The sequence below is a fragment of the Hemitrygon akajei genome, chromosome 16 (assembly GCF_048418815.1).
Source record: "Hemitrygon akajei chromosome 16, sHemAka1.3, whole genome shotgun sequence".
Classification (NCBI taxonomy): Eukaryota; Metazoa; Chordata; class Chondrichthyes; order Myliobatiformes; family Dasyatidae; genus Hemitrygon; species Hemitrygon akajei.
In genome coordinates this window covers 21,701,186-21,832,954 of record NC_133139.1, presented here as the reverse complement: position 1 = coordinate 21,832,954, position 131,769 = coordinate 21,701,186, and the positions used below count along the sequence as shown (strand labels likewise).

Sequence of the window (131,769 nt, the reverse complement as noted above, 5' to 3'; positions counted from 1 at the left end):
CTAGTTCTTGGCACTGAACCTGGTCAGGTGTTAGATATCTTGACGGGAGAGCATTTCGGAGACAGAGACCACAACTCTCTGACCTTTACCACAGTCTTGGACTGGGATAGGAGCATATGGTATTGTGTGGTTAGGGTTGTTCAGTATTTGTGAGGGCAGGTCATGCCCCACAAGTCAGATTGAGTTCTTTGAGGGTGTGTCAAAACAAATTAATGAAAGTAGGGCAATGGATATGGTATACATGGATTTTAATAAGATGTTTGATAATGTTCCCCACGGTAAGCTCATTCAAAAAGTCACGAGGCTGCATGGATTCAGAATTGGCTTGCCCACTGAAGGCAGGTGGAGTGTATTCTGCCTGAAGTTTGGTGACCATGGGTGTTCCACAGATCTGTTCTGAGACCCTGCCTTTGATTTTCATAAATGACTTAGATGAGGAAGTGGAAGCATAGGGGGTTAGTAAGTCTGCAGATGAAATAAAGGTTGGTGGTGTTATGGATGGTGTAGAAAGTTGCCATACTTTACAATGAGATGTTAATAGTAGGCAGAACTGAGATGAAAAGTACAGATGGAATTCAATCTGTAAAAATGTTAAGAGAAACACTTTGGAAGGTCAAACCTAAAGGCAAAGTACAGGGTTAATGGCAGCATCCTTACCCAGTATGGAAGAACAGAGGGATTTTGAGGTGTATGTCCACAGAAATTGCCGTGCAAGTTGATAGGATGGTTAAGAAGTTGTATGGTGTGTTGGCCTTCATTGGTCAGGCGATATGAGAGCTCAGGAGACATGAGTTAATGTTCTTAAGGCCATCACCCCAACTGGGCATGACTGCTGACAGCAGCTGACCAGAGTCCTCTGTCCTGTGCCAGTTTTTCCAAGATATGTAGCCCTTCGAAGATCCTTCCTATCCCAGTGACGAGGTCTTTGGAACTTCTGTTGGCATTTCTGTAGTGCTGGGTTTTTATGTGATGGGGTTTCTTGTCCAAAGCCTGGCTGTGATGGAGTTATAAGGCAATGTTGCAGCTCTAAAACTCTGGTTAGACTACACATGGAGTATTGTGTTCAGTACTGGTCACCTCTTTATAGGAGGTAACATGGAAGATTTTAGAGTGCATGTAGAGGAGATTTACCAGGACACTGCCGGGTTTTGAGAGCATGTATAATGAGAAAAGATGGAGCGCATTATAGTTTTTCTCTTTGGAGCATAACAGGATGAGAGGGGTTTTGACAAAGATGTACATGATGATAAGAGGCATAGATGGAGTGGATAACCAGCACCTTTTCCCCAGGGTGTAAATGGCTAATGCAAGAGGGCATAATTTTAAGGTGATTGGAGGAAAGTATAGGAGGATGTCAGTTTTTACACAGAGAATAGTGGATGTGTGGAACACACTGCCAGGGGTGGTGGTAGAGGCAGATTTTTAGAGACATTTAAGAATCTCTTAGGTACAGTGCATGGATGAAAGAAACAGAGGGCTATTTGGGAATGAAGCATTAGAATGAGTAGTTTAAAAAGTCAACTGAAAGACCTATCCTGTTTTATGTATTAATGAGCATCCTATACGGAGATGTAGCAGGAGCCTGCAGATACAATCTAGTCCTATGTGGATGGCATTCAATGAGTTTCATGTTAAAGTGCTTTTTGGCAAACAAATAGGGGCTTTCAGTATTGAGAGTAACCGGAATTTTCATAGTGTGGCTTCTCCCAGTTCCAGAATATCCATTCACTCTTCAAATGTGCAATGGCTTTCTGCATTTACAGTGATATCAGCTTAATGTCAAGAATTTAATCTGGTTATTGTCAGGGTTGGACCTTCTCAATTTGCTTCAGTGCTCTATAGAAATGTCGAGGTGTTGAGATAATGACTATTCTATGCTGACCGAGAACAGAATTATAGTGTTCAATGTGGGTAAGTTTGAGGTCATGCACTTTAACATAAACCAAAAAGCTTCTCTTGAATGTTTAGAGATCCCAATGGTTAATCAGCGGGCTCACCAAGCCCCAATTTTTCACAGATGCTCTTTTCTTTGAACTCCCTGGGGTTTTATTTCCAGGGGTTCTTTTAGAAACAATAGGCCCCTTTTTTGTTTGCTGGAATCCTGTTTCCACTGCTATCCTTAAACTTACTGGAGTCTTGTTTCACTGGACAACAAAGATTTTGCTTTCTAAATTCCTACAGGTGTATCTTATGGATTTTGGGCTGCTGATTATAAAAATCACCATGAAATTTCCCCTTTTTGAAATCATCTGTATTTGTTATTTCAATTCATAATTCAAGTCAGAATAAGTGATGCCAAGATTAAGGAATATATTTTTGTTGGTCCACAAATCAAACAGGTCATCAATGGTAGGCAATTCAAAGAACTAGTGGGACCAGAGAGAATCGCATGGAAGGCATTTGAGGATATTGTTGAAAATTTTCTTGGCAACTACAGAGCAACAAACTATGTGCAGCTGGTTGGCAACATGATTCAAGCATACAAAACCATGAAATACAACATGTCACAAAAAATTAATTTTCTACATTCCCATTTAGATTTCTTTACTGCAAATCTTACGCTGTCAGTGATGCACATGGTGAAAGGTTTCAGCAGGATGTTGCGGTCAAGAAGAAACAGTATCTGGGTAACAGATCCATCTATGCTGGCTGATTATTGTTGGACACTTAAGCAAGAAGCCTCAGACGCTAAGTATAAATGAAAATCATTAAGAAAACATTTTACCACAGTTGAACCACTGCAAAGTGTCAGCACCATTATGCAATTAAACGCATTATATTCAATAAAAGTTAATTTCTTGTTTCTCCAAATTCCTACGTGATACAAGAAGTCTGAAATTATATTTGTGTTCAGCTTCAAGAGGTCTAAAGCAAAGTAAAGTTTCAGTGGAAGCATTTTTAAAAAAATGTTGTCCATTGCTTCCTGCACTTCTTAGAAATTCACTAGGGCCCTATTCTTTTTCCCTTTTATGTCACTGGGGCTCCTTGTCCATGATGTCTTTAAACTCACCTGAATGGTATTTCTCATTCTCCTTTTTACCTCAGTGTAGCCCATTAACCATCCTTCCTTTTAACTCACCTGAAGCATTTCCCATATTTTCTTTAAACTCAATGATGACCTGCTTACAGTTTTCTTTAAACTTAACAAGTTCATAGGAAAAAATATTAAATTACTCTGTAATATCCTTAAAAAGCATATTAGAAGTCTATGGGGTATTAATAGAAGTAGAATTCAACAATCTGGAAAATCTGCCAAACTGAGGATGCTGGATTATAAGAGTTTTACTGCATTATCTGAATGGAGGGAAAATGCAAATGAATAAAGTACAAATGGATTTTGGACATAAGTTAGCAGGGAGTTGTAGCAAGTAGCTGGGAAGGCAAAAGGCACATCTAACTTTGTTGCATGGGGATTGAAGTTTACAATTGTACAAGGTGTTGAGGTGACAATTGAAGTAATGTGCTGGTGAAGTACTGGCTTTCATATTTAGAAGGAGGGAGGAAGGCTGAAAGATATTTACGAGACTAATTTCTATAATGTGGGGCATTGTCCTGTTGTGAGCATCTAAGTAAGTTGGATTGGTAGTACTTGGAGTTTAATAAAATGAGAACCGACACAAGATTTTAAATGGGCTTGACAGAAGAAATAAAACTATTTCCCCAAAAAGAGACTCTTGAATGGGGGAGGGGTCCATAATTATAGGTTAAGTAGGTAGTTACTTAAAACTGTATGTCTGAAAATCTCCATCCCCAGAGTTGCAGAGACTAGATCATTCAACCTAATTAAAGAGAAAGTAGATAGCTTTTCTTTCAAAGATCACTTTAAAGTAATGTTATGGGTCTGCGTAAGAGTTGCATTTTAAATTTTACTTTGCCATTGAGTGAATGTCTCCCAAGACGGACAGAAATAAGGAACCATCTCTTCTGGTAGAGATATCTGGGACTAGGGACAGCTCTAAAAATTAAAATCAGAAATTTTCAGAGGAAAAGTGTAGATGGTGTATGCAATACTGTTAGAAATTCAGAACTTTAAACCCACAGCAATTAATGCTTAAGTTAGTTGCAATTTTTTTGTTAATCTATCTAAAACTATCAACCATAGCTAATGATAGCTGAAATTTCACTGGAACTTAACAGCCAAGAATGGTGTGGCTGCTCTTTCAGTTGGCCAGACCAAGGAATTGACTGTGGACTTCTGGAAGGGAAAGTTGAAAGAACACACACCAGTTATCGTTAAGAGGTCAGCACTGGAAAGGGCAAGCAGTTTTAAGTTTTTGGATCTGTCCTGGGCATAATATATTGATGCAACCACAGATGTGTCACACCAGCAACACTACTTCATTAGAAATTTGAGGGGATTTGTCAAAGAACCCTGCATATGTCTATTGATGTCCAGTTGAGAGCATTCTGACAGATTGCATTGCAGCCTGGTATACAGGCTCCAATGCACAGGATTGTAAGAGGCTCCATCAAAGGACATGGAGGACAGTTTCAAGAAGTGGTGCTTCAAGAAGGTGGCATCTGTCATTAAAAAACCTCACCATCTGTGGCATGCCATCTTGCTATTACCATCAGGGGGGTGGTACAGGTTCCCAAAAACCCATACAGTACTCAACAACACAAGAACAACAACTTCTCCTCCATCTCAGATTTCTAAATGGTCCATAAATCCATGAACACAAGTTCAACATGTTGGATTTAGGGTTAAATAATAACTAAACATCATTAAAAAGTTTATTTTTCTCTTTATCAATTCCAGGTGATATTTTGGATATTTGCGACCAAAAACAGTTCTAGCAGCAAAATAATTGAATTTGTAGATGTACGATGTTGAATAGTATTAACACTTAAAGAAGTACATCAACACAAGGCAAACTTTTTATTAGTTTTTATTGAAATTACTAGTGCTAAAATAAATGAGCCACAGGTGTATTACAGTAATTGTAGGCAGTGTATCCATTTCATTAATAAAGCAATAGAGTTGTTGTTGAGGATTTTTAGCATGTTTCTTAAATTTACAGATGACAGATTCTAGTAGGTTGAACAAGGAAATACCTTGCTTTACTGACCAGTCTTGGAAATTTCCAAATCTGCGATCTCTGCTATCTTGTAGAGAAAGGACAGCAGGGGTTTGCTGCCATCTGCAGATTTCTCTCTGAAGCTGCACAGCATCTTAAACTGGAAATCCATTGTTATCCCTTCATCATTGCCGGATCTAATTCCTGGCACTCCTCATCTAAACAGGAGTTCAAGGATTATGATAGACTATCTTTTCCCAGAGGTACATCTTGAATCAGAAGGTTCTAGAGTTCATACATCATCCCAGGAGTTAAGCATATAATCTATTGTATGGAATAAAATGTGATTCATTTCATCAGGCAGAGAGGGACATAATAGGTTTGCACAGCTCCTTTCATGTGTTTTTCAGGATCTTACAAAATACTTAATATATTGTAAGTTGTAAAATGTAGTAATATTTTGCATTTAAACACAGCAGAAAACAGCAAATTTCCAGAAACAGTTTGATAACGATTTATGTTGGATTGGGGTGTAGAATTATTATTTTTCTGCTGAGGTTGTCTGTTGTAACCGGTGCTCCCAATGCGGCTTCTCTACATTGGTGTGATTCGTCATAAACTGGGGACCGCTTCTTCGAACAAAAAGCAGAACTTTCTGATTGCCAAACGTTTTAGGTCCAATTCCCGTCCGTATTCCTACATGTTGGTCTAAGGCTGCCTCTTGTGCTATGATGAAGCCACCCTCAGGGTGGAGGAGCAACACTTTATATTCCATCTGGGTAGCCTCCAACCCGATGGCATGAATATTGATTTTTCCTTCTGGTAAAAATATACTCCCTTTTCTATTATTCCTCACTCTTGTCCCTTACCTCTTCTCACCTGCCTACTACCTCCCCCGGGTACCCGCCTCCTCCTCTTTCTCCCATGGTCCACCCTCCTCTCCTATCAGATTTTTTCCTCTCCAACCCTCCTGGCTTCGCCTATCACCTTCCAGCGATCCTCTTTCCCCTCCCCCCACCTTTTTATTTTGGCGTCTTCTCCCTTCTTTTCCAGTCCTGGAGAAAGATCTTGGCTCAAAACGTCACTGTTTATTCATTTCCATAGATGCTGCCTGGCCTGCTGAGTTCCTCCGGCATTTTGTGTGTGTTGCTTTGGATTTCTAGCTTCTGCAGCCTTTTCTCATGTTGATGTTATATTTCTTTGTAGTTCAACTTTCCTATGCTTGCTTGTATTTTTATAAAATTACCTAGATACATGCAATTGTTCAGTTCACAAGAATGATTCAGGGAATGAAAGGCTTATTGATGAGGAATGATTGATGGCTCTGGGTACTTAGGGGAATTTAGAAGTGGTGGGGATGTGGGGGGTTCCTCACTGAAACCTGTTGAATGTTGAAAGGTTTAGATGGAGTGGATGTGGAGAGAATGTTTCCTGTGGTGGGGAGTCTCAGACCAGCGGGCACAGCCTCAGGATAGAGGGACGTCTATTGAGAATGGAGATAAGGATTTTCTTCAGCCATAGGATGACAAAGCAGTGGAATTGGTTGCCACAGGCAGCTGTGGAGGCAAAATCATTGGGTGCATTTAAAGCAGAGGTTGATAGGTTCTTGATTAGTCAGGGCGTGAAAGGTCATGGGGAGAAGGCAGAGAATAAGGTTGAGAGGGAAATGGATCAGCCATGCTGAAATGGTGGAGCAGACTCGATGAGCCCAATAGCCTAATGCTGCTCCTATGTCTGATGGTCTTATGGAAATTTCCAGCAATTACAGTAAGTTGCTTTTCTATTTTTCAAGAAGCTTTAGGTGTCACACTACTTGAATCTGGTTATTTTATACATTAATTTTTATCACTGGAATTCTGTTTATCTCTGGTCAGAGTATGAGATGACAACTGTTTTTTTTTCCCTTTGTTCTCTCATTTTCCGCACTTGTAACATTTAAAAAAGTGGCTGCAAGGAACAATTTTTCTGCCTCATTCTTAACTTCCGAATATTTAGATCGCCGGAGTATCAGGATTCAACATTAATTGATCTGTTTTAGTTCTGTTAAATAAGATAAATATTAGCTAGTCCATATTGATCCAGAATTTATCTTCCTTTCAGACCACTGCAAATATATATTTTCCCAACCAATGAAGCATCATTATTATCCCTGCAGTAATAGTGCAATTTGGCTCAGATTTAACTAGTACACTAGGCCATTCCACCCATCAAGTCCATCCTAATTCCTTATAGAACAATCCTTTTCTTTCCTCTATTAGTTGAGGCACAGTGTGCGAAATCATTGTGATTATGCTGGGGAAGTCATAGTGCAAGGGCTGTGTAGAGTTCTGGTCACATTACAGTAATGATGTGATTACACTGATGCGGAGACTAACAAAAGTTCTGCCAGGACTGGAAAATTGCAGATATCAGGAAAGATTGGATCAGTTGAGGTTATTTTCTTTGGAACCGAACTGAGGGGGAGATGTAATTGAAATGTACAAAATTATAGAAGGCTCTCATAAAGAGGAAACATCTATTTCCATTAGCAGAGAGGTCAAAAAACAGATTGATACTAATTGATACCAGGATTAGAAAAGAGACGAGGAAAATGTTATTCACTCAGCATGATATGGATCTGGAACACAGTGCCTGTGCAAGTGGTCTAATCAAAAACTTAAATCACATTTAAAAAAAATACTTGGATGTGCATTTCAGCAGCTGTGGCGCTACAAACCCAACACTGGAAGGTGGGAGCAACACGTACGGCATGCTGGAGGCCCAGCAGGATGGGCAGTATCCGTGGAAGCGAGCAGTCAACGTTTCGGCTGTGTCCTGACGAAGGGTCTCGGCCCGAAGCGTTGACTGCTTGTTTCCAAGGATGCTGCCCCACCTGCTGAGTTCCTCCAGCGTGTTTGTACGTGTTGCCTTGACCACAGCATCTGCAGTGCACTTTGTGTTTACTGGAAGGTGGGATTAGGTTGTGTATCCCTTCCTCCATTGGCAGACACACTGGCCACAATGAGCTGCTGTGCTACAGTTTCTATGATTCTTAGATTCATGAGACAGAATAAAGAGCAGTACAGCACAATACAGGCCCTTCAGCCCAAGGTGCTGATCTGAACTATATAAACACACTCTACAATCAATCTAACACACCCCCCCTTCACAGAACACAACACTCCATTTTTCTTATATATCGGGGTCAAGGCTGTAAGTGACAGTTTATAGAGGAACAAGGTTGAACTATTGAGACGTCAGATTATATTTTAAATTTAATACTTAAATCTATCCAATTCTGCTTCATCCATTCACAGCATTCCCACAGGAAAGTCTAAAGATTCTAATCCATGTTGCTTACAGTTTAATCACAAAGTGAGATATTTTTAGGAAATTAAATCTCCCATCATAAAAATGAAGTTTGTTTCAGGACCCAGAGGAGTGATGTTCAGGAGTAACGTGTTTCCAGTCTGTGACTCTGATGGCTTTCACTCCCATTACCCACCCCACCCCCATATTCTCTATTGCAGATAAATTTACTGCTAAGAAAGTTGACTTCTGCAGAATCCCCCTCTACAATTAAGTCTGCTGTCAACTTTACCAATAAGTCCAAGCCCACTGGGCAAAATATGTTCAGCTTTCAAAATCGTTTCTCACCTTTAGTATGTCTTACAGCACCATTCTTCTGCCAGATTGTTAAATCATCTTTTAATTCAGTTAAATCACCCATGTCAGCTGAAACATAGAAAACCTACAGCACAATACAGGCCCTTCGGCCCATGATGCCTTATCGAACAAGTACTTATTTTAGAAATTAGCTAGAGTTACTCATAGCCCTCTATTTTTCTAAGCTCCATGTACCTATCCAGGAGTCTCTTAAAACACCCTATCAATTCCACCTCCACCACCGTCACTGGTAGCCCATTCCACGCCCTCACCACCCTTCACGTAAAAAAAACTTACCCCTGACATCTCCCCTGTGCCTGCTTCCAAGCACCTTAAAACTGTGCCCTCTCACATTAGCCATTTCAGCCCTGGGAAAAAGCCTCCAACTATCCACATGATCAATGCCTCTCATCATCTTATACACCTCTATCAGGTCACCTCTCATCCTCTGTCGTTCCAAGGAGGAAAGGCCAAGTTCACTCAACCTATTCTCATAGGACATACTCCCCAATCCAGGAAACATCCTTGCTAATCTCCTCTGCGCCCTTTCTATAGTTTCCACATCCTGTCTGCAGTGAAGTGACCAGAACTGAGCACAGTACTCCAAGTGGGGTCTGACTAGGGTTCTATAAAGCTGCAATATTACCTCTCGGCTCCTAAATTCAATTCCACGGTTGATGAAGGCCAATACACCGTATGCCTTCTTAACCACACAGTCAACCTGCACAGCAGCTTTGACTGTCCTATGGACTCGGACTCCAAGATCCCTCTGATCCTCCACACTGCCAACAGTCTTACCATTAATACTATATTCTGCCACCATATTTGACCTACCAGAATGAACCACTCACACTTATCTGGGTTGAACTCCATCTGCTACTTCCCAGCCCAGTTTTGCGTCCTATTGCTGTCCCACTGTAAACTCTGACAGCCCTCCACACTATCCACAACACCCCCAATCTTTGTGTCATCAATAAACTTACTAACCCATCTCTCCACTTCCTCATGGTCACCAACCTCCATGCAGAATATGACCCATCTACAACTACTCTTTGCCTTCTGTGGGCAAGCCAATTCTGGATCCACAAAGCAAAGTCCCCATGGACCCCAAGACCTCCTTATTTTTTCAATTAGCCTTGCATGGGGTACCTTATCAAATGCTTTGCTGAAATCCATATACACTACATCTACTACTCTACCTTTATCAATTGGTTTAGTCACATCCTCAAAAAATTCAATCAGGCTCATAAGACACAACCTGCCTTTGAAAAAGCCATGCTAACCATTCCTAATCATATTATGCCTCTCCAAATGTTCATAAATCCCGCCTCTCAGGATCTTCTCCATCAACTTACCAACCACTGAAGTAAGACTCACATTCTGGTGACCACTCCCAGGTGACTGGGCAACATTCTCACCTCTTAATCAGAAATTTGCTGGGTCGCATCCCGCGCCAGAGTGTAGGGCTGCTGGAGGTGCTCTCTTTCAGAGAATGTATTAGATTGAAGATCCAGCTAGACTTAGAAAATGTAGTGGAACAATTCCAAGGAAGGGCTGAAGAATTCAGGCCAAAATACCACTTGTCTTCCTAACTGCTTGTTATGAGTGAAAATTATTTTGTGATTTAGCACGAGAATATTCATTTATTCCCTACTCTTTAAAAAAATACTCCACCTTTCCTTCCAAGGTGGATAACCTCTTGTTCCTTCAGTTTATCTGCCATCTCCTTAACCGTTCAAATAACCTGACAGGATTCCTCTCCCCAACACCCATTCTCTACAGGTCACCCTCGCCATCCATAGTGCGTCTTCGTACCATCATTAAGATGGATAGACAGTATTATTCTCTTATATTAACTCTGCAAATGAATAATTGATGTAGATTGTGAACAGCTAAAGTCCTTACACAACTCCTGCAGGACTAATTATTGCCTTCCAGCCTGGAAAATTACAGTCATTCTGACTTTTCTTCTGTGATCAGCTCATTTTGGTGTGGAACAACAATTCAGTGCAATCTAAACACAGGAGATTCTGCAGGTGCTGGTAATCCAGAGTAACACACAAAATGCTGGAGGAACTCAGCAGATCAGGCAGCATCTTTGGAGAGGAATAGAGTTGATGTTTTGGACTGAGACACTTCATCAGGATTTTGGTTTTTATAAGGTTATAAAATATTATTAGATTGTAAATAAATAGGTTATAGGTTAAATTAGGTTATAATAAATATATTAGGTTATAAGGTTATAACTTCACTCTAATCCTGATACCAGATTTTGATTTCCCCTATAACTGTTTGATTTTATATTCCCCCGTGGTACACAATCATGGATAATTATTTAGCAATGCTAAATCTGGAAACTAAGCTTCTCATAATTTTTCCCACTGACCTACTGTGGAGTCAAATCATTCACTTGAATCAAATTAATTGTAAGAACTCTAGCATACATGTCCCAGAAATCCTAACAATAATGAGCTGCCCTGGGATGAAGAAAGAGGTCATACACAACTGTCAGGCTCCTGAACACTGAACCAATGTGGATTACTTCACTCACCTCAACACTGATCACTGGACACAACCTATGGATTCATTCTGAAGAACTCTTGTTCTCTACTTTGATTAATTGATTTTATAATTGCACCAACCATGGGATGGAGTTCAAGAGCCATGAGGTAATGTTATGGCTATACAAGACCTTGGTCAGACCCCACTTGGGAGTACTGCGTTCAGTTCTTGTCACCTCAGGATACTACAGAAAGTGCAGAGGAGATTTACAAGGATGTTGCCTGGATTGGAGGGCATACCTTATGAGAATAGGTTGCGTGTACTTGGCCTTTTCTCCTTGGAGCGACGGAGGATGAGTGGTGACCTGATACAGGTATATAAGATGATGAGGGGCATTGATTGTGTGGATAGCCAGAGGCTTTTTCCCAGGGTTGAAATGGCTAACATGAGGGGGCATAGTTTTAAAGTGCTTGGGAATAACTACCGAGGGGATGTCAGGGGTAAGTTTTTCCACACAGAGAGTGATGGGTGCATGGAATGCACCACCAGCGATGGTGATGGAGCAGATACAATAGAGGGCTATGTGCTAGGGAAATTCTAGACAGTTTCTAGTGTAGGTTACATGGTCGGCACAACTTTTCAATGTTTTATTATTGTTTTTCGCACATTGGTTGTTTCTCAGTCTTTGTGTTTCGTTTTTTGTATTTCTTTGTGCTGCTGTGAATGCCTGCAAGAAATGAATCTCAAGGAAGTATATGATAATAAATTTACTTTGAACCTTGAACTTAAAAGGAGAAAAATCAGGAGTAAAAATGAACAAAATCATTTGGAAATAAAAGAAATTTCAATCCATCACTCAATAATTTGGGTTTTTATTTTTTTTTGTTTCTCCATGGAAATGACTGCAGGACATCACAACTGAAAAAAAAAACTAAACAAGACATTTATTATTTTTATTTAAAATGCAGCAATTTTTTTTTAAACTGTTTAAAACACTGCCACACTGAGGTGGCTATTAGTGCAGGTTCTGATGTAGTTACTCTAAAAGCTATTGAGATTCTTCCAGCTGAGAAAAAGAAAATCAGTTCTAACACTGAATATTTAAATGTTAAATGTAGCAAGTATTTACAGACCAGGTTTCCTGCCACAGTAGCCATACCATGGGCAGAGAGAAAGGAGGAATGTTCTCCTGTTCTGAGGTAGTTGAAGGCTTGAACCACTCTCATCCTCTCAATCCTTTTTATATTTTTCTGTGGACACCATTCCACCCCCTCCCTGCCCTAAAAACAGATGCAATTCTATTGGCATTCAAGTCATAACAGTCACAATTTTGCTTGGCAAGATGCTCAACTTCTGAGCCTAATGCTGAGCTCACTGAATATCCAATCACACCTAAAGGTGTCAGTGGATAGTGAACAGGATTAGTGCTCCTCCACTCCATCTGGTCAACTGTGTACAAACCCAACATCTGAATAACCACCACACTGAGACTGAACCTGCACCTGCATGCTCTTCACTGCAATGGATACCACCTTACGTCCTAGGCACCAGTGCATCCTTTATGGTGTTATTCGTAGTATAGCAATGACACAGATCCCTTGGGGCTTACTGTAGTGCCATTGCAGGAGGAGCGATTAAACAGGATAGGCCTGTACATGTTTAGAAGAATGAGAAGAAATCTCTTTGGAATGTGCAAAATTCTTAATGGCCCTTACCAGGACACAACATTTTTTTCTGGCTTGGATATCTAGAAACAGGGACCACCTTTGAAACAAGGTGTTGACCAATCAGAGAAAAGAAGAAAGATCTTCATCCAGAGCAGGGTTGAGAACCTGGGGTCTCAACTTGGGGTCCATGGAACCCTTGGTCCATGGCATAATAAAGCTTGCGAACCCCTGGTCTAGAGGGTGGTGAATTCTCAAAATTCTCTAATGAAGATTGCTGTGGAGGCTTGGTTGTGAAGTTTAATCAAGACAGAGGATTTGTGGACATGAAGGGAACCAAAGGATGTGGAATTAATGCAGGGAAGTGGTACAGAATTAAAAAATCAATTAATAATCTTAAGGAATTGTGGAACAGGGAGGAAGGCCAAATGACCTACTTCTGCTTTTTATATTTTTATTGGAGCCTGTTTCTCTGTGGAAACAGATCCCGATTATTTATCCCGATTCAATATTAAATAGTGGCCCAAAGTACTTGTGACAAATGAATTTTTCAGTCCGAACGATGTTCAAAATCTATTTTAATAATTTTAACATTTAATTTCAATAGTAAATTCTGTGGAAGAAATTTCGAAGGGCTTGGGTAAGTATCTCCAATTCATGAATAAATTAGGATTACTACATGTGAATTAACAATAATATTTTGGAGTTGGTATTCTACAAACCTGTCCAACTGGGAAATTCTTACGTACAATGATAGATATCAAAACATTACTTCAAATCAATGAAAATTGCAATGTTTCAATATACTTCACACACCCAAAGACCATCCAGATATATACATTAATAAAAAGTTGAGGAGGAATTTTGACAGATATTTTACAACAAAATCAATGGATCGGTAGTCTGGTGGAAGGTCCAATCAGATTCAACTAACTCCAGGAGAAGCCCAAGCCTTCTACAGCACCGAAGACAAGGAGAACATCCTTAACAGGGAGAACATACACAATGCAAATAATATTTAGCATAATAAACCTATAACATTTACAATTTCTTCAGCAATCTGCCTTTACAATCAGCAAGACCTCATCAGCTCTCACTCACTGCAACTTGTTCCCAGACACGTGCCTTTTAAGCTATTTTATGGCCTATTCCTTTTAAAATGGAATGGCACAATTGGAGAGTGGTTAGATTCAAGGCCTGTGTTCCTTCACCCCATCACAGTGAAGGGGAATGGTGGCAGCTCAGGGCTTATAACTAGAATATACGGTTTAGTTGACATGGCAAATTGACTGAACTGACCATGATTAATGCTCACCATGATTGCACAGTTAGTCTATGGTCTGAAAGGCAGCAGTGAAATAGGCTTCTACATTTTCTTTACATCTTTCTTAGAAATGCCCGAAAACAACTAACACCTTATTTTGCTACAGTGGGATTGGGTTGGGGTGGGGAAGGGATTGGAGATGGGGTTGAAATTGATTCAAAGCAAAGGCAAAGATTCTTGAGGGGAAGCCGAAGAACATTACTATTTGTTCCACACTGAAAATCCCAATACCAAGCACAGTAGCAAAAACCCTTTCAATGTCTTACTAAATTAAATCTCGGGTGAAATCCAAATCATCTGCTTCAAAATTGGTTATTGCCAAAATTGCTTCTAAAAAAATCAAACTTTTAAAACCTTGGCTATCTACTTAGTTTTCTTAATGTCTAATAATGTCCCACCAGCCACAGCCACACAGATTTTCATATCTTACCAGGAAACTCAATCACGATGATACAAGAATTCCGATGCAACAAAATTCAGCCATTTTCCCTGATAAAGTGAGATTAGCAACTTGGCATATGTGGTCTTTTGCGATCAACACCTTCACCACAGCAGACTTAACAGCCTTCAAACACCACTAACAAACAAATCATTCCAACACCCACTCATTTTAGAGAAGCCAGTGGAATTTTTGTCCTATGTTTATGCATTTACTGTGCAAATATCCCTTCTCACTCAGTGCTCCAATCTGTTTAGCAGATGAGCAGTAGTTCATCTAACTGCATTCTCTAGAGAAATCATATATATTTTCTGGTTGAAAACACTTTTATCTCATCCTCACCCAGGGTGATAGATTGATCTACAGTTCCCCAGACTTGTGGAACCCATTGACAACAGGCTGCAGAAGTGTGGATGTGGCAGGACAATGAATATTACCACCTCACCAGTTGACAATGTTCCCATGACCAAGGCTTTGGTCTTAATAAACTGGTATGTGCTGTCCACTGCACTCCTCCAAGGGTGGACTTGTGAGTTTAGCATTAGGCCCTTGGCTGGTAATGATTACAGAATGAAGGACATGAGATCCTAGTGCTTGGGTGGATTGCTGGGTACAATGGAGATGTATGAGGTGGTGCAGGTGAGCATCAAGGGGAGGAAGATTGAGATCGTGTTTTGTGGAGGAAGGTGATGCTTTTGTGTAGGAACCTGAATCTTGGAGTTGGGTTATAATTGCAAGGTTAGTAATATTTGTTGGGATTACTACTAGGAGGATTTAAGTTCTCACTTACCTCTCAGGTTGTCCTAGAAGTCTCTCAGGTTGTCCTAGAAGTGTTGGTAACAGCAGCTCCACAGAAACATTGTCCAATTAGACCTACAGAGTTTCAAAGGGGGCACTACACAAAGAATGACACTCTATGCATCACTAACAGGGAGGCTGTTTCCACATTGTAAGGATGCTAAATAATAGGAACTGCCTGGTTGAATTTTCCAACTGGCCTGATTGATCTGAGCAGAGAGTCAAGAACAATTTATTGCAGAACCCTGGAGAGAAAAAAAAGAAACCTTGCAGTCCTTTTTAAAAAATAAAACTTCATTGTCCCAGGACTTGAGTTCTGAGCTTATGACCTTGCAGTGCAATACATTAATTTGGCAGTACAGGTAACATAATTTCACTTGTCATCTGAAAGATGGCAACTTGTTTTATTCCATTCCTTCAGTGAAGTTAGGGAGCAGAAGAACTAGGCAGATTTGAGCAACAGAATTAGATACAAGGAAGTCCATTGATTCGATAGTTATTTAAAGCTATCATGCTTGATTGATCAGTCAGAAGAAGAGCTATAATGGATACCTGACAATGACAAAGGACTCTAGAATAACCTTCAACATCCAACATACCTTCAACTCAATACTTCAGAGGCACTGATAATTTCCTTTATTTCACCATTGCTTGGACCCCAACTTTTGGAATTCCACTTAAAACCTCTCCACCAACCTTTCCTCCTTGAAGACACTGCCTAAGATCTAGTTCTACAACCAAGCCTTATTAGCTGCCCCATTCTCTTTCTTGGCATCAAACTTCATTTGGTAACATACTTGTGAAAAACCTTGGGCCATGTTACTATGCTTCAATAAATGCAAGTTATTAAAGGTAGCTGCTTTCATTCAGGGTGAAAAAGATACAACAAATAGATGTAATTGTATAATTTTAAAACATTTCACAGGATGCTGACATCACAACATCCAGCACTTCTTCCCCAATGCAAGTTGCTCCTAAACTGAGTGTTTTAACAAGGCCATTTCAGTGAGCACTTTTTGGTGTAGGTTTTATTGAAGGCCAGGTTAGATAAAGTCAGTGGACAGATTTCTTTTTCTAAAAAATAGTTAAGCAAACAATAACTTTGGAGTTTCACTCACTCATAATTTTTAAATACAAATTTATTTAATATAATGTTTTTAATATCCCCAGCAATTGTAGTGGGATTGATGAACTTGGATCACTATTCCATGTCTCTGGAATACTAAATCCAGTAACTATGCTACATTATTCTAAAACACCTTGTGTAACCACAAACACACGGCAAAGCATGCTCCTTTTGCGAATATATCTAATTCCTGTTGTACAGTCTCAGCAGGATGCATTCTCCACCTTCCTTGGCTGTTTACCCTGATAGATAGATCTAATACTGCTCAAATTACATGAAATTTCTGAAATGAAAGTAAGGAACCACGTCACAAATGTGATCTTCATTACTGTGCAATTTAATGATACCAATGTCCGACCTTCTGATTTCAGGACAGGTGTCATGGGGGTACCTATAAAACAATAGCCAAGGTATTTTTGTGAGCATATGCCACCAGGTCCCTGAAGCAAAGATCTTCTGCAACCAACCATCTATCCACTAGGATGTGCTAGGGTAAACCATGTTTTGCTCAGAGTAATTGGTATACAAAGTGGACAGTGAAAGCAGTCACACTGGTTAGCAGTTTGCCGTGAGCTTTAATTATCCCGGAGTTTTTCTCTTTATATCACAGTGGCTTTTAAATAAAGAATGAAATGCACAGCAGAGCATGGTCAGAGGTTAAGTGTTGCCCTTTAAAGGGAAGCATCTTGTATTAGCTTGTTTTTTTTCTAGTTGCATTTTGTCTTCTTTTACACCTTGGTTGTCAGTCTTCGTTTGTGTATAGCTTTTCATTGAGTCTATTATATTAAATATGTGTTACTATGAATTTCCGCAAGAAAATGAATCTCAGTCTAGTATGTGGTGACATATACTTACGTGGATAATAAATTTATTTTGAAGTTTGACCTTTGTCCATGTGAAAGACGCCTCCATTCTTAACCTATCTTTTCATTTCTTGGTGTCTAAAGAGCCTGACCTATTCTAGAATATTGTTTTTAATCCATTAAAAGTATTTCAATCCCTCCCTCTCCACAATCACCACTTCAGGAAGTGGGAATTATAGTCGCACACTGTCTCATCAAAAACCCACTGTCTAGCGCAGGGAAGATCGTCCAGTCCAAGTCACATTCTACTCCTTCATCACCAATGGATCAAAATCCCCCAACCAAACAGCGCTGTGAAAGTGCCCTCACTATATGGACTACAGCAGGCTGAAGCGACAGCTCATCATCACCTGCTCAAGTCAGTTGGAAATGGCCAATAAATTATGCCTTGCTAATGATGTTTATATCCCAAGCGGGTAACAAAAATATTTCACCTTTAGATTTTTATGTGCTGATAGAAACAATTCCTGGACGAATACACAACATGCATTTCCCAATTTTATATATTTAATTTAATCCCTCATGAGATGTGAGCCACACTAGCGAAACAAGCATTTAATGCCCCTGGACCAAGTGCCTTGCTAAACATTACAGAATTTAGCCTTGAGTCAACTATATTGTTGTGAGCCTGGACCGAAATACAGCCCAGTGCATGTAAAGATGGTCACTAATACACCAGACAGAGTTTTTACAAAATTCTGTAGTTTCATTGGAAGTATTGACAACACTTTTTCTCAGAATTATTTACGTAGATATCTGGCTAGCTGTTGCAATAGGACTCCATCAACAGATATGTCTACAATTGCAGACGTTACACTACTGAACCCATAGTTAGGGCTACATAAGTTACAGCAAAAAGTCTGATTTATAAGATTTATAAGGGATTTTTTTTCCTTCATGCTCTGCTTGATGGATAAATGTGGTGGCTGCCTTCTAGCCTGCTCTAGCAGACTTACTAACTCAGATACAAGGACACAGAGTATATTGTGAGAAATGGGGAGGATGTTAAATCAAATCACTTGTCCTTTTGCTCACAATTGACTGTGGAACACATTTGAGAATATAGTGCAAAACACTACTTGATACTGAAGATTTTTCATTGCACTCTACAGCCATGAGAAACTTAGCAAAATCTTGGTTTGAACAGTCCATAGACATGCTGTCTTTTACAGAGTTCAATGTAATAGAACTACGCAAACTCTGGCTAGAAAGCAAGCAATATGAACAGAACTAACCATTCTTGCTAAGACACTTTTAACTAAAATCCAATTATTGTAAATTTAGGCCCTTTTTTTTTTAAATAGCAGAAATAATTAAGACTGAGTAGTGTAGAATTAGTTATACTCTGGTTAAAAAGCATGCAAAGAGTTTTAAAAAAATTATTAATCTGGGAAGCAATCATTTCTGGAGTGATAAAGACAGCACCATAACATAACACCACCTCCCCAGCCCAAATAGCAAGGGGAAGAAAAAGAAGTTTATATACATAAATCAATAATGAATAATATTTCTTTTGTATGTATTGCATATTTTATAATTATATACATATACCTTGAAAGCATTTTTGCTTCTGTGCCAGTAGCATACACCGCAACATCAACTGCATTCATCAGGAAACTTTTCATTGACTACAGCTTGGCAGTACTACAATCCCCTCAAAACTGATCAATAAGCTTCAAGATTTAGGCCTCAACACCTGTGTATGCAACAGGATCCTCAATTTCCTCACTTGCAGACCCTAGTCAGTTCAGATTGGCATCAACACCTCCTCCACAATCTCCCTTAGCACAGGTGCAACACAAGTCTGTGTTCTTAGCCCCCACTCACAGTTATATTTCTGACTGTGAGGCTAAGCACAGCTTCAATGCTATATTTAAGTTTGCTGATATCACTGTTGTTGGCCAAATCAAAGGTGGTGACAAATTAGCATATAGGAGAGAGACTGAAAATCTGGCTGAATGGTGCCACAGCAACCACCTCTTACTCAATATCAGTAAGACCAAGGAGATGATTATTCAGGATCAGTGGCTGAGAGGATCAGCAACTTTAAATTCCTCAGTGTTATCATTTCAGAAGATCTGTCCTGGGTCCAACATTTAAGTGCCATTATGAAGAAAGTGCCTCTACTTCCTTAGGAATTTACGAAGATTTGGCATGACATCTAAAGCTTTGACAAACTTCTATAGATGCGTGATGGAGATTACATTGACTGGTTGCATCACAGCCTGGTATGGAAACACCAATGCCCTTGTATGGAGAAGCCTACAATATGTAGTGGATAAAGCTGAGTCCATAGGTAAAGCCTTCCCCTCCACTGAAAACCTTTGCAGGAAAGCAGCATCCATCATCAGGGACCCCACAAACAGGCCATGCTCTCTTCCTTTTGTTACCATAAGGGAGAAGGGACAAGAGCCTGAGGACCCAACACCACCAGGTTTAAGGAACCCTCAAACCCTCAAACATCATGTCTTGAGCCAGGGGGGTTAACTTCATTCACCCCATCACTGATTGTTCCTATAACCTATGGACTCACTTTCAAGGACTCTTCATCTCATATTTTTTTTAAATCTATTGCTTATTCATTCATTCATTTTCTTTTTATATGTGCACAATTTGTTATGGGTTTTATTTTGCACTTTTTTTGTCCACCCTGTAGATGTGGCCTTTCAGTGATTCTACTATGATTCTTGTATTTAATATGACTGCCTGCAAGAAGATGAATGTCAGGGTCAGTGACATATATGTACTTAAGATAATAAATTTACTCTCAACTTTGTACAAGTCTACCAAGCTTAAAGCCTAGTTTAGGAAACCATGTTCAGCATTGTCAAAGCCCATACTCACTGCTGGTACTGTATAATTAGTAGCAACATCAAGTGCTAAATAAAAACTGACCGTGCAGTGAAATGGAAGGGATATGGTAATTAATTTGGGAGGGAACAATGATCTGACAGCAAAACTGACTCCTCTGACAACCTTCCAAGATGGAGTTCCCATCATGGTGATGAGAACAGGTTCAGAGTCCTCTCTTTACTTGAGCACTGAGACCATTCAAAGGCTTCCATCTATGATGATACTTTAAGGCTGGCATCACTACTTAAAAAAAAATAATACAAAGGAGCTCTATGAGCAAAATTATTTGGGCCATTGAGATCTTACAGAATTTAGGATGTCTTTTCTACAGACAAGTCTGAACCTCTGCTCTTTTCACTCAATGGCTATCTAGGTTGGAAATGGCTTCATCCGTGGTTATGCTACTTACTCCAAATTCACAGACATCAAAGAGCACCGCATTTCCTTCCCATCCTGTCAACCTGAGCTGATACCTTGCTGCTCAGTTATGTGAAACATTCTCCCTAAATCACAGAACCAACTCAAAGGGCTGAATGGCTTAATTCTGCTCCTATGTCTAACGGTCTCAGATAGCAGCAGCAAAAATCAATATGTAACGTTTACTGGCAGGAACGTAAAGATTTCCTGTCTCTCCGACCATTCAGCATTGAGTACACACTGATAAAGGCGTAGGGACTGTAACTCTGCCATGCTTTATGAAGTAGAGACTGAAAGCAAAAAGAGAATTAAAAATAATTCTCATGACATAATGAAGTATTTCCCCTCCAGGCTGTGGAGGCTCTGCCCATGCCAAGCAGACTTTTACCACACATGGATAATAACATGCTCGCTTGGATTCTGTGGGAAAATGCCAATGAGGCTGTCATCCTTCACTGACATTCCCTCACTTAACCAGCAGTGACTTCCCGGATTCAGTGCATGGAGGCAGGAAACCCCAAAGTCACTGTGAGTGATCTTAGTTGTTCAGCTACTGTGCTCTGACGACGAGGGAGAGGCAATGCCCAACAAGTAACTCTGCTTCTGAAACACTCCTACAGAAGCAGCTTAAGTGCTTTGCTGTGTTAACACTGCCAACTGTCAGAATTCCCCCACCTAGTTCAGAGACAGAACAAAGGAAAGTTCACCAAGTGCAGTAATCTTTCACACTGGATCAAGAAAAGATTTTAACTTCATTTCCACATCATCTGCCCCCTCCTATTTTACTGATTCTTTTGGGGGGGGGGGGAGAGGGAGCAGATAGGATTGTTTCTGTTTGAGTGCAGTGCCAGTAGTTAAGTGTGTTCGACGAGTTGCACAGAGTTCTGGCTGATGGACAAAGGCATTTGTTTTAAAAAGGGGAGGGAGAGTAGAGTGGAAGGGAGGTGGCACCATGAGAAACCTTCTAGCCCTCTTTCTAAATTATTAGTTATAATCAAAACAGAAGTAACGGAACATGGGAAAGCACACCTCCCACACAGAAGCACACAGTTGGGACTGAAAGTTGGAAGAGTTTTGCTTCAAAAGGAGTAAGGCCATTATATCCAAAATGCTACTTATATTTACCTTTTTAAACAAAGCCAAGGACACAAAATAAAGACAAATCCGATATCCAATGAGTCTTGCAAAAGTTGCACAACCAAGAGACAATATTCTTTCTGTTAGCCTGAGCATGGTAGATATGACAGAACAATTCTCCCTCTCACACACACACACTTCAACACGGGATCTATGCGAGACATGGAAATAGTGCATTATAACATATGGATGCTTAACACAGGAAACTCTACAAGGGAGCTGATCAGCATGCATGACACCAGACATCACAGCCAATCAGAAATAGTGAAACAAAAGCCACAAACATAGCTTTATGTAATTCCCTACCCAAAATATTTTCACCCTTCAGCATAACCAAGTTCAATTCTTGTTTCTTCTGATCTGCTCTTTTGACAAAAATTAGAAAATGTGTCCTATCTAGGATAAATCACACATTTTGAAGACAAACATAAAATCTTTCAAACCATTTAGGATCTATTTGACCCACTTTTATAACAGGATTCTACTGCCTAATTTGGTCAATGTATTCCCTGCGTCCCAATTACACCCTCCACTCAAGAGGAAGGAGCCTAGCCATAGCCAGTTGTAGGGAAGTCTAGTGTAGCCCACGGTGACCACAGTCACATTTAATCCCTAGCACAAGCTGTTCCCATCAAAAAGATCACAGTGGAAACAAAAGGAAAAACTTATCCTTGTAAGTTCAGGAGTCCAACAGTGCTGGGACCACCAAACTCAGCAGCGAAGGACCTCTCCTTTGGCCTTGCAGACAATGTTACAACCCACGAAAGCTGGGATGATCACAATGGTTGGTGTAACAAAACACCATGCTGAGCCAAGTGCTGGGGAAATGTCAAAAAGATGGATGTGTATACTTCACCTTTCAAAGTCTCGTAAATGAATACATGGAGGGCTAACATAAAGAACACAAGTCTCTTCAGTGATCAGCTCACAGTTCACAGTAAAATCTCTTAGTGAAGGCAATGACAAGCGTTGCATGCAGCTAGGAGGTTTTGACCAAGTCATACACATAAATGTGAAAATCGTCATCAAACTTGATGAAATAGACCGATGGTTTGGCTTGCACTTGGTGAATCACCAACCCCGTTCTCTTTGTGCCATCTTCGGTCACATACTCCACTTGCTTTCCCACAAGACTTTCGATCACTTCGCCAGGCTCAGTCGGCAGAACTTGCTTGTTCTCTGTCACAACAAAACATGCAATTAATACTTCACCCAATACAATTTGTACTCTTAAATGCCTTTTGCGATAATTAACAAAAAATACTACTACAATTGTTGATCTTCATCTCTGGTTATAAGGCATTCAAGTTAATTGTAGAGGCTGGGTACTTCAGGGGTCACCAACCTTTTTTGCACCACGGACCGTTTTAATATTGACAATATTCTTGCGGACTGGCCGACGGGGGGTGGGGGGGGGGGGGTGTTAATCACGTCCAGAATATAGGTGATAAGTCAACTATAAGTCACTTATAAGTGGCTAATACACTCGATTTCGTTTCTAAAAGGGTTTATCTAATGAATTTAATATTAAACACACAGCGCATATTTTCCTCGCATGAATATAGCGATAAGTCAATTACAACTCACTTATAAGTCAATAGCATCATAGCATTTTAAGTAACATTTGGATCTTAAACACACAACGTATATTTTCCTCGTATGAACGTACAAAATCATTGCAACGCACCGGTGAGAGGACAAACTAAGGGCCGGAGGTCCCCGTACCGGGGCCGCGGCGATTGTAGTCCGGAGAGAGCGACCGATCGAGTGAGGAATGCGACAGGGCGCGTGCCCGCCCCCCCTTGTAAGTAGGTAGGATCTATCGGCCGACAAAAGTTTGGCTCAAAAGATGACTCTGAACACTATAGCCACTTCCCTCAACATTAACTCCCCTACAAAATGCACTGCATTTATGAAGCATTTCATAACCACATAGGAGGCCACTATTCACCCTTGCAGAGCCATCCCTTTCCTGTAAACTATTCTTTTACATGCCCATTAACATCTTGCACCCACTTCCCAATTCTCCAAGCAGATACCTACCATGGTAATGGTTTAAAATAACTGAGTAATCTAAAAGCCAACACTTTTTTGGGCAGTCAAAGGAAACTGGTGGAAACCAACATAGTTACAAGAAGATTATACATACTATGCACAGATAATACCGGAGGGCAGAATTGAACCTGGGTTGTTTGCAGCTGTAAGAGATCTGCCACTATGCCACTTTGACATCAGTACATCTCCAACCGATGATCTCTAACATGTGCGACCTAATGTATGAGCCCCTCCCACTGCTCCCAAAAGAGTGTACCATACACTGGCTACTCTTGAGTTTAAAAAAAATTATTTCTTACATTTCCCCTGTACCTTTCTCCAATCATCTTAAAATCATGCCTTCACATATTAGCCATTTCCACCCTGAGAATATTTTCTGGCTGTCCTTTCATCTATGCCTCTTAGCTTATACACCTTTATCAAGTCACTTCCCATCACCCTCCTCTTCACAGACAAAAGCCCTAAGCTCGCTCGAACTATCCTCATAAGACACGCTCGCTAATCCAAGAAGCATACTGGTAAATCTCCTCTGCATCCGCTCTAAAGCGTTCACATCTTTCTTATATTGAAACGACAGAAACTGAACACAATACTCCAGGAGTGGTCTAACCGGGGTTTTATAGAGCTGCAGCATTACCTTGTGGCTCTTGAACTCAATCCCGATTTATGAAGGCCATCCCACCATACACCTTCTTAACCACCCTTTCAATTTGTGTGGCAACTCTGGGAGATCTATGGGTGTGGACCCCAAGAGCTCTGTATTCCTCCACACTGCTGAGAATTCTGCCATTAACCCTGTACTGCCTTCAGGTTCAACCTTTAAGAAGCATCACTTCCCACTTTTCCAGACTAAACTCCATCTGCCACTTATCAGCCCAGCTCTGCATCTTATCAATGCAATGTTGTAACCTTCGACAACTTTCCACACTATCCACAACACCAACAATCTTCATGTCACCTGAAAACTTACTAACTCATCCAGCCACTTCCTCCTCCAAGTCACTTATAAAAATCACAAGAAGCAGGGGTCCCAGAACAGATCCCTGTGTAACACCACTAGTCACTGACCTCCTAGCAGAATACACTCCATCCACTCCTTCTACCTTTTGTAGGCAAGCTAATTCTGAATCGTCACAGCCAAGTTTCCCTGGATCCATTGCTTTGTCTTTCTGAATGAAGGTACCATGAGGAACTTTGTTAAATATCTTGCTAAAATCCATATGCATCACATCCACTGCTCTATCCTCTTCAATTTGCTTTGCCACTTCAAAGAATTCACTCAGGCTTGAGAGGCACGACCGGCCCCTCACACAGCCTTAATGTCTATCCCTAATCAGTCTATGCTTTTCTAAATGCTCGTAAATCCTGTCTCCGAGAAGCCTAACAGTTTGCCCACCACTGATGCAAGGCTCACTGGTCTATAATTCCCAAGATTATCCCTCCTACCTTTCTTGAAAAGGAATATTTGCCATCCTCCAATCTTCTGGTACTACTCCTGTGGCTAGTGAGGACATAAAGGTCATCGCTAAAGGTACAGCAATCTCTTTCCCCGGTTCCTATTGTAACCTAGAGTTTATCCCATCCGGCTCCAGGGACTTAGCTATTCTAATGTTTTTCAGAAGTTTCGGCACAACCTGTTTCTTAACATCGATGTGCTCTAGCATATCCAGTATGTCCCAGAAGTGTTAGATTTCCAAGTCAGGATGGTGGGAGCAGTTTGAAACGGAACATTTAAGGCAGCTTTTTATCAAGTTACTCAAGAGCAATAATGGACCAACAGTATAAGAAACATCACTGGACACTAATGAATAAAGAGAGAGAGAGAAAAAAAATCACACATATAGTAAAAGGCTGCTTCCCAACAACTGATCCCTCTGGTGCTTTCCAGCCCATAATTTGACTCAACTGTTGTGCAAAATCTTTAATCTACATGATCTTAAATTAACTTTTCACTAGTTTATTATTTACATCAGGTCATTATGTCCCAAGTGCATGAATAAGACGATTTAATCACATTTTCTGATGTGTCACTTCTGTCCTAATTAAGTAGTTGTATAGCACATTGCTGTCTTCCCTTTGGGGATAATTATAAATATTTCTTAACAATAAGCAGAGGCAGAATTGGAAGCTACTTGGAGAAATGTGTGTTGATTAGCGAAAGCCAGTGTGGACTTATTAAAGAAAACATATGTCTAACTAAATAACTACACGAGATTCTGCAGATGCTGAAATTCCTCCAGTATTCTGTGTGTGTTACCCAACTAACGAAAAAAAGTTATCTGAAGAGACTGTTAATGAGGGAAATATAGTCAATGTGAGATATTTTATATATATATATATTCTTTATTGATTTCCAAAACTTACTTAAGCCATATAATAAGCTTGAAGGCCACTAAATAAAAAGGGTACCATAGGAGTACACATATAATTCAGCCCAAGTAACTGGAAACGTAGCAATGAAAAATTGTTTTTTGACTGAAGACCACTCCAATTGCAATCTTCATATTAGGTAGCTGCATCAGATTTGATCACAGCTTCCCTGTTCCCCAGGAAAATCTGTACAAGGACCACTGCTTTGATCAACATTACTCCATTTCTCACTGATCCCACCGATTAAAGCGTTGAGGAAGATTGAAACAGAGGTGAGTGTGAAAGGCGAGTGACTGTTCAGTGCCATCAACCAGCCACTTGCTTGCTGCTGCCGGAGGAAGGTGTCTGCATGTGACAATCTTTCTCTCCCTCCAGCTCACTGATCCTGAAGGAAGGTCCCTGCATTTGAACGGTCTCTCTCTTTCCCCCTCGATGCTGTCGGAGGATGGTACCAAAGTACTGAGTCTGCGGTTTGTGGATTGGACTAGTGAACCGAGCTAAACTGAATATGCACTATTTCCATTTTGTATTTTATTTTCTGTGTTTTCGCTCGTTCTTTCTTGTTGCTGTTTGCGTGATTTGTTTTTTTGCGTGTGGGGGCTGTTACCGTTTGCGCATGGGGGCGGGGTTGATGCTTTTCTGTGAACGTGTTCCATAGTTGTCTTTGTTTCATGGCCGTCTGTGGAAAAGCCATATCTCAGGGTTGGATACTGCTTATATACTTAGTAAGTGTTCTTTGAATCCTTTGAATATATATTGATTTGGACTTGGCTGTACAAAACACAATTTCATCATCTACCCAGGACGCAAACTTTGAAGAATTATTGAACAGTATGGAACTGAATTATAGGCTCCAAGGAAATACAGACAGACTGTAAGAATCAAAAGATAAGTAGCAGATACAACTTGGTGCTAAGAATGTGAAGTGTTACATTATAGTACAGTAGCACGAGACAAAAATAAACATGCCAGTTCAATTCTCAGAGAGGTGCACAAACAGAGAGATTGGGGTGTAGATGCAAACTACATTGAAAGTGCCAAGGCATGTTGTGAAAGTGGTTAAAATAGAGGCATTATGTACAAGAGTAAGGAAGTCTTTAAAAGGCTTCAACTTAATCACTACTGGAGCACTGTGTCCAGTTCTGGGCTCCACACATTTGCAAATATGTTAATGTTATGGAGAGAGAGCGAATGAGATTTACTCCAGGGATAACGGTCTTGTGTTGAGGCAGACCAGAAAAGCTGTACTTATTCCCTTTGAAACACAGAAACTGCAAGAAGACAGAACATAGAACATTACTAATAGATTATGTATTGCATTGAACTGCTGCTGTGAAGTTAACAGATTTCACGTCACATGCCAGTGATGATAAACCTGATTCTGACTGCATATAACAGTCCATTCAGCCTACAGTATTATGACGATCTTTAAACCTACTTCAAGATCATTTTAATGCTTCACTCCCACATAACCTGCTATTTTTCTTTCATCCATGTGCCTACTTCTAAGAGTCTCTTAAATGTCCCTAATGTATCAGAATCAGGTTAAATGTAACTGGCAGATGTAATGAAATTTGTTGTTATGCAGCAGCAGCAGTACACTCATATATAGTTAAATAAGTAGTGCAAAAAGAGAAAATAAAAGTGGTTAGGTGGTGTTCATGGGTTCAATGTCCCTTCAGAAATCGATGGCAGAGGGGAAGAAGCTGTTCCTGATTCACTGAGTGTTTGCCTTCAGGCTCCTGTATCTCTTCCCTGATGGTAGCAATGAGAAGAGAGCATGTCATGGGTGATGGGAGGTCCTTAATGATGGATGCCACCTTTTTTGAAGCTTTGTTCCTTGAAGATGTTCTGGATTCTGAGGAGGCTACTGGCCATGACGGAGCTGGCTGAGTTTACAACTTTCTGCAGCTTATTTCAATCCCACGCTGTGCCCATCATCCCCCACCCCCCCCCTCCCAAGCAGACGGTAATGCAGCCAGTTAGAATGCTCTCTATGATTCTATGATACATCGGTAGATAGCTGGTGACATACAAAAACTCCTCAGACTCTTAGTGAAACATATCTGCTGTCATGTTTTCTTTGTAACTGATATGTTGGGATGAGGATACATCCTCATAGTCGCTGACAGCCAAGAATTTGAATTTGCTTCACTCATCTTACCCTTTCTGAAGTCCACAATCGATTCTTTGGTCTTACTGATGTTGAGTGGAAGGCTGTTTTTGCAACACCACTCAACCAGCTGATCTATCTTGCTCCTGTACTCCTTCTCTGAAAATTCTGTCAACAATAATTGTGGCGTCAGCAAATTTATAGATAGCATTTCAGCTGTGCCTAGCCACACAGTCACGGGTGTAGACAGAGTAGAGCAGTGGGCCAAGCACACATCCTTGAAGTGTGTCAGTGTGACGAACTGTAAGGATGATTGTATTAAATGCTGAGCTGTAGTCAATAAACAGTAGTCTGACATTTAAGTATTAGTATCTGCCTCTACCACCACCCTGGCAGTGAATTCCACACACCACTACTCTCTGTGGAAATAACCTCCCTCTTCCCCTGACATCTGATTTCTGAATGGACATTGAACCCATGAACACTACCTCATTACTTCTTTTAATTTTTATTTTTGTACTTATTTAACTTTTTTATATATATATTTTACAGTAATTCACATTTTTCCATTATTGTATATTGCATTGTACAGCTGCTGCAAAGACAACAAATTTCACAACATATGCCAGTGATAGTGAACCTAATTCTGATTCTATACTTTCCTCCAATCACTTTAAAAATATACCCTCTTGTTTTAGCTATCTCTGTCCTGGGATAAAGGCACTGGCTGTCCACTCTATCTAAGTCTCTTAAAATAACCATGAAAGCTGGAAAGAGAGTGCATAGAAAATAATACCGTTCTCACTGGTGGAGGGTTTGAGCACCAAGGGACAGAGTGAAGTTGACTGGTGTAAGAAGCAAATTGAGACAATGAGAATTCTTTATTACACTGAGTGGTCAGGTGTAAAATGCACTACCTGGGAAAATAGTGGAGGCTGGTTCCATGGTGAGCATTCAAACGGAAGCTGGACACGAATCGGATGGGCTATGAGGAGAGTGGAAAAACTTGGATTGTTTTTTCTCATAATAAACCTGAGGTCAAGCAGCTGTTTCAGTGCTTTTAACCATTCTGCACTTCCGCAAGCTTCTAGAGAAGTGGTCCACAGCAGTTTTACCAGTGACTAAATGCACACCATGTTGCATCTTAGTTAGTGAGATTATAAACCTCGGTGCTTAACTCACTGCACAGAAAAATCTAAAGATCTTGGATCAGAGGTGCCTGGTGATGTTTATAGCGGATACAAAAAAAACAATTGCCCAATACAGGATAAACAACTTCTTCCCTAGTGCACCACGTGCCTTCCTGTGACAGTACAATGGTTGATGATACAAACAGCACATCCCCTCATCGTTCTTTCACTGTTTCCACTTCAGCTCCATCTACTGCAGAATCCCCCATTCACATCTTCAGTACCTGCAGACCAACCCAAACGCAGGCACTGAAGATCTCCATCTTCAGGAAACCAGCTCAGCTGGCCAGATTGTGTCCTGCGCATACACAGACATACACCTGGCCCAATGCCCAAAGCTTGCGCCGATTTCATGTAATCCTTGTACCCAAGAACTGGTTAACAATCTGGAAAAGTAACTATGATTATTTTTTAAAAATCCTTCCTGTGCCATCAAGATTAGTTATGCAAGGCTATTGGAGTTATAGAGCACAACAGGTCCTTCAGACCATGCTGAAATATTATTCAGCCTCGTCCCATTCATCTGCACCTTGACTATAGCCTTCCATACCCCTCCCATCAATGTACTAATCCGAATTTTTCTTAGATGTTGTAATCAAACCAACTTCATCACTTCTGTTGGCAGCTTTTTCCACACTCTCACAACCCTCAGGGTGAAGAGCTTCTCCCTCATTTTCCACAGAAACATTTCACCTTTCACCCTTAACTCATGACCCCTAGTTTAAGTCTCACCGAACCTCTAGACGGTACATGCGTCTCAGGACTCGCACTACCAGGTTCAAGAGCAGTTGCTACCCCTCAACCATCAAGCTCTTGCCCACAAGAAAATGAAACTCAAGAGTTGTACGTGGTGATATCTACGTAAAAAAAGGATCAGTGCTTTCCTGGCGTGTATGATGAATAAAGCCTTCTCAGTCTTCCAGTCTTCAGTCTTCATCGATTATAACCGATGTTTCGATGATGAACTCTGCCATCTTCTTCATCATCTTCCCTGAAGAAGATGGCAGAGTTTGTCATCGAAACATTGGTTATAATCGCTATCTGTACCCAGCTAGAAGCTTGAGAAGAGTTTATTATATATAACATTAACTTTGAACTCAGTGGAAAATGTAGGCCAAACTATGTTGCCTGCCTAGAAACTGGATAAACTGGCCCTCTGCACCGGAAATGCATTTGGTGAAAAGGGTGACTCTGAGCCACTGCCTCAGATATATAAACTCTTCAAACAGATTTGTGATGAAAAATCTATTTTTATAAAACATATTTAAACAAAAATACCATCAAAGAGAGAATAGATTGCAGAGAAGTGAAGGAATGGGATTGATGGGATTTCACTGCAAGCCAACATGGTCTAGCTGGGTGAGTGACCTCTTTCTGGATATAAGCAAGAATTAAAATACAAAATAAAGCAAAATAATTCAATCTATCACCTGAACTTACCTTCTTCCATAGGATTGGGACTCTGTTTCTGTTTGTGCTCCAGCCCTCTTTGGAATAAGGCTGAGGGTCAGATGTGAGGTGCTTATTGTTTAAAATGGAGGTGTGTCTGCCAGAGAGTTATCCTGCAAGCAGCATTTCCTCAGCACCTCTGTGCTTTCCTGCTGGCTTCAGTGGAGAGTCCAGTGGAAGATCGGAAGGTCAGAGTTGTGAGATGTAGATGTCTGATGTCCAGTCGCTCCCTGCCCATCATGCAAACTTCGCAGTAGTGTAGTAGTGAGCATAACGCTTTACAGTACCAGCGACTGGGTTCAATTCCTGCTGTTGCCTGTAAGAAATCTGTATGATGTCCCCATGACCATGTAGGTTTCCTCTGAGTGCTCTGGTTTCCTCCCACAGTCCAAAGACATACCGCTTAGTAGGTTAATTGATCATTGCAAATTTTCCTGTGTGTTAGGCTAGGATTAAATCAGGGGATGTCTGGGCAGCATGGCTCGGAAAGACTATTCCGTTTTGTATTTCAATTGATCAATGAATAATTAATAAAACTTTGTTTTGGCACTTTGGGTTTCGGTGCTCAATTCACACCCATCCAACTTTGTTATTGTTGGTTCTGCAGCACTGCAACGACGATACTCCCTACACATTTGTTCCTCCAGCTTTCTCAGATATTTTACTTTATCCTCCAATTAAGTAAGGTGACTCTCCACCATATTTCAACAGGTAACGATTACAGTCTCTGCAATGCGACTGAAATCTGCAGGTAACACATATTACTCTGTGGGAATTCTCTAATTAATTTCCCCTTCCTTGCTGAGGATAATCAATTCCCTCTGCATTGCTGCTGCAAGGGCAGGTAGTTGAATGAACACCCAAGAGCCTGCAGTTCATGTGTGTGCTTTGACACTGAGCTATTTTTGATGATTATAACCAATTCTGATCCTCTTCTGACTCTCAGGTAGACAGGCACGGACTTTAAACTGTGAGCCACTAGGGAGCATCCAAGAGCATAATAACTGGGGGCTATGCTCTTCCCCAGCCAGTGCTGTAACCAAGATCAGAGAATAGAACACAGACGGTGGCTGCAAGCTGGAGTTTTCTTCAGAGGTACAGAACTCACCTCTGAATCCTCCAGGCTCCATCTTCAACTTAACTTTTATTGCAAAACCAGCTATGTTTATAGTGTTTTTTGACATGAAGGAACTGCTCATTCCCAAGATGGGGGCAATTGTTTTTTTGAGCAGAGTGAGCTATACCCTCTAGAATATTAGGAGAGTGAGAAAAGATCTCATTAGAATGGTAAAAAGAAATTAATGAGTTCTGAGGATAGATGCCTGGGACCGGGGTCACAATATAAAGATAATGGGGTCAGGCATTCGAGAGGGGAGATGAAAAAGACAGCAAACCTTTGGAATAGTCTACACAAGAGAGTGGTAGAAATTCAATTGTTGAGCATATTTCAGAGACCAAAAATTTTTTGGATGCAAGGTTAGCACAGAGAGCTCCACTGAAGTAAGCAATCAATCATGATCTTACTAAATGGTGAAGCAGGCATGAGGGCTTGAATGGCCTACTCTAGCTTTTTTCTTTTCCCAGAAGAGTTCTTGCTGGAAAGCGACATCTCACTGCTGCCTTGCTGAGGTTTTAGGCTTTTCAATAATCAGGTTATCTGCAAAGTGCAACATAACTAAAGGCATTAGGACAAACAGTACCGGGAGTCCATAGAGAACACCAGAAACCCAACACCTGAGGAAGATGTGTCCACATTTTTGAGCAAGTTCCGTTTATTTGGCACTAGCAAAGAGTGACCCTGTGGGATGCCACAGGATTGAGGCCCCCAATCAGCTTACAATATTATCCACACAGAACATAAAAAATAAGAGAGGCCAACTGACCCATCAGTTTTCCTTCACTTTTCAATAAGATAATGATCCAGTCTCAACATGACTTTTCACTCCCATGTCATCTGACTCCCTTGCAGTTTAAATCCCTGTCAATGCCCACCTCTGATGTACAGTATTCAATGGTTCACTTCACTAGGATGGAGAATCCCAACCATCCTGCAGCCCCCCCCCCCGCCCCCGGGAGAAACTGATACCCATCGCTCACTCTGCAGGCAATCTCTGTTCTGGAAGTATTCACCCAAGTTCTAGATAACCCATCTAGGACAAACATTTTGTCAACGTTTCGTCAGTCTCTCTCAGGATCTTGCAGGTTTCAATAAGACTGCCTCTCATTCTCCTATACAGGTGGCCCCCGTTTTTCGAACGTTCGCTTTAAGACAGGTCGCTGTTATGAAAGACCCTCATTAGTATCTGTTTTTGCTAACCAAAGAGGATTTTCGCTTCTACAAAAAGAGACGCCTGCTTTATACGTGTGTTTACCCCGAGAAAGACTACAATGACCGTGAAGCCTTGTGCAGGCAGTTGTGTGCACATGCATGTGAGTGCGTATGTGTGTACGTGCGCTTGCGTGTACGTGCGCATGCGTGTACATGCCGATTTATTTTCTCTACATTAATTTTGGCTTGCTGTCTTCCCGATTTTGATAAGTGAAACTACATCGTACGTACAATATTTCTATTTTATATAGGCTGTATATTTATCATCTCATTCCTGCTTTTACTATATGTTCGTGTTATTTTAGGTTTTATGTGTTATCTGGTTTGATTTGGTAGGTTATTTTTGCGTCTGGGAATGCTCAAAAATTTTTCCCATATAAATTAATGGTAATTGCTTCTTCACTTTACCACATTCCAGCTTACGAACCATTTCATAGGAACGCTCTACCTTCGGATAGCGGGGGAAACCTGTACTCCAAACAGAGCAAGCCTAACTTGTTTAACCTTTCTTAGTAGTTCAGTGTCTTTATTCAAGAAATCAACCTGGTGAATTTTCAAGGCACTTCCTACAATGCAGGCACATATTTCCTTAAATATGGAAAACAAAATTGCGCAAGGCACTCCCGATGCTATCTCACTAAGTGCCTGCATCAAACCTTACCGTTTCTGTACAGTACTTCATAACCTTTGTGATTAAGGTCAACATTCAAGTAGCACAATCTACATCCTGTGGACTTTAAATGATCAAGGACAGTGATGCATTCGAAAACTTCACTCTCCCTTACCCAATAAGACTATGGAGGTAACCAGAGTAGATAATGGAAGATTCACAGAACATAGAATACTACAACTCTTTGGCCCATGATGTTGTGCCAACCTTTTAACCTACTCTAGGAGCAATTTAACCTTTCCCTCCTACATAGCCTCCATTTTTCTATCATCCATGTGCCTATCTAAGAGTCTCTTAAATGCCCCTAATTATCTGTCTCTGCCACTAGCAAGGTGTTCCACATACCCACCACTCTATGTAAAAAAACGTACCACCGACATTACCCCTACAGTTTCCATCAATCACCCTAAAATAATGCCTCTTTGTTTTAGCCATTTCCACCCAAGAAAAAAACATTTGACTATCAACTTGATCTATACTTCTTATAATCTTGTATGTCTCTATCAAATCACCTCTCAATCTCCTTTGTTCCAGAGAGGAAGGTCATAGCTTACTCACCCTATTCTCATAAAGACAAGCTCTCTAATCCAACCAACATCCTGGTATATCTCCTCTCCACCTTTGTTAAAGCTTCCCCATCCTTCCTATAATGAGGCAACCAGAACTGAACACAATATTCCAAGTGAGGTCTAACCAGGGTATTTATAGAGCTACAACCTTACCACACGGCTCTTGAACTCAATCACCCAACTAATGAAGGCCAACACAACACGCGCCTTCTTAACAACCCTATCAACCTATGTAGCAACTCTGAAGGATCGGTGAAATTAAGCCCCAAGGTCCCTCTGTTCAACCACACTGCTAAGAGTAACACTGGAATGACACTTGAAAACTCTGGATTACATCTAAACCACAAATGTTTTTCACTCAAAAAGTAAAGAGATCTCACAAAGCAACTAGACAACAGTAACTTTATTTTATTGCAAGCAAAGCAAACATTATAGCTACAAGACATCTTAATATGGAGCCTTTGTTGGTTAAGGTTTTAACAGGGGACTTTATAGGTACTTTGTCCTATAAAACAAAAAAGAAAATTACAGCGCACTTACCAAGATTGGCAGTACAGTCAGATGATAAAAGCTTTGGAAGATGGCTTAGCTGTGTAACAGATGTTGCCTCTTATGAGGAGGCTATCTTGAAACTTTCACTTCATTTCCTTTGGAACACATTTCTCAGTTGATAACTCACTGATGCTTCTTCAGCAAAGCTTCCCTCCAACGGGCAGAGTTGAAGTTTCCCCTCCCCCTAAAACTGGCACCCAGTGCTTTGCCACAGCTTTCAGGGACAGAGCTGTACCCGGTGGGGGGGGGGGGGGCACCTTTTTTGGTGGTGGGTGTGGATACTTCAATCTCTATGAGGTGAGGCCTCCTCTATGTATTCTTTGGCTCACTCTTTTGCTTCCAACGGAGTGGTCATCTTCACAAATCAATCACATCAATTCTGCTCATTAGAAAGGAAGTATCAGGTAATTCCTGATATCGTAAGACCAAATGCCATATCCGACGAAAGGTGGCAAACTCGGGCTTATTAAAACTACTACAAAGCTAAGGTGCCTCCTAAATATAATGCCTTGTGAACAGCGTGAGTTTAAAACTTGGAAGTGACCTGGTGCGCCGTGCGCATACATGGCTTTTGAAAGTACCACAGCGACACAATTCTGCAACCAAATATGTACCTGAGTCTGGCAGGATGCGGAGATCTCCCTCTTTGTAATCCTCAAGTAGTTGGTACATATACAGAACAGGGTCCTTTTCATAGGTGATATAATACCAAGTGGTCATGACAGGTGCACGTGCCAACACCATCCCTCGCCATTCATTCTTAGATCCGTCATCCTTTTCGAACATGTGCTCCACCGCTTTGCCAACTATTAACTCCGCCAAATCACCATCCATTATTTTTGTTCGACCTGTTGGAAAGGCAGGGATCAAGAGTCAATAGTAAAATCCAACAATCCTTTGCAAAGGGACACTTGGTCCTTTCATCCTGTGCTGGCTCCTTATGAGAGAAAACCTGTTTGTTACACTGACTCTTTCCCCAGATCAATCGTGTGGTCACCAATCTAAAGTGCTATGTGCATCTTAGTCCATAGAAGCTGCCTGATGAAGCATTCTCAGCATTTTCAACTTGTACTTCAGTTTTAATTGCTAATCAGAGAATTGTTCATAATGGAAGTTGGATACAGGCAGTCCCCGGGATATGTACGAGTTCCGTTCCTGAGTCCGTATTTAAGTCGGATTTGTACATACATCGGAACAAGTACAACCGGTATTATTTAGCGGCAGTCAAACATTTGTCTTAGTATATAGTATATATTTTACCTTTCAATGCATATAAAACACTTCAGAAACGTATGTATTCCAATAATTAAACCACTGCGTTGCTTAGTAATAATTGTAGCTTTCATCGGGGCAGGGCCTTTCAAATGCTCCATTATTCTCACTTTATCCGTTATCCTTTAAAATTGTTCCGATCGTTGACCGACTGTAGCCTAATGCTTTTCTAATGACCGATGGCGTTTCACCTCCGCTTTATTATTTCCACTTTATTTTCAATCACGATCGCTTTCTGTCAACAGAACAGAAACACCGCGGGCGTCGGGTCCCGACCTCCGCCAGTTCTCGAGGTCCGCTGGGTCCTAATGACCACCGCACTGAGACAGGCTGAATGGGACAAGTGGGGGCTGTGCTGGGTTTGGGTATTTGTTCATCCACAATATTCCGCGTGGGAATTTAAACTGGAGGTGGCAGTGTTTTTTTTTATGAGGTCGACTTGCGAGCTCAACATCAACCCAGCACGGATGGTATGGGAGTCACTGGATCGACATCAACCCGGCACGGAAACCTCCGTTCTCCAGCCTGGCGCTGATCTCACTGCGCCACCAGCCAACCGGAAAGGGGGGGGGGGCGGGGGTCAGGGTGAATCTTACTAAGAAAATTTTAAGCCAAATACAAAGTTAAACACGCAACACAGTGTCAACGGCAACGACTTAAAATGGCAGACGGCGTTCTCTTTCCTCCGTTCGTAAGTACAAGCTGTCCGTAAGTCGGACGTTCATAACTCGGGGACTACCTGTATTGAATGGAGGTAGCTGGAAGTCAGGATTGATCAACTGGGTACGTAGACTCCAAGTTAACTGATGTGCCCAACCTGCGCACAGTACAGATTCCTCGACTGGAGTCACATGAAAAGGATGACCATCTCAGAGAATATGAGGGGCAACAAGAACAAGAGAAAGCTCTAGATCTGACTCAAAATTCAATAAAAATCATGGTTGAACTTGCACATTGTTATGACTCTTGCAACTCCCGAGGGTATAGTATTCCTGTGTAAAAAAATTGTCTACTTACCTCAATACCAAACACCCATTAAGTTCTAGACTCTTTAGTTAAAGAAAACACCATCTCAGTGTTTGAGTATCAGAAACTCCCATTTTAAAGAGATCACTTGTTCTTTTAAATCCCAAGAAGCTAGTTCTATTCCATTACTGTAGTGTTGACCACCTTCTCATCCAAAGCTTAAACTAAATGAATCTATGCAGTGTTTTCTCTAGTGCACGGTATATGCAAGCGATCAAAACTACATGCACAACCCAAGTGCTGATGAACTACAACAAAATATGTCTCCTCTTATGTTTCAACCCCTTGCAATAAAGCCACATTTGAATACTAAATAAATATGTACATCAAGCAGTTATGACACAGAAGGCAGCAATGGAGTCCACTGGGACCAAGCAAATCCCAGCAGAGCAATCCTTTATGTCTCATCCCTCCTGTTATTTTCCTGCAGTCCTACAACATATTCTCTCAAATGAACCCTTGATATTTTTTTTTGCTCTTTCCTTGCACTCAGAATTAATTTATAGAAGCCAATTAACCACCAGCAGGTTTGGGATGTGAGATGAGTTTGGAGCACTGAGGGAAAACCAAAAGAGTTTCAGGGAGAATGTGCAAATCCCATGAGAAAGCATCGAAGCTTAGAACAGAATCTCAGTTCTCGTAGCTGTGAGTTACTGGTGCTAACTGTGTGCTACTATACTGCATGTTAGCAGCACGCCCAAATCCCACTGTGCACCTTGGTTATAAAATAATGTTTTTATTCTTCCAACCAAAGTGAATGACCTCCCATTTTGTTCACATATACTTCACCTGACCCCTTCTTGCTCACAGTTAACCGCTCAACATCGCTTTGTAGATTGCCAGCACTCAAGGTTTACCGGAGGGCAGCTAAATCCCAAAGTATCACATACAACATGGAGTATGGTTCGCAGAAAGGGGAAATGCAGAAAGGTGGAGAAAACACAAGTGCAAAAACTAAATGTGGCTATTAGCATTATGTCACCATAAATAACTGTACTTAATATTAATATTAATATCTTTAAAAGAATACCCCTGAATCTGAGAGGCTCCATATTAGTACTAACAGCACAAATAGAAGACATCAGCAAATAGTTTCATATATTTAATGGTCTTTAGGGAACTATGAAATACAAATTTAACCATGACTCATTTGATTAAGCAGTTTTACCACTGAATTTCACAGCCACAGAGACATGCATCAGATCAAAATGATTTATCTGAGAGTTCTGGGAATGCCCGGGTTTACACCACTGAAATTTGAATAATTTTGCATGGCCTTGGAGATTAATCTGATTTTAAAAAACATCCCTGTGAATTGAAACTACTGCACATTTGATACAAACCCAAAATAGGGGCATAACAAATGTCATCAGATTCATTGTACGTTTAGAAAGCAACCTCAGGATTCCCTAACAACAGACACAATTACTGAAAAGCTGTCCAATCTCACTTTGCATTTGAAGCACTATTCTCTCTCACTCGTCTCTCCCACTCTTCTATTAAGACTTTTAAAAAACCTGCCAATTGTTTTTATTGTCTGTCCTACTTTGAAGGCTAGAGTCAATTTTGTTTGATAATGTATGATGCATGTGAGTGATAATGAACCCAATTCTGATATGGGTCTGTATTGTAGACTGAGAGTTGAAGGGGGTATCATGGCTGGGAAAAGGGGAAGAAAGAGGGGAGGAAAAGGGGAGGGAGCAGGAAGCACCGGAGAAATATTCTGTAATCATCAAAAAACCAATTATTTGGTATCAAATGACCTTGCATGGTGTCTCAGGGCTGGGTGTGTCTGCACCCGTGCTACCCTCTCTGCCCCTGTCCCACACCCCTCCTGTGGCGCTCCAACCTCGCCATTCCCAACATCCTTTGTTCCTACCAGATTTACAAACTCACTCTCTCTCCACATTGACAAATACACTACTGTGCAAAATCTCAGATATCCTAGCTACATACATGTGCCTAAGAATATTGCACAGTATTGTAGAGTATAAAAATTATGATTGTTATAGTGATAAGAAGATTAAATAAGACTTTATTGATCTGAAACATGCCCAAGTATTATAAGTTTCGATCTATAGCTACTGATCAAAAACTTCTATTGATCACAGTGTGCTACTGCGAAAAACGTCATCCATAATCAAGGACATGCACCACCCAGGGCAGGCTCCCTTCATGCTGCTGCCATCAGGTAGAAGGTACAGGAGCTTCAGGACTCACAGCACCAGGTTTTGGAGCAGTTATTACCACTCAACCATAATGCTTTTAAACCAGTGGGGATAACTTCACTCGATCCATTACTGAATTGTTCCCACAACCTATGGACTCTCTTCTCTCAAGGACTCTTCATCTCATGTTCTCAATATTTAGTGTTTAGTTATTTACTATTTTTTCTCTTTTGTATTTGCATAGTTTGTTATCTTTTGCACATTGGTTGTTTCTCCATCGTGTTGGGTATGATCTCTCATTGATTCTATTGTGTTTCTTGGATTTACTGTGTATGCCTGCAAGAAGACTAATCTTAGAGTTGTATATGGTAACATATGATTTATGATAAATTTATGATAATAAATGTACTTTGAACTTTGAGAGTTTAATCACACACACATACAAAACTTTATAGGTTGGTACCAATTTACATACCACTTTTGTCAGGCAGTATTTCAAGTCCTGAGACCCTCTCATCTTTGAAAAGTTCGATCCCATACACACAGTCGAAATCGTCGTATTTCACCAAGAAGAGTGAAGGGTTAACTGGCAGCTGGTCCAACACTGTCCCCTTCCACTGGGTAACCACTCCCGTCTTCTCCCTCCATCCATGTTGCACTTTACTTCCAACAATACTGCGCTGTTTGTAGGCAACTGGATCACTTGCATCTGCTTTGCTACGCTTCCTTGGAGTCAAAACAGCATGAAAAATAAAAATTTGCATTGGTCTAGTTTTATCACACCTTCCTTGGTAAAAGGGTAAAAACATAAACAGTCAATTATATTTAACATGATTCTCAATTATATCACTGCCAACCCCAAGCACTTTAAATGATTTTGCATATGGAAATTACAGAAACGAAACAGGCAATTTACAGGAATTCTTTGTTTGCTCAAACATCAGATGCCTCCCACCTTGTCATCTTGCTCTATTATGCTATTCTCCATGATAAGACCACAAGACATAAGACACAGAAGCAGAATTAGGCTATTCGGCCCACCAAGTCTGCTCTGCCTTTCCATCATGTCTGAGTTATTACCCCTCTCAATCCCGTTCTCCTCCCCGCAACCTTTTACGCCCTTACTAATCAACAGCCTATCAACTCCTGCTTTAAATAAACCCATTTACTTGGCCTCTGTTTGCGACAATGAATTCCACAGATTCTCTGCCCTCTGGATATAGAAATTCCTCCTCTTCTCTGATCTAAAGGCATGTCCTGGTACTCTAAGCCTGTGCCCTTTAATCCTAGACTTCCCCAATATAGGAAATGTCCTCTTCACATGGAAACTTTCTAGGTCTTTCAATATTCTATAGGTTTCAATGAAATGAACACCCCCCCCCCCCCCCATTCTACTAAACTACAGCAAGTACAGGCACAGAACCATCAAATGCTCCTCATACATTAACCCTTCCATTCCTGGGATCATTCTCATGAACCCCCTCTGGACCCACATCAATGCCAGCACATCCTTCCTTAGAGGGGCCCCAAGATTTGCTCTCATTTACCATTCCTGTAACCACTCTGTAATGTTTCGGTTCAGCTTGACTTTGTGATACTGTTTTCAATTTTCTATCAGTTCAGTCTGTATCATTATACATGTCTCCTTTCATTCTCTCCAGGCTTTGAGTCCGCTTTGTAATTCACGGTACTTCAAATGGGCTAAGTCAAGCTCTCAAGTTACATACATTCTCTGCTTTTGAAGTTTATTCTTTTGAATGTGAACCGCAGTGCTTTGAATATAATTTCATGGCTTTGTTAAAACAAACCTGCAGGGAAAAAACTTCATTGCTATGATGCCTTTCATAACCACAAGGTATTCCGTCAAATACTTTATAGCCTCTGAGGTGAAAATGTTAGAAGCACACCAGCCAACTGGCAAACAACCTCCCAGAATCTGCCATGTGACAAACTGTATTTAGTGGCGTTGACAAGATGACAGACTCATCCAAATAGTTCCATCGGTTCCTTACTGCTCACCTGACAAGAAGGGTTAGGTTCTAAGTCTCATCTGAAAGGTAAAATGGACCGTTCCTCTAGAACAGAGGGGGTATTCAGTTGGAAAGTATGAAATGCTGAGGGGCACAATAGTTATTTTCATCTGCAACAATTTCAAAAACTAGATTTGAAATAACCAAAGGAATCTTTTCTTCAGTACAGAATTGTGCACATCTGCATAAGTGTTTACAGGGAATGATGGTAGAAAGGGGAGTCCCCCAAACATTCATCATATTTACAAAGGAGCTGGAAAAGCACTTCATGTGACAAAACCTGTAAGAGTGGGGGGGGGGGGGGGGCTGAGTTATAGATAGAGGTTGAGCAGGCTAGGAATTTATTCATTGAAACCCAGGGAACTGGAGGGGAATGATCTTATAGAAGAGTATAAAAATCACGAGGAACATAAATAGGGTCATTTTCTCAAGGAAAGGGTATCAAAACTTGAGGGTATAGGTTTAAGGTGAAGAGGAAAGATTTAAAAAGGATCAAAGGGGCATACCTTCACACAAGAGGATGGTGTATATTTGGAATGGAGCTGTCAAGGAAGTGACTGAGGCAGGTACAATAATGACATTCAAAAAAAAATCATTTGGACAGGTACATGGCCCTTTGTGCCGACCTACTCGAAGATCAATCTAAACTATCCCTCCCACACAGGCACCCCCCCATTCATCTTTCATCCATGTGCCTATCCGTGTCTCTCAAATGTCCCTAATGTATCTGCCTCTAACAATGGCCCAAGGCACCACTCTCTGTGTAAATAAAAAGTACGTTTGACATCCCTCTTACCTCCAAACAAATTAAAGTTAGGCCCCATCATATTTGCCATTTCTACCCTGGGAAAATGGCACTGGCTGTCCAGTCTATCTATAACTCTCATCATCTTGGACACCTCTAACATTCACCTCCCATCCTCCTTCACTCCAAAGAGAAAAGCCTAGCTTGCTCAACCTATCCTCATAAGACATGTTCTCTAATCTGAAAAGCATCCTGGTAAATCTCTTCTGCACCCTCTCTAAAGCTTTCACATCTTTCCTGTAATGAAGCAACAGGAAATGAGCACAATACTCCAAGTGTGGTCTAACCAGAGTATTAAAGATCTGTAACATTACTTGTGTCTCTTGAACTCAACCTCCTAACAAAGGTCAACACATCATACAACTCCCTAACCATACCATCACCTTGCATAGCAGCCTTAAGGGATCCATGGATGTGAACCCCAAGGTCCTTCTGTTCCTACACACTGTTAAAAATCCTGCCATTAACACTGTATTCTACCTTCAAAAGTGAATCACTTCACACTTTTCTGGACTAAACTCCATCTGTCACTTCTCAGCCCAAGTTTAGAAAGTTTTGGCCCCAATGCGAGCAAATGGGAGAAGCTTAGATGGGAACATTGTTTGGCGTAGAAACCAGTTCCCATGCTGTATTACTCAGGCTGACAGCTGGAAAGTGGCAAGAGCTTTTTCCCCCAGTGTGGACATGCTGAGTGGAAAGTTCTTCTTTGTTGTAGATTACTAGAACTCCACATGCAATTCCATACCAAGGAACATTCGATCTTCAATGATTACATGGAAGAGAAGACACCCGTAAGGATCAAAAGCAAAGAACAAAATTAGCAGTTTGAGTAATTTGTTCCAAAGTAACAAAGCAGGACCCTTGCAATGGTAATGATGAGTGCCTGGATACAGAATGTTGCAAGTTAGAGAAGAAGTTCATATGGAGGCTATATTTTTAAAAAGACAAGAACCATGGCAGCAACATTTTACACCAGTTTGCATACCCACTTCACAAAACTTCACAGTCCCCAATGTCAAGCTCGCTATTTTTCCTACAAACCAAGCCACTAACGAATTCTTCACTGAAAAGGTGGCCTGCTTTGTTTTGCTTCAGAATGGAAAATAATAGGTATTGTAACCACAGAAGAAAGCTGATAAGAGTTTTAAGTTCACTCAACCTGCTACAGGACATCCCCCTGCAATCTGTCATTGTGACAGCAAATAACTGTGTAGTGTCTTTTGAACTGGCTTTTGTTGGCTCTTAGCAACTGTATCCATGGCACCAGAATTGTGAAGGTTTTGTCAGTAGATACAGAACCAATACAGAATTCCATGGTTACAGATATCATCAAATAATACATTTATTTCACATTTGGACATCACTGAATTGACTTTATTTCTTATATCTTTCACAAACAGGAGTAAAAATCTTTATGTTACATCTACATCTAAATGTGCAATGTGCAATCATAGTAATAAATAATAAAGTCAGTGTAATATGGAGTACACTCAAATCAGCGTGAGTTCATCAGTCTGATGGCCTGGTGGAAGAAGCTGTCCCGGAGCCTGTTTTACACACCTGTCCTTATAAATGTCCTGAATCATGAAGTTCACAATTACAGATGCACTGGGCTGTCTGTACCACTCGCTGCAGAGCCCTGCAATTAAGGGAGGTACAGTTCCCATATCAGGCAGTGATGCAGCCAGTCAGGATGCTCCCAATTGTGCCCCTGTAGAAAGTTCTTGGGATTTAGGGGCCCATACCAAACTTCCTCAACCATTTAAGGTGTGAATTGCTTTGATTTGTAGCAGTCTCAGCTTCTTATTTACCATAGCAAGCAGATGTCCCCACCAAGAGACCCAAGGACAAAATAACTACGGTGATTCATCCAGAGTCATTCTGAGTGCTGAACTGTCATAAGTGCTATTAGGTACAGTAAATTGGATTATTATTGTCACAATACAGTAAAAACCTTGTATACTGTTCATACGGTTCAAGTCATTGCCCAGTGCACTGAGAAACAAGGTAAACTCAACAGCAGAATGCAGGAAAAAGTGTTCCAGTTTCAGAGACAGTGCAGTATAGGTGGACAATAAGGATAACACAATGTAGATCAAGAGGATGAGAATCCACCTTACCCTACCATAACAACAGGAGAGAAGCTATCTTTGAGCCTGGTAGTTTTGCGGGTAATGTAGAAGATTGTTGTATGTTACAACTGGAAATTGATAGAGCTGGGCTGAGAAGTGGCAGATGACATTCAATCGATAAAAGTGTGAGCTGATAAACTTTGGAAGGCCAAAGGGCATTGCATAGGTGTCAGAGTGATCTCGGGGTCCATATCCAAAGATCCCTCAAAGCTGCTGCACAGGTTGATTGTTCAGAAAGCATATGGTATGTTGGCTTTCAGTAGTTCAGGAGACTGAGTTCAAGAGCCACAAGCTAATGTGGCTCAGTAAAAACTCTGATTAGACCACACTTGGAGTACTGTGTTCAGTTCCAGTCACCTCATTATAGGAAGGATGTGGAAGCTTTAGAGAGGGTGCAGAGGATATTTACCAGGATGCTGACCAGGTAAAGAGCATGTCTTATGAAGAAAGGTTGAGCTACGCCTTTCACTTTGGAACGAAGGATGACGTTAGAGATGTACAAGATGATAAGAGGCATAGATAGAAAGGACAATTAGCACCTTTTTCTCAGGGCAGAAATGGTTAATATGAGAGGGCATAATTTTGAGGTATTTGGAGGAAAAGTAAGGGATGATGTCAGGGGTAGGCCTTTCTTTTAAAAAAAAACATGGAGAATGGTGGATGTGTGGTATGTGTTGCCGGGGTGGTGGTAGAGGCAGATACATTAGGGACATTTACAGAACTCTTTGACAGACACATGGAGGAACAATACAGGGCTTTGTGGGAGGGAAGGGTTAGATTGACCTTGAAGTAGGTTAAATGGACAGCACTGCACTATGGGCCAAAGAGCCTGTACTGTGCTGTATTGTTCTGTGTTCTAAATTCCTATTCCCTTATCTGTGAAACTGAGCCTTGTATGTCGATCCACTCTGCCATTACTGCATCAAGGTTAAGCCTCTGGGGGTGAATATAAAAACCAATGAGAGTAGACATACAAGGCCAGGTCCCATACTCAGAAGAAGTGGGGCTTCTTGATAACCCTAAATTTCATCGTTCCACCACTGGCAGCCTTTCAGTTGACTGGGGTGTTGGATTATAAATTCTTAACTTAAATAACTACATCTAACTTAAGGCACATTTTAAAACCTGCCTCTTTGACCAAGTATGTGGTCACCTAAATGTCAGTCTCCTAAAATCAACTGTCCTCTAATCTGCCTCCTTATGGTCTTGCACCATATGGTTTACATGCACCACATTCTCTCTGTTGCTGTTGCATCTTGTTCTGCATAGTTATTGTTTTACCTTGTACTACTCAATACAAAGTGTAATGAATTGATCTGTATGAAGGAAATGCAACAGGAGCTTTGCACTGTACCTCAGTGCATTTGACAAGAATAAACCAATTCCAATTATATAGCTCAGCGTCAAATTCTGTTGATAAATCTGCTCATCTCCTGATAATTGTTCCTGTGAAGTGTCACGGGACATTTCACTGCACTTAAGGCATCATGTTGCTGTGTTGACTGCGGTAAGTTTACTGAGAAACACTCTTGGCATTCATAGTGGCTCAATGGGGGTTTGTCATGGCGGACTGCAGCCAAGAGAGCTTGAATAACACATTCACTATCGGCCACATTTGAGAGAGGCAAAATACAGGCCCGCACTTGGATACATTAACAACTCCTCTTCTGTGAAGTGAAGCAGGGCATTTTTGTGTTAAATTCTTATTATCAACCCACCCACCTGAACGCTGCAGAGCCCTCACATTAGAAAGCTGGACATCAAAACGAGTCACAAGCCTCAGAGTTCATTTCACTTGCCTTGACAACTGCCAGGGGACAAAATTAAACACAGGAGGAGGAAAACAGCAGCAGGATGGAAATGTAAATGCACCATGTTCAATGGCCCCTGACCAGCTGCTCTGGAAAGAACAGCTGCAATGTGTTAAGAGACAGAACATAACCAGCAGGAATCGGAAAGTAAGAAATGCCAAGACAGTTAAAACCGTGATCTATTCTCCCTTTACAATTATTAATGTGGTCTACAATGGAATGTCATTTAACAGATGTTAAACCTGCTTATTTTGAGGAGGCGAGGCTAGAAGAGGGGTGCAAATGAGTGAGGGAAGGTGTCCATTCTGATCCTGCCCTCAGCTGTCTGTCGGAGTATCTCCTGCAAAGACTGCTGGAATATTATATTAGCATTTTGGCATTTGAATAGTTATTTTTTAGGGATATCATAGTCAGCAGGGTGAAATCTCCTAATACAACAAAACACTGGCATTAAATCTCATTTACTTGGTCAGTTAATTGAGTTAGTAACACTCAAGGCAAACTCATCGAGTGCTGCTCTTTTGAGGTTCCAGGCACAAACAGGTACACACAAAATTATAAATAAATCTGGCTCAGCCTCATGAGGCAACTTAGCATGCTTTATTACCACATAACTTGCAAGTTCATTTTATACTCTGACATTAGTTTAGGAACTGGAATGTTGACAGCGGGGTGAGAGGGTATGGAAGAAGAAGGAGCCAGTGAACAACACAACAAAGGGCAACAACCTCCAGACGGTTGACAAAACTACTTCTTTCACTTCTCAAACAAGAGAAAATCTGCAGATGCTAGAAATCCAAGCAACACACACAAAATGCTGGAGGAAATCAACAGGCCAAGCAGCATTTATGGAAACAGTACGGTCGACATTTTGGGCCAAGACCCTTCAGGACAGCCCTGCTGAAGGGTCTCAACCCAAAACATCGACTGTACTCTTGTCCATACCTGCTGAGTTCCTCCAGCATTTTGTATGTGTTTCTTTCACTTCTTTTACATCTTCTTTTTCTTTCAAATGTAGTTCTGCTACTGTTGGAGCCTGCGATCTAAACTTTGGTGGTGTGTTACCAGGGTGACTGAGCGATCTGGCGCTTTGCTGTTTCCGAGGATGTTCCAAACAAAGTTTGCAGCCTCAAGGCGGAGAAGCCTGGAGACAAGGTACGAGCCCATGATTGACTATTTCTCGCTGATTAAAGCACCAAGGAAGATTGAAATCATCAAGGCAAGAGAGTCATTTACCAGCCTCTCACTTGCTACTGCCAGAGGAAGGTGCTTGTGTGTGGCTTTCTCTCTCTCTCACTCGCTGCTCCAGAAGGAAGGTCCCTGTGTTCGAATGGTCTCTCTCCTTCAATGCTGCTGGAGGATGAGCAAGGTTTAATCAATGCGGTCCGTGGATTCGATTCTGTAGTTCATTTTATGATTTGTTTCTGGTTGCTCACTTTATTTTGTTAATATTTTGGGTGACTTTGAATCGGGGCAGCCTCCAGATAATGAACTCTGAGCTGAACTGAATATGCCTGGACGCTTTTGTTATTGTGTTTTATATTCTGTTTTCTCGCTCGTTTTTTGTTGCCGGCTGCGTGACTTTTTGATATGCGTGGTGGGGGGCGGGTTTGCTGTTATCCTTGAATTGGTTCTATGGTTTTCTTTGTTTAGTGGCTGTCTGTGGGAAGATGAATCTCAAGGTTGTACACTGCATACATACTTCGATAATAGATGTACTTTGTGTAGGACGGAGCACAAAATCTAATCAACAGGCAATACTGATAATCAAGTGAGTTGTTATGACTGGTAAATTGCTTGCCAGTGTGAATACTGAGCTATTTCCCCTGAATATGGACCTAGAACGAGGAGAGATTTTTTAAAAAAAACCTCATCTTAGATTTAACTACTCCGAGAAAACTGTAAATGACTGAAACACTCATCAAAAAATATATAATGACGGCAAGGTAAAAATATTGCAATTTTATAATTGACCCCAGCAAGATCCTAGTTAGGCAAGTGCAGAAACAAAGGCACACATTCACTTCAGTATAACCTGCCCCCCCCCCCAACTCCAAGTAGGTTCTGCCCTCCTACCCTTTACCCCACCCCACCACTCCCCAACCTCGAACAAGCGCTCCGCTCTTTGATGTCTATCCTGTTGCCCACCCAGTCAGAATATCAACAGTCTCTGCCTGTAACCAAAGTATTAATTTTTGATTGCGTAACTTGGAAAGAACTTGAAGTAAACAGAGCACAGCAGGTCAACAGAGTACTACCATTAATGCTGAAAGGAGATTGAGGGCGATAGTACGGTTAAATTACTGGCAGTCTAGAGATTTGAACTAATTACGATTCAAGTTCAAATGTAAATTCACAACAGCTGGGATATTCTAAAAAGTTAATTAAATCTACAATTTCAAAGTCAAAGTTGAGTTTATTGCCATGCATTACAGGTACAATGAAACACTTATTTGTAGCAGTGTCACAGGCACATAGCATCAACTTAAAATCTGTGCTATCTCTACCTGTGATACTGCTGCAAATAAGCTGGATGGTGACCCTTAAGCTACTGAATTCACCTACCACCTTTGAGGTGTATACATGACCTTAATGGAAAAATGCTGCTGTTGTTGCTCATCTGGCCCACATGACTAGCTATATCAATGCTTCCCTTGCACAGGCGTTCCCAACCTGGGATCCATGGACCCCTTGGTTAATGGTAAGGGTCCATGGCTCAAAAAAAAAAGGTTGAAAACCCCTGCCTTAGCAGGAACAGTGGTGCATATTAGACCTTCATTCTTAGATGACAGAAGAAGAAACAAGATCCTGAGGCTTGGCAGAGTGAATGCCAAGAAGATGTTTCCCCTGAATGTGGAGTCTACAGCCAAAGAGCATGGACAGCTATTTTAAAATAGAGATTAGGAGTAACTTCATTCCTCAGTAAGTTGTGGCCAATTGGATTCTCCACCAGAGAGCCATGAGAACTGTTTCATTCAACATATTTGTGGAAATGAAGCTTTTAGGGATCAGGAAAGAAAGTAGAGTACAAGTACAGATTAGCCACGAAGGATCAGATGGCCTGCTTCTTATGATTGAGTCAAAACTACACTCTGGAATTACCTGGCAAGCCTTTCAGTACAACGGCCATTAGAGATGGGAAATAACTGCTGGACTTGCCAGTCATGACTAGATTTTCTTCAGAGCTGCAACTTGAACAAAAGGTGATGTCCCCATCCCCCTCTCAAATTCAGTTTGACCATTTCTAGCACTTCTCTCCCTTTTCAGGATCTGTCTTTATCTCAGGAGACAAACTATCAATGCACATTTACTATAAACCCACTGTTTCCCACAGTTATTTACCTTGCTTTTTGTAAGGATGCTATCCTTTGCTCCTATATTTTCCATCCCTTTCCCACATCCTGTCAGGATGAAGCCTTTCCAGGACATCTTTTTCAGGAAAAGTGGATTGATGAAGCCCCCTCTCACATTTCCTCCATTTGTTGGGCTATTGCTCTCAGCCCACCTTTCTCCAAACAGAATTGAGAAAGAATTCTTCTAGTCCTCATCTTTCACCCGACTAACCTGTGTCCAGAGCATCATCCTTTATCATTTCCACCAGTCTACAACTAGATCCTGTCATTCAGTCTAATTTCCTCTTCCACATCGCATGTTTCCACAGGTAACATCTACTAAATGGAAAAGACTCGAGGACAGCTTCTACACTACTGTTATAAGACTAAATAGTTCCCTTGTACAATAAGTTGGACTCTTGACCACAGAATATACCTCAGTATGATCTTGCACTCTCTCTAGCTGTTACACTTTATTCTGCAGCGTTATTGTTTACCTTCTGCTACCACAATACACTATGTAATGATCTGATCTGTATGAACAATATGCAGGAAAGGCTTTCCACTGTATCTCGGTACCCATGACAATAATAAACCAGCTCCAATCACACTCACTTGTTGAAGAAAAGCAGAAAAGATTTGCCTCATTTCCTGCCTAATATTTACCCCTAAGCAACATCATTATAATAGGTTATTAGGTCATAATCCCACTGCAATTTGTGGGAGGTTGTCCCAACTTGCAACATTTCTTACATTACAAATTATACCATGCTTCAATAGCTGCAAAACACTGAGGGAGAATGTGAAGTACACTTAGTAAATTCAAACCCTTTTTTTGAAAAAAAAAATGACCAGATGTTCAAATTTTTAAGCTTCGAGATCCAATTTCCTTCTTGTGTTACTAAAGAAAGTCTTATTTATACAGGTCTCATCAAATTGCAAATCTCAGAGGACTTTACAGACAATGAGTTACTGTGAAGTGAAGGGAAATGTTATGCTGATGATTGTCTTATGACAAATGCAATGCTGGAGAAAGGATGGGCAAGGAACAAGTGACAGGGAACACAGAAAAAGTTGTGTGTTGCTCTGGATTTCCAGTATCTGCAGAATCCTTTGTATTGTAATGTGGAAGAGCAGGTTCGAGGAGCCAATAAGTGAAAAGGGAGACACAAATTTTAAAATGGGTACATTAGATATTTATTTGAGAAATGAACTGTGAAGCACTAAATCGGGTGTCTAGCTAAACACGTGTTCGTATAAGCTACTCAAAACCACTACACTGTACATTCAGTTACCCTTTAAATGAACAGAGAGTCTGTTAAACCTCCTTGATTTATAAAACCCAAAAAGTAGGCATGCTACGATTGGATACATAACTAAACAAACTACTGGGGGGGGGGGGGGCATCTATGTCTGCAATGCTCCTTCTCAGTGGTCCTTCAGGACTGGTTGCAACTTCAGCCTGAAATCAGGCCCCGTGGGTGGCAGGAAAGAAAGAGGGTGAAACCTCTGCACGTGCTATCCTTTATACCCAGAACTAATGCACAGAACTGGAAATGGGCTCCGTGGCACGGAAGCCAACTAACAGGAAAAGAGCATCACAGACTTTAAACGAGCCAATCAGCACGACAGAAGCGGCTTGCAAACAGTGTAAGCCATGCCCACCAGAAGGCATGTGTGTAAGCGATGGAGAAAGTCTGGCTGGAGAGAAAGGGAGTGGGCAAATGATGAGAGGGATTGCTGTCACCTTCTTGTGAAGATTATTCCCTTCAATGGGCTCAATACAAAGTTCACAAGATCCACAGTCATGAAGCAGTCTTCAAGCTGTCAACTGAGTTAAAGGTTCAACTCTTACTGCAATCACAACTTCACTTCCTCATACCAGTTCCTGACCAACTTGGTTACAGATGTCCAGAGTTCAAAACAAATTAATTATCAAAGTACATATATGTTACCATATACTACCTTGATACTCATTTTCTTATAAACATTTATGGGAAAATTTTTTAAAAGCTATACATAAAGAAAGACTAACAAGCAACCAATGTGCAAAAATTGACAAATATACAAAATAAAAAAATAATGTTGAGAACATGACTTATAAGTAGAATCAGTTCAAGCGTTATGGTGAGTGAAGTTATCCATGCTGGTTCAGGAACAGAATGGTTGTAGCGTAATAACTGTTCCAGAACCTGGTGGTGTGGGACCTAAGGCTTTTGTACCTTCTGCCCAATGGTAGTAGCAAGAAGACAGCATGGCCTGGATAGTGGGAGTCTTCTTTCTTCTGGCAGCACTCCATGTAAATATCCTCAATGGTGGGGAGGTCTTTGCCTGCGATCGACTGGGCTGTGTCCATCACTCACTGTAGTACAGGTCCTTCATAGAACACAGTTGGCTAAATGCCCATGATAACAACGGGGTGATAGAACAAGAAAAATTGGCTAGGAATCACATTTTTTTTAAAAGAAGTGGTAAGTTTGGATAATTACTCCTTCTCCATCTTCTCCCTGCCTGTCAGTATTGCATGTGAAGTCCTGGAAACTGTACAGCTTTGTCTCTCTCCACAGATGTTGCCTGAACTACTCAGTACTTTCTGCTTACATTTTAGGCTTCCTGCTTGATAAAATTTTGCTTTGGTTTTAATTTAAAACCACAACAGCATTTTTATTTATGCACAATGTCTTTAGTGAAACCTTCCAAGCTGATTCACAAAATATCATCAGCAATATATGTCAGTGTTTTGTGGCAAATGAAGAACAGCTTTGGTTTAATGAGCATCCTAATGGAGGTGATGGAACCAAAATAGGGAATGGTGACGTGAACATTCATTTCTCCAACTTCCAGTAATTTCAATCCCCTCCCCCTTCTTTTTTCCATCCCTATTCTGGTTCCCCTCTCACCCCTTCCCTTCTCCTCACCTGCCCATTAACTCTCTCTGGTGACCTTCCTCCTTCCTTTTTTTTGTGTACCACTGTCCTCTCCTATCAAATTCCTTCTTCTTCAGCCTTTTACCTCTACCTCCCAGCTCCTTACTTTATCCCTGCTTTCCTACTCACACACCTTCCCCCTTACCTGGTTTCACCTGTCATCTGGCAGTTTATTCTCCTCACTGACTCCCCCACCCCTCCCCCTCCCCCTACCAACCCACCTTTTTATTTTGGTTTATTTCCCTTCCTTTCCAGTCCTGATGAAGGGTCTCAGCTCAAAACAAATCCATTACTAAGGCTGCAGTACTTGAAAAAAATAGTAAGATGGGGGGGAGGGGTGGTGAACTGTTGTGTATTTTACTTCCTCAAGTCAGTCATACAACATGAAAACAGTCTTTTCAGACCATCTTGCCCATTGTCAACTGTGTAACCAAGTGATACAGTTCCACCTGCCTGCATTTGGCTCACTGCCTCTAAACCTCTCCTGTCCATGTATTTACCTACATGCCTTTTAAATGTTGCTAATGTGCCCACCTCAACCAGTATTCCTGGCAGCCTATTCTAAATACATAGTGCCCTTTTTTTGCAAGAAGATGCCTGAAATCTCTTTTAAATCTCTGCATCCGATCTTAAACCTATGCCCTTGATTTTAGCACTGTCTCCTTGGTCCAAAGCTTTCGCCCTATATATATGTTTCTTTTTTAAATTCATTCACGGGATGTCAGCAATAGCAGCTAAGCCAGCATTCATTGTCCATCCCCAGTTGCCCTTGAGAAGGTGGTGATGAACTGCCTTCTTGAACTGCTGCAGTCCCTAGGGTGTAGGTATACTTACAGTGCTATTATAGAGGAAATTCCATGATTTTTGCCCAGCAATAATGAAGGAATGGTGATGGTTCCAAGTCAAGATGGTGAGTGACTTGAAGGGGGATTTCCAAGTGGTGGTGTTCCCAGATATCTGCTGTTCCCTAGACGGTAGTGGTCATGGATCTGGAAGATGTTGCCACAGGAACTTTGGTGTGTTGTTGCAGTGCATCTTGTAGATAGTACACACAGTTGCAATTGTTCATCAATGGTGGAGGGACTGGATGCTTGTGGAAGGGGTACCAATTAAGTGGGCTGCCTTGTACTGGATGGTGTCGAGCTTCTACAGTGTTGATGGAGCTGCACTCATTCCATTACACTACTGATCTGAGCCTTATAGATGGTGAATATGCTTTGGGGAGCCAGGAGCTGAGTTACACACCACAGGATTCCTAGCCTTTGACCTGCTCTGGTAGCCATGGTGTTTATATACCAGTTCAATTTCCTGTTAATGGTAGCCCCCAGGATGTTGATATTAGGGGATTCAGTGATGGTGACGCCACTGAATATCAGGAGACGACAGTTAGAGCCTCTCTTGTTGGAGATGGTCATTGCCTGGCACGTGCATGGCTCGAATGTTACTTGCCACTTGTCAGCCAAAGCCTGGATATTGTCCAGGTCCTGCTGCATTTGGGTATGAAATGCTTCGCTATCTGTGGAATCAGGAATGGTGTAGAACATTGTGCAGTCATCTGAGAACATCTCCACTTCTGACCTTATGATGGAAGGAAGGTCATTGATGAAGCAGCTGAAGATGGTTGGTCCTAGGACACTTCCCTGAGGAACTCCTGGAGTGATGGCCTGAGGATGAGATGATTGACCTCCAACCACCACAACCATCTTCCTTTGTGTCTGGCATGAGTCCAACCAGTGGAAGGTTCCCCCCCCTCCTCCAATTCACACTGATTCCATTTTAGCTAGGGCACCTTGACGTCATATTTAGTCAACTGCTGCCTTGATGTCAAGGGCCATCATTCTCACCTCACCTCTGGTATTTAGCTCTTTGGCCCATGTTTGGACCAAGGAAGTGATGAGGTCAGGAGCTGAGTGGTCTTGATGGAACCCAAACTGGGCATCTGTAAGCAGGTTATTGCCAAGTAGGTGCTGCATGATAACACTAATGATGACTCCTTCCGTTAACTTGCTGATGATTGAGCGTAGGCTGATGGGGCAGTAATTGGCTCATAATCTCCTCATAATCTCATATACCTTTATCAGGGCACCCCTCATTCTCCTGTGTTCCAGGGAATAAAGTCTCAGTCTATGCAACCTTTCCTTGAACTCAGGCTTCAAGGCAACATACTTGTTAATAATTTCTGTACTCTTTCTAGTCTAGTAGTATCTTTCTGAAAACAGGGCAAACAAAACTGTACACAACTCTCCAAGTGCAGCCTCACCGGTACCTTATATAATGTAACAGCAACTTAACTTCCCAAATCCTACACTCAGTGCTTGACAGACTTAACGCGATTGTTGTACATGACACTTATGAACAAAATCCCAGCATGCATTGTGAAAGGGTTAATTAACGAAGACGCGTAGGAATATATGGTAACTTTCCAGTTGGGGAACTGTGATGTGGGGTCAACAGAGAGGGGTTTAACCTGCTGATGATACCAAGCCTGGTGGCTATGTGGACTTCTTAGAGGGTGCATGGCTTCAGGTGATTTTTAGTGGCCAAGTTAATGGGAAAGGATGCAGCAGATGAAATATATGGAAAGGAAATAACAGTAATAACACCATCAACTTCATAGATCTAGTTATTCTAAACAAACACGGTATACAGAAATCAGTAAGCGAAAAACACCAGAAATATGTTGAATTAAAAGAGGAAATCAAAAGACTACAGAAAATGAACAGGTACACTTTGTCCCAATAGTAAAATCTACAACTGGTATCATCCCAAAACACCACAGGCCTACACTGCAATACTTATGTAAATCTTCAGAAAGCCACAATACTAAACATCACTAGAGTAGTCTGAAAGCTCCTAGCAACTGAGAAATAAGTGTGCTTGGCTATGCTTGTGCCTTAGGTTTTACCAGCTTGAGCAGAAAAAAATGAAAATAATAATAATGTTATTTATAGAGCACTTTTCATACAGATGATGTAGCTCGAAATGCTACAGTCACTATTAGGCCCCATTCAGTTCAGTTTGGTAACAATATCTCCTCCATGATCTCCAGCTGCCCAGGTGCACCACAGGGCTACGTGCTTAGTCCTCTACTCTATTCGCTTTACACCTACGACTGTGTGGTTAAGCACAGCTCCAATGTCATACTTAAGTTTGCTGATGACACCACTGTTGTGGGCCGAATCAAAGATGGTGATGAATCATAGCATAGAATAAATAGCTTACAGGAGGAAGACTGAAAATTTGGCTGAGTGGTGTCATAACAACAACCTCTCATTCAATGTCAGCAAGACCAAGGAACTGATTATAAACTTTAGGAGAGGGAAACAAGAGGTCCATGATTCAGTCCTCAATTGGAGGATCAGAGGTGGAGTGGATTAGCAAATCTATATCCCTGGGTGTTACTATTTCAAAGGACCTGTCCTGCAACCAGCATGTAAGTGCAATTGCGAAGAAAGCACAGCAATGCCTCTACTTCTTCAAGAGTCTGAGGAGATTCAGCATAACATTTAAAACTTTGACAAGCTTCTATGGATGTGTAGTGGAAAGTGTACTCACTGGCTGCATCGCAGCCTGGTATGGAAATGCCAATGCCTTTGAATGGAAAATTCTACAAAAGGCAGAGGAGTCAGCCCGGTACATCATGGGTAAAGCCTTACGAGCACTGAGCACCTCTACATGAAACAATGTCATAGGAAAGCAGCATCCATCACCCAGGTTATGCTCTCTTCTCACTGCTGCCATCAGGTAGAAGATACATCACCAAGTTCAAGAATAGTTTCTACATCTCAACTGTCAGACCCTTGAATAAAAGGGGATGACTACACTCATTTGCCCCATCACTGAATTGTTCCCACAACCAATGATCATTTTAAGGACTCTATCTCATTATCTCAGGTTCTCGTTATTTACTGGTATTTATTTATACTTGCATTTGCAGAGTTTGTTATCTTCTGCACACTGGTTGATCCTTCCTCGATTCTGTTATAGTTACTATTCTATAAATTTGCTGAGTAAGTGCACAAGAAAATAAATCTCTGGGCTGTATATGGGGACGTATAGGTATTTTGATAATAAATTTACTTTGAACAATGGGATAAAAGTACAAACATGAATATAAAATAAAAAATAAAAATAAATATGGAAAAAAAAGACAAAAAGGTGTTAGTTAAAAGCAAGGTTAAATAAATAAATAAATAAATAAATAAATAGGTTTTGGCCATCCACTGACCGTTGAAATAGAAAAGCGGTGTATATTTTAAATGTTGAGTGACTGAAAGATTCAGAAGGGCCTGGGTTTCTTAGCGCACAAAAATTTAGTTCACCAGTTCAGCAAGCACGGAGGCACGAGAACTGAATGCTGGCCTTCACTGACTATAAGGTCAACTATTCAGGGCCATGAATGAAGACTACGTAAAATCTTCAAGAAGTGAGCTTTAGGCCAACTAATTTGTTTTCCAGCAATGCGGCTGACTCCAAATTGTTTAAAAGCTCAGGAAATCCAAATTACAAGCCCTTAGTCTCCTGCAAGTACTTTCCCAAGATCACAAATCAACCCGAAAATGACAACTCTCTTCCCCCATTACCCTGACAAAATCAAAACAAGTTGTCTTGATGACTTCCATACATCTGTCTGGAGACAGATAGTGACTTTCGATGCAGGCTCCCTATTCAACAATGGATATTCCCGTAATAGAGGGAGAGCTGTGAAGGTGCACCAATGATTCATGGGGGGGGGGGGGGGGGTAAGCCTTTTTGTACAAAGAGAGATTAAACAGACTGAGTCTGTACTCTCACGTGTAAGGGAACGAGAGGAGCTCACAGTATAACACAGTCCTTAGCATGGCTGATGTAGAGTTGATGACTCCATTGGACATAAGATCAACACAGGGCCATGCATGAAGTCTTTGCAAAATCTTTTAAGAAGTGAGCTAAAACCAGGGATCATGATCTCAGTCAGCATCAACATTATTCTGGGGAACAGGGACCACAGATGACTAGAAATTCAACTGCACCAGCCACACACATTATTCCCAACCTTTTTTATGCCATGAACCAATACCATTAAGCAAGGGGTCTGTAGGCCCCAAGTTGGGAACCCCTGCAGTATGGTTATAACAGCAGGCTCACCTAGGGCAAGAAATTCAGCCTGTGACACCCCAAATCCTTTCCATTTTCTGCCTGCCACAGAACAAAAGGAAAATGGAACAATCTCCATGTAACCTGGAGCATGGAACCCTGTTAACACCAGAAACTTAAAACTACTCAGGACAAAACAGCTCACTTGATTGTCACCCATCCCACAGGGATACCCTGTGAATGCAGTGTGTGCTAGCTACAAAATGCACTGCATTTAAGTTAGTATGACAACAAAACCACAAGTCCATCAGCAGGTTATGAGAACACCACCTCCCACTGGCACACAACCTCCTGACTTGGAAACGTACTGGTGTTCATTATCTCTGGTTCTAAATCCTAAAACTCTTAACACTAAGGCAATATGGGAATATATTCATCAAAAGTAGTTAGTTCAAGAGGGTGACTCACCACTACCTTCTTAAAAGTAAATAAAGATTGACAATAATTCTTAGCCTTGTCAGTGAAGCCAACATCTGGGGAAAAAAGTTAAAAAGCCTTCTGTAACCATTTCAATAGGATTGGCTTTTTGCCATTCTGCTTATTGCATCCAATTTATACAGATCTTCTCATTTCTCGTAGCTTTTGCAGTGTTAAAACATCTGAAGGTGTCTTGAAGTTAATTCAGATATCCAATAGTATGATACAAATTCCATGCGTTCAAATGTACCCAGTTCCTGAATGGAGTGGTCCATCCATTGGTACCCATGCTTCTTCTTACGGATTAGGAATTATCATGAGTAGGTCACACCTCGAAGTGAAGAAACTACGAGACAGGATGTGAGCAGTTGTTCGACCCCATTTTGCCGACTAAAACTTCTATTGTTCCCCAACTAAAGCGACGAGGAAGACTGAAACATCAAGATGAACGTGGAAGCTGAGCACCAACTGCCGGCCTTCTGATTGCTGGTGGCATCGTTCTACTGCCAGAGCCATATCACTGTGCCCAGTGGGTAGACCTCTGTGTCTCTCTCTTTCCATAATCTTGGGAGGATGTTACTGAGGTTTCTACGCTCATGGATTTGGACTATGTTCTTTTTTCAGTCTTATGATTTTGATATTCTGTGTTTTTGCTCATTATTTCTTGTTGTTTTTTGTGTGGGGAGAAGGCGATTTAGAGGCCAATGTTCTTGTTGCATTTTGTGTGGGGAAGGGAGTTTGGGGGGGTCCATATTCTTATTGCGTTTTTGTTAATTTTTTTGTGCAGGGTGAGAGGGATCAGGGAGGGTTTGATAATCGTGTTGTGGTTTGTTCGGGGGGGAGGGGGTGTTTGATGATCGTATTGCTGTTACTTCTTTGTGCTGGGGGTGGGTTTGGTGTAACTCTCTGAAATAACTTCCAAGGTTTTTCTTTGTTTCATGGCTACCTGGAGAAGACGAATATCAGAGCTGTATACTAAATACATTCTTCAATAATAAATAAACCTTTAAACCTTTGAACGCAGCTCGAATTGAACAACAGTACTCCAGCAACTTGATGATCACCACAAAAATAACCACAGTGGGTTGTGCTCTGTCCCAATGCTCCCCTTTACCTATGAGGCTTCTTTCTCTTCAACATGTTCACATGAATTCCAGCAACTCTGAAAGAGAATGGAAAAAGAAAACATTCCATTATTTTTCAACCCCAATCTTGGTCTTCAACATTCAAGCAACAGCAGCTGATGTACATACTTGTTCTAGTAGGGAAGATTAATCTGAGACTCAGTTTTAAAACATTAGGTATCAGTGCCAAGGACAGCTAACTCCTTGGAAATGGTAAATCAGGCAGTGTATGCAAAAGTAATGGGTTAAAGTTTTGGTGGGGTGAAGGCAGATAGGGAAGAACTTCCAAGAATATTTACATTAATTCTAAAAGATAAAAGCTCATTGTTCATGCAATGGAATTTAGAACCTACTGCTTGGGTCCAAACACACCAAATTTAGTTTGAAAAAAAACTAAAGTTTATGACTCAGAGAGTGAAAAAAAATCACTAAAACCAATACAGTCTAGTTTTCTCTCAACACAATCTAAAAACATCATACAATTCTGGCAGCCAGCATTTCCTGTTTGACATGTACCTGTGAAACAACTTTAAAAATATAGCAGCAGTATATGTAAACTTACAGTGGAATTTCCATAGCTCTTTTTACCAACTACTAGTCTTGCAGTTACCAAACATTTTATTTTACTGCCAAGCAAATGTTCGTCTACAACATTACCATAAGTAACTCAGAATCATTAATTTCTCCACTAAGAAATCTTATGGCCCAAGGACAATTTGCCTTAATGTCTACAAGGGTGCTAGACAGCAGCTTCTCTGAGCTTATCTGCAGAAACAGCTTAATTTCTACCTTTAATATCTCTTTTATCTCCCTTTTCAAGATGAATCAGTTCTGTCAGTGACCTTGACCTAGAGTTGCACTCCAAACTTTTGTTCTTTACAATGATGGTACCCACTCCTGGAGCTCATCGACCTTCCCTCCGTTTTTCAATGTCCCAAGGGTGCGGGCTAGAAGACGAGCGTGCCTTTGGGGTTCCTGGTTTTTGCGGCCCTGTGGACGAGCCGATTCTATGCCACTGCCACTGACTGAAGCATTGCAGGAGAAAATGGATGTTGGGAACATCGGATCAGCTGTTGGAGGTCTCGGCACACAGCAAATGTCTCTCTCTCATTAGTGGGAACAGTTTGCTGCGTTTCTCATGTCGGAGAACTCGAAAGAAGCGACATGGCAGACTTTAACACCGTAAATCAGCAAGTTGTTTTATTTTTGTTGGTCTCTTCTCCCACTGTGTTACTGTGTAACACCTCTCTACCCCTTTATTAAGGAGAAAGAGAGCCCGTGGCACGTTGAATCGTTGGGTGAACAATTAGTTTTTCTGTACTGAAGACCATGGTCTCTCGTTGGGGGCTTTGTTTGCTTGATGGGTGGTGTGCGCTGATGCTTTTTGCTAAAATAAATGGGGGAAGAGAGAGGGAGGCTTGATGCATTGGTGCTGCTTGTGCGTGGGAGGGTGAGAAGGGGTGCTCTGGGGTTCTGACATTTTTTACTGTCATTCATTCTTTGGGATACTTCTGTTTTTGTGGATGTCTGCGAAGAGCATGAACTTCAGGTTGCATATTGTACACATTCTCTGATATTAAAGGGAACGAATGAATCTCCAAATATCTGTACACTAATCTTAATCTGCCATGTGTAAAATATTGTTTTGTCAAATAGGCAAAACCAAATAACTCTATCTACAGTTTCCACTTAATACAGGTTTCCCCTGCTATCTGAAGGTAGAGCGTTCCTATGAAACCTTTTGTAAGCCAAAATGTCGTAAAGCGAAGCAATTACCACTAATTTACATGGGAAAAATTTTTGAGCGTTCCCAAACCCAAAAAAAAACCTACCAAATCAAACCAAATAACACATAAAATCGAAAATAACACTAACATATAGTAAAAGCAGGAATGATAAGACAAATATACACCCTATATAAAGTAGAAATATTGTATGTACGGTGTAGTTTCACCTATCAAACTCGAGAAGACAGCGAACCAAAATCGATTTGGAGAGAGAAAAAAAAAATCGGCATGTACACGCATGTGCAAAATAACTGCCCGCACAAGGTTTCACGGTCATTGTAGTCTTTCTCTGGGTAAATACACGTATAAAGCGGGCGTCATTTTATCGTAAAAGCGAAAATCCTCTTTGGTTAGCGAAAACAGGAACTAATGTAGGTTTTTTGTAACAGTGAGCTGTCGTAAAGCGAACATTCGAAAAACGGGGGGCCACCTGTACCAAGACTGTTCCTCCAAATGGCAAAAAACTGAAGTTATTGTAACAATGACTGCATAGCAATTTAAATTATCAGATAAAAGATTCAGCTCTGTACCTATAAGATACTGAAAAGTCAACTAAGAGCTTTTTGAAACGCATTATAGAAGCCATTTATTAACTGTGAAACTGAAGAACGTCTTCACAAATCCAGTCCTTAACTCCCACATTTAAGAATGCAAACATTACGTGCAGAAATAGATGAGTCTAAATATTAATCTGGGTTCAATATTTTCCTCTTAAATGCCAGCACACTTTGGCTGCAATGTGCATCACCTGCAGTAGGCATTGCAAATTCATCCACAGCAGCTGATATAACTAGAAGGTCAAGGGCACAGACAAAAGGTACTTTGGAAAACAACTCTAAGTGTTCTCTACCGAGGTTCAAATAGTCATTGCGTAATACAACACAGATATAGGCCCTGCAGTCCAAAGAGTCCACGGTAATCATGGTGCCCACCCATCTAGCACCAATTTCCTGTATTTGGCCCACATTTATCTAAGCCCCACCTTTCCATGTACCTGTCCAAATGTTCATTAAAAGCACCTGCCTCAACCAATTTTTCTGGCAGCTCATTTTATATATTCACTCTCTACATGAAAAAGTTGCCGTTGAGTCCCTTTTAAATCTTTCCCCTCCAACTATAAATTCTGACTTGGAAATGTATCACCTATTCCTTCATAGTTTAGATCAAGTCAGGAGGCCAATGGAAATCTCTCTTCCTGCCTGGATAAGAGCAATTCAGAAAGAGTCTTAAGAAGCTCAGTCCCATTCCAGACAGAACAGCATACTTAACTGGCATTACATCAATGAACCTCAATGGCCTTGCCCCCTTCCCGGTTCTACCATCGGGGAGAAAGTGCAACAGCCATTGGTCCCAAACCACCAGGTTCAGGAGTAGTTACAACCATCAGGCTACTGAATTGCCGTGATTGACTTCATTCCCCACTACTCTGAACTGAATCTACAACCTACAGACTCACTTTCAAGGGCTTTTTGCAATTCATCTTCTCAGTATTATTTTTATTTGCAGCTTGTCTTCTTTTGTATATTAGTTATATGTCAGTCTTCATCTCTTCATGTATAGTCTTTCCCTAAAATTCTATTGCATTTCTGTTTTTTTCTGTAAATGCAAGAAAATGAATCTCAAGGTAGTATGTCATGGTAACATATACTTACTTTAATAATTTTACTCTGAAGTTTGAGCCAGCATATAATGGCTGCAGTGTGTTCCATTTACAAAATGCACCATAAATATTCATGCAACAGCACTTCGCAAACCAGGAATCTCTAGCCACAAGGAGGACAAGAGCAGAAGAACACTACCAGCTGCAGCAGAACTCCTACAAGTCACACACCATCCTTTCTTAATATATAAATGTTGCAACAGCACAAATGGGGGTGTTTTTCCCAGAAGGACTGTGGACAGTACAAAAAGCCAGCTCATCACCACCATCTCAAGGCGGCCAAGGAACAGGAAGAAAAGCTGTTCTGGAGAATACTCTAAACCATATATGTCAAACTCAAGGCCCGCGGGCCAAATCCGGCCTGCGGTGGAATTATCTTTGGCCCGCGAGATGATTATCTAATTACTATTAAAGCTGGCCCCAGTAATCGAAGCGCCTATGGCGTATGATATGGCTAATGCTGAGTTTATTCAGGTACCAGGTTTTCAGGGTTTTTAGTGTTTATTCGGCAGTCTTGCTCGGCAGTCTTCTTCATAAGAAACGGAATTTGTAAAGGGAAACACTTTGTAGTTATAGCAGAGACTGAGACACATGAGAGCAGGCTGAAAAAACAGAGGCAACAAAAGCTGCGTTCGCACGCGTCCGACTGATCTGGCGCGCATGAAGCTGCATTTTGCTCAATCCGGCCCGTGACCTAAAATGAGTTTGACACCCCTGCTCTAAACTATTTTAGCATGGTTTGGATGGGTCAGTCATGAATCAGTTGATCCCATTTTCAGTTCGGAGTCAGATGGTTATGACCTTGATTGACCCCAGAGATCTCTGCAGAAAATCTTGGCTGATGCTGCAATGCATTAGTGAGTACAGGTTGAGTACTCCTTATCCAAAATGCTTAGGGTTGGAAGTGCTTTGGATTTTAGATTATATAGCACGATAGCTTGGGATCGCCATCACTTCCGACTCTAAATTTATGTGCTACTGGTATGCAGTCTTTGTTTACACTTATACATCATGCATACGTACTTAACAGTTAAAAATGATTACATACCATTAAAATAATAAAAATACAATGTGTGCAGGGTAGCAAAAGCAGCATGGCTGCTTTGGGAGAATACCTGAATCAGCTGTTGAACAACAAACAATGGCAGGCTTTCAGTCTCCATCTACAAAGATTACAGTACATTGTATTTGTATTTGACTTTTTCAGATTTATTTAAGGTATAAAAACAATCAGCACTGTAGACTTATTCTGCTGTTAAGAGTTTCATCAACGACACTAAAGATTTAATGCCATTATGTAAGGTAAAAAAAACCCATCAGCATTGTAGACTCGTTCTGGTGTCAGATTTTCATCAGCAAAATTAAAAATTTAAAAATTTAAAAATTTAATGTCATTACATAAGGTATAAGAACAATCAGCACCGAGACTGGTTCTGGTGCTAGATTTTCATGATCAACAGATGCTTTAAAATTTTAATGCCGTTCCTTTTTTTAAAATCTCTGTAACCAGCCTGTTGAATATTCACAAATACCTTCAATTTTCAGTTTATTGTGATAGATCTTTGCTTGTTTCATGATCAGCACACCGTTAAGTGGTATATGTTCACTCCAACGCTAATGGTACACAATCGAGATCTTCATTTCTTGCTTTATGCAGCGTTTTTCTATTTTTATTGACTTCTGTTCAGTACATATGTGAGGTCACTTCTCAGAAGTGTTTGTAGTACACAGAAACCTGCTCATCACCTGGGAATCTTCCCAACGCCTTGTGTCATTTTTCATTTATGATGCATGTCAGTACTCAAAATAATTCAGATTTTCGAGATTGTTTGGATTTTGGAATTTTGGATAAAGGGCACTCAAACCGTACTGCATTGTTAAAGATACTTTCTTCCTGGTAAACTTTAAACAAAAAGACCCTCTCAGAGGAACACAGAAGACCCCCAATGCAACGTAATAAAAAGTTTATTTGGTCAAAATCACATTGTTCGTTGCAGTGACATGTTATGCATAAATTGACTGCCCTTTTGCCCACACTGTAACACTGGTGTTCAGTGATTGGCATGCCCTGGGATCGATGCCAAGGGCCAAGGTCCGAGGGCGAATTGGAAGTCTGGAAGATGAGGCCCACTGGCCAGAGAAAAGGGTCTGTGAATCTCTGCTCATCCAGTGGGGAGGTCAGTAATCTCCATCAGGATAGTCATAACAACAGCTGGCCTGGGGGAGGTGAGAGAACACAAGAGAGACAGTGAGAGTGAAAAGGAGAGTGAGAATGAAAAGGAGAGTGAGGGAGAGAGGGAGCAAAAAGGAAAGTGGGAGAGAGAGTGAGTGAGCAAAAGAGGGAGAGAGCGCAAGAGAGATAGAAAGAGGGCAGAAGTTTTTGAAGATGAAAGTCGAATTGTGATTACCGAATCACTGTGCTGTAACTACTGTTAATGCCTCTATTCAAATTAATTCACATGATATTGGCATCACTGGCGAGACAGCATTTTAATGCTCATTTACTGAATCCCCTCAAACTAAATGCCTTGTTCAGCTATTTCGTCCAACAGTCAACTGTTACTAGGGATCTGGATTTAAGTGCTTAATTAATCATGGCCTTCACCAATTACCTCAGAATCCAACAAGCCAGAATGGAAATTAAGACAAGATAATTTTCTGCACAATATTTATATCCAACTATCTTCTGCTCATATTTTCCTGAGAAATTACCACTTTTTTGCTGGAAGAAATTGTTACCATTCAGAGTTCACATTTGCTATCAAAGTATATACACCATACAGAACCTTGAGATTTATCTTCTTGCAGGCACTTACAAAACAAAGAAACGTAACAGAATTCACTAAAGAATGCACATAACAGGACTGCCACATTTCCAAATTGCATAAGGGGTCAAATTCAAGACAAGTCAAGTCACTTTTATTGTCATTTTGACCATAACTGCTATGTACAGTACATAGTAAAAATGAGACAAAGTTTTTTCGAGACCGTGGTGTTATATGACACAGTACAAAACTAGACTGAACTACGTAAAAAACACAGAAAAAAAAACTACACTAGACTACAGACCTACCCAGTACTGCATAAAGTGCACAAAACAGTGCAGGCATTACAATAAATAATAAACAAGACAATAGGGCAGTAAGGTATCAGTCCAGGCTCTGGGTATTGAGGAGTCTGATGGCTTGGGGGAAGAAATTGTTACATAGTCTGGTCGTGAGAGCCAGAACGCTTCGGTGCCTTTTCCCAGACGGCAGGAGGGAGAAGAGTTTGTATGAGGGGTGTGAGGGGTCCTTCATAATGCTGTTTGCTTTGCAGATGCAGTGTGTAGTGTAAATGTCCGTAATGGCGGGAAGAGAGACCCCGATGACCTTCTCAGCTGGGACCTCACTATCCGCTGCAGGGTCTTGCGATCCGAGATGGTGCAATTTCCGAACCAGGCAGTGATGCAGCTGCTCAGGATACTCTCAATACAGCCCCCGTAGAATGTGACGAGGATGCGGGGGGTGGGAGATGGACTTTCCTCAGCCTTCGCAAAAAGTAGAGACGCTGCTGGGCTTTATTGTGCAGATAGTTAAAAAAAAAACATGGAACCGGAACTGCAGAGTCTCCGAAAGTGGAACCAGTTCAGCATTAAAGAGGAGTGAAACACGTTGAGGAGCTCAATGCCTGCTGGGCGACAACTGCTCCCAAACCTGGCAGCGTCGGACCCAAGATCCCTGCACTGCCTGCACAACGGTAGTAGTGAGAAGAAGGGGAGACCGGTCGAACGTAGGTAAGCAGAGCTGAACAACCTGCTCATTTTCCACTCTCGTTCTCAGTGTTTTAGTCTTCTTCAACACTTTCATTGGCGTGGAATATTGGAGCTGATCACGTGCTCATCTTGCATTATCAGGCCTTGATGCATCATCCACCCTGGGCAATGGCTGCCCCAGCTGTACCCACACTTTCCAACCTAGTCTGTCAAATACCCATGGAGAGTGCAATTGTGCCATATCATTTAGTCGGTTCCAAAGTACACTGTTAAAAGGTAAATGACAAGTTGCCACTGCAGTAATCGCAGTTCAGAAGATGCGTATCTACTGGAGTATCTCATACTTTCATGAGCTGTTTGCAAAACCTTCCCATTGGCTGCCAGCGTCACCTTGTTATCAAAATCGTCTGCACTTTAATTGGACTTGGTTTCAGAGTCTTTTGAGTTTATTTGATGAATAAACCTTATTTCCACTGAGTGGCCAATCTATTTAATAGTAACTGCTCTGCAACTACTCAATGGTGATGACTGCATAATTTCCATGCTAACTAAACTTGGTAACCACAATGCTAAAAACAACGGCAATTGATTTTATGTCTGTCAGTTATGTGCAACTGTCACTAACTCGGCCTATTTCAGGTCACGTTTTATTCATCAGCCAAAGAAGAGATGCAGCCTTTGATCACTCTGGTCCAACTTCATACAAACTTAAGTCAAAGGAGTGGCAGGCCATATGGCCCGTCATGTTTTTGTGCCATTCGATCAGATCCTGGCTGACCTTTACCTCAGTGCCATTTTCCTGCATTGATCCCAATATCCTCCATTCTATTAAGAGTTTTACACCATAGAAACAGGTTCTTCAACCCACTAATACCCATGCTAATCAATTTGACCATTTATAGAAATCCCGGCATATGGATCACATCCTTCTAAGCCATACCTATCTTTATGCCTAAATTATCTGTTGAACCTCGTAATTTTAACCAGTCCCACTACCTCCTCTGTAAGTGTGCCCCAGCTATTAACCTTAACCCTCAGATCCTCGTCAAAACTCCTTTTTCTCACCTCAAACCCATCTTCTAGTTTTTAATGCCAGCATCATGGCAAGAAGATTTTGTTCACTTACTCTGTCTATGACCCTCATAATCTTATACATTTTGAAAATAGAACATAGTAGTTCTACAGTAGTACAGGCCCCTCGGCCCACAATACTGTGCCTACCTTATAACCTAAGCTTGTTGAATAACTGAAGGTTTGGATTGTTCAAACCAACCCTACCCTTCTTACATAGCTCCCCATATTTCTATCATCCTGAATTCCTTACCAGGGTGTACTGGTGAGCATTTCACTTTCACAACTCTTGGTTCTGGTTTTATATCAGATCACCTCTCAGCCTTCTTCAATCCACGGAAACCAATCTCTCCCCATAACTAAAGTCCTCCATTTCAGGCAACATCTTGGTGAATATTTTCTCTATTCTCTTCAGTGCAATCACATTCTTCTTATATTGTGCCCTCCAGAATATTCCAAGAGTTGTCTAACCGATATTCTATGAAGTTGCAATACAACACCAAATAGTCATACTCCATGTGCTGACTCATGAAGCCAAGCATGCCACATGACTTCTTCCCCACTCTATCAATCTGCGCAACCCTTTCAGGGAACACTGGTCTTGAATCCCTAGGTCCCTCTGTTCATCCACACTCCTTCGTGCCTTATCATTTACTGTAATTTTCTTACCTGCATTTAACTTCTCAAATTACATACCTTACACTTGATGGGATGAAGTTCCATCTGCCAATGCTCAATCCCTTTCATCAGATGTATATGCAGCTGTAGATTTCAACACTATATGTCAATCTATTGATCAGTATTCTGAACACACTGAATGACCAAACCTTCACAGGTAGAGACTTTCAAAGATTCACTACTGTCTGAGTAAAGGTCTCTGCTCATCCCCATCTTGAATGTCCAGTAGCTCAGTTTGAGAATGTGATCCCTGGTTTTGGATATCTCAGGAAAGGGAAAAATTACTCCTGCATCTACACCATCAAATGTTGTAAGAATATTGTTCTTCTCTCATGCATTACTGGAGAGAAGAGAACAACATCCAGTCAATTAAAACTGTTGCAGCTGCCAGTCAAAACCTGATAAAATAACTTCATTCCTCCTAGTCCAATAAACTAAATTACCATACATTCATGTCCAATAACTCTAAGAATACTGTGGTTAAAAGAGCAGGTCAGTGCCTGCAGCAAGTAACTCACCTCCCAATTTTCCAAAGCCTTTCCACAGTTTCCTCTGCTTTCCTGAATGAGTGCAACCCAGTGCAGTCTGTTTAATTACAGCCTGTTCATCATCATTCTTGTTCACCTGCCTAGATCACTAACGCTTCTGTTGCAAGAGGCAAACTGAAGTTCTGGAGCAGAAGCCAGAATACCATTGATCAGGGATACAATTTTCAATCCTGCCATAGCGTTTGGGAGATTTAAATTCAAGTAACTGAATAAATAAGCAATTTTTAAAAAAGGACACATTGTTTTGCGGATGGCATGGTACTGCAGTGGCTAACACAATCACTTTACAGCGCCAGCTATAAGATTGGGGTTTGATTCCTGCTGTTGTCTATAAGGAGTTTGTACGTTCTCCCCACGACCAGTTGGTTTTCTCCAGGTGCTCTGGTTTCCTCCCACAGTCCAAAAGACGAAAGAACTATGGTTATTGAGCTGTGGGCATGCTACGTTGGCGCTGGAAACATAGTGACATTTGCCTAGCAAATTCCTCGCCGAATTGATTTGATGCTAATGAAGTACTTCACTATACGATTCAACCTACACATGATAAATAAAGGTAATCTCTAATCTCTTGGAACTAAAAAAGCATTTGAGAAACTGTAAAGGGAAATTGGACCGTCTAGGTTTCAGATTAAGAACCTTCATCTCAACTATGAAGTTCTGAATAACTTCATCTGAACTTCATTGCCTACAAACTGTCTTGGTGTCTACTGAAGGGGATGTGGAAAATACACTACATATTTTCACGCATGTCACCATCCTCCTTATTCCCTGAGATACTGAAAACAGCTAATGGAGTTTGGAATATCTGCAGCTACTAAGATCAATAAAACTGTACCAGGAAGCAAAATTTTATGTTCTCGGATAAATCGTGCACTCCATTTACAAAGTTTTGCTCGCTCAGGGGGCAATTAGGCCTCAGATCTCTTCAAGCGGCAGCTAGCATATCTCCAATAAATTTCAGCCGTAACATTTGTGCATCGATTAGCTGCATTGTAAATAGCATTTCCTGATCTTTATGGATCACTTACACGCACAGTAAGTTCTTGTCCCCACTATTCATTTTGAACTGTAGAGGTTAACCCTCTCCCTGGCCCACAGCACCTGGGCCAAGCTTCACTTCAATTCTTGCAGCACATTATGTTTTCAGCTGAATCATAAAATTAATAGATATTACTTCCTTATATGGCCCAACATACTTGTTTTTGTTTCATTACATTCCTGAAAATTGCCTGGGAATATTTTACCAAATTTAGTGGCAGTATATAAAATTTAGTTAATGTTATTCTTACTTTTAATTTAGAGATACAGCACAATAATAGGTCCTTCTGGCCGAACGAGCCTGCACCACCCAATTACACCCAAGTGACCAGTTAACCTACTAACTTCTATACCTTTGGACTGTGGGAAGAAACCACAGAAGCTGGAGGAAACCCACGCCAATCACTCTTTAATTCAATTTAAAATTGTACATCGTTACTATTTGACAAAGGAGAGACTGTCTAAAATGTTTCTTAATGTTGATAGTCAGTGTGACAGATGTAAAACCGAGACAGCCACATCGACACATATGTTTTGGTCTTGTTCTGTATTGAAACATTTTTGGAAGTCTATTTTCTCTACAATTTCTAAAGTTTTAAAAATTAATTTACAACCTAATAAATTGACAGTTTTATTTGGTGTAATCCCTCAATATGTTCACGGTATTTCTCCATCAGACCAACATGTAACTGCATTCGTTACATTATTGGCCAGAAGGGTTATTTTGTTGAAATGGAAAGATGCTTCTGCTCCTACTTTGATACAATGGTTTTCTCAGGTGATGCTATGTCTTAGTTTGGAGAAAATCAGAAGTCTGATCCTCGATTTGATTTTGAGAAAAAGTGGGGTTAATTCGCCCGCTACTATAATCTGATTTGAGTTAATTAATATGGTTTCCTTCCGATTTTTCTTTAAATGGATTTGAGTTGGTGGATTGATTTTTTTTAATGGAAGCTTGTATGATGTATAGCTCCGGGGTTGTGCTCCCGATGGGGTTTTTTGTTTCGATTTTTTTCAGTTAGTAGGGGTTTCTTTTTAGTTAGTTAGTAGGGATTCTTCTTTTTTTCCTTTTCCTTTCAAAAAAAATACCCTTAACACTTTATTTTTTCTTATTATTATTGATAAATTGCTTAGCTTTGTTCATCAGTTATTTGCTAATTTAATTCTTCACTGTACATAATGACATATTGACTTAATGTATCTTTTTTTATTGATCTTCAATAATAATTTAAAAAGATTTTAAAATGAAATGGAGGAAACCCACATGGGCATGGGGAGAATGACAGACAGCGGTGGGAACTGAACTGGGTTGCTAACACTGTAAAGCGTTGTGCAAGCGTGCTGCTCATTCGTCTGGTTATGCAGCTTCTTAAATACAAAACAATGCCATTTGCGTCAAATCCTTGCACCAGACACCACCACGTCCTAACCACTCACATTCTGAGGGTTCCTGAATTCCTTACTGGGGTGTACTGGTGAGCATTTCACTTTTGAGCCCCTTGGTTCTGGTTTTGCTGAAGCAAAGGGCCACGCGAGAATCTCAGAGGAAGGAAGAGAAATGAGCCTTTTCCGAACAAACATCAAAAGGCTGCAGATGCTTGAAATATTAAGCGAAAGCAGCAAATGTTGGAAACATTCAATAGGTTGGGCAGCTTCCAGTTTCTTGTGAGAGGTCACTGATCCAAACCACTGGCTGGCTTTCTCTCTCTTCAGCTTGAACCAGAAATTATTTCCAACATTTACAAAGTGATGGAGGAACTCAGCAAGTCAGCCAGCATCTATGGAAACGAATACAGTCAACATTTCGGATTGAGACCCTCCATCAGGACACTTTATTTCCTTCCAGAGATGCTGCCTGACCTGCTAAAATCCTCCAGCATTTTGTGTGTGTTACTCTGGGTTTCCAGCATCTACAGAATCTCTTGGGTTTATTATTTTCAATGTTATTTTGTTCTCTTGAAGAGAGCGGAAATCTACTTTGTAGCAACTATTATTGGTTTAAAATGTAATGACCCAACCTATAGAGGCTTGCAAAAGAGGCTATACATTGCCAGATAAGGAATCAGTCTGATTCTGGGGTATCTCAGTTAATACAGCTGCTACCTCCTAGAGGTAAACTAGCATTTGGTTCAATGTGCACTCAAGTGTGACCTTCACCTGGTTGAATTGGTTCAACTTCTCTTGCATATGAATTCAAGCAAATGAATGGACATCTTGCACAAGGTAACATGTCCGTTTTTGGGAACTTCAGAACAAGCTGCCAAGGGGCCTGCTTTAGGTTAATTTCATATGTTTAGGCAACAGAGAAAGAGGCTGTTCAGCCCGTTGCTGGCTCACAGAGCAATTCCCTCCACCTAGAATTTTCTTTGCTGTAATGTACTCTCCACACAGTGCCAGCAATTTGCCCCAGATTATGCCACTCACACCCTGGAGACAACATACAATGACCAATTAGTCTAACAACCGAAGTCTGGGAGATAGAGGAAACTGGTGGGCCCAGGTCATGTCCAACATCCAGAGTCAGCACTGAACCCTAGTTGTTAAGCCGTGCTAGTATATTTTCTTCATACACACTGATCTGGCAACCTGGAACTTTAAAAGGGAAAGTGGAAAAGGATGTCATTCCAATTCCAAGTCATTTCATTGCTCTCCTCTCTCCAGCAAGCTTGTGAATTTGAATCCTTATTATCACAGGCTCACGTAGGAAGCACATGAAGCAGTTACTACCCTCCAACCATCAGATTCCTGTACCAGCATGAATAATTTTGTTCACCTCAACACTGTATATCGATCACCGAACACAACCTATGGACTCACTTTCAAGGACCCTACAACTCATGTTCTCAGCATTATTCGCTTACTTACTGCTTTATGGTGGAGATGATGGTGGACTTTAGGAGATCTAGGCCTCATATGGAGCCAGTGATCATTAATGGAGAATGTGTGGAGCAGGTTAAGACCTACAAGTATCTGGGAGTACAGTTAGACGAGAAGCTAGACTGGACTGCCAACACAGATGCCTTGTGCAGGAAGGCACAGAGTCGACTGTACTTCCTTAGAAGGTTGGCGTCATTCAATGTCTGTAGTGAGATGCTGAAGATGTTCTATAGGTCAGTTGTGGAGAGCGCCCTCTTCTTTGTGGTGGCGTGTTGGGGAGGCAGCATTAAGAAGAGGGACGCCTCACGTCTTAATAAGCTGGTAAGGAAGGCGGGCTCTGTCGTGGGCAAAGTACTGGAGAGTATAACATCGGTAGCTGAGCGAAGGGCGCTGAGTAGGCTACGGTCAATTATGGAAAACCCTGAACATCCTCTACATAGCACCATCCACAGACAGAGAAGCAGTTTCAGCGACAGGTTGCTATCGATGCAATACTCCCCAATGCCATTAGGCTTTACAATTCAACCGCCAGGAGTAAGATATGTTAAAGTGCCGGGGTTGATTGTATTTAATGTATTTAAATAAACTACTTAAGAACTTTTTAAAAGCTATTATTAATGCTTTTTGAGAGAGTGATTTAGATGCATATCATATTTTTACTGAGTTAAGTATTGTATGTAATTAGTTTTGCTACAACAAGTGTATGGGACATTGGAAAAAATGTTGAATTTCCCCATGGGGATGAATAAAGTATCTATCTATCTATCTATTATATTATTTATATTTTTTGTATTTGCACAATTTGTCTTCTTTTGCATATTAGTGTTTGTCAGTGTGTGTAGTTTATAATTGTTCTATTATATTTCTTTGTTTTACTGTGAATGCTGCAAGAAAATGAATAAGAGTAATACATGCATACTTTGATAATAAATTCACTTTGAACATTGAAATGACAAGAACTCCTTCCAGAAGTAGTGGAGAAAATAAAGTAAAAAAAAAGTTCAAAAGTACATTTATTATCAAAGTATGCACACGTTTTGTGACCTTGAGATTCATCTCCTTACAGGCAGCCACAAAATAAAGAAACCCAACAGAACCCATTTACAAACACCCAACATGCAGAGAGAAAAAAAAGCAGATTGTGCAAACAATAAAAGTAAGCAAATAGCATTCAGACCTGAATTTTATGAAAGGAAGTTTACCCAGACACAAAGCCAGGCATCACTGCAGCCAGTTCACGAGCAGGCCACAACCTTAGTTCAGTGCAAAGCTGAGTAAATGGCATGGACTAAAGACAGATGACAATATTGATGACAAAACCAAGGAGGTTAAATTCAATGGACTTGCTCTCCAAAGAGACATAGAGCAAGATGAGGGGAATGGGACTCTCTTCTTGAGAATGCCTGCAGAGCTAGTACTGAAGATAGGATTAGTTTAGAAAACTTTTGTTTTTGACTGGTACAGCTGTAATGATCTGTATATTTGTGAGTATTCTATGATTTGGCGGTTTGATGCAGGTTTTGGGGTTCAGCAGGATAAAGTTGGTGCTTTTTGCTTGTTGGGAAGTGCAAATCTAAAAGCTGGAGGAAATATGTAACTCTCTCCTTCAATATGCATTTCAGGCCTCCATTTTTCATATGGATGAGATTGGTTAGGTTAGGACAAGAAATGTTGGGTAACCGGGCAGGCAGTTACAGTGCAGATCAATAAGAACAAAGTGTCAGGATATGGCCCCATAGCCTATCACATGGTAAAACAACCTGTAATCATCTAGACAGCTTCCCAAACACTTGTTCATTTCCAGCACTCAGCCCTACCACTTTGCATCCAGGATAGAAAGCTCAGTGCAAATCTACACTCAGTGGCCACTTTATGATGTACATCTGCTCATTAATGCAAATATTTAATCAGCCAATCACGTGGCAGCAACAGAATGCATAAAAACATGCAGACAGGGTCAAGAGGTTCGGTTGTTGTTCAGATCCACCATCGGAATGGAGAAGAAATGTGATCTAAGTGACTTTAACCATGGAATAAAAGCTGGTGCCGGATGGGGTGGCTTGAGTATCAGAAACTGCTGATCTCCTGGGATTTTCACACACAATGGTCTCTAGAGTTTACAGACAATGGTACAACATAACAGAAAGCATCCAATGAGCAGCAGTTCTGTGGACGAAAACACCTTGTTAACGAGAGAGGTCAGAGGAGAATGGCCAGACTGGTTCAAGCTGACAGGAAGGTGACAGTAACTCAAATAACCACACATTACAACAGTGGTGTGCAGAAGGGCACGTCTGACTGCACAACACGTCGAAGCTTGAAGTGGACGGGCGGCAGCAGCTAAAAACCTCAAACATACAGGGGTTGCACGGCGGCACGGAAGGGCCTATTCCGCACTGGATCTCTCAATAAATACACTCAGTCGCCACTTCATTTGATACAGGAACCACTGTGTGTACATTAGCAGCTCAGAGAAGGTTTACTAGATTAGTACTGTCCCACAAGGAAAGACCGAGAAATGCTCGGTGTTTCACTGGTGTTTGCAAAAGTGAAGGGGACATGATTGAAACATGTCGTGATACTGTGGTCAGGGTCCCTCTTTAAAAACATGGGTCGTCCATTTAAAGCAAAGGTGAGGTAATACTTTTTTTTCCTCACGGAAGGTCAATTGCCTTTGGAATTCTCCTCCTCAAAGTATAATGGAAGAAAACCCTTTGAATATTTTTAAGGCAGGAGTAAATAGATACTTGAAAAGCAAGGGTATGAAATGGTTGATGGGAATGCAGAACTCTGCTATGGTTGTATAAGACAGCACGGCAGGATTTAGGGGCCCAGCAGCTCATTCTTGCTTCAAATTCATACGTTCACACAGAGAGTAATCGATGTGAACTTAGGAGAGTCAATGGTGCTTAACGGCCACTCCTTTGCTTGCATCTTCAGAAACAGCTCTATTTCTATCGTTAATATCTCTATTTTTCCCTTTCGGTGTTTTTTTGAACACCCTGACCTGGAGTTACACGCTGACTTCGGTTCTTTGTGCTGTTATTCGATATGTCAAGGATGAGGCCTAGATTAGCTCACCTTCAGAGTTCCGGGATCTCGTGGTTCTGGAGTCATGCGGACCGAGTGTTGATGCCTCTGCAGGAATCTAGTGTGTTGTGGGAGATGGAAGATCGAAAGTAGCAAGCTGTCTGCTGGCTGTGTGCCCAGAGACCCGAGTTCTTTGGGCACAGAGCTCGGAAAAAAGCGACGCAATGGACTTTTAACATCATAAATCATGAGTTTTTTGGAATGTCTCTCCTCTCGCTGTGAAATGGAGACACCTCTTTTTCCCTTATTAGGGGGAGAGAGAGAGCCTGTGGTATATGACTACCAGGTGAACAAGTTGTCTTTGGGGTACTGCAAGCCCGTGTCTTTGCTGATGCTTTGCTGCATGTTGAGTGCTCGGTGGTGGGTGCCGATGCTTGTTTCACCATTGGGGGAGGGAGGAATCGTTGCTTTGCCGCTTACATGTGTGGGGGGGGGGGGGTTGAGGTTCTAACATTTAACTATCATTCATTCTTTGGGGGCACTCCTCTGTTTTCATGGATGATTGCGAAGAAAAAGATTTCAGGATGTATATTGTATACATTTCTCTGACATTAATTGCACCTTTGAACAGACTAATTGCTTAAGGCTAAAACAATTAGAATCCAGTAACCCTACCAGAGCCCAAAGGGACCTGACTTTATGTACAAATCGGTTGTCCAAGTAGATCAGGGCAATTGGGCCTGAGTCTGTACACACACAGTACAATTTGTTTACAATCAATATGTTTGAATAACACGTTTGTGATATGGTTACCCAAAGATTTTGCCGGGTCACAAAAGAATAGTCAACATTAGTCAGAATTCTGCCCGGGAGTATATCATTTGGATTATACAAATGACCAGGTTTCCAAATTAGTTTGGAAGAGAAAGGCATTTGCTAACTGTGTTAATATCAGTACAGCTGGAAGGAGACCCATCAAATCCGAAGTCCTGCCAAAGGGTTTCGGCGCGAAACGCTGACTATTCTCTTTTCCTAGATGCTGCCTGGTCTGTGGAGTTCCTCCAGCATTTTGTGTGTTGTTGTTGGAAGGAGACCCATGCTGAGCATAAACACTGCTCAGAGATTGGTCTCGCTGAATGGCCTACTTTTGTGCTGTATATTTTCCATATGTTATAAAGTTTTCAATGTTTAACAATTGTTGAAAAATTCTTCCTCCTTCCACCTCACCAACAGCTTAACAAGAACTGCAGTTGGGGACTGAAAGGATAGAGCTGGGAAACTACCAAGTCTGAATTAGGGGTAGGAATATCAACGAGTTAATAGCCAGGAGAGGCTAGCATCATGACTAAATGATAGATCATTCAAAGTTCAAAGTAAATTCATTATCTAAGTATGTATATGCCAGAACATGCTAACTTGAGATTCATCTTCTTGCAGGCATTCACAGTAGAACAAAGAAATACAATAGAGTTAAACTGCACACTTAGTAGATTGACAACCAATGTACTAAAGGAGGAAGTCCGGATAGTAAGATGAAAGCCAATGGGACCCAACAAAATGCAGCCAAAAGAAGGAATACAAGTTTCTGGCTGTTTGCATGGTACAAAACACAAAGATACTCTTTGTCTGGCTTGTGATTCACTAACCACCTCAGTGTGCACCAACTGCTCCGGGCAGTTTCAGAAGCCTTCAGAATGCGAAATGGCGCAAAGTGATTCTGCTTAGCATCCCTAAAATTTACCATCATTCACTAGCAATGACTGACAGATCTATGGGAACAAGTGACCGAATACTATAAAATCAGGAAGAAAGGCACACCTCCACTAATCCCACAAATCCTAAGATAAATGTAAATCACCATGTAAGGCATGGGAGACCTTTTAGTTTAATAGATGTGCTCACTCTCCCAAAAGAGATGCCAATTTGTCAGAAGCTTCAGCTTATGTCCATATTCTCTTTTGAAAGCCATGAAGATGGGAATAAGATGGCTCTACAAACAGCTGGCATAGACATGGTAGGATGAAAGGCTTGAACAATTTCTGCGAGTCTACACTTCAAAGCATAAATCTAGAAATAAAATCTAACAGTCCGCAAGACAATCCTTGTTAATTATCTTGAGTCTCTCCTGGTCTTTCACTTTTACATCTTCTTTTTCTTTCAAATGTAGATCTGCTACCATTGGAGCCTGTGAGCTGCATTTGGGCAGTGTGTTTTCAGGCTGATTGGGCGATCTGGTTCTTTGCTATCTTCAAGAAGATTCCACGAAGCTGTAAGCGAAACGTGTGGCCTACAGGCCAAGAAGTCTGGAGATGGTGAGCGGGCCCATGACTGACTCCATCTCTCACCGATCTCATCAATTAAAGCCCCAAAGAAGATTGAAATCATAGAGGCAAGTGTGGGAGGCGAGCGAGCGTTCGCTGCTGCTAGAGGAAGGTGTCTGCATATGACACACTCTCTCTCCCTCTCGTCCACTGCTCCCAAAGGAAGGTGGCTGCTTTCAAACTATCTCTCTCTGTTTCAATGCTGTTGGAAGATGGTGCTAGAGTTCTTGGGCAAGGTTTACTCAATGTGATATGTGGACTGGACACTGTATTTCATATTATGATGTGTTTCTAGTTTCTGGTCACTCCGTTTTTGTTGCTACTTTGGGTAGTTTTGAAACGGGGCAGCCTCTGAGCTGATCTGAAATTTGCCTGTACATTCTGTATTTTTTTAAACTCATTTGTTTGTTGCCATTTGCACGATTTGTTTCTTTTTGCATGTGCGGGGGAAGGACAGTGAGTTTGATGTTTTTCTTTGACGAGGTTCCAAGGTTTTCTTTGTTTCGTGGCTGTCTGCAGGGAAGACAAATTTCAGGGTTGAATACTACATACATACTCCGATAATAAATGTAATTTGAACCTTTGATTCTTTATTGACCACCTATGAGAACAAAGTTAGATACCATCTCCCTTACTGATTGTATTGGACTTCAAATGCACACCAAGACAGTTACACAGGCAAGCACGGATGCAGTCATGGACATGCGCCCAGGTAAACATCTGCGCATATGAATGAACACGGGCGCGCGCGCCCGCGCACACACACACACACACACGTTGTATTTTCTTTTTCAGTAGGTCATTAGCTCACACATACAGAGCACTAATGAGAAAGCAAACCATGAAACAAGACGACATGTCTCTGTATGACCTTTTGTGTGCTCAAATCTGCTTTGCATTTCAATGAAGTACCAGTGGAATGGAAAAAAAAAGCCAAATTTATCATCTACAGAAACTTTCTCTAGATTTTGAAAATGACCTTTCAACTGCTAACCACAAATGGGCAGAACAAATGAGAAACAACAACCAGCAAACAAGGGACACAAAAAGAAAATGAAAAATGCTCAGAACACTCAGCAAGTCAGGCAACAACAGGATAGAAGCAATAGAAATGTTTCAAATCAAATCTTTAGTTCAATCTTTTAATGATGCCTGAGTTGCTGAAAATTTCAAAAATTTTCCTGAACATTATGATGTGTCAAACTCCCTCATAAGTAAATGGGTGCTTTTAGAATTATTGTCATTATGTGGGAAAACTTAGCATTCGAATTATTGGACAATGTTGTACTGTCAGAAATGAGGAAGTAAAAAAGAAAAATCTAGATAAACTTGTTTACAGAAAGGTTAAAAGAAACCGCCTTATTTGATTTAGATAATACTTCAGGGAATTCACCGCGGACAGGGTGCTGGCTTATCACCTGAAAGGCAATGCAGACAGGCAGACATACTTCATTGATCCCGAGGGAAACTGGGTTTCGTTACAGCCACACCAACCAAGAATAGTGAAGAAATATAGCAATATAAACCATAAATAATTAAATAATAAGTTAATCATGCCAAGAAGAAGTAAGTCCAGGACCAGCCTATTGAGACAGGGTGTCTGACACTCCGAGTGAGGAGTTGTAAAGTTTGATGGCCACAGGCAAGAATGACTTCCTATGACGCTCAGTGTTACATCTCAGTGGAATGAGTCTCTGGCTGAATATACTCCTGTGCCTAACCAGTACATTATGGAGTGGATGGGAGTCATTGTCCAAGATGGCATGCAACTTGAACAGCATCCTCTTTTCAGACACCACCGTCAGAGAGTCCAGTTCCATTCCCACAACATCAATGGCCTTACGAATAAGTTTGTTGATTCTGTTGGTGTCTGCTACCCTCAGCCTGCTGCCCCAGCACACAACCATAGCACTGGCCACCACAGCCTCGTAGAACATCCTCAGCATCGCCCAGCAGATGTTAAAGGACCTCAGTCTCCTCAGGAAATAGAAACGGCTATGACCCTTCTTCAATCACACATCCTCATGGCTGTGTTCCATCCTCATGGAAGTTGGCATGGCTGGGGCACAATCATTTCTGAAGTTGTGCTTGACCTCAAGGCTTCTGACAATGGTAGAGGAACACTACAGAGAGACCACAGGCAACACCAACTTACAGCATCACAGCCTACTTGTTAAAAGTATAAAATGTTGCTTATTTGAGTAATACTGTAAAGATACTGTTTAAGCACTGTTTTTACAAAATGCATCGCAGGTTATGTGTAAAAGTACGTAAATGGCATATGTCATTATGCCACCATGTCATTTGTACGAACTTTGCTTGAACTAAAAAACAAACACACACAAGTTATCTTCCAGCTCCCTTGCTGCCCTTTCAATTAGTTTTAAAGTTTTGGAGTTACAAAAAACATTGGCGCCAAGACGTTTCAAACAAACCCCAGATGATTACACTGGACAACAAATTTTTTTCTGAAGTGTTGCTTCATCAGAATTTTTTTTTGCTTATGTTAAACCACTTGAAGCTGAACACAAACATAATTTCAGACTCCTTGCATCATGTAGGAATGTGGAGAAGAAATTAACCTTTATTAAATATAATGCATTTGATTACATAATGGTACTGACAGTTTACAATCGTTCAATTAAGCTAAAAATGTTTTGTTGAGTATTTTCATTTGTACACAGTATCTAAGGCTTCTCACTTAAAAGTCCAACAATAATCAGCCAGCACTGATGGATTCCAGTTACCCTAATACCATTTCTTCATGACTGCAACGTCCCGGTGAAATCTTTCACCATACTTGTCAGTAACAGTGCCAAGATTTTCAGGGAAGATATCTAAATGGGAATGAAGAACATGAATCTTTCGTAATACGTTGTGCTTCATGGTTTTGTATGTTTGAAGCAAGTTGTCAACCAGACGCACATAGTTTGTTCCTCTGTAGTTGCCAAGAAAATTTTCAACAATATCCTTGAATGCCTTCCATGTGATTTTCTCCAGTTCCACTAGAAGTTCTTCGAACTGCCTGTCAATTATGACCTGTTTTATTTGTGGACCAGCAAAAAGTTCAAAGTAACATTTATTATCAGAGTACAAGCATGTCACCGCATACAACCCTGGATTTCTTTTGCTGAATGTGCCCACAGGAAAATGTATAAAACAGTAACTGTAAATAGGATCAATGAACAATAAACTGTGCAAATGCAAATATAAATAAATAGCAATAAGGAGAGCATGAAATAGCAAGATAAAGAATCCTTAAAGTGAGATCATTGGTTGTGGGATCACCAGAAATAGAATGAGTGTAGTTATCCCCTTTTGTTCAAGAGCTTGATGGTTGAGGGGTAGTAACTGTTTTGAACCTGGTGGTGCAAGTCCTGAGGCTCCTGTACCTTCTACCTGATGGCAGCAGTGAGAAAAGAGCATGGCCTGGGTGGTGAGGATATCTGAAGATGGATGCTGCTTTTCTACAACAACGTTTCATGTAGATGTGCTCAATGGCTGGGTGGGCTGAATCCATCATCTTTTGTAGGATTTTCTGCTCAAATGCATTGGTGTTCCCATTACCAGGCCATAATGCAGCCAGTCAATACACATTCCACCACAAATCTATAGAATTTTGTCAAAGTTTTTGGTGACATGCTAAACCTCTGCAGACTGCTAAGGAAGTAGAGGTGCTGTTGTGCTTTCTTTACAATTACATTTATATGATGGGTCCCGGACAGGTCCTCTGAGATACTGACACTCAGGAATTTAAAGGTACTGACCCTCTCCACCTCTGCTCCTCAGATGAGTGCTGGCTTAAGGCCCTCGGGTTTCCCTCTCCTGAAGATTGCAGTCAATTCTTTGGTTTTGCTGACATTAAGTGAGACATTGTAGTTATCACACCATTCAGCCAAATTTCAGCCCCTGAATGCTGATTTATCACCATCTTTGATACGGCCCACAACAGTGCTGTCATCAGCGAACTTGAATATGGTGTTGGAGCTGTACTTAGCCACACAGTCATAGTGTTAAGTGAGTAGAGCAAGTAGTGCAAAAAAGCCTTCATTAATCTTGGTATCAGTTATTCTGTGAAACATCTTTCTCAAATATCAAAATCCTTCATGGAAATTTATAGCCTTTCTAAAACCTGTCCTGCCATACAGCATCTGTTCTGCCTAAGCACACTTGGACAAGATAGAAAACATTTCAGCTTATGTTGTGAGCAACATTTTAATTAACTTGAATTATGAATTGAAATAACAAATATAGGCTATTTTTTTAAAAAAATGATGTATCATAGGGAAACTTCATTGTGATTTTCATTATCAGCAGCCCAAAATCCGTATGATACACCCAAATGTATTCAGGAAGCAAAACCTTTGATGCCCAGTGTTACCTACCTGTTGAACTGCTGCAAATTGTTCAAGGTAAAACCAAAGCTCAACGAGAAACGGTCAAGTAAAAAAATGCAAAGCATATTATTTGTATTTATTTTACTTTTTACATCCAAGGGAGTAAAAATCTTTATGTTGCATCTCTATTGCAATGTACAAGCAATAAAGAGGGGAAATGTGGGAGGGTATTGCCCGAAAACTAAGGTTATATATGTAATTGTTTAGCATACACATATGTACAGTCATACACAATCAGATCTATGCACAGTTAGAAATGCAATCAGATCAATGTGTATTGATAAATCTGATGGCCTGGTAAAAGAAGCTGTTCTGGAGCCTGTTGGTGCTGGCCTTAATGCTGCTGTACTGTTTGTAGTAGGAGCTGGAACAGTTTGTGGTTGGCGTGGCTGGAGGCCCTCATAATCCTCCGGGCCCTTTTTATGCACCTGGTGCTATAAATGTCCTGAATTGAGGAAAGTTCACATCCACGGATGCACTGGACTGTTCGCACCACTCTCTGCTGTGCCCTGCGATTGAGGGTAGTACAGTTCCCATACCAGGCGGTGACACTGCCAGTCAGGATGCTCTCGACGATGCCCCTGCAGAAAGACCTGGGGATCTGGGGACTTATGCCGAACTTCTTTAGCCGTCTGAGGCGAAAGGCATTGTTGTGCTTTTTTCACCACACAGCTAGTCCAAGTAAGATCCTCGGTGATGTGTACAGCGAAGAACTTGAAACTACTCACCATCTCAACTACAGTCCCACTGATCTCAATAGGGCCCAGACTGTCTCTGTTCCTCCTGTAATCCATGATCAACTCCTTCGTTTTTTCACCACTGAGGGAGAGGTTTTCTTGGCACCACTGCGTCAGGGCATTGACTTCTCCTCTGTGGGCTGTTTCATCATTGTTGGAAATCTGGCCTATTAACGTCATGTCATCTGCAAATTTGATCAGCAGATTGGAGCTGTGCATGGCAACACAGTCATGGGTGTATAGGGGACAATTTTTTTTCCTTCTGAGCAGCACATTTTCCTCACGAAAGGAAAGACAATTGTGTTTTTTTTAAAAAGGCAGAAAATGGAAGAATTCACGTATTCACAAACAGTGAGTTTTAGGTGATAATAATAATTTTTAAAAAACAGCAGAGATGACTGGCTGAATCAGAATGACAGGTGATTTGATTACACATCGAATAACTGGATATAGTTTATGGAATGAATTAAACAGCATTTTTTTTTAAAGCCTCCTTGGTCAGTCCCCGCTTGGAGTACTGTGTTCAGTTCTGGTCACCTCGCTACAGGAAGGATGTGGATACTATTGAGAGAGTGCAGAGGAGATTTACAAGGATGTTGCCTGGATTGGAGGGTGTACCTTACGAGAATAGGTTGAGTGAACTTGGCCTTTTCTTCTTGGAGTGATGGAGGATGAGAGGTGACCTGATAGAGTGTATAAGATGATGAGGGGCACTGCTTGTGTGGATAGCCAGAAGCTTTTTCCCAGGACTGAAATGGCTAACATGGTGGGGCATAGTTTTAAACTGCTTGGAAATAGGTACCGAGGGGATGTCGGGGATAAGTTTTTCCACACAGAGAGCAGTGAGTGCGTGGAATGCACTGGGAGCGGATACACTAGGGTCTTTTAAAAGCCTCTTAGATAGGTACACAGAGCTTAGAAAAACAGAGGGCTATGTGCTTGGGAAATTCTAAGCAGTTTTACCTGTTCCAACCAAACCAGCTGAAACGAGCTTCGCAGATACCAAGGAAGTAATGCAGGAACATTTAGAACCGAAACCACTGTTAATTGCAGAACACTTTATAGGTTTCATAAGCAGAATCAAAAGGCAGAAGAGTCCTTTGCAGCTTATTTGCTGAATTTAAGAGACTGTCTGAGCATTGTCAATTCAGTGATGGGCTTAATGATGCACTGAAAGATCATTTAGTTTGTGGATTCTTACAAGAAAATATTCTAAAATGGCTGAAAAACTGTAGCTCAGCTTATTTAAAAGGCAGCTGAAATAGCTGTATCAATGGAAACAGACACAATTGAGATACAGTCAGCAATGAAAGTGAGCATGAGCAAAGTTGCAATGTCTAAACAGGAATTGGCCTGGCCGAACAAATTGTGTTATTGTTGTGGCAGGAGCTCACATACACCAGACCAATGCACGTTTAAAGGCAAAACTTGCAAAAAATTGCAACAAAGTAGGACAGATACAAAGAGCGTATCAGGTAGACAAAACTAAATGGTCTGCACAGGCAAGATAAAGGTAAAAAGTCAAGTTGCAATTTCAAAAAGAGCACTAATCAGTTTGCTGTTGATGAAAAGTCTGATAATGATAAGAGTGACACAGCACTGGGTAGCCTCGAGATTTACAATGTGAAACCTAACAATAGACAAACAATATGGCTTACACCAGAAGTGAATGGCAAATTAATTAATATGGAATTGGACACTGGCTCAGCTGTTTCAGTTATTCAACACAAAATTAGTTTGAATGGCATTTCAAAGATATGGAACTGAAGCCTGCAGATAGTCAACAAAGAAATTACACTGGAGAAAAGGTAACTCCTGTGGGAATGGCATTTGTAGCAGTGAAATACAACCAACAAGCCACATTCGGTTTGTATGTGGTAAAAACATGAAGGACAAGGACAACAACAACTTAATTGGAGATCCATCTACCACTTACATGTCACATACCCTGCAAGAGTCAAATGGAAGTGAATGGTACTAGATGAGGCCACGGTAGTGTTCAAGGATGGCACTGGAAAACTCAAACATATCAAGGGCAAATAGTGTTACATGAAATTGCCACACCCAAGTTTTACAAAGCCTATCCGGTTCCTTATAACACCTGAGATAAAGCAGTCAGTACGCTAGATTGCAAGCAAGCTGAAGGTTGGGTATAGTCCATACGCAATGCCAGTAGTCGCAGTAGCCTAGAAGAATGGGTCTGTCAAGACCTATGGTGATTTTAAGGTCATCATCAACCCCATACTGTAAGTAGATCAGTACCCTCTGCCAAAGATAAAGGATATTTTTACAAACCTTTCTGGAGGAAAAAGCCTTCAGCAAAATGGACTTAGCTGAAGTCTACCTGCAGATGGAGATGAAAGAAGAGCCCAAAGTACCTCACAACATGAACTCTCACAAAGGGTTTTATCGCTATAATAAGCTTCCTTTTGGAGTAGTATCTGCGCCGGCACTCTGGCAGAAAGCTATGAACCAAGTGCTGTGAGACTGTCCAAGCACTCAGTGTTACCTGCATGACATCACAGTAATCAGTAAAGCTGCGAAGGAACATCTCCAAAACATCAAGACAGTGTTCAAAAGATTAGAAGATTATTGGCTCAGAGCACAATGCAAAAAGTGTGAATTCTTTAAACCAACTATCATTTACTGTGAACAAGAATTACACAATTGTCCTGAGAAAATTCAAGCAGCAGTGGATGCCCCAAGGCCAAAAGACACAGTTGTCTTCCTTCTTAGGATCTGTCAATTACAGTAACAGGTTCTTGCCAAACCTGGCTACTGTGCTCCACCCTTTGAACACTTTACTACAGATCAGGAAGAAATGGCATTGGACTAAGCAGTGTGAGGTGGCTTTCAAAAACGTAGTATGATCCCACTCATTATGATCCACATCATTCAGTGAAGCTTGTCTGCGTAGCCTTGCCTAAAGGTACAGGCGCAGTCATGTCACGTTAGGAATGACAGAAATGAACGCCCCACAGCCTTTGCGTTGCGTTCCCTTACTGTTGCAGGGAAAAATTACGCACCGATTGACAAAGAGGCCTGGGGTCTGGTTTGAGGTGTTGAACATTTCAACCCCAGTACTTGTATAGGAGAGAATTTACCCCTACTACTGATCATCAACCACTAGTGTCCATTTTCAATCCACAGAAGGGTATTCAATGAACAGCAATTGCAAGATTGAATTCAAGAGGACAACTAAACATGGAAATACTAATAAATTGTTCTGTTTATGATTGGAAAAGGAAATACCTGAAAACTTTATAAAAGAGGACACTCATCTGGATATATTCTCCCGAACGCAAATTGAAAGTTTCCGTATTATGGCAGAGGTGATCGAAAGGGAAAGCAGAAAAGAACCCACATTGTCTCAGGTCTACAAGGCAATTGAAAATGGCTGGAATGTACAGCATAAATCCCAGTTTCCCAATTTTTACCAACACTAGGGTGAAGTTGCCCTTGATAGGGCTTGCCTTATGTGGTGATTGAGAATTGTGCAATCTAAGCTGAATGTTAATGTTGAAGGTGTTGTCTCGGAAAGATCAGATCGAGCAGCTTGCCATGAGGCCTCAGATCTTGAGAATGTTTCACAGCCACAAATCTCAACCACCAAGCAAAGAGACCTCCCTTGTCAGAAAAGACTTAATCATTTATGCCAATAAATAAGATTATAGCCAACCTTTTACATCAATGTCATTTACTTGCTCTAATCCCATAACTATTGATTCCCTTAATCCTTAATTTCCAATAATTTATTGATCTTTGGCACAAAATCCCATTCCTCTGTGCAAGCTTACTGCATTTCTGTTTCATACAATTCAACGATAGCTACACTTCAAAAAAAACATGTGCAGTACAGGTCTTGCCCAGCTTATGAATGCCCGATCCAAGTACAACCCATACACACGAACAAGTCTTTCTTTGCTTTCTCTGGCAGGGCATCAGGCATCTTCTGCTGTGTGGGAACTCAATTCATGACTGTGTTTCTTGTGAACTGTTCAGCTTATGAACAGATTACAGGAACAGAACTCTGCTGTAGCCTGGGAAGGCACTGGACTTTCAGCGTAGAAAAATACTCAAAACATTGTATTTAAGCAATATTAACTAAAACTTCAATGCCGAGTCACATCAGCAAAGTCTTGGCCGGAGGTCAATTAAGCACAGGAAAGAGAGGCAGAGCAAGTCAATGATGGACATCCTGAGATCAGATAGCTCAGCAGAGGTTCTCTTGGTTAATGGTGGAGGTCCATGACATAAAAAAGGTTGGAAACCCCTGAGCTACAGGGAGGCCCTATGGTGCAATGATCAAACCAAGAGGTGAGCAATCCACTGTCAGAGGAACACAGAAGTGCTGAGGTCATAAAAGACAGATGTTAGATAGACTTTGTTTTTGAAAAAGGAAGTTCCCTTCCACAAGCTAAAAAATTTAAATTACTGTGTTTAGAAGGTTTTACAAAACTGGACCTTCTTCTCATGAGCAGAAAGTGCTTTGGTAAAGCCTAAACAGGAACAGACAGTGCTCCACTGACAAATTCAACATTTTTGTAGGAACATAACAACCCAAAACATAACAACCCAGGTATGCCATTCAATCCTTGTGCTCGCTCCACCCTTCAATAGAATCATGGCTGAGATTTGCTTTACCACAGTGCCACTTTCTTGTACAAACCCCAAATTCCTTGATTCCAATAATATCAAAAAGATCAGTCAACTTTTCTTGAACATAATTGGGCCATTCATTGTACCCATGAAGACTGATGCAATTGGTTCCATGACCTTTCACCATCCCTGTGAGTCCATCTCCGAAATTTGTTGACTCAGTGGTCTTTGCCTCTACCAAAACCCTCTGCGGAATGTACACAAGACTTAAGGAGCTTAAACAAAAATATGTGTGTGCATTTGAAGGTTCTTCACAAGCAGCCTCTGGAAATTTTATAAACTTGATTGCAGTCCAGTCAGCAGCATGAAACAACTGTCAAATGGGTAGCAGTCTTAAAGTAACAAAAATTTCTCATATCCAATATATCCCACAAAATATTATCTTTTGAAGATCTTTTTGGACTTGCTTCCATCTTTCTTCCTAGCTGTTTTCTTGCATCTAATTTAAATCTGTCGCTTCTGGTTACAAAACGTACAACCCACAAGACTCCAATATGAGTGGAAACAGCTCCTTCCATAAACATTTTCAAAACCCGTCACAGTTCCAACTCTTCCATTAATACTTAGCTTTAAGTGCAGATTTGTCATATGCTTTTGTGATATCATTCTGGGGGAATGTTGTCTCATTTTTTAACTGCATTGCATTTGTGGTTTCTAAATGACAATAAACTGAATCTGAATACTGTACATGCAATGGATTGACTGACAAATTCAATGTCATATAAATTAGTGATAATAAGCATGATCAGTAAAATCAATCCAAAACATGAAAGATCAGTGGAACAGATAGGTGTTTCATGGGTAAATAGATTTTAAAAAACAGGTACACAGAGCAAAAGATTTCAAAGTAGTAGCAAAAATATGAAAAGAGCCTGTTTTCTGACAATGTCTGAGTAACTTACTGCACTGCTGAACTCAACTTAGCTGCAAGGCACAGGCACAAGTATCCTCCCCAGTCACATCCAATAGAAAATGAAGCAGGGCTGAAAGCCTCTGCAACGCTGCCAGGTATTCCCCGGTCAGTACGCAACCCTGACCATTGTGAAATACAAACACATAAATACATAAATACTTCCTTCAAGCTATTGTTTCAGACTTCTTCAAGCATAATTCTCCTATAAACTGCCAATAAACTGGCTCCATGTTTTTTGGACCTCTCCTCTTGGGAGAAACAACCCAACACTTGCATTAGATTAAACACACATACTTCCTTCAAATTCTACCCTCTCAAAGCAAAATGGCTGAATAATTTCTCTTTCTCAAGTTCAAAAACCCTTATTCAGGACAGGCAAGATTATATCAGGGAACATGGTTCACTGGCATACAGGCTGGAGTCAGTAATCATTTGGCGGATGACAAGCCATATTGTGGTCGAATGCAGATTTCTGTGGCATCATGGACTCAGGGCCTTAAGCCTTGGTGTTGCCTTTATGCAGCCGCCAGAAGAGAGGCATCGGAGCCCGTGTGCTTCACTGGGGGCGGTCTGGCGCAGTGTCCAAACAAGAGTCGATGCTGCCCCCAGTACTCGGTCGGTAGAACTCAAGTTATATTGTGGTCAATTGAAGATTTCTGTGGCATTCATAAACTAAAGGTCTAGACTACTTTTTTGGCATGGCTGTATCTTACTGATATCTTGCATGTGCTTGCTATCTTGTATGTGGTATGTGCTGAGTGTGAATGTTGGTTCTGTGTTTTACACCTTGACCCTGGAGTAATGCTGTCTCATTTGACTGTATTCGTGGGTCTTAATGTATGATTGAATGACAATTAAACTTGAATTGAATTGAAATGCTCAAGTGGCAAAGGAGCAGCTAGTTAATGATTTTTCTTGGAAAAATGTTAGTAGCTAGGAGAGTCACCATGAAGACACAGAGAGAAGAAAGGGAGAAGGGACACTGGCTTTATATGAGGCAGTTTAAAGTAATTCATTTATGTTGGAATTTGCTGCAGAATAATAGGCTGAAATTAATTTCATCTTTGTTCTGGATACCAAAGCACAACCCAAAACCAAAATTATGTTGGCATTCAGTTGATTCCAGCAGGAAAGACGAACATTGTTTCAACAACAAATTCCTTGGTTAGCCATTACATTGCTGTTTATGGGATCTTGCTGCATTTCCTCCAAAAGTAACCACAATTCAAAGTAATTTATTGGATTCAAGACACTTGGAAACACCTTAGATTATAAAAGTTGATATATAATTTAGGTGGCGTTTTGGCAAAGCTTATGAGGGATCCAAACTGAACACTATTTATTCAAGGAAGGAGTGTTACTTACAGTGCCTGCATTTACTGGCCATCCCTCAATGGCTACAAATGAACTGGCTTTATGGTTCTCTGTAGATACTCCAAGTATTTCAAAGAGCAGAAATATAGAACACCTGCACCAGAGGGTGGCCATTCAACCTATCATCTCAAAGGTTCATTTAATAACAGAGAATGTATACAGTATACAACCTGAAATTCGTACTCTTCAGACATCCCTGAAACAAGAAACTCCATAAGTAATGAAAACGTCGAAGCCCCCTTCCCCATACAAGCATTAGCAAAAGCATCAACACCGCCTCACTCATGCCAGCATAAGCACTGACCCCATCACGCAGGCAACATCAGAAGCCCCCCAAAGAGACCTTGATCCAGCGTCCGTCAAAGCTATAGTCCCTTACCCAGCACTTTGGTATCACAGGCAGGCTCCTTCGCTCTTCCGAGGGAGAGAGAGGTCACTGCTACAACGAGAGCGGAGACCAGCAACTCACTGTTCCAATGTTAGAATTGTCTGCATCGATTCTCCAAAATCGCCTCGAGACTCTCACTCTCCATTAATGTCAATTGAAAATAAACAATGCAGTCTATTTCCATGTCCTAGCATTTGATCCACAGCCCCACGTCACAGCTCTTCACGTGCACATCCAAACTGAATGATGGGAGGTTTCAGCCTTCCACTTGTTGAGGCTCCAAAGTTTAAAATTCAAAGTACATTTTAATATCAAAGTATGTATATATTATACAACCTTGAGATTCGTCTGCTTCCAGGCAGCCACAGAACAACAAACCCGAAAGAAGCCAATTAAAAAAAAGACCAATGCCCAATGCACAGAGAAAAAAACCAAATCAAATCATGTAAACAATAAAGCAAGTATGAGCATTCAAAACAAAACTGAGTCAATAAACCAAAGCCGGGAGCAGCCTGAGTAGGCCCTTACTCTCAGCGTCAGCCCACCGCACAGAGGCAAGCCGCCACGAAGCTTGCAGACACTAAGCCCGGTGCAGCCGAGAATAACACAGGCTCACCGCTGGGAAATGTGGAGAAAAACATCATGGAGCAGAACCAGCTCCACCCTCACCTCCAGTTCTGACACCTTGCCTTTTCAGTCCATCTGGCCTAGCATTTATATTGTCCAAGCGTCATGTTGTTCCCCCAAACTTGAGCCCGGGCCTCACTGCAGCGACATGTTCTAGGTCTTGTCCATCCTGAACTCAACCTTTTCAAATCGGCGCAGTGCTTAGCTAGATCAAACCTCGCTCCCAGTTTAGGTGGATGGGCTCCAAAACAGCTCCACTTCAGTTTTTCTCCACTCCGCTCGCTCCAGCTATGTCTCCGATTCCAACTCTGACTCTGAATCCATCTTCTCCTGGAACACACCTCAACCGCGCTCTGGCTTTGTCTCACACACACACGGAACAACCCTTGAATCAGCCTCACCTTCGCTTGTCTCTTCCTAGTGTGTGGTGATTGTTTACTGCAATTTTTCATATACGAGGTGTTATTAACAGAGTATTTAGTTGAATTTCTTGCTTAGAGGACCACCAGTAAGAAGTCACCCACGTTCACTAGTGCCATCTTAAACCGGACCACTCATTGATTTTATTTTTCCCTTGTGTGCCTTCTAATCCTTCTAACAATTTAAATTTGATTTTTGATTACTCTGGTAGGAAAACAAATCCTTCCTATTTACTCTGTCTATTTGATAATTTGATTTCATCTCAATTAAATCTTCCCTCTGTCTCCCGCATTTCAAAGAAAAAATAACCAGCCTAGTTAGCTTCTTACATACAGCTATAGTCCTGGCAACATCCTACCAAGTTTCCTTTCAATTCTCTCCAGTGCAATCTCAACTTTTCTGCAAGAACAACAGTATGTGATGGACATACTCAGCGGGGCAAGAAGCATCTGTGGAAATATAAACAGAATTAATATTTCAGATTGATTAACCAGTAAAAGTTTATATCTGATAGCAAGCTTTTTTTTTAATGTCTAATGAAAAGTATTTGACCCAAAATATTAATTTACTTTTAACTCTCTGCAGTGGGTGCCTGACCAGCTCTCTATCGTCATGTTTCTGTTCTTCTTCCAGATTTTGACGTAATCATACCTGCAACATGGCATCCCATACTGTATGTAGGACTGCATGCAGTCAGTACTCAAGCATTGTATGGATCTCCCACACAGCCACCAGAATGCTATATTCCACAACTCAGCCAATAAAAGGGAGAAAGGGAGAGTCCTGCAAGTCATTGCGACCATATCATACTACCTTCAATAACTTTTGATAAATACTGTACTCTGAGGACCTTCTGCTATTTCACACCTCTCAGCATCCTTTCTCTGTTTAAATCACTTTGCCTAACTACATACAGACTCCTCTCAATTCAATTCCAATTGCCACTTTTCTGCATCTCCCTGCAATCTAAAGCTTTCCTCCTTGCCAATGTATGAATTATCTGCAGACATCTCTAAATTACAGAAACAGAGTCTTGAGACCTTTGGAATTCCACTGTGAACACGAACCCAGTCACTAAAATGGCAGTCAACCATTAACCCTTTGTTTGCTGCCACGGAACCAATTTTTCATCCAATTTGCCAGGCTCTTTTGGATCCAATAGTCTTTTACCTTTTTTGACCAGCCTGCCTTGTCTATAAATAACTAGGCATTAAATTACAGTGGATTGGGAAAACATCAGGACCTGTACATTTAGGTCCGATTAAGCAGCTGCACTAATTAGCCGGTTTCATAGAGATAGTTAAAAAGACATAAAAAAGACAAACTGAGTAAGAAATTATGTATTTCAACAAAATACAGAACAAATTAGAATGCTATCAATAATACCATAGTACTATAAAACTGTGTATTAGCCCCAATACTTATTGACAGAGGATTTCATCCGTGTCACATTGTAAATGAACAAAATCAATGCAGACACCTAGTGCAGATAATGGACTGCCTTCATACAATGCTATCAACGACTGCATCCTCCAAATCTTCATTTTCATTGTAACATTCAAGATGATAGTCAAACCTTCAGTTTCTTCATTGTTCCTAACTTGCCGAAGTAGTGAAATGGTTTCATATTCACTCTTGGCCGTTTCTGGCATCTCCAAGCCTGAATGGTTGAAGCTGCAAGTGAGCAAAACAGTTCTGAATTGTCCTGCTGCTTCTCTCTCTGTGACAAAAATTGCTGCTTCTTGAACACATGCAACTGACGCCATTTAAAAACTGTTTGCTCGAAGGATGGTGTAGTGTCTTAATGGACATAGCGCTGCTGACGACTAACGCGAGTTTTTAACTGGTAACAGCTTCCTGCCCCAATAAAGTGGTATAGCATCCAAAACATAGGGAATTCTGGATATATTGATTCATTTTTGTTCCCAAATAAGCAGCTGCCTCGATTAACTGTTGGCCCAATTAACCAGAATTCACAAAATCTGGTAACAACTGCAATGTCATACTGCCTTAATGCTGTCTATTCAGTGACTCCAATAAAAATAATGATACACTCTTGCAGACTCTATATTACTTTGGCAAAATCAGTGTCCCATCACTTTTTGTCCTTCACTTCCCTTGTCTTAGCAAGGTTCCTACAACAGATCAGGAGTCACTCACACACTGTCTCCTTATAACTCAATTTCTCTTGCAGCCCTCACCACCAAACCCTCTTCAGCTTCCTTTCCAGTTACTCACAGAATGTGCACATAATTGGTATTGGAAAGGAAATGTTCCATTAACAAATAGCAAGAGTCTCAGCAGAATGATTCTCACAAATCCCACTGACATCTGAAGCAAAGCACATCATTTTGCTGAGTCTCTTGCTACTTGTTAATGAAACATTTCCTTTCCAATACATAAATCGCGGAGCTGTAATCAAACGGTGTAGATTTGATGGGCTGAATGGCCTAAAGGTCTAAAAGCACCAAAACAAGAAAACCATTTCTGCCCAAACTTTGATGTGTGCTGCTCAACACTATGGGCTGGCTGCTGATAGTACAGCTACCATTAACCATGGTGGTCACTGGATAGTAAGTTGCACCAAGACTACTATATGGTATTGTATAGCGTTTTACATAGGCTCTCATTGTGAGCCAGATGTAGTGAAAATGACTGAATACTGCATAAAAGTTCCATTTTATGATACTAAAATTTCTCTTGATAAATGCAAAAATTGTAATCTCTATGCCATCAGTGAGTTGTAATGATGATACACACCATCATATACAGAGAAAATCAAATCAAACCTATCCCTCACCGTCCCTAGAAAACAGTGAAGAACCAGTCAAGAATCCATATGGCATCGTTTCCAGTGTTTCAATTTTGCAGAAATATATTTAAAAATGTAATTTTTTAATACCTGGAACCATTCAATATGACCTCTAACCATGGAGAAATAAACAGCTACAAGAACATCCCATCTGGTAACTCATTTTGAATAAAACTTTATATTTTCAAGTACCCCAGAACCTTTAAAGCCTGACTTATACCTTACTACCTGATGGGACCAAAGATATGGATCTGGCCAGGTGCCTGGCTTTATGCCATCACTGGTTTAACCCTTAAATGCAGGTAACTAGGAGTTAAACCGGTGACGGCATAAAAGCAATTCATTCTGTTGTTTTTTCAACATTCCTGACACATTGATGTTGCTAGCAAGGTCAAGGTCAACATTTAACATGCATTTCTGAATATTTGATAAGAAGATGTTGCTGATCAGCTGTAATCACATTGTACAGGTACTCTCATGCTGCCTTAAGGTAAAGCATTCCAGTATTTAGACCCAATGATGTACATCAAAGTTCAGACAACATAGAAGACATTGGTCACATGTTCGGAAGGTGTTGTTGAAGAAGCCTTTGGTGAACTTTATAGATGGAATACACTGCAGCCACAATAATCTGGAGTTGGAGGAAGTAAATGGTTACGGTGTGATGAGATGTGAATAACATGGACTGTATTGTCCTGGATACTGTCAAGCTGGCGCTTTTTTGCAGCTGAATTCATTGAGGGCCAGTCAACAATAATCTATCACACTCCTTCTGGCATTAATTTTTCTGGCGTATGTTGACCTAATCAGTTACTCAGCCTTTGGCTAGACTTTCAATTCTCACTGCCTTTACAAAAGAAATGGGGGGAAAACACTTCAATCATTTCCGCTGTCTCTGCTGTATTGATACAAATTCATTAAACTCAAGTTAATAAGCTTCAATACTATGCCAACGCAATTCTTCTGTGCCAACCACCTTAAACTAATTCTACCAATGACACATCTCTGCCAGCTAAGCTTCACTCTTACTTTCATGCAGACATAATTCAATTCCACCACTCATGTGCGCTTTTAAACATCACATATGCATTTGCTTTGGCTCAGAAGCTAATGCTCCTGCCTGAGTCATTTCAGCTTCAGAGACTTGGAGGCCCTAAATCCAGTAGTATTGATGGAATCTCTGGAATGAAATATTAACCAGGACTTCATCTTCCTTCTTCCATGGATGTCAAAGATCCTAAGGCAATACCAGAGGAACAGAGTGTGAAACCGTACTGGCATCCTAATGAATGTTTATTCCTCAAAAGATTTTCTGATCGTTATCACACCAAGGTTTATGGGAATTTGTTTTGCTCCAAATGTTTAATCTATGATAGTGAATATGCCTCCGAAACATAGAGAACATAGAAGAGTGCAACATACTACAAGCCCTGTGGCTCACAATGTTGTGCCAAACTTTTAAAACTACTCCAAGTTCAATTTAACCCTTCCCTCCCATATAGTCCTCCAATTTTCTTTCATCCCTGTGCCTAAGTCTCTTAAAGCCTCTAACATATCCGTGTCTACCACCACCTCAGTATTTCATTCCTTGTGCTATCATAATAACATAATCAGATTGATATAATTTTTGGAAACCTCACAGATATAAAAAGCACCATACAGATGTTAAGTCTCCCTTTTCTCTTTCATCAAGTAACAACACTGAATGTACAGGCACGGGGCTGATGAAGTACTATATAGCAGTTATTCTGAGGTTATTTAATAAAGATAGTAAAGTCTTCGACACAATCATGTTATTCGTTTGTTATGTGCCATGTTGTATGACGTGAGCGATCGCGGTCTTTCCAGGACCATGATTGTTCATGGCATATTTTTCTGCAGAAGTGGTTTGTCATTGGCTTCTTCTGGGCAGTGTCTTTACAAGATGGGTGACACCAGACATCATCAATACTCTTCAGAGATTGTCTGCCTGTCGCGTAACCAGGACTTGTGATATACGACCACCCACCAACTGCTCCCATGGCTTCATGTGACCCTGAACAGGGGGCTAAGCAGGTGCCACACCTTGCCAAAGTGTGACCTCCTGCAGGCTAGCAGAGGGGGAGGAGTGTCCTACACCTCCTTTGGTAGAGTTGTATCTCCACCCTACTACCATGGTTATATCATTGCAATTCAAAAAAGTAGACGTGACAGAAAGAAATGGTGTGAATAGGACAGAGGTGAACTTTGTCGGTAATAGCTTCTTACGTTTGCCAATTTCAGATGGAGAGAAAGGAGAGAAGACTTTACTGAAAAGGTTGAAGGGACACGATTGCAACCCAGTAATCGAACTGACAGATTCAAATTCAGATTTGTCACATATACATTGTAACATACAGTGAAATGTGCCATCCGCATTAACAACCAACACACCCAAGGGTGTTCTGGGGTGGCAGGTCACAAGTGCCACCACATATTCTGGTGCCCACAATGTTCAGCAAAACAACACCAACAGCAGCAACAGCAGCAAAAACAAACCCTTCCCACCCACCCATTCACACACTACAGATAGGTCTGCAACCCCGGTACAGGCAATCTCCAGACTCTGACATCGAGTCTGCAACCACCAGTCCCTAGCTCAGACTAGCAGACAACGAGCCTCTGACGCAATGGCAAGCTGACCCAGGGCTTCGCCTCTGGACTCACCAACTTTAGTCTTTGAACTTTGGGCTTCTACCTCCAGACTCACCGAACTCCAGACTTTGACCTCTGGTGATCACTGGGTATAGACCACAGGACTTGCCAATCATGGATTTGACCTTCGAGCCACAACTTCTGGACTCACACACACCTCCAATTCCAGTGACCCTAGGGGGTCACCGGCCTACATAACTCCCTCCCTCACTGTATAGACCTCAGGCCAGGAGAATCACTCAACTGATACCAACCAAAGCCTGGGATCACAGAGTGATCCGACCTGGATTTCAAACACCAGCTCCTGCTCCTTCAGAGAGGTTGCTTTGGGACTACATGAAGATGATCAAACCTGCACAAGGGGCCATACAGAGGTGCACAGAACATACAACACTGTTCGGCAAAGTACATACACTGGTGCTCTGATCAGGTACAGACTACACACTTGCTCTTTGCATAGTGTTACCAAGTCCATATTGTTCAAATACCATCTATAAATTTGCATACGATACAACCATTGTTGGCAGAATCTCAGATGGTGACGAGAGGCCATACAGGAGTGAGACCTACCAGCCAGTTGAGTGGTGTCATAGCAACAACCTTGCACTCAACGTCAGTAAGAGCAATGAATTGATTAAGAGCATAGATCTGGCGGAGGATAAAGTATTGGAAAGATCCATTGCAGGCAGCAGAGATAGAATCCTGGAGATGTGGCAGCAACTGCAATAGGAACACCTATCTCATGGCGGAAAGTGTGGTGCATAGAAGGCGGTGGGTGAGGCAATGGATTATGAGTACCTGGGGGCTTCAGAGGGTCTGAATTGAGAAGCTTGAAAATGGATCTGGAAGCCATGCGACACAAGATGGCAGTGAAGACATGTTCCCAAGAAGGATACATGGCTGTGGTACCGGGTCTGGGTGGTCAGAGGGTCGGAGGGCAGCAGAGATCACAGAGGGGGAGCAGTGAGGGAGAGTTTCACAAAACTCACAAAGAGAAGATTTAAACTTCTTCAGGGTAAGCTTCCCTCAAATGTATAGTACTAGAATCACAAACATGAGAAGATCTATAGATGCTAGAAATCCAAGGCAAAACACACAACATGCTGGAGGAACTAAGCAGGTCATGCAGCATCTACAGAAATGAATAAACAGTTAATGTTTTGGGCTGAGACCCTTCAGCACGACTGGAAAAAAAGATGAGAAGTCAGAGCAAGAAGATGCAGCTATAAAAAAAGGCAAGACATTAGGAATTTGAGGAGATTTGGTATGTCACCATAAAACGCTTGCAAATTTCTACAGATGTACCATGGACAGCATTCTAAATGGCTACATCACTGTCTGGTATGGGGTAGTGGGGGGGGGGGGGCACTACTGCACAGGATCATTGAATTGTAAAATTAGTCAGCTCCACCATGGGCACTAGCCTCTGTAGTATCCAGGACATTTTCAAGGAGCGGTGCCTGAGGAAGGTGGTGTCCATCATTAAGGACTGCCACCCAGGACATGCCTTGTTCTCACTGCTACCATCGGAAAGGAGTACAGAAGCCTGAAGGCACACATTCAACGATTCAGGAACAGCTTCTTTCCCCTGCACCATCTGATTTGTGAATGGACGTTGAACCCATGAACACTACCTCACTATTTTTTAATTTCCTTTTTCTTTGCACTACTTACTTAACCATTTACTGTAATTCTCAGTATTTTCTCTATTATCATGTATTGCATTATTTCTGCTGCAAAGTTAACAAATTTCATAACAAATGCATGATAGCAAACCTGATTCAGATTCAGTACAATAACTAACTTATAATAAATATTTAATAACTCATTAAATATTATTATTGAATAATTATAACAAACTAACTTGGTTAAAACTAACTGTTGTCACAGCGATGGGGACACTTTCTCTATCGCTTCATTTGTACTAGCACTCACCTCCTTCCTCAGGAACTCCAGAAGTAACCCCCTGTATATTTTTGCTGCTCACAGCAGCAAAATTGTAGAGGAATGCCTATTCATCCAAATTTTCCAACGCCTCTTCAAATCTTCCACTGTGTTGCTCAATATCCTGTCTTGGTACCATGAGTCACAATGACATTCACGATGGAGAAACAAACCCCTAGAATATGGCTGCATATATATTTGGCACACCCACTATCAATATTTTGAATTACCTCCAGGCCTGAACTAAATCACTCTGATTAAGTTTAGTATACATTAGCATAAGAGCCGTGGGTTTGATTTTTTTTTTTGCACACTGACAATCTGTTATCTCTAAATATTCCACCCTTTTCATGCTTGGCCTCCTAGGCGGCTTGCTACTAGTGTACACTCACCTCTCAAAAGGAAGTGGTCTACTAAGCAATCTGTTCATACGTTGCTACATACTACCTACTATCCTCAGGCCACAAGTGTCTAACTGCTGTTGGTTCACAGTCTTTCAAGAAATATGCGGGTTATTGGGGCTGTAGACTGCCTTTATATAAAAAAAACAATCAAGACTTGTTCAATGAATCACATTCTTACTAAAACAGTAAAATTATATGTTAGAAAGATGTGGATGAATACCTGTTTGTTACAGTTACTCTTGCACTTTGCTTTGATGACCTTTGATTCAATTTTATTCCTACATTTCGAATGTAGAATCCAAAGTCCATAATTTATATAGTTAATGATAAGTTATGTGGAAAGGAAATCAGATTCTATGATGTCATGGCAAAAGTTTAATCACTCAATTTCCATTACTAAAACAAATTACTTAGTTACTGTCATGTTGTGTCCCTGGGAGTTTGCTATGCCACAGAATACTTCTAAGCCTAGAAGTAATCTAGCACTTAGTATTCACTATTCCAGCACTCTTGATCCGGGTTCAATTCTGCCACTGTCTGTAATAAGTTTGTATGTTCTCCCAGTGGCCGCGCAAGTTTCCCCATGGGTGCTCCAGTTTCCTCTCCCATTCAAAAGATGTAAGGGTCATCGGTTAATTTGTCACATGGGTGTAATTGGGTGGTGCAGGCTTATTGGGCCGGAAGGGCCTGTTACTGTGCTGTACCTCTAAATAAAATCTTGAGGTTGTGTATGATTCTATAGAAATGCAGATTATCTCTTCATCCAGTTAGGTTCTTTTGGGCAGATGTCCGATCAGGGAGACTGTGACGTTCCCCAGCATCTGGATTTATATTGTTCTGAGAGCACAGGGAAGGACCTTCCAGAGGTTCAAGCAAGTGACTGGTTTATCCAAATCACAAACACTCTGAGATTTGGTTGACTGTGTTACTAAATAGGTTTACTTCAGCCAAGATTTACCACAACCATAAGTGGGGTGGGGAAACTTATTTTGGGTTTTCCACCTCCAGTCATCATCTTGTGACCCTCAGCCAGAGAATGGTGTAAGAAGAAAGCAGAATTGGACTTGGATGAGTTGCTGTTTGCCCTCATCTAGTCGTCATGCAAAGGACACTTGTTGTGGTACTACACAAGCCACTACCATTTAACAGAACTATAAATCAAGAGTCACTGACCAGGTGGAAACAGAGGCAAAAATAAAACCCCTTCCCGATGGAAGCTCAACAGAGCTGTACCAAAAATCCGGCACGTAGAAAATAAAACATTCACTTCCTTTGTAGGAATATCAGCCCCAGCATTGTTCAAATAACATAACAACATTTCCTTCAAGTGACTTGACTCCAAGCTGCCAAGCCAACTATATGCATGCAATGAAACTGCAGCTGTCCCCCGATCTGTAACTCTACGTATTACATTCAGGAACAGAGTAACGAACTGACAGATTCCTGTAATTCCAGGACAGTTTTCATGATCTCTGATTGTGGCCTAGCTGTCCACTCGCTGCATTAAGCCACTAAAAATAACTCCACACAGGAACAGGGACAAGGAGAATGGCAACCACGAGGAAATCTGCAGATGCTGGAAATTCAAGCAACACACAGGACCCAAAGGGTCTCGGCCTGAAACGTCGACTGTACTTCTTCCTATAGACGCTGCCTGGCCTGCTGCATTCCACCAGCATTTTGTGTGTGTTGCAAGGAGAATGGCATTCTGTTTACCCCACAGGAAGGACTACGAACGGGCAATACCAGGCTTGCCAGTAAGCCACAAACTGTAAATTTGTGAAGGAGATGCCATTCTAGAAATATTTCCATCTGTTTGGCAATACCTTTAGTAGGAGTTCAGCCTGTATCTGATTAATCCTATGCTACGTTGGAGAACACAAATGATGCACTTTACCTTATGTTTCGATGTACATGTGATAAATAAATAAATCCGAATCTGATAAGGTTTGGAGCTGTGGTGTGCTGATCGAATAGCTGGGAGTCTGTACACAATGATGCAAAAGACAGTTGTGTACCATCCTCTAATTTAAGTCTGTGCACATGCTTCGACTGTGCACCACACTCCGACTTAAAATACCATTCTTTGATTCCCGTCTTCCACAGCCTTCAGTTACCAACTCACCTCTCTCAGCTGCACTTTCATCTCAAACTGTCTGCTTCCTTCTGACTCTCATGACATTAATTAAAAGTTCAACGTTCAAGGTCAATTTACATATATGTCATCATATACAACCCTGAGATTCATTGTCCTGTGGGCATACTTAATAAATCCACAGAATAACCATAACAGAATCTATGAAAAACAGCACCAACTTTGGCATTCAGCCAGTATGCAAAAGACAACAAACTGTGCAAATACAAAAATAAATATCAAGAACATAACATGAAGAGTCCTTGAAAGTGAGTCATTGGTTGTGGGAACATTTCAATGATGGGGTAAGTGAAATTGAGTGAAGTTATCCCCTTTGGTTCAAGAGCTTGATGATTGAGGGGTAATAACTGTTACTGGACTTGGTGGTGTGAGCTCTGAGAATCCTGCACCTTCCCCGATGGCCGCAGTGAGAAGACAGCATGTCCTGGGTGGTGGGGGTTCCTGATGATGAATGCTGTTTTCCGCGACAGCATTTTGTGTAGATGTGCTCAATAATGGGAAGGGCTTTAACTGTGATGGGCTGGGCCTTAGCCACCACTTTTTTGTAAGATTTTCTGTTCAAAGACATTGGTGTTTCCATACCAAGCTGTGATGCAGCCAGTCAATATACTCTCCACTACACAGTTACAGAAGTTTGTCAAAGTTTTAGATGCCAAGTCAAATCTTCGCAAACTCCTAAGGAAGTAGAGGTGCTCCTTCCTGCGTAATTCGACATCTGGTTTCCTTCTCCAGGTCAATAATCAGCTCCTTGGTCTTGCTGACACTGAATAAGAAGTTGTTACAACACCACTCAGCCAGATTTTCAATCTCCCTCCTATATCCTGACTCATCACTACCTCTGACATGACCAACGATAACGTTTTTGTCAGCAAACTTGAATATAGCATTGGAGCTGTGCTCATGCCTCATAGTCATGTATATAGAAAGTACAGGGGGCTAAGCACACGGCCTTGAGGTGACCTGTGCTAATGAAGATTGTGGAGGAGAGGTCATTGCCAGTCAAAATGTACTGGAGTCTGCAAGTGAGGAAATTGAGGATTCAATTGAACAAGGAGGTACTGAGGCCAAGTCTTTGAGCTTATTAGTTAGCTTTGAGGGGGTGATGGTATTGAATGCTGAGCTATTGTTGATAAAGAGCATCCTGTTGTATGCAACTTTGCTGTCCAGATGTTCCAGGGAATGAAAGCTTTCCAAAGGGTTAACATCCACGCCAGGCCATGACACACTGTAGCCAAGCTACCCAACTTAGAAAGGTCCTAAATATAAGTTCAGGTAATAAAACAGATGGGCTCAAATTGGGTTTGGATTTTAACTTTAAGCTCAAATTGACCTCTGCACCACGTACTGTAAAGTAATGAAACATGGCACTAAAGCCAAAGCTGAGATCAACTATAATATGAAGCAGCTAATGGAGGTACATGACCCACTTTTGTCCTACTCCTATATACTCACACACAATTGATGAGTCTGACAAGGCCATTGCTGGAGACACATTGTTTTATTCCAACACTGTGGCTCCACCAACACAACACAGTTCCAAGCCCAATCAGCAACAGATTAAACAACAAAAAAAACCCAACAGTAATGTTCTGAAGTCCTGCAACAGGTGGAAAGTGGTCAATTTGGTTAGACATGGATGAAGCCCATTTCAGTTCTTAAGTCGGGTCTAACTGGAGATCTTCAATAATTACAGACTCAGAGGTATGCAGTTAAAGGGAAGTTAGATAAATGCGACAAACAATCCAAGGATATGCTGATAACTGAGATAAAGGCGGCCAGTAGGAAATCTGCTTGGAAGCTTAACTACCGGAGGTCATTGGGACCAAATGAACTGTTTCTGTGCTCTAACTGTTTTGCAACTTGATGTTTTGCAAGATACCAGAGATGCAAGATTGGGATAAAGGCAAATATTGCCCAAAGTGCCAAACATAACATTCACATGCAATGTGACACTTAAGTACCCCAGAAAGACATTTTTTTACTTTTGAACCACCTGTTCAACTTGGCGTGTTTGTGGTATCCTGAAGGATGCCGCAAACTGGACTCTCGAAAATACAAGTGTGGCCCTGGCGGCCATTGCTGCAGTGGCTGGATTGGATTGTGGCTGCCTGCAAGAAGATGGATCTCCAAGTTGTACATGGTATACATAATAAATGTCCCTTGAACTTTGATCTTTAGCTTCCAGGTGCCATTACCTAGAACTGGGTTTACTAATAATGAAGGCCACTGTCCCAAAACACACCAGAGTTTATACGTTCTCCCCGTCACCACATGGGTTTCCTCCAGTTTACTCCCACAATCCAAAGACATACTGGTTGGGGTCGGTTTAACTGGTCATTGGAAAGTGCCCCGTAATTAGGCTAGGGTTAAATCAGGGGGAATTGCCAGGTGATGCAGCTCGAGGAGTCAGAGGGCGTATTAGGTACTGCATCTAAATAATATTAAAAACTTTTGCTCGGATTCATTGACCACTGATGCTACCCGAATACACTGAAGAGTATCCTGCGCATTTTTTGTTTTTTTTTCCTGACTTCCAGCAATACTTTGCTGTTGAACAATTATTAGGAATAACCTTGGTTGATCTTAACTAAATACCCACTTCTCCACACACCCCCCCCCCCCCCCACCACCCTGCCCCAACCAGCCTTACAATTTCCCATTTGGGACTTTGGATGATCTATTTTATCATCAGACTGCATCTGCACCCATCAGGTAACTTTAGGGAGTTTAAAGCTGCACAAAGAGAGTTCTAAAGCCAATCAGAGTGGAGATAATTGGATAATTCCCCCCGATAGTCAAGTTTGGTGGCTACACTGCTGTTTATGATCCAGATGGAGCTCCAGCACAGAACATATAAACAACCATTCTCCACTCACTGCATTTTTGAGAGTATTTGCTGTCGTTTGTTTCCACTGCTTTTATTTGCTGTAACACCGGCCATTTGTTCACAAGTCCCACTCCACCTTAAATTGTTATTTTAGGAATCTTATTCGATTTACCAGTACTTTCTAAACACAATCTACTAGTCTATTCCATAGTTCTTTCCCAATGCCCTGGAAAATCTGATTTCTTCATGTGCAACTTCTTCTCTCCACCATGCTTCCAGACAGCACAATCTGGAACACAACCATCTGCTGTGTGAAAAGCTTGTCCCCTGTCTCCTTTAGCTCTTTGGCCAAGTGCGGCCTACAAAAAGTGGTGAATACAGTCAATCACAGGAAAATCTAGGAGGAAGCGAAGTTAGAAAGGATGATGATGACAGTGAACAACATGACCAAAAGGTGACATTCTTCAGACAGTTCACGAAATAACTTCTTTTATTTCCTTCTTCTTTCAAATATGAGATTTGGCTACAATTGGAGCCAGTGATTTACAATTTGGTGGGGGGGTCTTTGGGCCATTTGTGCAATCTGGCACTTAGCAGACTCTGAGGAGGTTCGGTAATGTTTCAAGCGAAGTGTGCGGCCTGGAGATGCAACTTTGTTTCTCCCCAAACTCGCCGGTTAAGGTGCCGAGGAAGATTGAAATCAGCGAGGAAGAGAGCAGAAGGCAAACGAGTGCCGTCTGCCTGCGAGTGACCAGTCACTTTCTCTCTCTGCCCCACTCACACGCGACTCCTGAAAGAAGGTGCCTATGTTCGGTCGGTCTCTCTCACTCGCTGCTGCTAGAGAATGGTGCCAGAGTCTTGGGTCTTGGGCAAAGTTTGACTGACGTAGTTTGTGGACTGGACTCTGTAGTTTATGTTGTAATGTGAGTTATGGCTGCTGCTTTCTGTTGCTGTTTTGTGCATTGTTGATCAGGGTGGACTGGCTTTGCACCTGTGAACTGCACAGCACTTAACTGGACTGAACTGAACTGAAGCTGGACATTCCGAGGCTGTTATATTGACTCTGAGTTTGATGTTTTATATTCTGTGTGCAATGCTCATTTTTATGCCATTTGTGCGATTTCTTCCATTCCTTTTGCACTTTGAGGGCTTCTTCTTTGAACGAGTTTCATGGTTTTCTTTGTTTTGTGGCTCTCTGTGGGAGGAATAGTCTCAGGGTTGTATACTGTATACAGTCTTTGATAATAACTGTACTTTGAATTGTTGGATCTTTTGAAAGTCCTCCCTACCATTGAGTACATCTACAAGAACTGCTACAAGAAAGCAGCATCAGTTATCAAGGACCCCCACCATCCAAGCCATGCTCTCGCCTCACTGCTGGGAAGGAGGTACAGGAGCGTTAGGTCCCATGCCACCAGGTTAAGGAACAATTATTAACACTTAACTATCAGGCTCTTGCACCTGCATGATTAACTTCACCAACAACTCTGAACTGATTCCTTAACCTAAGGGCTCATTTTCAAAGACTACAACTCACATTCTCAATACCACTTATTTAATTAAATATGGTTATTATATTTTTATGTTCGTTATGTGCCGTGTCATATGACATAAACGATTGTGGTCCTTCCATGACCATGATTATTCTTGGCAAATTTTTCTACAGAAGTGGTTTGTCATTCCAGGCTTTCTTTTGTACTTGGACAGATTGTCTTCTTTTGCACAGTGGCTGTTTGCAAGTCTGGGTGTGTCATTTTTTAAAATTGATTCTATTGCATTTCTTTGTTCTGTGAATGCCTGCAAGAAAATGAATCTCAGGGTAGTGTATGGTGGCATATACTTTGATAATAAACTTGCTTTGAAATTTGAATTGTATTATACCTGGGTTCAAACATCAGAAACCAAAAGAAAGCAGTATGGGATTTCATGGGATAGAACTATGAATGATGCCGAATGCCGTATAACTAGTACCTTTCTCAATCCAAGGACCTGTCATCAGTTCTGTATTCTAATTTGGGAAAAATGGGGATCAAGCTACCACAGGAAGTGGTTGAAGTGAATGGCACAGATAAAGTTAGCCAAGCATATGAGAAAGTAGTGAACAGCGGGTTACGTCAATAGATTTAGGTGAGGAAAGGCAGGAAGATTCTCCAGCAGAGTATAAACACCAAATGGCTGCTTTGTGCCTATGTTCCATGTACTCCAGTGTAAAATATTTCCCAGATAACTTCCCATATATTACGTTTAGCAAGTATTCACTACAACTGCAACATGGGCATCTATGCCATTCAAATAGAGCACAACATGAAAGGTATAATCAGGCTAGTGGCTTTGATTGATTGATTGATTGATATGGTAAAACTCCTCTAAATCTGGCACACTCCGAACTTTGGTGGCACTGGGCTGTAGATTATCCAGACTATTGGGCATGATCCCAAATAATACTCCAACACTTTGAATTCACTTTTTTACAGGTTACACAGTACAATAGTATGGTAAATTTCCAATGACCCCAGTGTGCTCCATTTTAAGGGAGCACAGAAAATAGCTCAGTGATTTCCAAGGGATGTGTAGGAACTACACCACGGTGTGTTAGTGTACAAATCAGCACTGGTGATCCAGCTGATAAACCACCTGTTTGCCTGGCCATCCTTTCATCTTTGCCTAGTACAGTGACACTTCACTCTATCTTTTTTCCGAGAGTTGGGGGGGGGGGGGGGGGCTAGAAATCAAACTTACAATTTGAAATGGTCATCACATGACCAAGGAGACTGCAATCTTCTCAAGAGGGCCTCAAACCATTCATCGGGCACCATTCAGATGCCGGATTCCTGTAGTCCAGTGGTGGGCATCAACTTCCATTTGCCCCTCAGCAGTTAAACACCTGCAATCTGGCTACTGAACAGGTGAGTTTCAGGCTACTTACATTATTTAATGAGAGTTGCCACATGCATATAAATATGTATTATGGCCCAACTATATTCAAATAAATTACATACTTATTTTAATAGTATGATAACAGTATTTTGGGTAAGGTGCCAAGATAGATAGGTGTAGGGAGGGTAAAGAGGATAGCTAGAAGGTGATAGGTGAAGCCAGTTCAGTTGGAAAGATAAAGGGCCGGAGATGAAGGGATCAGATAGGAGAGGAGAGTGGACCATGGGAGAAACAGAAGAATGGAACCCAGAGGAAGGTGACAGGAAGGTGAGAAGAGGTAAGAGGCAGTGAGGAACAGAAGAATAAATTAATATTCATGCTATCAGGTTGGAGGCTACCCAGACGGAACAGAAGATGCAGACTGATCGTGGAACAAGAGGAGGCCATGGAATGACATGTCGGAATGGGAATGGGAATTGGATTTAAAACGTTTGGCAACAATTAAAATCTTGAGAATCGGAATTAAAATCTACAATCAGTGATTCAGGCACAAGGGTAGTGGCCCCTCCAAACACTAATACAGAGGCAGCATAGTAGTTAATGCAATGCTTTACAATGCTATCTGTAAGATCACAGTTCAATTCCCACCACTGTCTGGAAGGAGTTTTTATGTTCACCCATAACTGTGTGGGTTTCCTCTAGGTGTGCTAGTTTCCTTCCATATTCCAAAGACGCATGGGTTAGCGAGTTCTAGGCATTCTATGATAGCACCTGAAGTGTGGCGACACTTACAGGTCGTTCAGCACACTCCACACTAGATAGATTTGAACCAATTCATTTCACTTTCTATTCTGACGTACATGTGCCAACTAAAGCAAATCTTTTTAAACAACTTTAATCTTAAATTTTTCCTCCCATAGTGAGTGAGCTCACATTCTTCCACATTATGTTCCATATGTCCATTCACTCAAACTGTTTGAAGCCTCTCTGTATCCCCCCCTTACTCCACAGTGCAAGCCAACTTGGTATCATCAGCAAACTTTGATATGTTGAACTTGATCTCCTATCAAAATCCTATATTATCTATTCTAAGTCAGGAGTACAATTGCAGCAAAGTGCACAATAAGATGCTGAACCCTCAGTTAGACTCTTCGTCCTGGTGTCAGGTTTCAAGTCAAAATACCAACAATTCATTTCCTCCCACAGATGCTGCCTGGTCAGCTGAGTTCTTCCAGCATCTGCAGTCTCTTATGTCTCCAAGGACATTGAGCTGTTCAGGTTGACACCAAAATATTCTGCTTCCCCTGCAAATTTAGTTATAGTTCTACTATATGTAGCATATACTGTAATAGTTATTTAGGTGATAAATTCAATCTACACATTTCAATATGCTAACCACTACAAGCATTTCAGATTTACATTTGGAATGCCACTATCAGATTTTGGCTGGGAAGCTGGAGATGATTAAGTTCAATACTGATCCTTGATTTTACACAGGATAGTAAATGTAAAAATATCTATGCCCCTTCTGATTACAGACAGTAAATTCAAAGCAGATTACGAAAGACCACCGCAATCATCTTGGAATTACAGATGGAAACCACAAATATTTAAATACCGGACAAATTAAAACTGCCTTAGGCTCTGTACGTGCTTGTTGTTTCAGAGTTTCAAAAAAAAAGTAGCCTCTTAAACTTTCCCAACAGCTTAACTGGAAAAAGCACTGGCTTGTAGTAGTGAACTATTCAATTTAGAAATGCTGCTGCCCTATTTTACTCTTAAGATCTACTCACCCATTTGCTCACCTGTCAGTTCCTGGTCCAGCAAAATCTAATTTTAAAACCTTATCCGCATTGGAAGTCACTCCAACGGTTCTGTAACATCCTTGCATCCAAAAAAAAAACTACCAAGACCTCCAATCTAGAGATATGCTTTGGTGTTTTCCTCAGTGTTCATCATTCCACCAATGACAATCAGCACTTCAGAAGCCAGGAACAAAAACTCTGAAATTCCTTCTCTAAACCTCTTTTACTGCCTCCAAGCTGGTCCTTAAAACCTACAGGTCGAGCCCATTGAGCTCTTCAGGTCCTTGCCAACTCCCAGCAAGTCAATTGCATCAGTCCCATTCGCTCCCTTCCTGTTCTGCTGCATGCTCTGTCGCGTGCCCACCTTGAGATTTTTTTTGACACTTACCTACCCTAAGGCCACATTACCTTTGAGATGCTGGAGGAAACTGGCATACCCAGAGAAAATGAGCATTCCCTCCACAACTGCGTGAGAGGTCCACACATAGCCAAGGTTAGGACTGAACTGGCATACCTGAAGCGAAGAGGCAGCAGTTCCAACTCCTTACTCGCTTCCCCCAATATCTTGTGCAAAACATTGTCAACTAAGGTCTGATGATTCTCCTATGAATCATCTTGAATTCTTTATTGCACTGAAGGCACTCTATACAAATGTGCACTGCTGTCCTTTATTTGACCATCCAAGCAACATCAAGCAACAGCAAGTTGGTCAAAGTAGCAATCTCAGCACGTATGCATGGGGATGGGGAAAGGGAGCGGCGCATTTCCTGCTTGCTGCTGGGGACACATGCACGCATCACCCGAGAACAGTCCAATGCCCGCTGTTGGCCATCTCCCACTCGCTGAAGTATGAATGCTTTGGGAACAACCTCAGAACTGCCATGGGAATGGAGCTAAATCCCACCACCAGCCTGTGAAATGACAGACAAGGGGAACCGAGCACACTTGGCAAAGGATAGGAAAAGGAAAGTAATGAACTTGAATTCATTATGATCTTATATAACCTTGAAAAATGAAGGTGTTCTTTTACTTTAAGGTGACAGGCGTGTGTGGCCCAATGAGTCCACACAGCCCAATTACTCCCACGTGGTCAATTTAACCTATTAACCTATACATCTTTTGGAATGTGAGGGGAAACCGGAGCACCTAAAGGAACCACGCGATCACTGAAAGCATGTACAAAACTCCTTACAAACAGCAGTGGAATGGAAACCAGGTCACAGGCACCCTAATAACAGTATGTTAATCACTACAGTACCGAGCCGCCCCTTGCTCTTGCAAAATGTATTTTTTGAACTCCAATGTCGTAATGATAGTGAATCAAGGTCTAGTTGTACAAAGAGATCCAACGACAACAACTGACATTTAAATGGCGCTTTAGCATAACAAGTTAAACCAGAACTCGCCATAAGACTATCAGTTGAAAGTCACCACATATGGGACAGTAAGAGTGAGTGAAACCTTGTTCAAAGAGTTGCCTAACACAGATTATCTTAAAGAAGGAAGGTGAAAGGGTTTAGGAAGTGAATTCCTTATTCAAAGTTTGGCAGCTGAGGCACAGCTCCAAATGGTAGAAAGATGAAAGAGCCAGGAGTGAAGGAGTGCAGATGTCCTGGAGGTCTATAGGAGTAGGATAAGCAGCCAGATAAGGATGTTTTAGTTACGCTGGTTAAGAATTCTACATGGATTGAAATAACTGCATGAAACTGCAACAAAAAAGACTTGAAATTGGAAATATCTCCAACTTACCCATCCTCAGAAAAACTGGCTGCAGTAGTTTACAGTTCACTTACCAAAAAGCAAATGGAAATGTAGCTTGAATGCATAAGCTTTGCATATAACCTGATCAACTGGAAGTGCTCTTTTTATTTCATTTAGATACTGCATAGTAACAGGGCTGCATCACCTAATTACACCTCTGTAATCATAGGAGCTTCTGCTGTGAACTCAAAAGTACACTTCCTTGTAGATCCTTTTTAAATAATGATGACCTGGCCTGTTGAATAACAGTTATGCTATATTTAATTCCCTCAATTCTTGGTTCCTCTTTTTGAATTGTCTAATGATTCAATAGTATCCCTTTGCTCCATTGTTTCAACTGTTCAATAAAAATACTGTTTTGAGCTCAAAATGGACGTCAGATTATCAGCAACACACACAAAATGCTGGAGGAACTCAGCGGGTCAGACAGCCTCTATGGAAAAGAGTAAATAGTCGACATTTCGGGCTGAGGTCCTTCTCAGGACTGATAAGGAAGGGGGAAGATGCCAGAATAAAAAGGTGGGGGAGGGGAAAGAAGCTAGGAGTGATAGGAGAAGCCAAATGGGTGAGAAAGGTCAAGGTCTGGAGAAGAAAGGATCTGATAGTAGAGGAGAGTGGACAATAGGAGAAAGGTAAGGAGGGGACCCAGGGGGAAGTAATAGGCAGGTGAGAAGTGAAAGTTCAGAGTGGGGAATAGAGGAGTGGGTGGGGGAGGGGATAAATTTGTTCACCAGAAGGAGGAATCAATATCCATGCCATCAGGTTGGAGGCTACCCGGTGGAATACAAGGCATTGCTCCTCCTCCCCGAGGGTGGCCTCATCTTGGCACAAAAAGAGACTGTAGATTGACCCGTCAGAACGGGAACAGGAATTGGAATTAAAATGTTTGGCCATTGGGAAGTTCAGCTTCTGATGGACGGTGTGGAGGTGCTCAACAAAGCGGTCCCCCAATTTACGACAGGTCTCACCAATGGAGAGGAGGCCGCATCAGGAGCACCAGACATTATGGACCCACTCCAGCAGATTCACAGGTGAAGTGTTGCCTCATCTGGATGGACTGTTTGGGGCCCTGAATGGAGGTGAGGGAGGAATTGTATAGGCAGGTGTAGCACTTAAGCCGCTTGCAGGGATAAGTACCTAGAGGAAGGGATGAATGGTCAAGGGAATCGCAGAGGGAGTGATCCTGGGGAGAGCGGATGGCAGGGTGAGATAGCGATGTGCTTCGTGGTAGAATCCCTTTGGAGGTGGCAGAAGCTGTGGAAGATGATGTGTTGCATGTGGAGGCAGATGGAGTGGCAGGCAAGGACAAGATGTTAGCTGACAAAACACAGCAGAGATGCACCATCCTGATGGATTAACTTCTAGTGCGGTATCACATTCTTACGTAATTAGTACCGCTCCGAAAATGCAACTGAAAAATCTTAGGGCCAACACTTTGCAGTAATCTCAGAAATGACACTGCAGAGTCAACCCAGAGGCATAACAACGGTACACTAGGCAATCTAATTTACTCCCCACTTTCAATAGAAAACCAAGGGTGTGCCACAGCTCCAGGGTGTTGTTCTCCAAACCAAGACTCAGGAATAACGGAGGTCCTATGTGACTATTTTATTTTAAAAGCAGCAAATTTCTCTCTGATATCCTACCCACTATTCACTCTGGTTTCCTCTCACGCTCCAAAGACCTACCGGCTAGTAGGTTAATTGGTCATTGTAAATTGTCTTGTGATTAGGCTATAATAACTTATCAATAGAGCATTTTGCATACAGATGTAGCTCAAAGTGCTTTACAATGGGATAAAGTGCAAACCTGGAGATAAAATTAAAAAATAAACATGAAAATAAAAGACAAAAAGTTAAAAGTGAGGTTAAATAAATACATTTTGAGCTGGCATTTAAACATGTCAACCGAATCGTCATCCCTTGTAGTTTAAGGTATTGAATTCCACAGTTTGGGCTAGGGTTAAAAAGGTGGGTTGCTGTTCTGTGCTACATCGCTAAAATATTTAAAAAATTATTTGATAAGCAGCACATTGTTGTTTGCAGGATTCTTGGACAAATTGGCTGCTCTGTTTCCCATATGAAATTTCACTAGATATAATGGTTTAGAAATCTCCAAAGGGATACCAAGGACTCTGTATGTTTACCTGTAATGGATTATTATTTATTACTGCACGACATACATAACAAAGACAACCACTGGAAATGCACGATACTCGTTATCTGAATCTCTGGCCTATTAAGTCTGCCCCATAAACCAATGCCAAATGGGGAGGGGGGCTATGGAGAGGAGCGGCGCCGGTCTGCAACGTCAGGAGCTGGTGCTAAGAACCCCTTAGAAATGCGTCTGCTCAGCGTCACCGTCACCATGGTGAACTGGAACCAAGGATTCCACCAGAGAGCTCACTTTTTCCTACCCCCTAAACGCCCGTCAAACCCGACTGTCGTTGCCGGGTAAACGCCGCGACTTGGGCCAATTCACAAAACGAAATCTGCGTGCCAAAACTGAATGCAAGCATCGTTTGCACAGAAACCGTACTGTTATGCAAAGCGGCGCAAATAATTCATTCTTGACCATGTCTTTTGTCTCAAGAAATGATGTCACTCCTTCAAAGCCAAGCAGGCGAGATCCAAATTTCCAAACTGTGTAGCCCGTAGCAAGCGAACAATTCAAACGATCATAATAGGATCAACTTATAACCCTCCTCCCCTTCCTCTGGCAATTCTGCGATCAGACAGAAAGACAAACAACGTTCCGTCGTCACACCAGCTTCAGAAGACAGGCAGAGGCAGACAAAAAAAAATACATGAGTCAGGAAGACTGGCAGAGAGATGTTTAGTGTCGACTTCCATTATACGACGAAATTGCTCAAACAATAGTCTTGGCGGGGCGGGACAGACAAATATAAATAAGCAGCAGCTAAGCCACAGGGCCAGACGCATTAAAATCACGTGGGGGGATGGGAAAGAGAAGAGGGCACTGCACCAGATTCGTCCGCAAATACACGCTGGCACCAACCAGCAGCCCGGAGTCCGGGCACCGAGGTAAAGGACAGAATCCCCCGCTCGACACAATGTATCCCTTTCCCCCCTTCACAACACACAGACACCAGAAACTGATACACTAGCAGCGGCAGTGAGTGCCGCCCCAAGCATCTCCAAGCCTTGGGTTTCGTTCCATGCACATTCTTCGGATTTTTCCATCCTCCCTTCTCCCTCTGCCAATTTGGCTGGGGAGGAAGGAGCATACAGAGAGAGGGGGAAAAAAAACCTGACATGAAGGAAGCAGTCACAAAGGGCCAGACATTTTGAAGCCCGACAGCAAAGAATGTTTCTTTAAATTAATCCAACAGGAGAATGCAGTTTCCCCTTTGGTAAATGGGGCGGCATTTGTTCATTAAAGACAGTACAGCGATGAGAAAGCGTGAAATGGAAGAGAGAGAATTGCAATCTTTTTACCTGCAGTTTCTGACGCCGCCTCACGCATTCATTTTAGATCGCGCAAAAAAAAACACCCAGAACCCCAGGGCCTCACGCAGACGGAAAACTTAGGGCGAGTGGGCATGCGCGGGAGCGCACGGGGCGCTGAGAATTGTAGTTTCTTGTACTCACTGAGGGTCAGGGATGTGTTCCTGGGTTATGAAGATGACGTGATTTTCATTGGAGGAGATGGGTTTATTCTAAGACAGGGTTCAGGTTTTCAGAATCTCTCTAAATATTTTACTTCGTCGTCAATGAACAAAAACAGCTGGGAAAGGCATGTTGCTGGAAGTCATGAAACTCCGGGTTACTGAAGTGTTCTGAAGCCGACAAACTGAAGTCACTTAGGAGAGGCAACGATCAATTGGTACAGAACAGCTCCCACAAGTAGCAACAGTGACAATTACTGGATAATGTGTTTTCAATATGGTGCTGAAGGATGTGTACTTGTTCATCACTTGTTACCAAGTACTGTAAACTTTGACTATAGTGTTGCAAAATGTACAGAATGGCCAATTAGATCAGTCTGGGCTCGAATATTCCTTTCACAGAGATGGCAGAGGTGAATGGGCAGTAAGGAAAGGCAATTGCTTTACAGTGTCTTAGATCGCCGATTGGGGTTCAATTCCCACCACTTTCTGTAAGGAGATTATACGTTTTCCCATTGACCACATGGGTTACCTCCGGGTGCTTCAGTTTCCTCCCACTTTCCAAAGACATACAGTATAGGTTAGGGTTAGTAAATTGTGGATGTGCTCTATTGATGATGGAAGCGTGTCAACATGTGTGAGTTGCCCCTAATAAAATTCTTGGATTGTTAAACAGTGCATTTCACTGTATGTATCAATGTTCATGTGACAAATAAAGTTAATCTTTAAAAAAAAAATCAAAGTCTGATGATGTTGGAATCTGAAATAAAGCTAGTAAAAACTGGGAACGCTCAATTGGTCAATTGAGCAACACCTGTGCAAAGAGGAACAGAGTTAATATTTCAGATCTGAGACTCTTTTTGTCTTCGACCTGAAACATTAATTTTATTTCTTTTTCTACTGATGCTGCCAGTCCTGCTAAGTGTTCCCATCATTTCTGCTTATATATTAATGTATGCCTGATTTAGGCTTGCCAGGTAGTGGAGAAGCTATTTTAGAATTTATTGGTACACCACTCCCCATAGAATCCGAAACGTATCTGCTGTAAATGCAATAACACGTATGTGGCTACTTAAGCTGAACTCAGTGCGCTGTGCTAACCACTGCACTACCATGATGCTCCTTACTTAGTTAACCATAATTTAACAGCAAAAGTTTGCATGCACCTGGGAATGTAGCTTTAAATAAATCACCTTAATTGTTAACCAAATTTCCCAGTTTCTAATTTGTAGGAAGAACATATCAATTCAGCGAACAGAATTCATCGCTGGTCATATCTGAGGTCATTGAGAGTAAAGCTTCATCCAAGCATCATGATCAAAGTTCTTTTAACATGGGTGTTCAAATGAAATAGCAGATGTAGGCTCAGATCATCAGTATCATTTAGTGCATAAAATCTAAATGACTAGTTTGAGGTTGGACTGTAAGAGCTGGGCTTTGAGATATGTTGACTTGCAAAAGTCAGGGCCTTGGTTTCAAATAAGCAGCGAGAGCCAGTAGAAATCAATGTTTCACATGACCAGCTGGAGTGAGGACCTTAGTTTGAAGTCATCAGAAAGAGTCAGAGTTAGAGTTATGACTGAGTGTAACATAATTGAGGTTCCAAATAATATAATAACAGGAAATGCTTGAAATACTCAGCAAGCCAGGCTGCATCTTTGGAGAGAGAATCAACATTTCGTGTCAATGATCTTTCATTGACTTGAAGCATTCATTCTTTGTCTCTTTCCATTGATACTTCCTGATCTCCTGAGTATTTGCTCACATTTTATTCTTTCGTTTCAAAGTTCCATCATCCACAGCCTTTTGCTATTAACATGCTTGCTCTTGGTTCCAAGCGATCAGGAGACATTGTCGTATCAGATTCAAGTAACCAGGAAGAATTAGAGATCAGTCATCTAGAGCTAATATTCAGGAGGCTAGTAGATATCAATTGTTCAGATCCAGTTGACCAGAAGTAGTTTGACTTTCAGAATTTTACTGGGGAATTAGTTAGGCAATGTAAATTTACAAAGCAGCAGCCAAAGGTCACCGTCAAACAAGCCAAAATCACCAGCCTAATAAAGAAAGACAAAGATTAAAGGTTATCTTTATTTGTCACATTGACTTCTAAACATGCCATGAAATGAGTTGTTTTGTGTCAACAACTAACACATTCCGAGGATGATGGGGGCAGCCGCAAGTGTTCCTATGATTATCGTGCCCACAACTCACAAACTGTAACCCTAACTGTACTCTATATCTTTGGACTGTGAGAGGGAACTGGGGCATATGGAGGAAAGACATGCAGTCCCAGGAAGATCATTCAAACTCTGTACAGACTGTGACAGGAAAGGACCTGATCTTACAGGACCTGGCGCTGGAAAGCATTGTGCTAACCACTATGTTACTGTGCTGCCCCATAATAATATTGATAAAAAACAAACAATGTCACATATATAAAACAAATGCAAAATTAATTATCTTAAATTAATGTAGCCAGGAGAGAATACTGTGAAGTATTTGTGGTTATGTTTTAATTCATTTAATTCTACAACCAATAAATAATTTGTTTAATACACTGCAAGGTTGCTCAAATGCTTAGCCTTACTCAATATGCTAGATATATTTGCTATTTAATTTGGTACTATCAAAATTAGGGGATAACTTATTAATTAATTTAAATATTGACCATAGCCAGATCACTCAAATTGCCCACTTACAGCCAGCTTCCTACAAATAATTAAAAACGTGGTTCAGAAGGTATAAAATTATATTAAGTGCATCCACTTACATCTCCAGTGATTTCTGTTAGTGTCCATCATTTTTAAATTGTTGATGCATGACTTTTAATCTTCAACATAAAAGCATAAAATTTCCACTTACATATATTTAATGGATAGGAAGTTATAAGCTGATCTTATTTTATTGTCTGTTATCTTTTTGTTCTTGGGCATTTCCTTGCAGCCACAAACAATACTTGAGTTTGTGCAAACTTGGAGACTGATCTCCAAGTTATTGGAGACTTATTGAGCAAAGCCCATGAGAGAATAGCACACACACAATGCTTGAGGTACTCAGCAGGTCGGGCAAGCATCTATGGAAATGAGTAAACAGTTGATGTTTCAGGCCAAGACCCTTTTTCAGGATTGGAAGGGAAGTAGGGAGATACAGGAATAAAAAGATGTAGGATGAGTTAGGAGAATGAGCTAGAAGGTTATAGGTGAAACCAGGTGGGTGGGAAAGAAGGAATCTGATAGGAGAGAAGAGTGGACCATGGGAGAAAGAGAAGAGGTGAGGCACCAGGGAGAGGTGATAGGCAGGTGAGGAGAAGAGGTAAAAGACCAGAGTGGGGAATAGAAAAAGAGGGAAGGGGAGGGGAACAGATTACCGGAAGGAAAAATTAATGTTCAAGCCATCAGGTTGGAAGCTACCTGATTCGTCACCTTTAGAGTGGCCTTATCATGGCAAAAGAAGAGGCCATGGACCAACATGTTGGACAGGAACGGGGATAGGAATTTAAATGGTTGGCCAATGGGAAATTCCACTTTTGGCAGATGAAGTGAAGGTGCTCAAACAGGCCTTACACTGAACAGCTTGTAAGAGAAAAGGCCTCTACCAGTTTGTCTTCACTGTTTAACACTGCCCCAATCTAAGACACATGACATGACCTGAGAAAGCATAGACCATTTTCTCGATCTTGTGAACCAGCAGAAGCAGATATTGGTGATGCAATTCATCAAATCATCTGGAGGCCATCTGAGGAAAGGAGCAGTCAGATCCCCAGCACTAAGCTGCACAACAATGATCTCTCCCCTCCTGTATGATTTGGAGATATGCATTACCCATAACATGCACCTTAAAGCCTTGGCGATGTGGCATAAATTCTGTTTGTAGAATGTTCCAATCCATTGGAAGCACATTGGGTTATACATCAAGGGTAAAGGCCCTTCGGCCCACCTGGTCAATGCTGACCAAGATGCCCCATCTAAGCTAATCCCATTTTCCAGCATATGGACCATAGCGTTTCAAACCTTTCCAATTCATGCATATGTCCAACTCGCCTTTAAAAAGCTACTATTGTACTTGCCTCAACCATGTCCTTTGCTAGCTCATTCAACGTATAAACTAGACTTTGTGTTTAAAAAGTTGTCCCTCAGGTCCCTGTTGTGACTGTGAATGGAATTACTGGAGGGACACTGAAGCTGGTGGATATAGAGGTCTTTATTCAGTACAACAAGCAGCATCATACTGAAGAAACTTTTAGAAGAGGCTCCCTGACCCAATACTACATAATAGAATCATCTGCAGCTCAACATTAGTAAGACAAAGGAGATGGTGATGGACTTTAGGAAGACCAAGCCTGCACCGCTCCCTGTTACCATTGATGGTGAGGACGTGGTTGTGGTGAGGACCTACAAGTACCTTGGGGTGCACCTGGCTGACAGACTTGAGTGGAGCACCAACACAGAGGCTGTGTATAAGAAGGGCCAGACTGGCCTCTACTTCCTGAGAAGACTGTGGTCCTTTGGAGAATGCAGTCCTCTCCTTCACATGTTCTACCAGGCTGTTGTCACCACTACAATCTTCTATGCGGTGGTGTGCTGGGGCAATGGCATCAACACGGGTGATGCCAACAGGCTCAATAAACTAATTAGAAAGGCTGGCTCTGTTTTTGGAGTCAAACTGGACTAGAGGCTGTGGTAGAACAAAGAACCCTATGGAAAATCCTGGCAATTCTGGACAATGTTCCTCACCCTCTGCATGCCACCAGAGGAGCATTTTTAGTACTAAACTAAACTAAACTAAACTAAACTAAACTGTACTGCACCATGGAACACTATATGAGGTAATTCTTACCTTCAGCCATTAGGCTCTATACTGAGTCAACCTTTAGCTGGGGAAGTGATGATCCCCCTGCTATTAGACTGTGGTAATATATTTTTTATTCTTTCTTACTTCTCTTCTAATGTTTGTATATCTGTGCACTTGTAATGCTTCTGTTACACTGTACTTTTGTTTGGGATCAGTAAAGTATCCATCTCTCTATCTCCCTATGACATTTTTATATGTTACAGATCAAAGGTAACAGCAGGACAATTCTATAGTTACAATGTTTCCTTAGAATTACATATAGTTTTCAAACACTTAGATCTTCACACCAATTCTCCCAACACCCAGAATGAATGATAATGACCAATATCTCTGAGCTTCTTCATGCATATGAAGACATTTCAGGTCAGTGGGGGTGTTTCTTGGTTTGCAACCAACCCCAATCTGCAACTCCAAGAGCACCACTGTTCTGAGCTGCATTTTCACTCAATCGATAATCCACATTCAAATCTGAAGACTGGTTGCTATTGAAGTTAATATTTGCTATGTTCCATCACTCTAAAAAAACACCCAAACAGTCCCTACTGATTCCTCCGCTCTCACCTTACAACTGTACCCCCTAGTTCTTGATTCCCCAACTCTAGGAAAAAGACAGACAGCATTCACCCTGTCTGCGCCCCAGAGAAAAGTATTTTAATGCATTTTTCAAGCTAATAATAAGAATAATAAACTTATATCATTGTGTTCATTAGTGACTGGATGCAGCATATATGAAGTCAACTTACACACAGCAAGATCTCACAATTACTAACAGCATGAACAAGTAATCTACTAACATAGGTGAACAAATTATTAAGATTAGTAATGTCAGTTAATTGGGTGATTTATAAAGCCACGGAGGTATATTACATAGAAACAGGTCCTTCAGCCAACTCATCCATGCCAACCAAGGTTCCCATCAAAAGTAATCCCATTTGCCCATATCCTTCTAGTCTAAACTTTTCCTATCCAAATGTTTTTTTAAAATTCTGTAACTACCTACCTCCTCTTAAGTGTCCATATTGCACCTGCTTCTACCATCATGCCTGCCAGTGTGTTCCAGGTACCTACCACCCAATGTATATATAAAAAAAATCTCTGACATCGACTCTAAACTTCCCTCCGCTCACCTTAAACCAATCTCCTCTCGTATTGGCCATTGCCACACTGGGAATTATGTGCTCTCTATCTACTCTATCAATGCCTCTCATAATCGTATCTACCTTGTAAAGTCACCTCTTGTCCTCCCTCACTCCAAAGAGAGAAGCCCTGGCTTGGTTCTGAGGTGACTGATGTGGGGTCTGCTGACTCTTCCTCAGATGGGGCAGGAGGTGTCTGACACAAAAATTAGCATCTTCCTCTGGGCCAATAATCCCAGCACTGCTGTTCTAATTATAACAAGTGGACTACATCATCCAAATGCCTGGTGTCAGGCTCTTGAACCAAGTACTTTATTCCATATTCCATTATGGAAAAGGGTTTTCAAGAAGATAAAGACTTTTGCAAGTGAATTTCCCTTATAACAATGTAACATGTTCATTTATCCAAGTGAATTCTATCACAAAAATGTGTGCAATATTTGTGACTTATGTGTGATTGCCTATTACATATTCCTCCCATGTGAGATTAACCCTTAGTAAATGATTGGAAATTTCATTCTGATGTATTCATTTCCCTATCTAACCAACACTATGGAGGTAGTCCCACAAGGTAAACAAATCATTAGTTAGGTGAAGTGTGGTTGTTAAAAGGGATCTGTTGCCCAATGTGTAAAACACAAAATAAAGCACACAGATACAGCACTTATTTAGGAAAATTAATGGAATATTGACCTTTATTGCACCTCATAAGGGTGTTTGGTGCAACTGGAGCTATATGCTAGGACGTATTGGAGAATGACAGGTGATGTCATCAATTATATATGTTTCTGAGGGGATTGACTAGTCAGATGCTGAGACGATACTGTTCATGATGGAGGTATCTGGAATTAAAAGATTCCTGAAGTCAATAACCATCTCATTTGTCTTGTTGACATTGAGGAAGAGGTTATTTGCCTGACACCAAGCCTCGAGCTCTTCCACCTCCTCTCTGGGGGTTGTCTCATCATTGTTAGTGATGAGCCCCACCACTGTCGTGTCGTCGTCGAACTGGTCAACGTGATTATTCAGGTGTTTGGCCATGCAGTCGTGTGTGAGCAGAGTGTACAGCAGTGGCTCAGCACACAGCCCTGGTGAGGCACCCATGTTGAGGATGATGGGGAGGGAGGAGTGGTTGTACATCCTGACTATCTGAGGTCTGTTGGTTAGGAAGTCCAATACCCAGTTGTTTATAGGTAGACTTAGACCAAGTTTGTCCACCAAGCTCTGCGGGACAATACCAAACTGAAATCCAGAAATAGCATTCTAACATGAGTGTCTGTGTTTTCTAGGTGTGCCAGGGCCTTGTGCACGACAAATGCCATGGCCTCATAACTGAATGGGCACTTCACCCCATTGTGCATAGCCTTATAAATTAATAACCTGCAACCATATAGTGCTTTAAAGAACCTCATATTATGCAAAATATTTCACTCAATTATGTACAGTTAAGTGTAGTAATTACTGTAATGTGCAGTAAATTAAGAGAAGTTCAATTCCCTGTAAGATTTCAGATGTCTCCTTAATAGAACGTGGAACATAGAATATTGCAGCACAGTGCAGGCCCTTTCACCTACAATATTGTGCTGACATTTTAACCTACCCCGAAGTCAATCCAACTCTTCCCACTGACGTAGCCTCCCGTTTTTATTCTTAAATGTCCCAAATGTTTTCACCTCTACCACTGCCCCTGGCAGCATATTCCATGCACCCATCACTTTCTATGTAAAAAAAAACTACCTCTGACATACTCACTGTGCTTTCCTTGAATAGTCTTAAAATTATGGCCCCTTGTATTAGTCTACTCGATTATTTGCTTGTCCACTCTAAATAAGTTAAATTATTTGGTGGTTCAGCCGTGCACTATGTTGCCTGAATGGGTTGCATTCTGCTTCAGAATTCAAAGATTTTTCTTCGGTACTGTCCATGAATGAAACAGTAAACTGAGTTTCATTCTCAGGTGGACGTTAAAAATCCCTTAGCTCTGTTTCAGTAAAAGAGCAGGATGATGGTTTACAGGGTTACTAGTTAACTCCATCAATATCATTATTGCTTGTTGTTTCTGGGAGCTTGTTTTCTACAAATTGGCTGTGGCATTTTCTTTATTGCATCATCTAGACATCAAAATTGCTTCTTTTGTTTTGAAATGCATTTGGACTTCCCGAAATGTGTAAGCTGTGATACAACTCGAAGAGTGATTTATCTTTCTGTCTTTCTTCTCTCCGATAATCATATGTCTCAGCAAGTTTTCTCATAATGCTTTGCTGTACCTGCTTATCTTGTCTCTGAAGACATACACGTGTATTCCTTATGAAATTCCCCTGTGAATTTCAGAGCATTGAACCAGTACACTTTCAGCAATTTATAAAAATAGGTGTTAATTCTTCTTAGGTCCCCTGGGACAGTTCAACTGTCACATCTTCTCAATAAACTCATATGAGATTCTTCTAATCCCTTAAGATAGTCACTGAACCATTTTTTAAATTTTCCTTCTCCTAATTCAACCGGTGCTATTTTTGTATTCGTTCTCTGAAAATTTATTTGGGCACCTTTTAGTCTGTTGCTTTTTAAAACCCAGCTTGGGGATTAGTCTATAGACTCTATTGCTTTTTAAAACTCAACCTGGGGATGTCACCTAACCACTACTTCTGGTTTTATTCTTAAACATGTCCTAGCTTCTACATAATGACTCCTGTCCTTGATTTCTCTTCTTCATAACAAAACTATCCTAAGCCCAAAAGCTGTTTGTTCATTAACATGATAACTAGTTATCTGTATAGTCTGTCATGGGAGATGGAGTTGCAGGAAGCAGAGGTGAAGTTCTGGCCACTCTGAGAATTTGTTGTTGTTGTAACCTGAACAGTCACTGGAGGAACACTGAAACTAGTGGATATAGAAGTGTTTTATTCAACAGTAACGAGCTACAGGCATCATCTTGAGACTCTTTTGGAGGAAGAGGCCTGTTCAATCCAATATTACATGGGTTTCAAAACTATGCTAAGATCAAATGATAATTCTATAGTTGCATACAATGTAATTACAATAGTTCCCTTGAATTACATGTAATTTTCACAACTCCTTCGCACCCACACTCCAGACACCCAAAATGAATGTTAATCAGCATTGTCTGGCTTTCAATCTACTGAAGTCCACAGCTCCAGGAAACTATTGTCCAGGGCTGCATTTTAAATTTAATCCACAATCCACGTTCAGACTTAAAGATTGGTTGCTGAAGTTAGTTGCTAAAGTTAATATTTTACTATATAGCATAACTCCAGAATACATTCTAACAGTTGTTTTCACAAACTTCTGGTCCAGATGGCACCTGCAAACAACCATTCCTCAGGCAACATCTTCCAGATAGCAAATTTCTCCAATTATTTCACTTTTTCTATGCCTTTTGTTTGTTTTTTTAAATGGAAACTGTTGGAACCTGTGACATGCAGTTTGGAACTCGATTGAAGAACCTAGTGTCTGCTGTGTCTGGAGAGCTGCCTCCTGGAGATTAGAGACAGGAGCTGAAAAAGACCAAGAACACAATCTGACTGGAGGAAAAGACCAGAGACGAGATGCAGGGTCATGAACAACTCCACCTCGAAGCAGCAAGAAGATTGACGCATCAAAATGAATGCAGAGGTGACAATGGTTGGCAGCCGGATTGGTGCATTCAGGCTCGGGTTGGTGGGTACTCTTTCCAGAAGGACAGAGTTTGTGCAGCCACTCTCCTCATATGCTGACAGAAAGATGTTTCCAATGTTCTAAGATTTATGTGATTAATGGACTGCACCTTATATCGGTTTCCTTCAGTTTTTCAGTGTTTTCTTTCTCGTGGCCAATTGGCAGGTGGGTGTTCTGGTAATTTTTTGTGTGTGGTAGGGGAGTTGGTGGTTTAAGTGCCTCTGTTACTGTTCTTTTCTGTGAGTGAAGAGGTTGGGGATTGTTATTGTCACTTTTTTCTGCAGGAAAGGGGTGGGGGATTTGACATTATTGTCATTGTTACTTTTCTGTGGGGAGGGGGTGGGGGATTTTGGGGTCTGCGAGTTTTGTTTCTTTCCTTTTTTTGTGCCAGGAAGGGGAGGGAGAGTAGATGTCTTTCCTTTCATGAACTCCCATGGTCTTACTGTACTTCATGTCTACCTGGAGAAGACAAATATCGGAGTTGTATTGTGCATGCATACTTTGACAATAAGATTAACCTTTGAACCTTTACCTGTTTCCTCAGAAGTGATAGACTAGAAGAGGTGCCATCTTCCTGGTAGACCTTAAAACAAAGGCTTCTCAAATGGGTGTGAAGATCAAGAAGAGCCTAGAGAATTGTTTTCACTTATCAGGCCAATAATTATCCCTCAATGAAACAGGCCACAAATAGAATAGTGTTTGTGGGGGCTTTAAAACTATTGGACTCATTACACTGTGAAAGTACCTGATTGTTGTGGAAGTATTTGGAAAATCAGGTGTTGCTATATTAATGGAAACTGGTGTTGCGGTGTTTGCCGAGCTTGGCAAGTAGCTTACAGACATTTCATCACCAGCCGAGGTGACATCCTCAGTGTGCAGTTGTTGGTGTTTCTCTCTGGGAGTGCTCGTTTTTATACAGACTTGCATCGGTCCTGACTGGCTACCTCTTTGAGTTTTATTGACTCACGTTTCTTTGTTTCTTAGGGGTTCATAGATGACGTCCATTTCAAAATGTTTGTTTACGGAGTTATCAGAAGAGAACCACACTTCTAAAAGTTCTTGTGCCTGCCTTGTTTTTGCCTGTGCCAGAAACCCTGTGGTGCCCCAATTAAAGTGGTGTCCTTTTCGATCTTCATGTACTGAGATCAGCGACAGTGTCTCCGTACCACCAGTTGTGTTCCCATAAACAAGCTGAGAGTTTGCATCCTGACTGACTGACGTAGTTCCTTGTTGCAGTCTTCCACAGGTGATCATGTACACCACATTGCTTTTGTTGGTTGTCTTTAATGGTACCTTGGTTAACGTAGACTCTTTCTCAACTTAATAGCCGGTCAGCAATCTTAAAGTCTCCTGTGAGAAACCTTGTAGGTGTGGATGTAAGATTTTTAAAAAAGGATCAGAGTTTTGAGAAGTGATGAATGGTTACTGGGAAAGACTTCCTGAATTCTTAAGCTACAAAGAGATTAGAAGACCTTTCTTGCTTTGGCCTAACATGAAATTGCTTCTATAAGGTATTCGTTTGGAATGTTGTTGGGTTGTCAACATGGTAGGTTGTGATTTATGTCTGTGATACGAAGGTTCAAAAGTATGCGTGAATGATATGAATGACACTCACAAAGCCAGTGTTCACTTCCTACCCCTTATTGCCCTTGAGAAGGTAGTGGGATCCATCTTCTTGAACTGCTGCCGTTGCTCACCAATTGGAATCAGGACAAAAGTTCCAGGATTTAGACATAGTGATAATAAAAGAGGGCAATATATCTCTAGTTCTGGGTATTATGCAGCCTTGAGGGAAGCTTGCAAGTGAATTGATTGAGTTTCCACATTATACTTACCCTTGTCCTGTGTATTAGAAGCGTGGATTTAGGAGAGCCTCTTGCCAGTTGCTGCAATATGTTCTGTAGCGCACACAGACCACATGCACTAGTGGCTGAGGGGGATGTACAGTTAAATGATAGATGGGGTAACCAATAAAGAGGGCTGTGTTGTATGGGCTGGAGATACAGAAATAAAGTCCCATATCACCAATTTCAGGAACAGCTATTTCCCTTGAATCATTTAGTTCCTGATCCGGCCAGCACAATCCTATCACTTCCTCATTAGTCAAGTCGTCATTTTAATTGTCATTTCAACCATAACTGCTGGTACAGTACATTGTAAAAATGAGACAACGTTTTTCAGGACCATGATGTTACATGACACAGTACAAAAAAACTAGACTAAACTACGTAATAAAAAAAACAACACAGAGAAAGCTACACAAAACTACAGACCTACACAGGACTGTATAAAGTGCACAAAGAAAGTGCAGGCATTTACAATAAATAATAAACAGGATAGTAGGTCAAGGTGTCAGTCCAGGCTTCGGGTATTGAGGGGTCTGATAGCTTAGGGGAAGAAACTGTTACATAGTCTGGTCGTGAGAGCCCGAATGCTTTGGAGCCTTTTCCCAGATGGCAGGAGGGAGAAGAGGTTGTATGAGGGATGCATGGAGTCCTTCATAATGCTGCTTCCTTTGCAGATGCAGCATGTAGTGTAAACGTCCGTGATGGCGGGAAGAGAGACCCTGATGATCTTCTCAGCTGACCTCACTGTCCGCTGCAGGGTCTTGCGATCCAAGATGGTGCAATTTCCGAACCAGGCAGTGATGCAGCTGCTCAGGATGCTCTCAATACAACCCCTGTAGAATGTGATGAGGATGGGGGGTGGAAGATGAACGCCTCAGCCTTCGCAAAAAGTAGAGACGCTGCTGGGCTTTCTTTGCTATGGAGCTGGTGTTGAGGGACCAGGTGAGATTCTCTGCCAGGTGAACACCAAGAAATTTAGTGCTCTTTAAGATCTCTACCGAGGAGCCGTCGATGTTCAGCGGGGAGTGGTTGCTCCGTGCCCTCCTGAAGTCAACAATCATCACTTTTGTTTTGTTCACATTAAGAGACAGGTTGCTGGCTCTGCACCAGTCCATTAGCCGCTGCACCTCCTCCCTGTAAGCTGACTCATCATTCTTGCTGATGAAACCCACCATGGTCGTGTCATATGGTTTGAGCTGTGTGTTGCAGCACAGTTGTGGGTCAGCAGAGTGAACAGCAGTGGACTGAGCACACAGCCCTGGGGGGCCCCCGTGTTCAGAGTGATAGTGTTGGAGATGCTGCTCCCGATCCGGACTGACTGAGGTCTCTCAGTCAGGAAGTCTAGTATCCAGTTGCAGAGGGAGGTGTTCAGGTCCAGTAGGCTCAGCTTTCCAATCAGTTTCTGAGGGATGATTGTGTTGAATGTTGAACTAAAGTCTATGAACAGCATCCGAACGTATGTGTCTTTTTTGTCTAGGTGGGTTAAGGCCAGGTGGAGGGTGGTGCCAATGCCGTCATCTGTTGAGCGGTTGGGACGGTACGCAAACTGCAGGGCAACACTGTGACCACTTTGACTATTTTGCACTACAATGGACTTTGCTCTAATTGTATTCTTACTTGTCTCATTTTGAATAATTTATGTTTCCTTGTGATTGTTGTGCCTGAAGGTGGTGAACCCGTGGAATTCATTGCCACAGACGGCCGTGAAGACCAAGTCATTGGGTGTATTGAAGGTGGAGGTTGATAGGATCTTCATTCGTCAGGGTGTCAAAGGTTACAGGGAGAGGGCAAGAGAATGTGGTTCGGAGTGATAGTAAATCAGCCATCATGGAATACAGGGGCAGACTTGATGGGATAAATGGTTTAGTTCTGCTCCTGGTCTTATGGTCTTTAAGGCTATACGCTTGTGATGCTGCTGCAAGTAAGCTTTTCATTTTCCCTGTGTGTACATGTGCATATGACCTTAAACTTGACTTGAATGGTCTTGGCCTTCTTATATGCAATCAGAGAAACACTCTTCTGGGCCATTGTTGAGTCTACCACAACAGTCCAGACCTATTCCATAAAGAAAGAACATGTGAGACTGGAAATTAATTGACATTTTGAAGGATAATGTATGTTCTCCTTGAAACACCTATATTTCTAAGAGTGATTGAAAGATCGAACCCAAAAGTTGCTTCCTCTGGCTGTGAGACAGGATAAAGTGTTGATTATTTTGGACTGCGTTGAGGAATAATTCTCTAAGGGCTGCATATCTTCCAAATTCTTTGCCTCAGAATGAGACTAATATATTTTTGCACATTTAAGGGAATCGAGGGATATGCGGATAAGGCTGGAATGTGGCAATGTAGATGAAAAGCCATGATGTTGAAGGCAGTGCAGGCACTAAAAGCTGCAGATCCAACTCCCACTTTCATATGAGAGTGTTGGATGTAGAAGAAATGTTTGGAATTTTGCGTATTAAATGCCAAGATTGGGAGTTCCAAGATTGGAGACAATTTGAAAAATAGGTTTCTCTCCTTTCTTCCCAAACAAGGGAGAAGTATTTACATAAAATTTCTTTAACACAAGAAAATCTGCAGATGATGGAAATCCAGAGTAACACACACAAAATGTTGGAGGAACTCAGCAGGTCTGGCAGCATCTATAGAAATAAATAAACAGTTGATGATTCAGGCCGAAACCCTTCATCAGGTCTGAAAAGGAGGGGAAGACACCAGAATAAAAAGGTGAGTGGAGGGGGAGGAGGACAGCTAGGAGATAAACGGTGAAGACAAGTAGGTGGACAAGGTAAAGGGCTGGAGAAGAAGGAATCTTATAGGAGAGAAAAGTAGACCATAGGACAAAAGGAAGGAGGAGAAGTCCCAGGGAGAGGTGATGGGCAGGTAAGAAGAGGTAAAAGACCAGAGTGGGGAATAGAAGAGGAGGGGAGGGGAAAGGAAAATAATTACCAGAAGGAGAAATCAATATACATGTCATCAGGTTGGAGGCTACCCAGATGGAGTACAAGGTGTTGCTCCTCCACCCTGATCAACTGAGCTAATTTCTGTTCCCCTGAGACCTTAGTTCACAAAAACCCTCGAAAATGCATTATATGCTTGAAACATTTTGAAAATTATGGAAAAATACCTTGCATCTGGCCAAAGCCATACAAAATAAAATTCAATATGTATCTCAGTTCAAATAAATAGATATATCTGCACTTACATTCCTCGTTTTTTGTCTATAAGTGTCTCAATGCATTTTACATCCAATGAAGTATTTCCTGAAGCACTGTCGCTATTGTAATTATAGAAAACACAGCAGTCACTTTGGGCATAACAAGCTCCCAGAGAGAGAACCATGACAATAGCACAGAGAATCAGTGATGAATAATACCAGGAGATGGGAGAAAACCATCCAGCCTTTCTGAGGTAGTGATTTAGGATCTTTTGAATCCACCTGAGATAATGAAAGCCTTTTTGTTTTCTTAAGATGTCATCTCCAACTGCGCAGCACCCCTCCAATTTATTTTTAGCATTAGTCAAATATGTTGTATTTGCTTTGGAGTTAATACTCAACTATTGAGTCATAGCTGACACTAAATAAAAACAGAGATAGCTGGAAATACTCAGTAGGTTAGGCAGTATTTGTGCTAAGTGGTTAATTAACAAAGACAAAATGTGTTATAAGGTGGACTGTCCTTATTTACTGCTAAAACCCAGAGGATGGTTGAGAAACTACTTATACAAACCTCATGTCTTCTTGTAAATGATAGTCTGGAGTGCATATCCTTACTGAGTGCTGAAGTGTTTTGTAAACCAAAAACAAAAAGATTTGCAATTCTCTAGTGCCGATTAGCATATCCCAAAGTACTTTTTGAAATTTTCTAATATAGGAAATATGGAAATTAATTTGTGCACAGCAATGTTAAGGATTAAAGATTGGTTTTATCTGACATACATACATAGAAACAACGAAACATACAGTGAAATACATCATTTTCCATCAAATCAAATAAGCCAGGATTGTGCTGTGGCAGCCCACAACGTTGTCATGCTTCCAGTGCCAACCTCACATACCCATAACGTACTAATCTTAACCCGTACATCTTTGGGATGTGGGAGGAAACCGGAGCACCCAGAGGAAACCAAGTGGTCATGGGAGGAATGTACAAACTCCTGCCCGATCAGTGAAATCGATACCTGATCAGTGATTGGAGGCGCTGTAAGGGCCACTCAGAAACAGTGATGTAACGATGACTCATTGATCAACTTCTTTGTAATACTGGGTGAGAATGCCTGCTCTACTTTAATGGATTAGTTCAGGAGATGGTCAACTTATTTATATTCTGGGGGAATATCTTTCCACAGGGAGTGCCTGTCTGTTCATCAGCAGGAAAAGGGGTGTTAGATAATCCTAGTTTGTCGACAAAGTTCAAACCATGATTGCTCGTAGCTCCTAGCAGTAGCTGCACCAGTTTCGATTCTACTCCTCCATCCACCGTGGAGTGAGTATGTTATTGGACTTGCAGTGAAAGTTTTGCACCATTGATCCAGGGGCATGAGTTCAAATCCCAATGCGGCAGCTGTGAATTTAAACTTAATTGAATCAATTAAAGTAAATCGCGGTAATGATAAGCATGAAGCAACTGGATTGTTGTTTAAAAACTTTATCTAGCTATTGTTTATTTATACACACCTAACCCCTGTTCCTCCCTCCACCCCCCAATCTGGACTCTGTATTGATAAATTTTAATTTGTTTGTATTTATTTAGAGATACAGCCCAGTAAGAGGCCCTTCTGGCCCAAATGACATGCGGCACTTATACCATGTGGCAATTAACCTACTCACCTGTAAGTCTTTGGAATGTGGGAGGAATCTGGAGCATGCAGAGGAGACCCATGCAGTCATGGGGAGAAGTTATGGACAGCACCGTTGCTGTAATGGAGTTAAGCTAAATGCTATGCTCAGGTGCCACTCTAGATCCACCACTGTGTTCTGCACACCTATCAGGGAAGTGAGGAGGCCTTTGTTAGAAGGGCAACAAACACTGGCACAGTCAGTGACGGCCCACAGCCTGTGAACAAATAATTCACACCTCTATCCTTGTTCATGTTATACGTGAAGCAAGGATTTGATCATCCATTATACTGACCCTTGTCGTTCAGTTGCCTAGCTTTGAGGATGTGGTTTTAATAGTCTTACTTTGACCCATAGCATCCATGAGGACCTAAGATTGTGGGGCCAGTGGACAAGGCTTAATTGTCATTGATCCTAGTTACATCCCTCAGGACTGAAAAGGCGGCTTGTCAGCCAGTGTCCTGTAGGTGGCAGCAAGAGAACAGAGTTACAAACTGAAGCAATACAGTGGATATTATGGAAACATTTGTATTTGCTTTGCATCTTTTTGCATCTTATCTTGCCGGCAGGATGTCCCAAATGACTTTAGAATTGGTAGATTACCTGTGCGGTGTAATCGCTGTTGTAAATGCAGGGAAAGGTCACGGTTAAGTTGTGCACAGTTGGATCCCAGAACTAAGATTCACACTTCAGGTGACAAAACCATGCTGCTACAGCAGCAAATAGCATTCACATCGACCTCAATATACCTGTCACTGGAGTGTAACAGCCAGGTGCCTTCACCAAAGCATCTTCCTGGTGGCTGCACATTTTAATTCCCATTCCCGTTCCGACATGTTGGCCCATGGCCTCCTTTTGCTACCCACAGGGTGGAGGAGCAACATCTTATATTCCATCTGGGTAGCCTCTGGCCTGATGGCATGAATATTAATTTCTCCTTCTGGTTAAAAAATTCTCTCTCCCTCCTCTCTTCTTCTATTCTCTACG

At 41.3% G+C, this 131,769-nt stretch overlaps 1 protein-coding gene across 4 annotated transcripts; it reads right to left on the bottom strand.

Annotated features, from left to right (window-relative positions):
• Positions 1–12,021: 12,021 nt before the first annotated feature.
• Positions 12,022–114,332, bottom strand: LOC140739813 (spindlin-1-like). Of its 4 annotated transcripts, none has more exons than XM_073068362.1 (6): positions 114,259–114,280; positions 91,901–91,991; positions 59,254–59,301; positions 40,025–40,275; positions 35,698–35,931; positions 12,022–22,965 (listed from the first exon to the last, which is right to left on the bottom strand). In XM_073068362.1, the coding sequence occupies exons 3-6, from the start codon at positions 59,277–59,279 to the stop codon at positions 22,766–22,768; spliced, it is 711 nt and encodes a 236-aa protein (XP_072924463.1). In that variant the 5' UTR covers positions 59,280–59,301; positions 91,901–91,991; positions 114,259–114,280; the 3' UTR covers positions 12,022–22,765. The 4 variants fall into 4 exon arrangements, with proteins under 4 accessions (XP_072924463.1, XP_072924464.1, XP_072924461.1 ...); XM_073068363.1 differs by having other exon boundaries at positions 91,973–91,991; positions 114,259–114,272; XM_073068360.1 differs by lacking the exon at positions 91,901–91,991 and having other exon boundaries at positions 114,259–114,332.
• Positions 114,333–131,769: the final 17,437 nt, after the last annotated feature.

Excerpts from the sequence above, each read along its gene's own strand:
- LOC140739813 (XM_073068360.1), bottom strand. The coding sequence starts at position 59,279 with ATGTTGAAGAGAAAGAAGCCTCATAG. Across the intron at positions 35,932-40,024 it reads AATACTGCCTGACAAAAGTG|GTCGAACAAAAATAATGGAT; the intron begins GTATGTAAATTG and ends CCTTTCCAACAG. Across the intron at positions 22,966-35,697 it reads CCGCATCCTGCCAGACTCAG|AGAACAAGCAAGTTCTGCCG; the intron begins GTACATATTTGG and ends TTGTTGTGACAG.